This window comes from Mustela nivalis, assembly GCF_964662115.1.
Source record: "Mustela nivalis genome assembly, chromosome: 18".
Taxonomy (NCBI): Eukaryota; Metazoa; Chordata; class Mammalia; order Carnivora; family Mustelidae; genus Mustela; species Mustela nivalis.
Window position 1 is genome coordinate 1,178,555 of NC_139037.1, and position 137,248 is coordinate 1,315,802.

Here is a 137,248-nt window from a genome sequence, read left to right on the forward strand (position 1 = left end):
CGAGCTCCGCGTTCTGGGGCTGAGCACAGGCCGCTGGAGGTGCGCTCCTTGTGGGGGCCGTGGCTTGCGGCAGGGCTGAGGCGATCTCTGCAGGAGCACGGCCTCTCCGTGGAGGACCATCTGTGCAGTCCCCGGGCGGAGGCCAGGCCTGGTCGGGGGTGGGTTTTGTTTCCGAGTGTCCGCAGACAGGCTGGGAACCCACTGCCTTTCTTGCCGGGCGACTGCCCGGAGAGCCCTTGACGGAATTCCAAGTCCCGGACCGACAGCTGCTGAGACGCCTCCGGATGGGGGTTCCCGTGCACTGGGGATGAGTCGGAGCCATCTGGGTTGCGGTGGCGAAGAAGTGACAGACCTATGGGACCACAGCAGCGCCGGGCTTCATCCTGGGCGTCCCGCTGAGCCTGGGCGGTGGTCCCTCCGAGACGGGCCGGCTCGGCCGTTGGAGTCCCCAGAAGCAGGGACTGTCAGCCTGCAGGTGCCGGGGGCATGTCCCTCCCTTGATCTGTGCAGCGTCTCTTTGACTCTGACTCAGATCTGGGTCCTGCTCTCCCTGCCGGGAGGTCAGGGTCACTGTGTCCCTAAGAAACATGGTCCTCAGATTTGGGGGTTGTCCAAGGTAATGCACTTGGAGTCCTCGGGAATGAGGTGCGTGCCTGCACCTCTGGGGGCGGGGGGAAGAGCACAGACCCAGCCAGACCCTCTCCTCCCTCCTGCCGTACTGAGCTTTTAATGGGTTTCGGGTCTCCGTAGGCATGCCGTTTCGAGCTTCTTCCTAGTTCCCTAATGACCCCCACTGATCTGACCTCCGACCTTGTGAAGGTGTGTGGTGGTCATCCCCGATGGCCGGACTCTATGCAGCCTCTGCAGACCCTTGTGGTCAGGCATGCTAGGGCGGGGTTGGCCTCCAAATTGGGGACTGGGGCGGGCTCCTGTAGACCCGTGAGCGTGGAGCCCATGCTGTGGCCACTTCCGGGGGCATTTTGTCCTTACTGAGCAGGTGGCACAGACACCCGTGCTCTGGCCATGAGGTCTGTGCCACCACGTACAGGGGTGGGACCCACGATGCCCCTTTTGGTCAGGAGATGAGTGTGACAGCCTCACAGTGGGCCGCGACAGACTGTGGGCCACAGCCACACATGGGTTTGTGGGGGCCCCTCCATCCCAAGAGAGCCCGGTCAGCCCGGAGAGCCCGCTGCAGACACAGCGGTCAGGGAAGGGAGGTTCCGTGTCCTCCCTGTGAGGGTACCTTTACCCGGAAGCCCACTCGTGGGTGGGAGGGCCACGGGCGGAGCTCGCGAAGGGCTGAGCGTCCCCCGACAGTGGTGGCTGGCACGGAGTCCGACGCCCGCAGAGGTACCTACGTCCCATGAAGCATTGAGGTGGGGGGCACATTCTCATGCCTCATAGCTCCCATGAGCCGTGCCTGGGGGTTTGGGAGGACTCTGGTTTTTCTGGGGGATTGTATTTTGGGATGGGCGGGTGTCCTTCCGACTTCGTGGGTGGCTGCCCCAGCCCTTCTGTTCACGTGTGGTCTGGACGTCTGAAGGCTCCTTCCCGTGACAGATGAACGGCGGAGCGGAAGCGGGGCAGGGTGCTGGGCCAGGGTGGGCATGAGGCACGGGCTCCCCGACCGGGGGGTAGGCTGGTCACCCCGTTCCAGATCCCAAAGCGGGGACACCTGGGTGCCCTCCCTTCTCTCTCCCTATACGTGATACAGGCTCCCGTTAGGCTGATAACAAAGGGGCTACCAAGCTCTGAGCACCTGCTGTGGGGTCTTTCTGCCTTGCCAGGGACGAACGTGCAGACCCTCGGGCCCGTCCTGGATCGAGTATTTCCAGGCTCAGGGACAGTCCCTATGTTGTCCCCAGGAGTGGAGGGGTGGCTGTCCCATGCAAGAGGGCTGGCTGTTCTGGCTGAACAGGAAGGGAAGTAGAGGGAAGCCTAGGGCTGCTCCCACTGAGAGCTCCCGGTGAGGCTGAAGGGCAGGCGTGTGTGCGAGGCCGGGCCAGGGGTTCAGAGGAGACCCTGGTGGCAGACAGGAGGCTGGCTGGCCGAGGGTGTCCCCGTACCGGGACCGGGGCCGGGGCTGCCTGTGTTCCTCTGGTGTTCGCTCCTGTGACAGCCGGTCCTGCCCCGGCCCCCTCGTCCTGCTGCTCCCTCCCTCAGGGGCCGTAACCCTGGGGTCGCATCCGAAGCATTTGCTACTGCCTGGCCTGCCTTCTCCGGTGCTCCCGTCACCCATGGCCCTGTCCCAGCCTGAGCCCCTCCTTTGCCGGCTGCCCCTGTTCTGTTCCCCCGTGTTCCATCCCAGCGGGGACCACAAAGCCTCCCATCCCCAATCGGCTGGCCTGGAGCCTCTCCCTCCCCCGCCTGGGGGAGAGCCAGGGTCAGCCCTGGCGCACATGATAGGGCCACAGGCTCCCTGGCACCCGGCCTGGAGAACTGAGTCGCTGCTGCCCTGGCATCAGGAGTGCCCACCTGCAGGACTTGCCAGAGCCTGTTCTCCCGCCACCACACTGGGGGAGCGGGCAGCATGGGGATGCCGGTGGGACGTCCCGGGCGGTGAACAGCGATGACCAGGGCATGGGGGAATGGCCGGTTAGGAGGAGATGGGGTCAGGTGGTGACCTTGAATGTGGACCGTGTGCTGTGTGTGCCAGGAGCTGTGGCTGGACATCACCCGGTCACAGCTGGCTCCAGGGAGATGCAGCTGGCACAGGGCAAAGGGCAACAGAAGGCAGGCGACGAATGGGACTGGGGTCCGGAAGGGTCCTGGGTGGGGCTGGCGCCCAGATGGCCTTCCATTCCCTCTCGACATCGGTGACCCGAGTGCCCCTCCCAGTGCCAGGTGCCAGGGGCGCAGGAGGCACTGGTCAAGGCAGGTGGGGCCTGGGGGAAGGGGTGACAGACAGGGGTCCCCAGAGTGACTCCTGCTGTGGTGTCAGGATGGAGGGTCAGAGAAGGTCCCTAAGCTGAGAGCTGCGTGCTGTGAAGGGCAGCCCTTCCTGGGAGCGGCCCCGGCGGCTGGGGTCGTGTGGAGCCGCGCGGTGTGGTGGGTGAGCAGGGCTCAGAGGCCACCTCTGTGTGGCGGGAAATCCCGAGAGCCTGAAGCAGGGCGCAAGGCCACCCTCAGCACAGCAGGAGGGACGGGCTGCGGTGGCTGTGGTGGTGGCCAGGCCACGGGGCAGGGAGAAGCGGCAGCTGTCCCCAGAGGCAGAACCTCACACTCACTGATAGTGTTTGGAAGTGAGGGCTGAGGGAGGACGGGGGCCACGTCACAGACCTGGAAGCCAGAGGCAGGTGGCAGAGGGAAAGGCGCGCTTGGGGCGATCCAGAGCTGCTTCGGAGGGGGAGGGCGGCATGTGCGACTGGCTGAGGAGCAAAGGTTGCTGGCAATGGCCAGATCTGAGCAGAAGCAGGGAAGTCAGGGCGGGGCTCCGGAGGGACAGGTGGGTGCGGTGCTCAGAAGGGGCTGGGCTAGAGAGAGATGCAGGGGCAACAAAACCCATGTGCCCCCAAGGGAGAGTATGTCTCAGGAGAGCTTCTAGGGAGGGCCCTGAGAACCTCGAACCTTAGAAAGGCAGCGGGTTTGGGAGGTGTGGCCTGGGAGCAGGGAGCACCGCGTTTCCTGGAGAGGGGCTCAAGGCCTGAGCTGCCCCGGGACGGTGTGGGGGTAGGGGGGATGGAGGGGACTCGAGGGGGTGGCATGGGCACGGGTGGGGTCTGCAGAGGGAGGGCATGTGACCTAGGACCCCTGCGCAGGAACCTTAATGAGGTGCGTTGCGCGGCCTCCCAGCGGCCTCCTGAGGCCTGGGTGGGGCCACGGGCTGCAGGGCCCAGGACCTCCCTGTGACAGAGGTCAGCCCAGACCCAGGCCTAGGCTGGAATAGGAGTCACGGGGTGTTCCTGCCCCTTGAAGGGGCTTTGGGATGACTGCACACCCGCTCGCCTCCCCCGTAGGCAGGGGGACCCAGGCCCTTCCGCGTGCGGCCCTGCCCTTCAGTCTCTGTGCCCCTCCCACAGCCCGCAGTTCCCTCGCGGCCCCTGTCGGTTCATCAGGAGTCCCATCCCTGAGGCTCCCAGCATCCCTTCAGATATTTTATTGTAGTTTGGGTTCAGTAAAGCTCACTTGCATTAGGTTTCTACTGACAGTATGCGTGGACATCGGTGACGTCTGCTCTCATCCGGGGGTCTGAGGCCTCCTGAAATCTCCATGCAGGCTCGTGCAGGACAAGGCAAAGGAGTAAGGCTGAGCGTCAGCGTCAGAGGGCTTCCTCCGCCCCGGCCTCAGGTGGCAGAGGCCAGGGCACCTCGGCTCCCCTGGGACCCTCCCACGACGGACTTCCCCAGAACGGGCTCTGGTGTCTGGCCAGGCTGGGGTCCTGTGGACCCACAGGAGGGGCGTGTCAGATAGGCAGGGGCCTGTGGCTGATCTCGTCCAAACAGGGGCCCATGACCACACAAGGGCTGGGTGGGAGAAAGACGTGCCTTGAGCAGGGACAGTGAGCCTGAGCGGCTGGCGGGAAGTTGACCCTGGGCTGTAGGGGTGTGTGTGTGTGGGGGGCACATTCTGCTTCTTCAGGCGGAGCTGGGAAGAGGGATGGGTGCTTTCTAGCACAGGCAGCTGGCCGCAGGGTGAGAACGTGGCTGGACTCTGCTGGGGTGTGGCCACCCAGGTCCTGTGGTGGACAGCGGGACAGACTAGGGTGGGAGATCGCCCCGGAGCCCCTCCAGGTGCCATGCTATGCCCAGCTCAGGATTTGGCTCCTGCTGGCCCCAGGGCACGCTGTGGGACCCGGTGCCCCCTTCCCTGCCCACTGAGTCCCCTGGTGCCTGCGGGATGCCTGTGTCCCTTCCCTCCCCACAAGCCTTGGCAAGCACAGGGCTTCCTCCTCCCCTGCTGGCTAGCCAGTCCCAAGTCCTTCCCTTCGCTATCTGGTGGCCCACCGCGAGCTTCCGGTAGCGCCCTGGAGGGCAGCCGAGGGCGGGGAAGGTCAGGGCGTGGTCCCCAGTGCCCCAGGCCAGTCCAGAGCGGCCTGCAGGGCCGCGACCACCGGGATGTGCTGTGCCGTCCGGGGACTGGGGTTGGGCTCCGCTCTGGGGCCACTGAGCACGCGACGCCGGCGGTGGCCCGTGCGTCCCCCGCCCCCGGGCCCGCGCGCAGAGAACCAGGCCGCGCACCGCCGCGCTCTCAGGCTGAACCTCTTTATTAAGCGCCGCGGCCGGGGCGCGCCGAGCCCCGCGGTGCCGGCTGTAGTGTGGCGGCGGCTCAGGGCCCGTGCTCGGCCGCGTGCGAGGCGCAGTAGTACTTCTTGTGCGCGATGAAGGTGGACAGGCTGCTGAAGCGGATGTTGCACAGGCGGCAGTACCGCTGGCCGCCCGGCGCCGCCTTGCCCGGGGTCTGCACGCCCTTGTCCGCGCGGGGCGGCGGCGGCGGCGTCGGCGGGCGCGGCGGCCCCGCGTCGGGGCCCGGGGAGGGCGGCGGCGGCGGCGGGCCGGGCCGGGGGCTGCCGTCGGGCGCGCCGGGGCCCGGCTCCCGGGGTTCCCGGCCGTTGAGGCCGTCGCGGGGGGCGGCGGGCGAGGGCGTCCGGGCGCCGGCGGGGGGCTGGGCCAGCAGCAGGCCGTGCGCCAGGCGGAGGTGCTCCACGAGGTCGCCGCGCACCGGCCCGTCGGGCGGGCAGTACGGGCACACGACGGCCGCGTCCTCGGGGGCGGCGCGCAGGCGGCGCGGGGCCGCGGGGCACGAGAACTTCTTGTGCGCCAGGTAGGCCTCGAGGCTGTGGAAGCTGACGCGGCAGGCCGTGCACTCGTGGTAGTCGGCCAGCGCGGGCAGCGCCGCGGGCAGCGCCGCCTGCCGCCGCGGCTTCTTGCTCAGGTCGATCGGGCCGTCGGCGGCGTCGGGCCCGCGGCTGCCGCTGCCGCTTCCGGGCCGGGCCGGCGGCGGCGACGATGACGACGACGATGACGACGTGGCGGGCGGCTCGGGGGCGGGGCCGGGCGGCAAGGGGGCGGGGCCGGCGGCGGGGGGCGGGGCCGCGCCGGCCGCGTGCAGCTCGTACAGCTTGCGGCGCCTGCGCGTGCGCACGGGGGGCGCGGCGGGCGCGGGCGTCCCCGGGGTCCCGGCGGGCGCGGGCCGGCGCGGCGGCGGGTCGTGGCGCGAAGCGCAGTAGTAGCGCTTGTGCACCGTGTAGGTCTCGTGCCGGCTGAAGTGGATGTTGCAGGCCTCGCACAGCGTCCGGCGGGGGTCGTCGTCCTCGTCCGCCCCGCTGCCCGGGCTCGGGCTGCCCCGGCTGCCCGCCTCCGCCTCGGGCTCCGCCTCGGGGGTGGCCGCGCCGCCCGCCTCGTCCTCGCGCGTCCCGGTGCGAGGCGACGCACGTCCCGCGTCGGCGTCTGCGGGCGGGGGGCCGGGGGGCGCGCGGGCGGGGGCCGGGGGCGCCTTGGGCCTGCGCGCGGGGGCCCCGTCGTCGGGCGCGCGGCGGCCGGAGCAGTAGAGGCGCTTGTGCACGTAGAAGTTGTTGACGTTGTTGAAGGTGATGTCGCACTCGAAGCACGTGGCGCCCTTGGGGGCCCCCGCGAAGAGCCCGGCCTGCGCCCCCGCGCCCGCCTGCAGCCGGCTGTGCACCAGCTCGGACATCTTGGCCAGGATCTCGGAGGCCGGCGGCGCCGCGGCGAACTGCGGCAGGAAGAGCGCGCCGGCCGCCAGCCCCAGCTCGCCCGGGCCGGGGCTGCAGTCCGGCGTGGGGCTGGACAGCTCGGCCTTCACCCTGGCCGTGGCCGGGCTGGGCGGGGACGGTGTCCGCGATGCGGCCGGAGGCCCTGGCTCCGCCTCGGGCTCTTCCGTGGCAGCCTCGGTCTTGATGGCCCGGGGCGCTGCCGGGGGCTCGCTGCTGCCCCCGTTCTGGGGGGTGGCTCTGGCCTCTCCATTGGTGGTCTCCACTGGGGCCTTCCTGTCCAGTCCTGGCGATGGGGTGGGCGCCAGACCGACGTCGGTAGAAGCCAGGGGGCCGTGCAGGGCCGTGGGCTGCTGGAAGCTGGCCAGACTGTCTGCAGGGAGACCCCAGGGGCCACACTTCAGGGCTGGAGCAGGACCTCCCTGGGCCAGACCTGAGGAGGGGGAGGGCGGGAAAGGGACAGCTGGACTGGGCAGAGGTGGTGGAGGGCCAAGATTGACATTCACCACTGGTGGCCATGGACCAGCCCCATCCCTGCCCAGTCCTCATGGGGAGCCCGGGGCCTCACCTGGGGGGAGCTTGGCAGCGGGGTGCCCGGCCCCTGGAGAGTAGATCTCAGCCTTGGACCCCGGCTGGCAGACCATGTGGTTGGTCACCAGGTGGCTGTAGAGGATGTCCCTTGTGGTGGAGATGAAGCCACAGCTGTGGCAGACACCTGCAGGCAGGCTGTGCTGTCAGGGCCCTGGGGCAGGTGCCCCCCACCCCCGGCACCTTCCCGGCTCCCACCTACCGCTCAGCGTGTCTGTGTGCACCTTCAGGTGCCTCTCACAGTTGGCCTTGGTGGTAAAGGCCGACAGGCAGATCAGACAGATGAAGGGCCGTTCTCCTGGAACACAGGGCTGAGTGAGGGGTGGGCTCCTGGAGCCCAGCTGGCCAAGGACCTGTGACATGGGGCGGGGGGGGGGTGTGTGTCTGTGTGAACTCTGCCTTCTCTGCCCCTTGTGTCCTGGGACTGTGGCAAGGGCCCGGCCCCGAGCTGACCCTTCTGATGAGCACAAGTGGGCCATGTGCTGCAGGAGCACTGGGGTGCAGTGGGAGGGCCTGTCTGTGGCAGGGCGGGCAGCTGGGGGCCGGAGGGGACAGAAATGCATTGCTTGGGGGGGGGCACGCACGCCCTGCTGCAGACAGCGGGGGTCCTGGGGAGGGGCTCACCGCTGTGGCTGCGCATGTGGATCTCCAGGGAGCTGGCGCTGGGACAGCTCTTGCGGCACTGGGGAAAGGGGCAGACGCGCTCGTTGGGGTAGGTCTCCTTGGGCTTGTCGTCGGCGGCTGCGGCCACAGCACCGGTGCTCTGCCGGCTGGCACAGTAGTACAGCAGGTGGGCTTGGAGGTTCCTCTCGCTGCGGTACCAGATGCCACAGTCTTTGCAGGGGAAGACGTCTTCTGTCGGGGGAGAGGTGGGCGCAGGCTGAGGGGGCCCCCGCACCGTAGCGGGGGGGGGGGGCTGCCCACAGCTCAAGGCCAGGCAGTGAGCCTCCAGAAGCAGATGGCTTTGCATGCGTGGCCTCTGACATCCCGAGAAGTGAGATGCAGGAATGGCGGGGCAGGGGGCCCTCCCTCCTGGTCACTGCTGCTCACGCTCTGTCCCTTGAGAACTCGGGTTCTCTTTCTCTCGCTCTCCAGGATGCCGTCGGACCGCATGGATGGGGGTCTTTGAGTAACGCCCCCGCAGGCCGGCCCCCATGCTGCCTCCCAGCAGTGAGCCCCCCCACAGAAAGAAGCCAGAGCCTCTGTGGGGGCCCAGAGGGAGGGGTGTGGCCGTGCCCACAGACCCCCGATGGAGGGAGGCTGGATGGCTGCCGTGCTGTGCGTGTGACCCGGCGCGTGTGACCCGGCAGGGGTGGCCACGTGGCGGTGAGGGCAGGCAGGTCCCTGCCGGGGCTGGAGGGCTGTGAGCGGGTGGGAGGGCGGGCAGCGACCTGGGCGCCTGTGGAGGAGACCGTGAGTGTGCACTGGGGAGCCCGTCCGAGGGGCCAGGTGCGGACGCCCGTGACGCCCGTGGGCAGGAGGACGAGAGCAGAGCACGGCTCCGGGCGGCCTCGAGGGGGCGGCCGGGGGCTGCGGAGGGAGAGGAGCCCTCCCCCTCTTAACTCCCCCCGCCCCGCCGTGGTTTCACATCCGCTACCGATGGGTCAGGACTGCTTAATTCTGCACGTTTATCTCAGACGGGAGGCCTGTGACTTCGGTTTGTAGGAGCTCAGGTGGCAGGGGTGCAGGGTTTTCCCAGCTGGGCAGGTTTTTCTCGTGGGTGGTTCTTGGGGTCCTCCTAGCCGGATGGTGAGGAAAGCTGTCTGTCTCTGCTTCACGGCCCGCTGCCCCTTGGCTGAAGACAGGGCAGCGGAGGCCTCATTCTGGGCCCTAGGACGTGTCCAGGCTCTAGTGCAGCTTGGGACCCGGTTCTCACGCCGGCGTCAGATGTATCCTGGGTCCCCAGTTACGGCAGAGGGGACCCTCCTCCTCCCTCTCGTGTTCCTCTGATTTGGGGGCCTCAGGGCAGCTCTGTTCGTTGGCTGAGGCACTGAGCTCGAACTGTAGCCTGAAAGCACCTGGTGGATTTGTTTCTGTCCCTGTGGGGCCGGGGCCGGGGCTGGGAAGGGTGCTGCTGGCTGTGGGTGGGGAGAGGGGCAGGGCCTCAGATGCCCGCTCTAGCCCTGGACGTAGGCCTGAGGTTTAGCGAGGACATTCATGGTCCCCCTGCTCCAGGGCTGACCAGGGCCGAGTCCCGCTGGTGCATGCGGGCGACCTGCGCAGACACCCGTGTTACTACGATCTCACTGCACCGGTGAGAAGACAGAGGCCCAGGGAGGTTGGGTCTGACTTAAACCAGGTATGGTGGACTCTGTACGGAAGCTATTCTAGCGCTCGAGGCAGAGGCGGGTGCTGGGGGGAAGGGAGTACGGCGCGTAAGGCGTGTAGCCCACGGTGGCAACGGTCCTGCTGTTTCTGGGTGACGTGTGGACACCAAAGTGTCAGACCCAAGCGGGGGAAGCTGTCCCAGCACCTTGGCCTCCCTTGGCCCCCTCCGAGCAGCCAGGACAGAGGATGGGGCCGGCGGGGGTGAGGCTGGCTCAGTGCTGGGGACTGGACGGACCTTGCTGGGTCACTCTGGGCATTGCTCCTGGCGGCTGCGGTGAGCGGGATGTCCCGGGCCCGGAGAGCCCCTTCCTGTCTCCCTCCCTGCAACCGCGGTTTCTGGATGGGTTCTGCCTGCTCAGCAGCCCCTCGGTCCCCTGCGCCCAGTCCCCGCAGAGGACCCGTGCTCTCCCTGGAGGGCTCTGGGGGTGAATATCCACCTGCGGCTCGTGCCTCCCCCACGTCATTTCCACCAGTCACAGATGCACATGGGCATCACCCGAGACTGAGCGACGCAAGCCACGTCCCCTCCACACCCTCCCTCCTGCCCACTCAGCTCCGTGGTCCTTTCTCTGCCCTGGGTGTCTCCACAGCCAGGACGCCGCGCACCCCCACTGCCCTCAGGTGCCGCCTCCGGGGCTCCCCTTTGGTGGGGGCCATGGTGCTCCGCGCGAGCCACGGCAGGTCCCCGTCCAGCCTGTGCTGCAAGCCCGCCTCGTGTGGGGCTTCAACATCTCTTCTTTCCCGTCCTGCGGCCCTGCCTTTGCCACCCCTCATAGCCCGGGGATCTCGGCCGCGGGAGCGGACCCGGCCCGAGTGCCCGTGGCTCCCAGAGGAAGTGTGGGCCCTCGCCTGGCGCCATGCTGGTAGAACCACGTTGCTCGCTCGGGCCCAAGCGCTCCGAACAAAGTTGGCCACTGCCATCCTCTGATCGTGCCCCCATGTCGTGAGCTGTGCCATGCGGGGGGCCGGCCGGGCAACCCTGGAGCCTGGACCCCTTGGTTGGTGTGTGCGGCGTGCAGAGGAAGCCCTACTCTGTGCGCAGCCGCGGTCCGACCCCGAGCACCCCACAGGGAGCAAGCGAGTCTCCCACCCAGGTGTTCCCCCGGCGTGGCTCTGCCTAGGGGAGGCTGTGCCCTGTAGTGGACATGGGCGAGTGGACACGGTCCTGGCCTCTGCTGGCTGGGAGCCAGGCTGCTGCACAGCACCCCACCATGGACACGTAACCTGCTCCTTGCCCAGCTGCAGGGGGAGAGCAGGTGGGGCCGGGGGACCCTGTGGGGACGGCCCCTGGGGCCTGCCCCTGTCCCCCACACTTATCAGCTGCAGCATGGCCTCCGCCGCTCAGGTCCCAGTGCTCAGCCCCAGAGCCCAGGGCGCACGCGTCGTGTACTCACTGTTGATGACTGCTGTGGCCAGGATGGACGCCATGCCGGCCTGCTGTGGCAGGAGCTGGATGTCGGTGGGGGCCGGGCCCCCGGGCTCTGCTGGCGTCTTCACAGCGTGGCTGGGGGGGGCCCCGGGCTCAGCCGCCATGAGCAGCACGCTCAGCTGTCCGCCGGCAGGCACCGGCTTGGTGAGTCTGCACCAGAGGGCCTCATCTGTGGGGGTGAAAGCCTTGGTGACTGGAGGGCTGCAGGCGGCTCACCCTCCCGTTCTGAGCCCCTCTGCGTGGCCCTCTCCTGGAGACCAGGGTTCTGAATGCGGGCGGGGATGGAGCCAGGCCCACGGCTGGGTCAGGTCCGTCTCTGTAATGACCATCCTGCCTATAGGAGCTTCCGCCTCATGGGGGGCCCCGAGGGGCGCCCACACAGCTGCCCTGGTGTCCAGGAGAGCGGTGGCCTGGGGGTCAGGCAACAGAGCCGGGTGCCCGGCGGGCCCTCCCCTCCCCACTGCTCCCCTGAGAGCGGTCGTTCCCGTGGTGGCCGGCAGGGGGCAGCTCCAGCCAACCTCCCAGGCACTCGCCTGCCCTCCGCTGGCTTGGGCTTGAGGCCACCAGGAACCCCACACCCGGAGCTGCAGCCCTGCCCCCCACCTCCCAGCCCAAACTCACGCGTGTCCTCTGTGAGGACCTTGTCCTGTCTGGCGGACAGGGGCTGGAGCCCTGCTGACCGGGGCGGGAAGGGGCAGGCCACGCAGCACTAACTGGCCTGCGTCCTGGCCGGGTTAACACACCCAGGGCTGACGGCACGTCCCAGCACCCCTCCATGGGTGGGGGCTGGGGTCCTTGCAGGGGACAGAGAAGGGGAGTGTGGCCCAGGTTCCCACACTCTACCTCCAGCAAGCCAAGGAGGCTCCTGGGGGGAACTGAGCCGGAGAGGGGGCTGCCCGTTAAGGCCCACCGGGCTGGGCATGTGCCCCTGGCCTGCCCCGGACAGCCTCTGGCTCCCTCCGGAAATGAGAGCTGCCCATGGGACAGAGCTTGTCTCCTCTGGGAGCACGCCGCGAATGTACCGCGTGCAGGGACACAACGTGGCTGTGCTCCCCCCACCCCAGAAACATTCCAGCAAAGCAGAGCCCCCCACAGGGGAACGAGGTCACCTCCTGTGGTCGCAGGGCACACACCCTCCCGACGGCTGTGCTGGCCGAACCTGGCGTGGCTGCAGAAACTGTCCTGTTCTGTCCTGACATCATCCCCTTGGGGAGGGAGGAGGCCCCCGCCTCACATCTGAGGCGCCTGAGCTCCCGGAACTGAACAGTGTGTGTCGGGGGGGGGTCCTTCCCTCCCTCCCGAGTCACTCCTTCTAGGAGGTACGGGGGGCAAGGGCAGAAACAGGCCCGCGAAGGCCAGGGGATGTGGCCCGGCCTCACGTAGCTGGGTCTGAATGTGGCCCTCCTGCCCTTCCTGGAGCGCAGTGGACTGCACAGGACCGTGGTCTAGCATGCACTCGGCCCCTGGGGCCTGGGATTCTCTGCTGACCCTGGCGGTCTGCTAGAGACCTGGGGGGAACCGCAGCATGCCAGCCCCCTGCGATCCTGGGGCTGACCTCCATCAGGAGGCCCCAAGGCCTGGCCCTAGCTCACCTACTCTGCTGGGGCCAGCAGGCTGCTGTCCCTTTAAGGGCCAGCCAGGGCCAGCTGAGTGACCCCCACCTGCCGGAAGGCCGCGAGGGAAGCGCCATGATACCAACCCTTCCTGTAGATCTCCGCGTTGGCTTCGGCCTGGGTCAGGGCCTGGGGCAGCGACCGCAGCCAGCAGTGCTCGTCCTCCAGCAGCAGCGTCCGGGCAGGGCCCTGGGGAGAGGAAGAGGACTCGTCAAGGACAGACATGGGAAGAGCCCGCCCGGGGGTCCTGCACGGCGCCGAGGGAAGAGGCTGAGCCCCGTGGCAGGGAGGCCTCCCGCCAACGCAGCCAGCAGCCGGCCCCTTCCATGCCCGGGGCATTGGGCTTGCTTAGAAACCGCGGCCCAGGGAGCGGCGGAGACAGGATTCGCACCCAGATCTGGGCTCTCGCCCCGCCTCCCTGCTCGGGCCGGCTGCGGAGTGCACCGGGGCAGCCTGTGGGGGCATGGGCCGGAGCGAGCACGGGCTGCCCCCATGCAGGCCCCCACAGTGAGCTAGGTCCGTGAGCTGAGGCCGAGGGGCGTTAATGTCTCCTTAGAGGGGGCTCCTCTGTCCTCCCCGAGGCGCGGCGCGTTCCCCACCTGCTGCACGGCACAGCAGGCCTCTCTGTCCTGAGGCCAGCACACGGCAGACACTAGAACATCTCCTGGGCCCAGAGCCGAGGTCCCCATGCTGAGGCTGGCTCAGCCTCCCTGAGGCTCCCAGAGACGGACATTCATGTGTGGGCTTAGCCCTTCTCCCACCTCGAGGACAGGGTGGGGAGGTGGGAGAAATGGGAGCGAGGCTCACCCCAGAACCACCTCGCCCAGCCTTGGCCTCTCCCTGGCTCGGTCTACAAGCCTGAAAGACAAGAGTGCTCTGGGCTCAGCCCATGAGGCTGCTGCCGGGGCCTGCAGAGTGGGGGGGTGGGGGGGTCCCTGATTGTTGACACCCAGGGCCACCCCAGCAGGAGAGGAGGTATACGGACCCTGGTGCTGGGGAGGGAGGGCTGCCTGCGGCCCCGCTGCACAGCCCAGTCCCGCAGCGGGGTGAGGAGACCAGCACCGGTCTGGGGAAGGCTCCAGGAGGGACGGAACCCTGGCCTTGCTTGGCCCTAGGAGGTCGGGGTGACTGCTGCCACACCCGGGCCCTCTGCCCCAGTGCCGGACCAGGGACTGGGCCGGCTTCTCTGAACGGGGGAGCCCAAGCTCCGCCCCCAGGCACTGTGGGCAAAGGCACAGCACGCACCCACTTTGGGGTACATTTGTTTTATGCACACAAGTGTATTTTATTCAGAAGTGGTGAACAGGGACCGCGTACTGGAAAACCAGTCTCGCCTGGAAACGCTGCCTCCCAGGCTGGGTGGTTCTGTGCACCCCAGGGGCCCATGCAGCTGCTGGCTGGGACACCCCCACGGTGGGACAGTATCCTCAGATTTGGGGCACCTCCCTGCGAGGCACAAGCGCAGGTACTTCCCTGGGCTCTGGGGTCCAGTCCAGGCGTGGCACCCCGTCCACTCTGCCCGCACCTCCCCCACCCCGGCGGCAGACGCAGGCCCCCAAGCCGAGCACTCCTGCGGAAACTCCCAACGAGGCTGGGGCAGCGTGGCCAGTGGGGTGTGGCCTGGCCATGGAGGCAGAAGCAGTCTGCACCCACGCCTGCCCTCTACACAGAGGCGGTGTCCGTCCTCGGAGCTGTGACCCAAGGCTGGTGCTTGTCACAGACCTGCCACGGCTCCCGACAGTGGGGCTGGGTGGTCAAGGCTGCTTCTCAGCCCTGCCAGGGCATCAGGAAGCACCGAGCTGCGTGACACCCTCCTTTCCAGCCATGCCCACCTGTGTGCAACCAGCACAGAAGACAGGAGCCCCCCACCACCGCCCTGCGGCCGGCAGGACACAGCAGGCAAGGGCTGCGCATTTGGGCCCAGAAGGCTGAGGTCCACTGGGGCCCCAGGTCCGCGGTGGCCACAGGCCAACCCCGGGGAGAGCATCTCCATCACAGAGCGGCTCTGGGCACCAACCTGCTTTTCGCAGACAGCTGGGGACCCCACAGCTGCGGAGCAGGACGCCAGCTGGGGGTCCCGCCGGCTCAGAGGGGCCACAGCCAGGGGGTGGGGAGCGGCCGGGTGAGGCTGCCGCTGTGGTGGGTGACCGGCGGCTCCCACGTCCCGGCTGCGCTGACAGGGCCAGCAGCTCGCAGCAGGGCGGGGCTGGGCATCCTGAGTCTCTAATGAATATTAATGAGCAGAGGAGGGTGAAAAAAATTAATCTGCCTGATTCTCCGATTGGCGCTGTGGTAACGATATGAAATCTAATTATTCGTTCCAATATTTCTAACCCTCAAACCGAGACTGACAGCCTCCCGGTAGGGTTAATGCTTATCACCCGCAGGGGCTGTGTGCAGGGGCTGTGTGCTCCAGCGTGATGGAAACGGGGGCTGCTGACGCTGCATAGCCCAGCTCCCGCGGCCCGCCCGAGCGAAGGTGGCGGCGCCGGGGTCCCTGCCTGTCGGCGGCAGCGGCAGGTGGGCTGGGAGGACCGGGGCTGGGGGCGGAACGGCCGGGGCATCTGGGGCTGCCTGACGCGGCCCGTGACCTCTCAACGCCGGGGCCCCCCGCCTGAACGGGGGCGGCCTGGGGACACCACCTTCCCTGGCCTCTCTGCCAGGCCTGCGCACGCGTCCTGGGGCTGCGCGGCCGCCACCCTGGGGAGGGTCTAACGCGGCAGCCCGGCTGTCCGGGTTGGGTCTTCTCCGTCCCCCCCACCCCGCGTTCCGAGCAGCCTGGTAACAGACGCCCCTTTCTCTGGCGGCCGAGGGCGTTGGGCAGAGGCAGGCTCTCTTCCCGGCGGACGCTGCGCTGCCCGTGAGCAGGGATGTGGGGTGCATGGCTGGCAGGGGCTGTCACTACCCTGCCTGGCCCGTGCTGCCGGCCACCTTCCCTCCAAGGCGCCCCCCGGGTCCCATCCGGGTCCCGCTCACCGTGGACAGGCCATGTCCGGGTTCAGGAAGACGCCCCCTCGCCCGCCCAGCCTGTAGCCCCGTGGCGTCGCGCATGTTCCTCCTGGCCCCAGGACGGCCCCAGGACCGCCCCACCCAGCCCCCCGAGCTAATGCGCGGCCACTCGAAGTTCCCCGGTGCGGCTGAGATCACTCCTTGTTTCCCCCAACAAGGAGGTCAGTGTCTGGACTCCGTGTCTGCCGATAACCATCGGAAACTCTATCTCTGCCCCATCCGCTGTGACTTTATCGGGGCCGTTCCCAAACCTCGCTGGCCACCTCGTAAAGCAGCATCACGGGGTTAAGGGAGGCAGGAGCTCCGTTCGGGCGGGGGAAGGGGGTAGCTCATCTCGGCCTCCCCCGGGCCACTGTGGGGCACGCTCATGGGAGGTCAGGGTTCTGATGGGGCCCTGCTCGCCCTCCCAGAGGCCCCTGCTTTTCTGTCCTTGGCTCCTCCTCTCCCCCAGACTCTGCGGAGAACCCACTCTTTCACCGGCGAGGACTGAGGCGCAGAGTCGTGTGATGCCCGGGCTGCAGGCAGGGGCCGTGTGCGTGGGACTAGAAGTGGGGTCTGCGTGGTCTTGGCTTCCTTCCATCCATCTACCTCCATTCCCCCTCCACCCACCCGTCCGTCCACCTACCCACATATCCGTCCCTCCACTCAGCCCTCTACCTTCCTGCCCCGCCCACCCACCTGCCCTCCGGTCCAACAGTCCCCCAGAGCCTGGTGAGAGCCTGGTGTGGGGCGCCAGGAGCAGAACGTGCCGGCCCCATCTCCCAGGCTGACGAGAGACCACCAGCGAAGGCTGGAGGCAGAACGTGCTGGAGGCACAGGCTGAGCCGAGCACGTGGCGGGGTGGGGTGGGACGGGGCCGTGGGGACAGCTCCTGGTGGCCGCCAGCCCTCTTCCTCCGGTGGCCTTCGGGCTCAGGGATGGAGCCAGCTGGGCGGGCGGGCGGGCCTGGTGCCCATGGCGGTCCTGGCCGCACAAGGAGAGCTCTCTCCCACCCACCGCTCCGCTCAGGTCTTCCCCGTGCGGCGGGGGGTGTCCCGTGGTCCCCGAGACCAGGCAGTTCTTCCTCCTGGGCCTCCAGGGGGCTGGTCTGAGTGGACCCTTTGCGCCCACAGCCGCTCCCAGACCCTCTCCTCCAGCTGCAGGCAGAGAGGCTGAGGCGTGGGGGAGGGATCAGGGACCCAGAAAGGCAGCGGCAGGCCGTCCGCCTCAGAGCACCCCGCACCGCCCTCCTCGCCGCCCCGGCGCTCGGGCCAAGCCTGACCATCTGCCTCCTCAGGCGCCGGCTGCCCAGTGGACGACAGGGGCCTACCCGGGCTGGACCCGGCTCTGCACGTGCCCGCTCCGTGCAGCAGCTGGATGTGCCCCCAAGGACAGGCCTACCCAGAGCTGTGGATGTGGCCTTATTTGGAAAAAGGTCTTAGCCGATGGGATCAAACTGGGGACAGTCCAGGTGACGTCCTCCGGCTTACCCAGCGTCCCGAGTCTAGCCATGCGTGTCCTGACTGGGGCAGAGGGGCAGAGGCGGGTGGTCCTGTGAGGAGACTGGACTCTGCTGGGCAGTGCCCCCCAGTGCCCAGCCTCAGGGCTTCCCGCACGGGGGCCGCTCCGAGCCGGTGGGGCCCCCCGTGCCTGGCAGCACTGCCATCTCCAGCTGCCGGATGGGCGAGGCCCGCGCGAGGGCGCTCTGGGCTGATCCCCGCGTGAGGACGCGTGGCCCCGCACGGCCCAGCCGGCTCGTTCCAACCACTCTGGAAGGGCCTTCTCCCCAGCAGACCTGCCGCCCTCCTGCACCCACGACCCCTGCTGCCAGCTCTGTGATGTCACGGTGGCCTCATGGCCGCAGTGGGTAAGCCCTGGGGGGACTACTGGACAGACAGATGGGTCGAGCCACTGGGGGCCAGGCTCAGCGTGAGAGTTTGCTTATTCATTCATTTGCTCCTTTGTTTATTAATTTTTCCGTCCATCCATCCACCCGTCCATTTGTCCGTCCATCCATCCATCCACCTGTCCGTCCGTCCATCCACCCACCCGCCCGTCCATCTGTCCATCCATCCGTCCCTTCCTCCACCTGTCTGTCTGTCTATCCGTCCATCTACTCACCCATCCACCCAACTATTCTGAATATTTCTGGGGTACATGACTGCAAATCTCAGAGGCGCTGGGTTTCTGAACCCTGGGAAGTGGAAGCTACCGCTCGACCAGGGAGGGACCTGCCCAAGGTCACAGAGCAAGCTGGTGGACGACTCACTCTAGACCTGACCCCTGCCAGGCTCTGTGCACTCGCTCTGTGTACTTCTGGGGTTCCCACCCCCACAGTCTCGTGTGTGTGGGGTTAGGGGGACAGGAGAGCCACCCCCGTCCCACTCCCATCGGCAAGTAGCTCCGGGGCTAAGGAAGTCAGCAAGGAAGGGCCGCCCCCCTGTCGGAGCCCCTCTGCCAACAGCTCCGGCACACCGCCTGGCGGCTGATCGGACGATCTGGGCTGGGAGGTGCCGGGGGAGACAACCGGGACCCATCCGCTGAGCTCGATAAGGGGCTCGCTGAAACGTTAGCAAAATATTTAGACAATAAATGAAGTATCGGAAAGGCGCGCGTATCTTTAAGAAATCAATCATCGTGTACGGTGTGTCTGGACACTCGGCGCCGACGCGCAGATAGCGCCTGCTGGGGAGATAAGGGTTAATCAAGGGTTTAGTTCTGTGGAGATAAAGCTGCGGGACGAGCAGGCGAGGCTCCTTCCTCCCTCCGCTCCTCGGCCAGAGCCTCAAAGGCCACAGGCTTCCCTGGCACTGGCCCCTCCCTCCCCGTGCACATCATCTCCCCGCCGGGGGGGCGCCTCCAACCTTGTGCCAAGTGCCCCGGGCTGACCTGCACCCCAGGCCCAAGGAGGACAAAGCCCTCAGAGAGGAGGGCGGGGTGGGGACGTGGCCAAGACCCTGGGGCCGGGTCAGCCCTGTCCTTGCGGAGCCCGCAGCGGTCTCAGCGGGGAGTCCCCGTCTGCTACTTGATTCTGACACCGTTACTGAGTCACTCAGCCTGCTGGACGCTCAGCTTCCTCCTCTGTGTGGTGGGGAGTAGTGGACACGGCGCCGGCCGAGAAGACCGGGGCCGTGCACGAGGAGGGCGCCCTCGGTGTGTGCAGGGAGCGACACCTGCCTGTCCAGGAGGGACGGACTGTCTCCAGAGCCGGGAGCAGGGGAGAGGGGCAGGCCACACACAGGCGCACCCCTTTATCTCGTCAGTGCTTCCGAGAACTCAGACGGGGAGCTCTCAGCCCACACATTCCTCCTCCTAGCCGTGGACGGCCCCTCAACAGCCCACCCTCTGAAAAGTCAACTCCTGCTTACATGCCTCCAGTGATGGGGAGCTCACTGCTTCAAGAGGCTGCTCGGAACACCAGAGTCTCCGTTCTCTCTGCGGAGCCAAAGTCTGCCTTGTGGTCGCCACGGATTTTTCCCTGCTTGGGCCATGGGACAGGAGGGCCAGCTGTCCTGTGCGCTGGTGGTAAGCAGGGTGCAGGCACTGTCTCATCTACCCGCCCTGGGAGGCGGGCGTGCCACCAGCTCCCCTCTGGGCACACGAGAGCTGCAGCTCTGCCACCCTGTCCTCCGCAGGGACGTTGGAGGGTCTGCAGGCTCAGGCCCCACGGACCCTTCAGGGCTCCCTTGTGTCCCCACTGCAGCCCCACAGGCTCAGGAGCAGAAGCTCAAGGAGCTCAGGACCCTGCCCGGGAGTGGAACAGCCACAGTGAGGAGGCCGCGGGGCCGGACCCTGTGCCGTGGGGCCGGCCGGCTCCGGGGGTGGGAGCCCTCGGTCCTGCCAGCCTCCAACCGCACGGCCAAGGCCAGCACAGCGCACGGTCCCCCGCCCAGGTGCTCCGCCATGATGGGCGGCGTGGGTGGCCCCGGGGGGGCCTCGGCCGGGCTGCATGTCTAGATCCTAGGAGACTGCCTGGATCTCTGGAGCCAGGCCCCAGCCCAGACACTCTGATGCACATGGGCACTATGGACGGTGGTCCAAGGGCCTGCAGCTGGGCACTCCCCTGGCAGCTCCCCACCAGCCCCGTGGATACTGCTACAGGCCGAGTCCCCGCATCCTGGTTTCTGCAGCTGAGAAACAGGGCTTCTGTTGGACTGCGGCTAGATGGAGCAGCTCGGGCAGCACCCAGTCTCTCTGCATGGGGGAACCCTGCCCTGCAGCCCTGCCACTGCCCGAAACCACACGGAGGCTGACCAGAGGCCCACACCTGGGGCCTGAGGACCAGGAGGCCCGGCACTGAGGGGCACCCAGCAGCCAGGTTGCACCTGGGTCAAGTCGCACTGGAATGCGACATCGGGAATCAGAAATGGCCCAGGCTGTGGCTGCCCGTCTGGGGCGCCTGAGCCCGGGCTTGAGGGGACCCACCCAGGGGGCCTCCTGGCCTTTCAAGCGAGGGGCCGCAGGGCGAGGAGAGGTTTCTGGAATACGCGTCACGTCCAGCCCCTCCTGGTTCTGGTCCTACTGCACACTGTGCTTTTGGCCACCATTTCCCAGACACCAGAGCCCTGTCTTCACCAGAGTGTATTTTAGAAGGAGCTTTTGTACCTGTGCGAGAGGACGCAGACCGACTTCCGTAACAAAGCACTAACCCCGAAGCGAGGGACCCTCTTGCAGAGGCAATCGTGGGAGGGCGCCGCCCGGGTGGGCTTCTTAGTGACACAGGCAGGTCGTAAGTGCTGAGGATGTGGAGACCCTGGGGCACCAGAAGGAACCCCAGGGACGAACTGAACCTCAGTGTCTCTGCTGCCGCGGTCCCCAAGCTCCCAGAAAACCACCTCGCTTGTCCCTGCCCACGAAGGCCAGGCCCAGCCTGGGATCCATCCCACACTGGGATCCTTGTCGCCTCCCTACTGCAGACACACGTCTCTTTCTGTCTTGCCAACTTCTACTCATTCATTAAGGGCCTCCTCCAAGAAGCCCTACTCATTCTTGTGTCACCTCCTCCAGGAAGCCTTCCTTGTGCTCCCAGGCAGTCACCTCCTTCCTACCCTCCCAGTCCCAACACCTCAGGCCCATAGAGGGGCAGGCACTCCGGGGCCAGAGTGTAACCAGGGCTGGGCTCTCACAGCTGAGGGGGGTCTGTGCCCCGGGCAGGCCTCTGCCCAGGCTGCTGCCCTGCAGCCGGACGGTAGGTGGCTGGGGTTGGGGCTCCTTACCGGTTCCAGCTGCCCGGGCGATGAGACCTTGCTGTGCACGTTCCCACGGAAGGGGCCCCAGGACAGGCCCTCGGCGAGGTTGTGCCGAGCCCTCACGCGGCTCTGCCCGTCCTTCCGCAGTAGCTCCAGCTCGTCTGTGGGGAGAAGCACCGGGGAGTTAGGCGTGCCTGCCGCGGTGACCACCCAGCCCCGCCGACGGCCCGGCGCACTCCAGCTCTGCGGCCCCAAGCCCACCGGGAGCAGCTGCCGGGACTGGGGCGCCCCAGCGGGCCTGTGGCCCTGGGCCGGGCCGACCCTGCAGCAAGCCCTTGTCTGGGGGCCGCAGGGGACGGGACGGGGCGCCCGCAGCCGGATCTGAGCCGGGGGGACCACGGCTGCTGCGTTAGGACGTGTGTCTCCAGCACATGGGGGTGCACAGTGGAGGGTGCCAACATCGGTGAGGCTGGCCTCTTGGTCCCCCCTCGGCACAGTCCTCCCAGCCCCTCCCCACTGGCCTGAGCCCCCCCAGACTCACAGAGCAAGCCTGTGACGGCAGCCGGGAAAACGCCCCCCGAGACTTCCTGCCCAATCGGGCCGCACGAGGCCTGATGTGTTCACCCGCCCAACACGCTTAGCACAGCTCGTAGAGCAGAAACCAAGTCAAAGAGCCACGCACCACCCCAGGGCCCTGGGCAAAGCAGAGTCTGCCCCTGGGGGGTCCTGATGTAGGCTCCGTTCACGCCCTGCAGATGGGCAGGGACGGGGACCCAGAATACTGCTGCTGGCACCACCACTCACTTTCTAGAAAGGCCTGGGCCCTGAGTCTTGCTGCCTCACTGCAAGGCCTCTCCTCGATGAGGGTCTGAGACACTTGGGGGCCGTGGCAGCCTGTGCCGTGCAGGGAGGGGGGCTGCAAATCCTCCAGGCGCCAAGTGCTCTTGTGGCCCGGCAGGGGCCCCAGGGCACGGGTAGGAGAGCCAACACAGGGCATGGCTGCATTTCCACAGACAGATGGGCCTCCGCTGGGAGTCCCTGAGACCATCATTCTCCCCAGGGCAAGACTTGGAGTGGGACAGGGTCTGGAGTCAGGCTCCCGGGTACAGCCCGCCTCCCCGCACGGTCCACAGGACCATCTACGGGGGCTGCACGCTGGTGCCTGGAAGATCCGTGTGCCTAGAACGAGTGGGCGCGCCCTGATTTGGAAAAAGGGTCTTTGTAGACGTAATTGAGTTAGGAGGCTGAGAGAAGACCCTCCTGGATTAACGGACGGGACCCTAAACTCAGTGACAGACGTCCCTGCAAGAGACCCAGAGAAGAGATGGAGAAGGCAGAGACCAGAGTGACGGGGTCAGGGCGAAGCCGGACCCTAGGCCCTGGAGCTGGGGGAGGCAGGAAGGACCCTCCTCCCCCACTGCCCCGGGAGCCTCCAGAGGGACACAGCCCTAGCCCAGCCCTGGGAGGGAATAGATTTTTGAGGTGTTAGGGCCCCAAGGTTGTGTGCGTTTGTTGGGGCAGGCCTGGGGATTCTTTGAACTGCTTAAGCCTCTGTGTCCTCCTGGGAACGAGGGGACAGGCAGTCATGCCCTCAGAGGGCAGTCCCTTCCCTGATCCCACACCCTCTGCCCAGGAAGGCCGGGCTACCTTGTACCTCGGGTGCCACCCGGGCTGCCTGGGCCCACGGAGGCCTCACGTGGCCTGGCCTGGTCCCCAAGCAAGCGCTGTGGCGGCGGCCCCACTTCCTGGAGCCCCGATCGGGCAGGCTGTGGCCTTAATGGGCCCGATTATCAGATAACTGCCGGCCTAATGGCAGAGATAAGGTGTAAATACGCTAGGAGGCCCAGCTAAAACGTTCTAACTGGGTCCTTGTCTTCCCTGGGGCAGATAAGATGGCAGGGACCAGAACGAGGCTGGGGAGGCCCGCGCCCCATCATCAGCCCCCTGGAGAAGGGGCAGAGACTGGCTCTGTCACTTTGCAGCTCGCCCACCAGGGTCCACGTCCCTCGCCAGTCCACCCAGGACACCTGGGCCCCAGCCCAGGGCGTTGCCCATGGGCCACCCCTCTCTGGCCCTGCAGGGCCTTATCCTCAGGGACAGGAGTGTGACCCAGCCGGCACAGTCACCCACCCCTACTCCAGCCAATTAAGTCCGCCTTCTCCCTACGCCCCTTACAGGTGAGGACTGAGGCCCCAAGAGGTCACGCAGCTGGTAGGGGCTGTCAGAATCTAAACCCGGGCCTCCTGGCTCTAGCTGAACCAGGGCCCTGGGTGTATGTGGGTCTCTGGTTCCCTACCTGGCTGGCCCTCGGGGGACCAGCACATGTGAAGGAGGGGATGAGGAGGAGAAGGCTGCCTAGAGGCGAGCTTGCGGGGAACTCGTCTGTCAAGCTGTCCGAGACTGGTGGGGAGCCCACGATGGGCTGAGCCTGTGCGCCGCACCCCCGCTCCCCAGCTGCTGACGGGGGGTCACGGGGGAACCGTCCAGCGCCCTCATGCTGCGGCCAGCTCCTCTGCAGGCACCCAGAAACCTCGAAGCAACCAGGGGTTGGCTTGCCCTTGGACCTTTGAGCAGGGCTGGCCGTACGCCTTTCTGGACCGCATTTCACCTGCTGGGACCACAAGAGACAGGGACGGTGACCGGGAGCCCCTCCGTTCCCATCTCATTCTCCACCAGTGCCCAGATATCCTGGAAGGAGCCCGTTCCCGGCCTCGCTGGGCATGGAGCCCCCATCGGGAGATGACACCTTCTACCTGAGGCAGGGGCCCACCTTCCCGTGGGAGGAGCCGCTGAGAATCCAGCGTGTGGGGGGCTGGCCCGGGGGTCCCCGAGGGCGGAGGAGGAGTGGGGGGGCAGCCCCGGGCTTCCCAGGTTTTCCGTCTTGGGGCCCTGGCCTCATGCTGATGGAGGGAAGGGGCCAAGCCGCCGAGCCTCCCCCCGCCCCTGTGGGCGCCCACAGCCAACAGCCCTGCTCCCTAATCGGAACCCCGGGGCCGGCCAGCCGAGCCTCCCAGATAACAGCGTGGCTGGCGCTTCCCCTGGCGGCCACTCCATCTTCTGGGTATCGTGCCCCGCCAGAGGGAGGGCTGGTTCCCGATAAAGGCTGCCATTCCGCAGGCCTCGGGCAGAGCCCGGCACTCAGGCCTGGCGGGGGGCTGCGCGAGGCCAGGGAGAGGGGAGGAGGCCAGGAAGCCAAGGAACTTGGGCTGGGGATAGGGCCATGCTCACCACAAAAACCCACCTTCCTGCTTCAGGGAGGCGGGTTCTGCGGGGCTGTGCATTAGGGAGGGTGGCCCCTTGGGTGCATGAAGGGCGATGGTAGGTACCTCGCTGGGTGAGGGGAACACGGCTGGATCTCAGGCCCAGCTCACCCAGAGCCCTTGTCACAGTGTACAACCCAGGCAACTGTACATGGTGGCCCTGGCAACGTTCAACATCCACCTACTCAGATAACCTATTTCTAGCAAACAGTTCCTGTCTAACCTCTTGCGTAGTGGAAAGACGGTCAGGCAGTATTTGAGCCCAGTTAGCACCTACCAGAGACCCTCTCATACCCAGAAGCAAAACTACATCAGGAAAGTGGGGGTGGGTGGGACCACCAGGGCCACCCACTCCTGGCGGGCTGGGAACCTCAGCTGAAGGCCAAGAATGAATGAGTGTAGATGAGTGAGGGCAAGGGGCGAAGGGGTGGGGGTACTGACAGGCAGGAAGACAGGTTTAAGCCACCTCTGATAGCCAGCGGACCTGTGGTGGCCGGAGGGCCAGCTTCCCACCACACAGAGGCCTGGGGCCACGAGCACCCTAGCCACACTGCAGGCTCTCTGGACTTGGGACTCAGTGCTCACTCAGTCCCAAAGCCCCGCATGGGCACAGGCACGAGGGAGACACGGCCTCTGTCCTCTGCCTCTCCTAGGAGACCTGGGCAGTGGCCGCCAGGAGGGCGGGACAGCTGGGGGGCTTCCAGGTGGAGGTGTCCTTCTCCCTGACACCCTCCTGTGGCTCCTGTCTGCTCTCTCTTCCCAGCTCCGGGCTGGTCCTGGCCTCCATCCCCACAGGGGGTCATAGGGGTGATGACATGCACCCCGAGAACACGTGATCCCGACACAATTCCCAGCCCCCGCATATCAAGCCTTAGCCTCGTGTCTCGCACAGCCACACTGAAGCTCTTCCCCCAGTGTACAGACGGGGAAACCCAGGCTCGGAGGGGTTGAGCTACCGGCCTAAGACCCGCGATGGAGAGGGGAGCCGTGAGCCCCAGCCCCAGCCCCGCTCACAGCCAGGCCCCGACGCCCTTCTCGGGGCTGATGCAGAAGACCGCAGAAAGCCAGGGTCGGCCCTGGAGGGGACGTGGGCGCCTGCGGCAGGCTGGCGACTCCGCTCTGTCCAGCCCCCGTGGAGGTCAGGCTATCACTACCGATGCCACATCAGGACCAAGACCAAGACCAATTTATCCCGGCAAACAACCTCACACATGTGATTTCCAGAACAAACACATCGCGCAGGATTCAGTTTTGCCCCTAAGCATCTGTGATGAGCCGAGGCCAGGGTTCAGGCATATTTATAGGATTGAAAAGTCAGCTTAGGTGGGGCGCCTGGGTGGCTCAGTGGGTTAAAGCCACTACCTTCAGCTCAGGTCATGATCTCGGGGTCCTCGGATCGAGTCCCGCATCGGGCTTCCTCCTCTTTCACTCTCTGCCTGCCTCTCTGCCTGCCTCTCTGTGACCTTTCTCTGTCAAATAAATAAATACAAAATCTTAAAAAAGTAGTCACCTTAGGTTCCAGAGCCCTCTGGCAGCACCCCAGAGGAGGCCGGAACGAGTGCTCCCACTTCTGGGGCCCCGATGGCAGGGGGTAGCCGGCTAAGAGACCTGGGGTCTGGAATCAGCAGGCCGGGGCTGGGTCCCGCCTCTGCCCAGCCCCTCTGGCCTCAGTTTACCTGCTGGGCCGGTAGCGGGGAGGGTGAAGGCGAGCGTGTTTGTCGGGGAGGCCAGCACAGCTCTCCCTCCCTGGGCCGTCCCGGGTCGTGGGGCCCAGCCCAGGGTGGCCCTTGAGCCACGGCCCCTGGCCAGCTCTACCTCATACCCGGCAGAGCTCTCGGGGCCACAGTGTGCACAGGGAGCCCGCCGGTCTGCAGAGGCAGCCTGGAGAGCTTGGGGTCCCACGGCAGGGATGCAATCACTGCCACAATGGTCAGGTCTGGGGCTCCGACCCTGAGCCCTCGGTCCCCTGCCTTCACCCCCACGGCTGTCTTGTGGCTCTGACTAGGGGAAGCCCTGGGTTCTGCAGGAGCGTCTGAGCTGGGGCTGCCTCTGCACCCGGCAGATGGGCTGCTCCTTCCAGGGCTCATGGCGGGTGGTCTCCGGAGCAGACAGCAGGTCCACAGGCCCCGCAGCCCGCGGCCTGTGCGGGCGCTCTGGGGTCCCAGGGTCGCCGCCAGCCCTTACTCATCTAACCGGCCCATCGCCTGGCCCCACCCTGTGGCTCCCATGGGCCAGCTGGCCCCCGCCTTGTCGGGAGCGGCCCTATCTCAAGGATCATGCTGTTTGCCTTTGATAAAAGTCAGAAAAAAAGGGGGGGGGAGGAAAAGAGGGAGGGGGGAGGAAAGCCCTAGGCCGAGCCGGCCCCACCCTGCAGGCTTCTAGAAGCCTCCGTGGCACTCACCCAGAGTGGGTAAGGCGAGGAGGCTGTGTGTGTTTCCAAATGTCCTGTATGAGCACGGAAGTGAGGCCCAGAGAGGGTGAGCCACTCGCTCGCGGCGAGAGGGCACAGCATGGCCAGCAGGGGTGAGGGGGCGGTGTGGGGGGCACCGGCTGTCCCACAGTGAGGGGCCAGGCAGACCCTTCCCTCGCGCGCTCGGCCACTCCCCCTGCAGGTGCAGACCGCACTGGTCCCGGCCAGCAGTAAAAGCCCGGTGTTCCTAAGGGTAGCATGACTTGCCCAAGGTCACTGGCCGTCGAGTCCAGCACTTTCCCTGCCCCCAACATAGTCCTCCTGACTGGGGAACCATGAGCTTGGTGGCAGGCGAGGTCCTAGGACAGAGAGAGACCACTGCTGTCTAAGGGCTGCCGGTCCTTCTGGAACTGCGCTACCTAGAGGAGGGGGTGGATGACGGATCCCTGTGAGCCCAGCCGTCGGGGAGGACGCAGGGTCTGTGCCACCCCGGAAGCTCTTGAACCTGGGCCTGTCTCCCAGGACACACATGGCCCAGCTGCAAGGGCCACCTCCCTCCCTGCCCTTGCTTTCTGCTGATGGGACATGGGGAGAACAGCCCCGCCTCTCCGGTCAGCGCAAGGTGAGGGGACGCACCGGAGGGGGCAGGAAGGACAGGGACACGTGGCGGGTGCACGGTGAGCGTCCTGCCAGGCCACGACGGTCCCCACGGGACCGCTCTGGGCACGGGGCGTCCCGCTCCTAGAACAGACCACACCAGAGCCCACTCTTGGAGGTAGGGGGCTTCCTGCGGGCTCAGGTACATACAGCACCACAGGACCCCATTCCTCCCCCGAGGCCTCGGCGCTCGGCCACAGCGGCCACTTCCTCCAGCTGTGCCCCTGGGTCCCAACGGCCTTGGCCAGAAGGGAGATTTGGGACCCAACCATGGCGGGCAGAGCCCGGTCACATGGATACGGCCAACGGGGCCACCTCCTGGACAGTCACCCTGAGGTGCGCGGAGAACCCAGCCAGGTGGGTGGGCGCCCCCTGAAGTTTGGGAAGGGCAGGCCTGTGGCCAGGGAGCCCGCCGGTGGGGATGGGAGTGCGGATTCTGTGCGGACGCCGCCTTCCCAGGGTCCGGCTGGAGGGGCGGCAAGTTCCCATCAGCTTTTGGGAATATCTTCACCTGCTGGGCCCACCCTGGCGGCACCCGTTTTTGCTTCCTGTGCAGACGGGGCAGCAAGGCCAGAGCAGGGGGACTGAGGACAGGCTGAGCGGGAGTCCCTTGCACTGGGCATGAGGAAGGCATGGGGCCGTGTGCTGGTGGGTCAGCAAGGTCCAAGTGCAGGGGGCAGGGAGGGGCTGTCAGTGCCTGCAAAGGAGGCCTGACCTGCTGCTGCCTCTCCCATGGGCCTCCCCAGGCCTGGGGCAGTGGCAGGACTCCCACCGGGGAGCCGACAGGCCCGGGGAGGTCCTGCTACCTCCTACCTCGCAGGGCAGCGGGAGTACAAGTATGCCCACACAGCCTGGGCCCCCAGCTAGCCAGCACGTCCCCTGGACCAAGCCATACCTGAAGGCCACATCAGGAGAAAATGGGCAGAGCCTGATCCCAGCCCTCCCTATCACCAGGGGCCCCAGCCCCTTTGGGCAGAGCCCGGCCCATCTCAGGCCCAGGCCCCCCTCTGTGAATAGTGGGGATGAAGGGTTGCAGGGACGTGGCTGAAAGAGCTTTTTGGCAAAAACGGGATTGTCTGTGGTCCCAGAGCCCAGGCGGTTCTGACGCCTACTCGAGCAGCACAACCTCACCCCCACCAATCTGGCCCATCGCTGGCAGGGGCAGGACAGGATCCCAATGCCCAGGTTGTGCGCGCAGGCAGCGAGCCCACGGCACCTGCTGTGGCCACGAGAGAGGGAGTCATGGGGCAGGTGCCGCCCCAGGAAGCAAGATGGCGGGGGCAGGGGCACACGGACACACATGCGGTCACCGGCTCAAGGGCCAAGTCCCTTGAGGTCTCAGGGCTTGAGCACCTGCCTCTCAGGAACCTGGGGTGAGGGTTTCCACCCTGCCTCTGGCCCGGGCAACCCCCCAGAGCTCCGCTGGGAGGCCCAGACCCTGTGACCTGAGGACACATAAAAACGAGGCCCACCGGCTGTCAACTTTGAGAAACCGTACTCACCCACAATCTGGGACTTCCAGCCCCGTGCCCTGGCCGAGGCAGGCTCACTGTCCTGCGGCGTGAGGCCCCCAGAGAGGGAAGGGCTCTCTGGGACAAGAGGTGTTCAAAGGGCTTCAAGCCCAGAACCTTTCTTCCTAAGTAGCTGGGCTTAGGCTAGAGCAGGTGGGTCTCAGAGCTCAGACCCTGCGACCCAGGGAGCCACTCCATGGGGACGCGGCCCACCCGCCAGGAGCCCCCAGCAGCCTGCCCGAGGTGCGCTGTCCACTGGACACGGGCCTCGGCCTAATGTGCCCACTCGCTGGGCGTGGGGCCACGTGCTCTCAGCTCCCTCCTGCCGCCGGGTGCTGCTGCCCGTGCTCCATCCCACCGGGCTGGCCTGAGCCTGGGTGGAGCCCCCAGGCCACACTCCTGGACACCAGCTGCAGGGGGGTGGCTGGCAGGACGGCAGGGAGGCTGGCTCTGCTGTAGGCCGGCGGGCGCCAGGCACAGCGCCCACCCCAGGGCATGGCTCTGGGCACCCCGGTTGGGACCTCCGTGTGCCCGTCCCCTCGCGCAGGCGGGGGGGGGGTGAGGCCGCTGGCCGCTGGCCTCTCCCTGCCTCCTGGTACCCTGAGAGCCCTGTCCCCAGTGCTGGGGGCTGGACGCTCGCGGTCCATGAACTCAGCCTCTCCGATGGACTGCCTGTTCCTCAGGCCGGGGTCACTGACGGCCATGTCCTGCAGGCCCTGGTGGTGCCTAGGACCCGGGGGCACCTGTGTCTGGAGGAGGGCTCCGGGGAGCAGAGCCAGGGCTGGACACCCAGAGCAGCCGACCGGCCATGAGCCTGCGCACACGCGGGACGCCGGGACTCCCTCCCCACACCCCTGCCTGTGCTGGGGGGGGCGCCCTTCTACAAGGAGTAGCACGGGGTGTGGGGGGGCAGGCCAGGAGGGGCAGGGCTGGGCCTGGGTCATGGGGAGCTGCCCTTGGACCACTGTGTGACCGCACCACAGGCCGGCAGGGGTTAGAACGGGAGCCGCGGCCCTGGCTCTGTGCTCCCCGCTCCCCCCCCCCCGCCCCGCCCCACCCACCAGCTGGTGCCTGGGAACTTCTCTTCCTATCGCTGGAACATCACTGGAAATTATTGATTTTTTTGACACAGAACAACAGCCCATCTTTATCGGGCTGAACCCTGGCCCCAGCTAATGGCGGAGCTGGGGCCTCCTGGGAATCTCCAGCAGTGGGGGTGGGGCTCGTGGAGGCCCTTCACCGCTTGGGGGGCAGCAGCCCTGAGGGCAGGGGGGGTTTGTGGGGCTGGGGGCAGAGCCATGGGGACCAGGACATAGGTCGCTGGAAGGGACCCTGTGGGCAGCTAAAAGTCAGGTCTGGGGAGCAGGTTGTGGCGGGGGCGGCCTTCAACTCTGATCAGCCCCTCTGAATCCCCAACCCAGAGCTTCCTGGGGGTGGGGTTGTGCTCTCAGACACTAGATCCCCCGGAAAAAGCCAAGAACAGCTCACCTGGCAGGAGGAGACAGGGGGTGAGAGGTGGGGCCCGCGACCCCTTGGGGATCTACGTGCCAGGCCCATGATGCTGCCAGGCTCCCCCCACAGCCCCACGGAGCCCAAGAACACTGCCTTCCTGGCACCTCTGAGTGTGAGAGCCCATGGTCCCTCTAGCCTTCTTGAAAAGCCAACTGCCGTGGGTCTAGGGGCCTCAGTCTTCCCAGCTGTGAAGTGGGGAGAGGGAGTCCCATCCGCTCCTGGGAGACCCTGAGGCTTGGGAGCTGGGGTGGGGGTCGGTGGCCCTCCCCGGCCCTGTTGTCCCGGCGGCAGGCTGGAAGCAGGATGTGTGATAAGGGAAAGAAAATGTCTCCTGTGCAAACAGCCTCGCTGGCCCCTATCGGCCTTCTGGCCCTGCCCCGTTTCCCAGGGGCCGACGCACTGAGGGCCCTTCCTTCCCATCCGGCCTCCAACTCCCCACCTCCTGGCCTCTGGCCTGGCCAGCCCACCCTGCTGCTCCCTGTCTGCGCTGGGGTGTGGCCAGGGGTCCAGGCGCAGTCTTCGCTCTGTAAATGGAAGGGTCTGGGCAGACGCCGAGTGGTCGCGAGGGTGGAGGGGTGACCCTAGGTAGTGACCCCAGCTTGGCAGGTACCCGCCTTCACCTAGGGTGGGTCTAGGGTGGGGGGCAGCCACGGGCACCGAGGTCACCTGATGTCATGGAGAACAGGACACTGCCAGCGCCTAGGGCCCAGTGAGCCCCTTAGGGCTTGCAAAGATCCTTCCAGAAATGCCAGTGGTCCCCAGGCACCTGCTGATCCCTTCTGAGCCTGGCGCCTCTCCTCTGCCCACCCACAGAGGCGGCGCTCCCGCACGGGGGCGGCGGGGGGAGGCTAGGGCCCCCGGAGAGACCTGGGCCTACACGGGGTGCTGAACCTGCAGACACCTGCTTTCCTGGTGCTGAGCCGCCTGGGCCTCAATCCCGCCCCTCCCCCTTCCCTGCCATTGCCATCGGGGTGGTTCTCCCCCTTCCCAGACCAAACCAAGGTCAGGGAGGACCTGGCCACACAGTGGGGGTGGGGGGTGAGAGAGTTCAAGCCCAGGGGTCCAACCGCATCCAGGGCTCTGCCTTCATGCCCCTCGGGCGGGTGGGGAGCAGTCAAGAACAGGGCTGGGCCCGGGCAGGGGAAGAGCGTGGTGGGCGTAGACAGAAGCTCTTGCCCTCTGCCTGCACGAGACCCAGCTCCTTCCCCCCTCTCCTCTGCTCAGGAACCCTCAGGCTTTCCCCGGGCTCCAAATCAGGTGCCCTGTGCCGTCTGGGTGGAGCCCACCGCGGGGCATCTCAGCCATCGGAGCAGGCTCGCTCCCCCTCCAACCCTCACCCCTCGCTCATCTGTCAGGGCAGTGGCGCCGGGCCTCGGGCCTCGGAGACCCAGCAAGGTCCCGGGAATCGGGGGAGGGGCTGCTCCTGCTCTGGGCCGGGGGGGACTGGGAATTCTGCAGCCCCCGCGGAGGCCCAGGGAGTGGGGCAGGCGGTAGGCAGGTGCGGGGCCTCCAGGGTTTAGCCCCAGATCTGCTATTGCTGTGGCAAGACCCAGGCGAGTGTGTGCAGGGAGAGACACAGGCCGGCCAAGCGATTAGGAGTCCCTACAGACCTCGCTTCTCTTAGGATCATTCTCCCTCTTCTAGAGATTTTAGAGGTCAGCAAAATAAATAACGGAGTGAGGAAGTAAGTGGCCCTGTCAGGAGCACAGGACAGACCGAAGCCCATCCACGCGGAGGGACTCTGCAGGGGTGAATTCCCAGGAGCCGCAGGGCTGAGTCCAGGCGGTGCACAGGGGCGGCTGTGAGGGCAGGAGGAGGGCAGACCCAGGTTCGGGAAGCCGAGGCCCTGCGCACCCCGCGCAGACCACGGCCCCCCGAGCACCTGCCAAGGCCACGGCCGGGACCCGGGGGAGCGGGGCCGAGCAGGCTGGCGGGGGGGCGGCGGTCTTCTGTTGTGGGGGCAAAGGCGGGTCCTGGGCCCGCGGGGGGCGTCCCCGCAACGACACACAAAAGCCCCTGCGATAGCATCACGCTAGCATCACACCGCATCTCAGGCCCAGCTCGGCCCTTTCGGGCAGGATATGACCAGCCCTCGAGCCAGTGGCGGCCCCTTTGTCCCATCTCCAGGGACCGATCTTATCGGCCGCGTCCACCGCCGCCCGTAATGGAAAAACACGGTGAGGAAATCAAAAGTTACGCACAGAGATAGAGAAATAATAAATAAATAAATAAAGAGCGACCTATGCTGACAGCAGGGGAGGGGGTCTCGGCAGAACAAGTGTCGGCCGGAGGGGTGGGCAGGAGGGCTGTGGGTGCTCCCGGTTCCCATCCTGGGTCTGAGACGCCGCTGCACCGCGCCAAGCCTCAGTTTCTCCGTCCGTCAGGTGGGTGTGACCGAGAAGCCCACTCCCTGGGGCTGGGGCAGATCCTACGAGACCCTGGCACATCCCAGCCACACAGCCACAGCCACGACCACGGGGAGGGCCCACACCGGGCCCTGGGGGGCCGCTGTGCCCTGCAGCCCTCTGGCTGCCCGCCCTGCCCAGGCCCATCCCTGACCCTCCTGCCTCCAGACAGCTCCGAGGCCCTGCCCCACCCCAGAGGAGCAGTTGAGCCCACAGAAGGGCACAGTGGGCCTGAGGCGCCCAGTGAGAGGGGACAGCTGGAGGCCACCTGTGGGGCCCCACCAGCCAGGGAGGACAGGAGAGGGACGGGGAGGCAGACAACACTGGCAAGGGGACCCCTTCTGGCCACCAAGACACGGGACCAGTGCTGGTCCTGGGAAGGGAGCCCTGCTGGTTTGTGCGAGAGCGATAGCCAGGGTGGCTGCTGGGCGGGAACAGCCCCGTCATCCCGGGTGTCTCCTAGGTGCGTGTCTGTGGCCAACTCCCCGTGGAGGCCACAGGCTTGAGCGTGCTGAGCTGACATGCCCCAGGCCACATGGCCAGGCCGGGGAGAGTCTGGGTTTGGGCCTAGGAGGACAGAGAACGAGAGTTCTGGAAGGGGTCCCCCAGGCGTGGACAGGGAGACCCCGACCTGTCACTGACATTTGGGAGGGGCTGGCCTGGGTTAGGCAGCCGCTCAGACACAGCCTGGGGCCAGGGGGCGGTCTGGCCTCGGCAGGAAGCCGGGCGGGCGGGCGGAGGAGGAAGCCGGGCTCGATTAGCCTCGGCGGCCGAGATAGGCCACCCTGGCCACAGATAGCCGCTCCCGGAAGGCTGGTGAGGTCAGCGGGCAGCACAGGGCAGGCGGCCAGGCCTGGGCCCCCACCCGCCGTCGGGTGGCCGAAGACTCGGGCCACTGTTCTGTCTACCTGCCCTCCGCCAAGCAGTGTCTGCACCTGGGGAGGGGCTGGGGTAGCCCCTGGGGACTGTGTGCAACACCGGAGAGGAGCCCCCTGCAGCTGGGGAGGGGGCCACTCCCCAGGAGGCAGGGCCGTGGGTGGGCTCAGTCCCCACTCAAGTGCCCAATGAGGCCCTGGGGGGGCCTCAGTTTTCACATCTGTAAAACAGGGAGCATAGCATCTGCCGCCAAACTTCCACCGGCTTCCTCACAGGTCTCCCGTGCACCCCAAGGGGGGAGCCCTGCCCCCAGCCCTTCCTCCCCTGCAGTGCCCCCACAGGGCTTTTGCTGGGCTGAGCTCTATGGGGTGGGTTACCCAGTGCGTCTGTAGCCTGCTCCCCGAGCCGTGCGCAGTCTGTGCGCATCCCTGCCCCCCCCCCACCCGCCCGCTCCTCTGCGTCCCTGGCTCAGCGTCCGAGCCCCTCACTGCTGCCTCTGCCTCAGGCTGTAGCCCCAGGAGGGCAGTGGCTGGGCTGTCTGTCCAGGCCATGTCCCTGGAGTGTCTACTACACGGCAGGTGCACCACGGACAGAGGCACCAACCAGTGAGCCAACGGGACGAGCTGCGCTGGCAGGACGGTGGTCTCCGGGTCTTGCGAACACCTGCTCCCCTCATAGGTGCTGGGCCCTGGGGGACCTGCGGCCCACATGTCTGCTGGGGATGCAAATGGAAGACAGAACCAGTCAATGGCCCATCTGGGTGCGGTAAAGAGCCACTAATCGCCATGAGGGGCTTCCCGGGGTCAAGGGGTCAGCAGCCCAGCCATGGGGGAAGCCACAGCCAGCTCTGTGCCTCAAGAGTCCCCACCAGAGAGGGACAGACCGGTCTTACCGCAGATGCGCCTCTGCACATGGCCTTTCTGGGGTGCAGTGCGTGGCCTGGCCCCCCGTGCCTGCTGGGTAGTGCAAGAGTGGGCTTCCATGGGGTCCAGGCCAGTCATGGAGGACAGGCCACGGGCTCACGCATAGCCCCCACCCTCAGCCCTGGCCCAGGGGCCCCCCTGTAGGCCCTGCTCACAGAGGTGGGCAGCCCTGAGCTGTGGTGGTGGACGCAGGCCGAGGGTCCCGTGGTCAGTGTGCCCCCAGGGGCCTGGGCTGGCAGAAGCGGCTGACGGCTGAACTCTGTTTCCAAGACAACCATGTATGCGAGGCAGCCCCCTTGCTCTGAGCCTGCCTCCTCCCACCTCACCCCTGCACATACCCTGGCTGCAGGGGGCTCTCCCCTCCCCTGTGCCCTCTGCCCGGGGCAGCGGTGCCCCTCCCTCTCGTGGGCTGGGCACTGTGTGGGCTCGGTGAGGCGTCAACCCCCTTTGTTCCTCGGACACATGACTGCGTTGCTCCCGTGTTACGTGGTCTCTGTCTCCCGGACTCGGACATCGGCTCCCCGGGCGCTGGGAGGCTGCCGGCCCCAGGCAGCATCGAACCTCCACGTGTTTGCGGAGCGAGTCAGCGAGCTCCTTCTCTTCCGACTCCTGGGCCGCGGGAACCTGCGGCCCCACAACACACCCCGAGGGACGGAGGGACCACCCCTGGGGCCCCCAGCAGGTGCTCAGTAAGCACCTGTGCAGAAGAAACGTGGGCCGACCCCAGGGGACACACAGCACCCTGGCCCCGGGCCGCCCCCATCTCCTGGAGCCTCCGTCTGCTCGGCTCGGGAGGGGTCGAGGGCCGGCGGCGTGGGTCTGGGGGCGTGCGTCCCCCGGGGCCCACGCAGCGTGGACTCCCTTCCTGGGGACGCCCAGAAGACGTGGCTCCTGACCCAGCCACTGGGGCTGGTCTCTGGAGCTGCTGACCCCAGGCTGACCCTTGCCACCCGCCGTCCTCCTCACTTGCCCCTCCCCCATCTGTTAATCTAAGACAAACAGGCCTATCGGGCCGCGGTGCCAGGCCCCACGATAACGCAAAATAGCTGAAATGATTTTTCCCACCCACACACACGGGGCCGGTGGGAGGGAAGGCGCGGCCAGGCCTATCGGTCCATCTCCCGGGCTGTCCGTCAGGACAGGCTGTCCTGCCTCGCAGACCGACTGCCCGCTGCCCGATAACAAACCTTGAGGTTTGCCTCGAAACTCCGGCAAGGAGATTAGTCAGCCGAGCACGGCCCAGATAGGCAGCCTGACGCCCTTGCTCTCACCCTGGGGGCCAAGATTCCAGCAGGCTCCCCAGGACCCCCAGGGTGGGGGTGAGGCTCCACCGCTGGAACAGGAGGCAGCCGTCTCCTCCGGCCCCTCACAGCACCATGCTCTGGGGGAGTCTTCTGACTCATCCGCCGCGTGGCAGGGAGCCAAACACCTCACTTAAAACCCTCCAGTCCCTCATTTTAGAACCAAGACAGAAGAGCCATGTGTGGTCCCTACACTGAGCCCAGACCTTGACCCATCAGTGTTCATCCTAATGCTCCAGCCACACCCGGGTACTCAAAACTCAGGGCCTTTGCACATGCCTGCTCCGTGTCTGGACTCCCTCACCCCACTCTGGTCGGTCCTTTAGGCCTTGGCTGGGGAGGTTTCTGCTGACCTACAGTGCCATGCGGACATGGCCAGCCTTCCCGTCTCTGCCTCCAGGGCCTGAGATGCGGACAAAAAAGGTAACCCCTGATGCCAGCCGGATTTTGTTTTATAAGCAGTGGTCACCAGGAAAGAGTTCCTGGTTCCAAGGCAGTTGTGGGTAAAAGGGACCCCAGTCCTGGGGCTCTGATCACAAAGCCAGGCCTGGCCACCAAGTGTGAGTCTGACCACCCCTTCCTTCTTCACAGCCAACTGATGTCCCCAGAACTGGTGGGGAGCCACTGGGAGCCTCCCAGGTTCACCTCCCTGCTCCCCACTGGCAGGTGGCACCTGTGGACAGCCTAGCACTCAGCAGCCGGGCGCCCACTGCCCCAGCCGGGGTGTCCGGACCTTGGCTCCCAGACCGGCAGATCGAGAGCAGGTTCTTGCCTGCCCCGTGCCAGGCAAGCCGGCGGGGAGGGGACCCCACTCCACGAGGCTGGTTGCAGAGGACGCTCCTGGACCACCCCTCCAGGGTCCCCACAGTTGTTCCCTTCCTCTGGTTCCCTCACGACCCAGCCAGGCAGGCTGGGGCACGCCAACTGCCACGGGACAGGGGCTCCGATGGGAGCCAGGAGGTGGATGACGGGACCAGGACCCACACTCAAGATGGGACCCTAGAGGCCCTCGGTCCTCACCGGGCTGGCCTGTGGGCCCAACCTGCTTTTCCTTGATGTTAAATGCGGAGACGGGGGTAGGGGCGGGATGATAGCAGGAGGGCTGGGGAGGGAGTGGGGGGCCGACCCCTCACAGCTGGGCAGGGAGTGGGGGGCCGACCCCTCACAGCTGGGCAGGGAGTGGGGGGCCGACCCCTCACAGCTGGGCAGGGAGTGGGGGGCCGACCCCTCACAGCAGAGAGCTCCTGGCCGGCTGCCCTCCAGACATGCTTTGGGGACTGCAGATTTCAGCTCTCAGACATTTGCCTATCAGAATCTTAAGCAGCCAGCCCCTCCAGCGGACAAGGTCATTTCGGAGATAGAAACACTGACCCCCCCGCTGGCTCCCATCTTTCCCTCCAAGCCGCCAGCCCAGCATCCCCCTGTCCCCGAGCCCCAGGGGGGCCTTCCCCATCGCGGGGTGTGACCCTCCTCTGCAGCCCAGGGACCAGGCTCCACCTCTCCCCTGCACCCTGCTCAGGCCCGGGCCTCGGCTGCACCCCGGAGCCTTCAGCCTCTCCACTCGTCACCTTCTCACCCCGGGAGGCCCATGTGGGGGTCTCCCCGCTCGCCAGGATCTCCTTTCCCCACGCACCCCGTGGCCGACTCGCTGGCGTGGTTCGAGCTCACTGCACGGAGGACACGTCCCTGCACACCAACCCACAAGGGCCAAGAGGGTATTCATGGAACCCCTGGGGTGGGCTCTGTCCTGGCTGTCACCTGCCCCTTGTGGGCTGCTGTCCCGCACCTCCGAGGACAGAGGTGACAGTGCTGGCTCAGAGCTGGGTCTCCACTCCCGCCTGGCCCCACTGACTCGAGGGGCAGTGGAGGCTTCTCGTGCCCAGGGCAGGGGAGAGCATCAGGGGATGAGCCCACACCGCGGAGGGCAGCCTCTCTCTGCCTGGGGCCACAGTGCCTTCCTGGCCCTGCCACACCGCGGAGGGCAGCCTCTCTCTGCCTGCGGGCCACAGTGCCTTCCTGGCCCGGCCACACCGCGGAGGGCAGCCTCTCTCTGCCTGGGGCCACAGTGCCTTCCTGGCCCGGCCACACCGCGGAGGGCAGCCTCTCTCTGCCGGGGGCCACAGTGCCTTCCTGGCCCGGCAGTGGCTTCTCCCCACAGACCCCACCGACACTTTGCAGAGGACTGCAGGCTGCCCAGGCGGGCGGAGAACGCTGTGGCCGGCCCTCTGCCCGCCGTGGGGATGACCTCTCTACAGGCCCCCGGGGAGGCCACCACTCTTGGATCTCCCCAGCCCCAGTGCAGAGATGAGGAAACGGAAGTCCCGAGAGGTCAGGCAAGCAGCCCACAGTCGCTCAGCAAAGCTGGACCCAGTCCTGGCGAGGTGTGCCCGGGGGGCCCGCTCCTGCCTCTCAGGGTGGCTACACGGAGCGGCTCCCGTGGGACCAGGGACGCTCAGAAGCTAAGCCGCCAGCCGCCCACGGAGCTCACAGCTCCTTCACACGAAGACACCCCCCCGAGCAGCCCCCCTTGCCCCCAGGCTGCTTTTGGGAGCTCTGGGGTCAGCAGGCATCGGGAGGGGGCAGGAATGGGCCTAGGAGACTGTGGGCCCCTCACGTATCCCGGCCCCGCACTCCAGTGTTGAAGACGCTCCGGCTCCCCTGGGGCCGCCCCTGCGCTGGGGGGTGTCAAGGCCCTTCGGGGAGGCCGCTCTCCTGCCTGGTGCCTGGGGAGCCCTGGGGGTGCTCGTGGTCATCTGCTCTAGGCCTCGACCCCCGGAACGGCAGCTACCTTGCACGTGCGTGCTAGGCTGGGGACGCAGAGGCCCTGATGCCCACTCTCTGCTGGGCTCAGTCACCCTCCCCTGGGCCTCCCTGGGTGGTAGGTCCCCCGGGGCAAAGGGGATCCCCTAGAGCCCCATGAGCCCTGGTCCGTGGGCGGCATCCAGACAGCAGAGGTGGGGGCGAGCACGGGGTGCCGTGCCGGGTGCGTGGTGAGCCCGGGGCTCTGTGCCGTGACCAGGGCCCGCCTCCTGCACGCTGGGTGGGCAGCGGAGCCTGGGGCCCCGTCACTCCCCCAAAGCCAGGCAGCACATGGTGCACCGGGGGTCCAAGCTAGATCCTTCATCCCAGAGGAGAACGGGAGCTGGTGTCCCCCAGGCGGGCCTCCAGAGCCCGGTCCCCGAGCCCGGGGGTGGGTCCAGCACTTTTTCCCACATCTGGGGACACCGAAGCGGCTGCCAGCCAGAAGCCAGACAGACTCCGTGACACAGGGAGGGAGGGAGGCTCGCCCAGGACTGGCAGAGGGGCTCAGAGGTCAGAAAGGGGAACGGGGGGGCAGGGCTTGTGGGCAAAGGCCATGGCGGCACGCTCCTCGGCCGCGGCGGGTCACTGGGCTGGGCAGTGCCCTCAGGGACGCCGGCCTGGACAGGCCCTGCTGCCCCGTCGCTGGCACGGGCAGCCCCGCAGAGATAAGGGCTCAGCGGGCCTCTCTGGCTTCCCTGGCGGGCGATAAGTGGGCCTGCCTGGGCTCTGATAGGGGGCAGGCCCCACGGCGGTTGGCCACTGGCGGCTTATCGGCCCATCGCTGCCCACTGTGCAGATACTCCTATCTGCGGAGGCTGACAGGGAGCCCCCTGGCCCCACAGGGTGCACCCCAGCCCTAAACCACAGCCACCCCAGGGCCAACCCCAGCCCTGGGTTCAGTCCTCGGCCTCTCAGGGCCTCCGTGGCACATCTATAAAGTGGGGGTGAGGATTCTAACACCGAAGGGTGGGTGAGGCCCACTGGGGCGGCGACGGAAGCCAGCGCTGACGTGGCACAGCCCCCTCCGGAGTCAGGCCTGCACCCTGGAGCCGGGTCAGCACCCCACTTGGCCACCTCCCTGCTGGGTGACCTTGGATAAGTCCCTCTGTCATGCTGGGCCCACCTCAGAGGCTGGTGTGGGGGCTGCCTGGCGCTGTGCCCCCCACGGACGCTCTCCCCGGCGGCTGTGGCCTCAGCCTATGGCTTGCCCAGCGGCCTGTCAGGGCCCCTCAGGCACAGGGGTGGTCCCTGCTCCCTGCACTGAAACACGAAGTTCCCTGATAAAGAGTAGAATGTGAAGGGTCACGGCCGGGGCAGCAGTGACCTGCCTTCTGTGGGGGCCGCCGTGTTACCTCATCCACAGCTGGGGACACTGAGTCAAGGACCGCAGTCAGACCACAGGGTCCTCACCCAGGGCTCGTGGTACCATCCTGTGTGCGGAAAGGCCCCAGGGCAGACCCAAGCACCCAGCAGGTAGGCACGTGGCTTAGCAGTGCCTGACCAGGCCCCGAGGGCCTCAAGGACACAGGGCCCTGCGTCCCCCACCCTCGGACCAGCGGCGCCTTGGTGGAGACAGGACACGTGGCCGCCACCTATCTGCCAGGACACCTGGGTGCCCCCTGCCACCAACGGGACCCCAAGATGGCAGGGTCAGAGCTGGGGGACATGACGCCCAGTCTGCGAAGGGCAGCACGCCTGCCACGCTGGGGGGGGGCAGCGGGGTCCCCAGCGCTGTCTTACCCAGGACGCGCGGCTCCGAGGCAACACCACAGCCCAGCCAGGGGGGAAGGGCTGAGAGTGGACTCACTTTCCCCGTGACGTGGGGTCCCTGTCCTGGTTGTGGCCATCTGTGGCCCTCAGGAGAGTAATGAGCGGCCTCTGGGCCCTGGCCGTGCCCCCTGACCCCGCAGCAAGGCCCTGCCTGTGTGCCCCCTGCCACCACCCCGAGCCTCACCTGCACCACAGCCACATGCACAGTCCCGGGCCCGCCTGCTCCCGGCCATCTGGTACACAGCAGGCGCTCAATGAATGCTTCCCGCACCTGCACTTGCCCTTGGTCCCCAGCCCTTGAGGACAAGCCATGCCTGTGCCTGGAGACGCAGCCCTAGAAATACCCCCGACGCCACCCCACGTTCCTCAGGATTACAAAGAACAGGCACACCTGCCGTGCCCAGGTTCTCTGTTATCCGTGAAGGCACAGGCGCGGAGGACACCTCTGGTCAGAATTTTGGCTGCAAACTGGTGATCGGGCTGAAGGGGGGCAGGAAACTCCCCTCAAAGCCACGTCCCGGGCTCCAGCACCGGGCAGGTGGGGCCAACGCTGGTCTGCTACGTGGCTGCAGCCACCTGCACAGACCTGGACCCCCAGCCCAGCGGGGATGGCCCTCCAGACGCACCCCTGCAACGTCTCTCCCTGCCCTTCCCCGCTGCTCTTCTTTCCCAGCCCAGGGGGGATGCCTCCTGGGAGCCCCCAGGACTTGTAGGCACGGCGTGGCGCCCAGCCCCATGGGCGGGCTGGACTTTGGAATGGGCCCCGACCCTGGCTCAGAGGCTTGCCCACTGGCCTCCTCAGACAGGAGGTGGGGCGTGTCCCCCACAAGCCGCCAGGACAGCAGTCTCCCCAGATTTTCAGAAGGCTGGGCCACCAGACCCCGACCGACCGCGGGTGTGCTTTACCTGGCCCACTCCAAGAGACACCGGACTCCTCCTCCAGCCTCGTGTCTGGCTCCTGCCCCTCCATCTCCTGGGGGCCTCCTGGGGGCGTGGGGGGCGGTGGTGATGGTTGGGATGGGGGGTTAGCGTCTGCAGACAGAAAGCACCATCAGGCCCCGCGGTCCCTGAGTGATGATTCACCCACCTCCCCACCCTGCCCTGTGGCTGGGAGGGAAACTGAGGCCCAAGTGGGTGACACGTGCCCAAGGTCACCCCCACACCCAGGCTGGCTTTAATGGGGGCAGACACCTCAGTTTTCTCCTGGGCCTTTAAAACCTCTCATCCCTTCATTAATTATGGCAATAATTGCTTTTCTAACTGCAGCCAATAATTAGAGTGCAGCGTGCCCTACTAGGCACACCCAGGCCAGCGGGCACACGTGTGGGCCCCAGCTCCTCGGTCTACTGTGCCAGCAGCTGGGGGCCCCTCGAGCTGGGCCCTGAACCCAATTCCAGCCCAAAGGGCATATTTGCCTTCCCTGCTGAGCCTGATAACTCCCGCAGCCCCCAATCGATGAGCTCCCATAAAAGCCCCCCCTTGGTGACGTCATGCGCCCGGCAGATTATTAATACCCAAGATAAGGGCCGTGATTAACATCAAATAAATCAATCACACAGTATAAAAGTCCTATTATTTTTGGCTATAAATCAACGTGGCTGGCGTTTGAGCTCCAGCCACGGCGCGGGAGCCGAGCGAGCCCACCCCTCCCACCACCTTATCTCGTCCATCGCAGCGTTATCACCACGGACTGTGCCAGGTGCAACCCCGGCTGCTTTTTCCAGCTCCTTCCCGGGCCCCGCCCCCCCTGCGCGCAGCCCCAGCGAGGAGCAGATCAGATAAGGGCCGGCTCCCCGGGAAAACCACCCGGTCGAAGTCCACCAGCAACAGGCACTTGCCCTTTGGCACCTCCGGACGCCCCCGGCGGCACACAGTGCCCAACAGCAGTGATGATGGCGGGGCGATAAGGGGGCCCCTCGCGTGCTCCTGCAGCCCTGGCCGCCCAGACACAGATGTGGAAACTGAGGCTCAGGCAGGGCAGGGGCACGGGCCCCGGGGAAGGGCCGGGGGGGCACGCCGGCTGCACCTTGAGCAGCCAGGAAGAGAAGGCGGGCGGCAGAGGTAACAGCAATGAACATGACGCGGCTCCCCAGCCACTGTCCCTGGGTGGGGAGCCGCGGCCCCTGCTCCCAGTGAGCCTGCTGCTGCGGAAAGGGACACTGGGGCCAGCAGGTCTCTGAGGACGAGGCTCGCTGGGCTCCGGGCCTGTGGTCATCCCAGGGGGCGGGGCACGGAGGCACTGAGACTGGGAAACGCCGGGGGGCCGGTTGGGGGGGTCCACAGAGAGCTCGGTGGACCTGGGACCTCTGCTGGCCCCTTGCCAGTCCCCTCCTGGCTCTGCCCTCGCAGGCACGCCCCTCTCTGTGCACCCTTTCAGGCTCTGCCCAATCTCTCCTTCGCCCCACCATGCTGCCGGCCTCACTCATGGCCTTCCAAAGGGTCCAGCCTGGGACAGTACCCTTCCCATCAGACTACGGCCTGGGGGTCACTCGGGCCCGTGTGCCCAGAGCCGCACGGCCCTGACTGGCGGTAAGAGCTCGGCCTCAGGCAGCAGTGGGGAGGCAGGGAGAGGCGAGTCACGCTCAGGACGGGCAGCCCCCAAGCCAAGTTTCCTCCTCAGGAAAACAAGGGTGAGGTGCTGGCCTCCCCCCACGCCTCCACCGCAGGGGGGCCTCTCCTCCTGGGGTGTCTGGGGGTACGGCTAGCTCGAGAGCCTGTCCTCACTAGGAGGCCCGCTGGGGACCTGTCCAGAGAGCAGGCTTCCCCGTGTCAGGCTGATTCACCCCTGGGTCTCTCTCCAACACCACCCCCACCCCCACCCCGGAAACTGCCACCAAGAGGGTCCAAGGAAAGGTTCCAGACATGGGATGGGCCTGGGGGAAGCAGGCTTTGTAAGAGGGGCGATCACCCTGAAGCCAGGTCTGGGATGATCAGATCATTACTCGGTGTTTACAGGCTGTGTGACCCTGGACAAGTCCCTTAACCTCTCTGGGCCTCACTCCCTCGTCTGTAAAACGGGGGAAAGGGCCATAGCAGGAGAACCTGCTATGTGCTGAGGCCTCCCTGCCCCCATCCCACAGAGGGTCAGCGGAGATTTTCTCGAGGTCACTCGAGCCCAGGACTCCCGGTCCAAGCCTGGGCTAGACCTTCCCCAACGACGCCTTTGTCTCCTCATCTGTAACCAGGGCGGGGCCAGACTCCCAAGGCCCTCCCGATGCTGAGGGTGCACATGTGTCCTGCGCCCGCCCCTCCAGGCCCTGGGGGTCAGGGCCCTGCCGGCCAGCAGCCCCAGCCACGGGCCCACAGACACCAGCCGGCTCAAGGTGCGCTTCACAGGGGCAGGCGTGGGAAGGGGAGGGACTGCGCGGGCTGTGGGACCCCGGCCTCCAGCGCACCCACGGCCCGACTCACCTGGACTGGAAGGGGTCGGGGGCTCGGGCTCGGGCTCGGGCTCTGGCACTCCGGCCTCTGGCTCTGGGAGGCGGGCGCCGTCCATGGCCTGAGCCTCCTCTGCAGCCTCCACGTCTCCAAGGGAACCTGCGGACACAGCACAAAGGGAATCGTGAGGTGCTGTGGGGCGACGGGCCCTGGCCTCCAGACCCCCTCCCGGGCAGAGGGCACAGGCTCCGCCACCCCACAAGGCCAGGGGCCATGAGTGGCACCCCAAGACCCATGTGCACCTCACCCTGGGATGAACCCCAGTGCTGGCAACAGTTCCAATGCCCGGGGTCACCGCCGCCTTCCCACCACCCCCCCGCCCTGCAACCTCTCAGCCCCTTGGGCCTGAGACCCCCCCCCAGACCCCCTTGGGCTGGGACCTCCCTGGGTCTCCCCTCCACTCTGCTCCAAGCTGTGGGAGCAGACGCGCCGCCCCTTCTGGTTCAGGGGGCTTCTGGGGGTCGCACGGACCACAGCCCTCACCTCACCCTCGCCAGGCCTCTCTGGGGGTTCACGCAGCCGCAGTGCGTGTGTGCAGCCCCACAGACAGGGGTGACTCTCTCCCGGGCCCAGAGCGGGTGCCTGGAGGAGCCCCTCACACTCAGGCGCCGCGGTCTGGCAGCTTGGTGAGGGTGGGCCCCATGCGTGGCGTCCAGGAAGCGCAGGGAAAACCGGGCTTTGGGAGCCCGTGCTTGATGGGGCACGGGGCGGGGGAGGGCACAGGTGCCGGCAGTTAGGCCTCTGGGACTTACGGGCCTCAGGTCCGCAGCACCTGATTCCAATCCCTTCTTCTTGCAGGGGTCCTCCACAGAGATCCCTGCGGCTGAGAAGGCGGACCGAGGGCCCAGAGACTTCGTGGGGGAGGGGAAGCCACACACACACCAGGGGTGTCCCTCGTGCCAGTCTGGGCAGAACCCTCCGTCCCTGAGGTCAGACCAGGGCGTCCAGGGTGGCGGACAGAGGGAACACTGGTGAGCAGGTGTCCCTCCTTAGCCTGCCCTCCGTCTCCCCAGGCCCCTTCTGGCTGTCTCTGTCTGGGCCCTGAGCCCCCGAGACCGGTGCTGGCACTGGGTCTGCTTCCCGGCCCAGTCACCTTCCCAAATTGCTCCTCCAGCCGCCTGTCCTGCCCCCCGACCCCAGTCATCAGGGCATGGCCACAGGGCAGGGTCCTGACTCACAGACACTCCCTCCCTACTCAGCCCACTCAGGAGTAGGTGGGGAGCTCTTCTGGGCCCAGGGTGCCAACCCCACAGCAGCCAGGCCCTCCTGTTGCTCAGAAACTGAGCAAGAAGAAACAGCTGGAAGTCATGACGTCTACAAATCCAGGCGTCGGGAGCTCCTGATGGGGCAGGATGGGGCTTCGGGGACAGAGGCATGCGGGACGGAAGGGCCCGCTTTCAGGGGCTGAGCTCCCCATCCCTGGAGGCGAGCAAGCAGCAGCTGACGGAGATCCGAACAGGATTCATACCTCTGTGACCTTTTGTACATCATGAACCCTGCCGGGATCTGATGAAAGCCAGGGCCTTCTCCCCAGAAAACAGAGAGAGACCAAAATCTGCCCCGTTTCAGCGGCTTGTCCCCAAACTCCTAGTCGTCTTCGTGGTGCCCTTCCTCACTCCCCTCCTTTGCTGTGCTCCCCTAGGGGTGAAACCTGGTGGCCCAAGCCGGGGTCCACTGCGAGCCACAGAAGTGGGCTCATGGCTGCAGTCCAGGGAGGCTATGACAGAAGGAGCAATGGAGACACGAGGCTCCAGCCTGACTTCCCCAGTCTAGCAATCTCCATGGGGCAGCGCGGTGGGCAGCGCAGGGGGCAAGCTGGTCTTCTGTTTGCCTTTCAGCTCAAACCCCTGGTCACGGGCAGACGGCGGCCAGCTCTAGTAAGGAAAACCGAGTGTTCCCGCCAGGGCGGACACCCTTCCTGCCTCCCGCAGACATCTGGGGTGGACACCGCTCCAGGAGGCAGAGGTGCCCGGGACATCTGGACTCTGTGGGGGACTTCCAGGCCTGCTGGGGAGACGGTCAAAGAACCACGGACGGGCCCCAAACAGGAAACAACAGATTCTAAGAGCCGTGAGGGAGGGGAGATGCCACCAGCAGAGGTCGGAGGTGACAGACCGCTGGGAATACAGCTCCGGATGGAGGGCCGGGGGACCGGACAGAGCTCCGCTTCGAGGCTGGAGAGAGGCCAGGCGAGGAGTGGACCCTCATCCCAGAGGCACCGGGGAGGCACAGAGAGCCCCAGGCAGAGGTATTTACGGGCCGTCTGGACTCCAGCTCCAGACCTGAGCCCCGGCCTCCCCCGGATGCCCTGGAGCCGTAATTACAGGAGACGGACAGGTGCTCATGCCCCTGTGGCCAGGCTGAGACCGCACAGAACCAGTCCCAGGCCAAGTCTCGTGCTCGCTTGTTGCTGTGCCTGCGTGGACAGGCGAGCCTGACGTGGACCGGGCACAGCCCAGACTGGTCCAGCTTGTGCCCCTGGGACGGCTGCTGTGACCTCCCCGGGCATGCATCTGGGCAGGGAACCAGAGGCTGTGGGGGAGGCTGGCCTCGAGCTGCCCAGCCTGTGGGGCTGGTCCCGAGCAGGTGCTGCCGGTCCCTGTGGCCACAGCGTGGCTCCCGTCGCCGGGCAGCACGAAGGCCTCTGGGGTCAGCCTGAGACATGCGTGGGCCTCCCACAGCTCATTAGAGCTCTAAGGGGATGCCGTGTAGCTGAACGGCCACAGGACCTTGGGGCCTCAGTCGCCTGCTCTGGTGACCGGGTACGAAGCCACCTGCTCTCGGGGCGGAGCTGACGCGGCCCTCCCCACCCATGCCTGACCCAGGAACGCAGCTCTGACTGTCAGGGCCCTGCTCAGGTGGCCTCAGCCACCCAGGGAGGCCCCAAGCTTGCGGCAGGCCCGTTTATGGGAGAACAAAGGCCCCCGCGCCGCACAAAGGCGTGACAAGGAGCGTGAAGAAAGAGGCGGCCAGGCTGCCGCAGTTGATTCTAATGCCGCTAATTCAGTTCCAGCACAATTAAAGCCGGGCTGATAGTGCCACAGACAGCCGCCGACCAGCAAAGTGCTCCCAGCCCTTGAGCCGCTGTGTCACAGCCAAGGCTGCATTGTGCCTGCCTCGGCACCCCGAGCATGGGCCATCCCGCCCCCTGGGGCACCTGCAGTCCTGGCGGGGCACCTGGGTCCCACTCTGCTGGGGGCTTGGGGAGGAGGGCTCCTCCGCCGGCCACACATCAGCGTGACCTGTGCCGGGAATGAGCTCCCCGGGCCCCTGGGGGACGCTCTGTGGCCAAAGACCCCAAGAGCTCAGTCAGGCCAATCCGTACACAGCAGATGTCCGTGCTGCATGACCTCAGGCCGGTTACACGACCTTTCTGTGCTTGGAAACCACAAGTGCTCCTCCGTCACAGGGTGAAGGGAGTAGGGAGTACGCCCCTCCGTCATGACCTGTCCCCACCCGACGCACAGCAGGGCCTGGGGAAGGGGGTGGGGGTGGCGCGGCCCCTGTCGTTGCCAGACACCAGCCCTGTGCTCAGCATCTTACAATGCTCTCCCTTAACCGCCCCTGCTCGGTGGCCCAGAGTGCAGAGTGGTGGGGGAAGGCCGTGTGGACCGCAGAGGGGTGGGGTGGGGGCTGGGCAGCTGGAGCCGGTCAGGATGGGCCGGTTTCCTACTGGTCTCTCAGCACCACCCAGAACTCACACCCACTTTGCAGATGAGTAAACTGAGGCCTGGCAAGGTGAAATGACCTGCCCATAGCCCCCGAGAGGAAGCAGTGGTGGGGGGTGTTCAGGGCAGGACCCTCCCCAGACGTGCCAGCCTTGCAGACGCTGGCTCAGGGGAAGCCTCCTTCTGCACCTGGGTGCCCCTGTGCCTGCCTTCACCGCCCCCCCCCCCGGGTCGAGGGGGGACGCCGGTGGCACAGGCCAGTGCCCACGGCTGGAGCCTGTCTGGGGGCGTCTGCGGTGATGATGGCGGTCGCAGCGCTGCCCTCGCTGCCCGGAGCCCCTCAGTTATCACAGTGAGCAGACGCCCCGCACCGATCCGTCTCCTACTCATTAAGCCGGACGTGGAAATGGAAATGAAAACATAATAGCTATTTGATTGGGGGCGAGATAGTTTGCATATTGGCTGGGCGCTGATAGCAGAATTTCATCAACTCCCGTTCTTCATGCTTTAAGACTGAATTACGGAGACAGGCTGTGTGGCGGGATCATCCCGCTCCCTTCCGAGTTCCCGAGCCACAGGACGAAGGGCCCCTCCTGGCTCCGATGGCCAGGCAGCGGGTGGGGACGGGGGCGCTGTGAATGACCGCCTCTAAGAAGGCCAGAGCTGGTCTCTGCAGAGGGGACAAAATCTCCCCAGACTCTGCCCCCGAGGCAGACTGGTCGGGCAGAGAGTTGGTGAGGGTGTCTCTGAGCACTGGATGGGGAGTCCCGAGGCCCCGGGCCTCCTGCTGGTCCCAAAGCCTGTGCCCGTATTGAGGGAAGGGGACTGTGCCCACACCCGAAACCACTGACCACGTCATGTGAAAGAGCCGGGGCTGGGTCCCCTCGAGCTCCCCACCCAGCTCAGGGCCTGACCCAGTGTGAGTCTCTCCCTGTGCCCGCCCGTGATGTGGGTCCTTTACGCCTCTCTGGTAAGGCCCTTCTTCTGCCCCCTTTACAGAGAAGACAGAGGCCCCTCCTGCGTCTGGGTTGGATTTTGAAGGCAGGCCCCCTGCCCTGGGGGTGGGGTGGCCAATGACGGGCCACGGGCCCTGCCCTTCTGCTGGGGTGTCCTCATCCTGGGGCTCATCCTCCCCCCCACCCCGCTCTCTCCGGCCCCCCTCCTAGGCCCCGCGTTCATGAACTTGTCCAGCCTTTCCTGGGTGCACAGAGGGCCAGACTCTGCCCCAGGCTCCGGAACCCCAGAGCAACCAGGACACACCCCACAAGAAAGCAGAGTGAAAAACCCAGAAACACACTGCTAGAAGGAGAGGGGCACGTGTCAGTCAGGGAAGGGCTCCTAGAGGCGACACTGCTGGTGATCTGGACGGGGACAGGGGGTGGCCTGCAGCTGGGGCCAGGCAGAAGCCTTCCAGGCAGGAGGCAGGCTGTGCCGTGCAGGCTGTGCCGGCCACACCTCCCGGAGCCTGGTTTCCTTGTGGAAAGCAGGGCTGGGGTCAGGGTTCAGCAAGGTACTGAGCACAGACAGGTTATTATTACAACTGTTGTGATTGTCTCAGCTCTCCAGGGGGCGGCACACCTGGCTTCTGGGGGGGGCAGGGTGGCGGACCAGGTGGAGGCCTGGCCGGGGACAGTGCAGGCAGAAGGCCTTGGCTTCCTGTCTCACTGGCCCTGGGCGGCTGGCGGGCAGGCTGGCGGCACTGGGCCCGGGGCGGGTGGGGGTGCGGCGCTGCCAGGAGAGAGACCCTGGCCTCTGGGCGGCACACAGTGGCCAGATAAGGCCCTGATAACAGAGGGAAAATTGCAACAGATTCCGACTTTCCCACCAGGGGAACCGCGGGGCAGCTCAGGCCACGGTGGGGACAGCCCTGCTCCCCACGAGGGGGCCTCGCTAGGGGAACTCTGGGTGACTGGGGACCATGGCCAGCATCCCAGGGGCCCAGGTCCCCCAGGCAGACAGGGGTGTTGGCAGCAGGCAGTGTGACCTCTGGGGAGTGCTTCCCTGAGCCCTGGCGAGTGGGACTCCTGGGGGCGAGAATCTCTAACCCAGCAGGTGTTTGCCAGACAAGGACACTGAGGCACAGGACGCCAGGGCAGCTGGCTGCTCTGGCCCCGCCCTGGCCCACTGGCTGCACCCCCAAGACCCTTGGGGCCCAGGACTCAGGTCCTGACGAGCAGCTGAGCTGATTCCCAGGCTGAGGTGGATGGAGAGAAGCAAGATGGAAGAAGGGGGTGCTGAGCAGGGCTGGGGGTCGGGCAGGCCCAGGAGGAGCGGAGGGGGTGGCACTGTTGAAGGGCCAGGGTGTCCCCACACCCCAGAGCCCCAGGGCCCAATGCACAGCAGCCCCAGACATGTGGCCGGGCTCATGCCGCCGATGGGTGGGCGTGGAGGGTGACAGGTGGGCACGGGGCAGTGGGGGGCGGGGGGCAGGTTTTAGACCTCAGTAGAAGCTACAAAGGCGTGGGGGGAGGAGTCCATTTAATGGAAAACTTAACACAGCTTCTCAAACATTTAGAACAGAGGCAGGGTCCTGGCCCACTGCCTCCCAGGAGCTTACAGCCTCAGAGGGGTGGGGGCTCCCCAGGAGGGATGCAGGCACCCACAGGAGGGAGATGGAGCTCTGGGGAGGCCCGGTGCACACACGGCGCGGAGCCTGGCCCTCCTGGGGGGGTCCACCGCACCCCTGGTCCGTAGCCCACCATGGCCTGAAGAGGCCCACGACTGCCCACCCCCACCAGCCGCGGCGCCTTCCCCAGGCTGCCCCTCCTGCCTGCTGAAGGCCTCCTCAGCCCTCGGACCTCAGCAGGCTCTTCCCACACAGACCGGCCTTCGAGGGGCTTCTGCGCATCTGCAGGTGCTCTGCTCCCTGGCTCGGGCGGGGAGGGAAGCTGCCCAGCTGCCCCAGGGGCCTCGAGGGGCTCGGGCTGGGAGGGGCCCATAGGCCTCTGCTGTGGCCCCACCAGTGGCATCTTCAGACCTGGTCAGTCCCCGCTGACAGCCCGGGGCGAACCACAAGAGGATGTTGGTGAGATAATCTTGGCTTACTTGTGCGGGCACCCTGGCCCAGTGAGGACAGCGGTATCTGAACCTTTGCCCCCCGTGCCCTCCCAGACTGGCTCTGCCCCCTGACTGGCTGAGTGGGCCGCCGGCGGCAGGCGGCAGGGGAGCTGGGCGGCCGGGGACTCGCATGCCCCCGCGGCGGGAACCTCACTATGCCTCTCGCAGACATCTGGGTCCTAGAGCCTCTGCCTCTCAGGGTTGCCCCCGCACCGCCGCCTCAGGGAGTCCCCATTAGGGCTGTGTATAACAGACTGTCGGTTCACCTGCTCTGCTGTCCGTCTGCGAGCCAGACCCCAACACCCGTGACCTCGGGAGGCCAGCAAGCAGTCAGACCATGCTTGCGGAGGTGGTGGGGGTGGCGCGGGTAGAAGGGTGCTGTCCAAGGTAAGCAGGGGCTGCAGGAGGGTGACCGGCCGCTGTCCAGACACACTCTGGGCTGGCCGAGGGCAAGGAGGTGCCCCCCGCGTCAAAAAAGAACATGGCGGTGCTGACGACGGTGCCAAGCAGGGCCCCACACTCTCGGGGGCACAGACCATGTCTAATGAATGAGTGTCGTATGACCTACTTCAGCTCTGAACACGCTGGAAGTATTTCACTGAGACACGATTCCTACACAGGAAGAGTCATCCTTTAACGGTGGTCCAGCTTTCCAAGCAGCATTACTGCAAGACCGGTGGGGCCTGGGGCTGCGTGGGCCGTCCCAGGGCAGACCTTCACCTGCCCCCCACCCTCGAGCTTCCCGGGAGCCGCTCAGGGTCCGGGGCTCTGTACAGGAGTGGCCCCCCGGCCCCCGTGGCCCCTGATGGTGCCTCCTCCCCACACCCCCTCGGGCAGGCTGGCAATGATGACCAGAACTCACCGTCCCATGCCCCCGGACAACAAAAACCCTTCCCCGCGGTGGCAGATGGCAGGCAGGTGAAGTGGGAAGGGCCAACACCCGCGTCCCTGTGTCCCCATGTCGCGTTGGGGCCGCGGCAGTAACCAAGAGCGGGCGAAGACTGCCTTGTGGGGCCTCAGGCTCCTCTCACCCTGCGGCCACCCCCTCCTCCAAGCCTCACCCTTCCCACACCCGGCCAGTCAGCTTCCCCAGCTCCTTCCTTTGGGGCTTCAGCATGGACTCTGACGACACACCCGTCTCCTGACTCACACTCCACCCCCCCACGGCCTCACCTGCCCTCTACTCCTCTGCCTCCCGGCTCCCCATCTCTCCCAGCGTGGAAGCCAAACCTTACTGGGGCCACTGAGCAGCCATCTCGCTCCAGGAGGGGCCGTCCTGGCCTGAGCTCCCACCCCTGCCTGGCTCTGCTGACCCCACGGCTGCCCACATGCCCACAGGGTGTTCGCTGGATTAGCGGGCTCCCTGGCTGTGCCTGGGACGGCGTCTGACACCCAGCAGGTGCTCATGGGATCGGTGACCATGCGCCAGGGGTGCCAGAGGGCCCGGGGAACAGCAGGGAGCCTCCCCCCACACCATGACGCGCAAGGACTGGGGTGCGGAACGGTGGGGAGGACGGGCCTGGGGGGCTTCTTGCCACAGGAGATGCTGCTTACACGGTGACCGCAAGACGGCCCAGGCAGAGGGAACGGCCAGGGCGGAGGCCCCGCAGTGGCCGCGTTCGGGGCAGCGAGGGGTGGGTGTGGACAGGCATGGGGCTCTCGTTGCGCAGGGTTTCATTCTCCGACGGCGGGAAGCAAGATGGGCTCTGGGCTGTGGGACACGCAGCCTGGCCCCCCAGCTGGGTGCCACCTCCTTGGCCTCCCTCAGGACCGTCCCCTGTCTCCGGCCTGGCGCTTCTCCCTGCAGGGCCAGGTCCAGGGCCAGTGGGCCAGACCCCCGCCCGGTCCCCAGGGGCAGGGGCCGGGCCAGGCGAGGCAGGGAAGGGGAGCGGGCCTGGGAAAGCCCGGCCGGCCCGAGAGGGAGAGATTGGTTTCAGCCGGAGCCGCGGGCTGCCAAGTCCACATCCTATCCGCGGCCTGCACCGCCTCAGCATTCATCACCGCCGAACTCGGAGGCTTTATCTCCGCGAGGGCTTGGCGCCATCCCCGGGCCCGGCCGCTCCCGGCCCTCCGATGGGCCCGATAGCCGCTGATAGATTACCCGAGATTGCCGCGGCCAGCGCCGAGCGCGGACTCCCCTGGGCGGGGCGCGCACCACGTGGCCGGGCAGAGACCGCGGCCCGCCCGGGCAGGAGGCGGGCGCGGCGCGGGGCGGGGACAGGGAAGTCGCGCCCGCCGAAGGGCGCCGCGGGCCGCGCACTGATTCTGCCGATGCGCCGATAAGGGCTGACGGATGGCCGCGGGGGCCGGGCCGCGCGTCCGCGGGATGCAGCGCACTGCTTCCCGGAAGGGGCCGGGGCCGGGGTGTCGGGACCCTCCCTGCCGTCGGGGGTTGGGGTGGGCGCGGCGCGCTGGGCCGCAGACCCCCGCCTCACCGCCGGGCCCGCTGCCCGCCCGCTGCCCCGAGGCGCGAGCTCTGGGCCCTCCTGGCCCGCGGTTGGGGACCGCATTCCTGCCGGGGCCCCGCGGCCCCTCCTCCGGTCCAGGCTGCCCTGCTGCTCTCTGGGTCAGAAGCAGGGGGCACGCCCAGGCCGGGCAGACCAGTACTCGGGCTGTGTCCCCAGCCCCTGGCGATGCCATGCGGGGAGGAAGGAGCTGGGGCCTCTGGGCTAGTCTTTTTCCCTGCTGGGCGGACCCAGGTTCCCCGCAGCAACTCTAACGGGCTCCCTCTGCACAGAGAGGGGTGGAGGGTGCCGCGGGAGCCAGAGACTGCAGGGCTGAGCCACACCTCCTGGCCCCGTGAACCCACTGTCCCCACCAGGGCCAGAGAGAGCCATACGGTCACGGAAACTGGAGGGGGACCCTCCTGGGCCCAAACCCTGCCAGGCGGCCCCCGTGCCTGTTTCCTGGACTCGAAAGTCAGCCTCAAGTTTCTAGAGAGAGCAGAGGCAGCCAGGGGCCAAGGAAAGAAGGCAAGACAGGGGAATGGCATGGGGAATGAGTGCTCAGGGGGGACAGTTTCTTTTGGGATCTTTCATCATAGTGGGGGGAAGGTCTGCAGCCCGGTGTCCTGGAACACACAGCAGGCACTCCGTAAGTGCCCGCTCCTGTCCTAGGGGATTCAGAGATGCATGTGCACAGCCCTCCACAGTGACCTGCCTTCCCCACCACTTTGGTGGGCTGGGGGCTGCTAGGGGCTGCGTCGAGGCTGGGAGGGAGGCCACGGGCACTGACCCATCCCATGACTGGTCGGTCCTAGGCAAACCTCTGGCTGCCAGTTAGCGCTTGGCCCCCTGGATCTTTCAGGTGGGGGCTGAGGCTTGGGGATCTTGGTGACTGGCCCAAGGGGTCTGCAGCCATGCTGTGCAGCTCCAGAGCCTGTGGTCTTGACCCCTTTAGGGTGAATGAGAGCCACGGCGATGATGGTCATCTCGGGGCCTGGACATCACAGCTTTGGAACCAAACCTTCTGGCTGCTGGCGGGTCAAGGGCCCTGCTAGCATCTGGAGTTCTCAAAGCCCCCTGGCAGGATAAAGTACGTGGAGAGGAAAAGTCTGGTCCATGAGGAGGAGGAGGGAGGGGAGGAGCCTGGCAGTTCCTGTGTCCTACCCCACATCCTGGGCCTGCCCGTGACATGGCTGCTGAGGGCACAGAGGAAGGCAGTGCCTGTCCTGGGGGCAGCACTGGCATTTGAGCTGAGACCTGACCCAGCTGGTCGGCACCTGGTGGGGGCTGTCATGCCCCCTCCCAACCCTGTGGTGGCTCATTGCCTGCTCAGAGCTTTTGCCTCTGCGGCTCCCTCTGCCAACACTGCTCGCCCCCACCCCTGACACCACCATCCGTCTCTGCTGAACGCCGGCCGCCTCACCTTCCACAACCCTAGTGTCCCAGCTCCAGGGGGCCCCTCTGTCCTTAGGGCTCATTTCTGTTGTTCCCTCTCTGTTCCCCAGCAGCCTGGGGCATTATGGGGGCAGGGACGGAGTCCCCGTGAGGGTCCCAGGCATCCTGAACGAGGACCAGGCACACCAGGGACTCAGCCAAGTTTGGAGGCCTGAACACATAAGGACGCCCAGAAGTCAGACTGCTGTCCCTGTTCCGGGCACCCAGCCTCCAAGGAAGTGAGCCTCACCCCTGCTGCAGGGAACGGGTCCTCCTGCCTGCTGGGAATGACCCCAGCTCCCTGGCTCTCCCTCTGGCTATGACAGTGCTCCCTGGAGGCACTGACTTTCCTTCCAGTTGCCTTTTTCCCTTGGGTTTGTGGTGCTTTCCTGGGACAGAGGCCAGGGTGGGGAGATTTTGAAATCAGTTGAGGAAGTATTTACTAAGCACATACTGTATGCCCTGAGCTGTCCTGGGGAGACAGAGCTGCTCTAGAATGAAGGCCCCTTGGGGACATACTCTGAGGCCAGCACTGCCAGACCCCTCCCCGGGGACAGGGCCTAGGAGTTGTCCTTTCCCTCTTGAGCACCGAATGCCTCTCACTCCATGGCCTGGGAGGCACTGTCACCCTGTCACCCTGTTTTAAGAGGGTGTGAAGATGCTCCGTCTGGTTCTGGTCCGACAGCGCCCTCCTATTTCCTCCCCTTAGATCTCAGCTCGAACCTGGCCCCTCCTTGCCCCTCTGCTATTTTCCACTTACGCATTTTTACAAAACGCCCACGCCTGTGACTGGTTTTCGGGTCATGGAGTCCTGCAGGTGCTGTGGAACTGGGGGAGCCCCTGGCCAGGCTCTGGGCCAGCTGGGCCTAGCCGGGCCCCCATCTCTCTGCCAAGACAATCCATGGGGTGCAGAGCGACTTTGAACACAATGAGAATCCCCCAGAGCTTCTTGAATACTTCATGCAGACACGGTCTCCTGTTATATAAGTTTTTGAAAACGGAACATCTGAAAGACCCCAAGTTTCTAGAACATAGCCTAGCCACAGATAGACTAAGAACCCCCCTGAGAAACTCCTGTTTGAGCCCTCATTGTGTGGATGGGGAAACTGAGGCCCAGGAGCAGATGGTGCCCATCAGAGTACACAGAAAGTGCCCTGAGAGGCAGACAGACCAGACTGCCCCATTTTATTAACAGGAAAGCAGGCTTGGACAACGGGTCGGGACTCTCACTCATTAAAATGATACCATGGCCCCATCCCAGCCTGGGGGTACAGTGAGCCTAGCAGTGTGAGATCCTGGATAAAACTCATGGGGGGGGGCAGAAACGGGGGAAAGCGTGCAGAGTCTGGAGGTGCCCCAGACACAGGGAGGGGGAGCTGCCCCACCCCATTTTTGAACTCAGTGTTCCCATCTGGGAGTCAGAACTGGCGGGGTTGACCTCGGGAACACCCAAGTCCTGGCCCCCTAATTCAGGCTGTGGGGGTCTGGGCTCTGAGGATCATTAAGAGGTCATACAGAGGCCAAACTGTCCATCTCCATGCACCTGGGCAAACGGATGGCCCCAGAAGCAAGGTCCCAGAAAGGCTGGCCCATCCAGAGCTGGGGGGAATTTCCATTACGGGGTCAAGGTCCACGCAAAGCAGTGTCCCCCATTCCATAAACTAAGGGCTGCTCCAGAGCCCCGCCCCCCATTAGAGGCCCCGCCTCACACATGGAGCTCAGCCAATCCCCAGGCCTCACTCCTGCTCATTTGCATGTCCGTTTCCATTGGCGGCAGGCGTGAAGATTAGGACCTCCGTTCCCGGGACGCGGGGCGGGGCCTGGGGAGAAGTTGTGGGGGGCTGGGCTGGGCTCTGGGGGGCCCGGGCTGGGCTCTTGGGGGCCAGGCTGGGGCGCGGGCCCGGCGCTGCGGGGTGGGGCGTGGGGGTGCGCTGGGCTCTGGGGGGGCCGGGCTAGGGGCGCTGGGGGGCCGGGCTCTGGTCTCTGAGCGAGCAGATTCTGGGGCTGCCAACCTCTGGATAACCTGCCCCAGGCTCAAGTGGGGACACAAAATGGCCACCTGCCACCTGGGGAGGGCTTTGGTTATAGTGCATGCTCTTCCTTTTCCTCTAAAGCTCCGTTAAATCCTCGGACTCCCCCGCACCCCCCCCACCCCCGCCCGTTAGGAGTGACTCAGAGGGGGAAAGGCACTGACCCAAGGTCACATAACCAGGACGGCAGCGCACAGCTGGGACCTCGCCCCTCATCCCAAGGCCAGGTTCCTTCCCTGCAGGGAGGGCCTCTTGGGGGTCAGCTTATTTAGAGCCGCGTCTCCCCAGGGAGGGTTATTTTTTGGTTTCCTTCGCAAAACAATGATGCAGACGATGATGATTTTAAGCGGACACCCCCCCCCCCCCCCCCAGTGGCAACCCGTTCCCCATGAACTGCGGGGCGGTGGGCTCTCGGGGGTGAGTGTGAGTGTGCACAGGCTTTTGTTCCTGGCATTTTGGAGGGGTGAGATAAGGGAAGCAGCACACTGGCCGGAGCGAGCAGGCAGATAGATAGGGCGATAGAGGCTCCGCCACCCCGCGGGACTAGCGCCTTTTATCAGAGTTCCCTTTTCTTTTCGGTGGGGGGGGGGAGCGGGGAGCACAGCCCACCCCCGGCCCCCAAGCCAGGGAACCGAGGGGTGGGGGCCACCCTGTCTCAGATCCCTCCTGCTGTGTCCCACGCCCTGAGCCCAGGCCCCCAAGCTCCCGACCAGAAGCGTGGGGTTCCCAAGGGCGGTGCACACAACAGGGGGAACGCAGCTGCACCTCTACCCTGTGGCTCCACAGAAGGGCCCCAAGGGGCAATGAGGAGGGCAGGGAGGCCCAGAGGCTAGTGGCCTGGAGCCTGCGCATGGAGTCCCGCTCTCCAGAAGGCCTGTGAGGCCCTGTGGGCATAGCTGGGCAGGACAGGGAGACATTGCTGCCCTAGGTCTCTGGGGCTGGCCTCAGCATCTTCAGCCCATTTTATAGATGCAGAAACTGAATCTTGCAACAAGGCTGTGCCTGTGAGCCACAGCAGGAGGGGGCAGGCGAGACCCCGTAGACCCTCTGGAAGCCACACTGCCGAGGCTGCAGGATAAATATTCTAGAACCCTCCACAGCACTGTGTAATGGGGGCGGGGGCTCACACCTTTGCACCTTGGAGCTATTTGCCAAAGTCAGTGCAGGAAGAACGCTGGTGGGATTCACAGCGGTGTGCGGCAGACAGGGAGGGCGTGGGGAGGCAGCCCCAGTCCTGCAGACCCCAACCCCTGCACACGTCCCTGGAGGACAGGGCCCCACTACACAGAGCTAGCCAGAATTATGATTATGCCAGATGAGGAAACTGGCATCCAGGGACACTAAGTCACTTGCCCAGGCTACCCACCCAAGGGGCAGAATTTGAATCTTGGTCACCCCAGATTACGCTTGTCTTCCTCCCCGACGTATGCACACATTTTACTGGAAATAGCTGACTTCCTTTAGAATAATGAAACAAAACAAAACCCAAAAGACAGAAAGAAACCAATTTTATCACCAAAGGAACCTATTTTCTGGGGGCAGATGAAATGACCCCCAAGATAAGCAGGAGTGGGGTACCCCATCATCTCCTGACTTCAGACAGGTCTGCATGGTCCCAAGCGCTCCCTCACGCTCTGTGCCTGGGCCTTTCTCCCTAAGTGGAGGGAGCAGACGCCTTAGGGGAGGGGGCTGCGGCTACGACCACCGCCAGAACCTCCGGCTATGATGGAGACCCGGACCTTGCTTCCTTCTGTGCTGTGTGACCTTGGGTGAGTTGCTCAACCTCTCTGCCCCTCGAGTCCTCTTCTGAGAAGAAATGAGATCAGAGGTGGCGCCTTTCCAGGGCTGCTGGGACTCGACAGGGTATCACAAGTCAAGCCCAGGCCTGGCATACAGAAGGCGTTCAGTGAACCGAGCTACCAGCTGACGACGGCCACCATGAGGACTGCTGGGACCGTGGCATCCTAGATCACGTCGGAAACATTGCTGACTGTCCACTCAGGCCTCTTGCCTCTGGGATCACAGAGAAATGTCGTGTCTTGAGAGTCACTTATAAAAGAACTACAGGGAAGGGGAACATGACGTGCAAGGCCACACCTGGGGGGAGCCCCAGGCACACACGGGGGGGACGCGCCCCCCCCAGGCCTCGGCGTCCCCTCTGGCACCGCTGCGGGCGCCTGGCCCCCACGTGGCTGCCGCGCCTGTCCCTCAGCAGGGGGATTAGCCACACGCCGGGCCCTAATCGCTGCTAATCGCACCCGCCATCACTGCAGGATCTCGGATCAGCTGGAGGAGGCGGCTTTATCCAGACAGACGCAGAGATGGCACCGTCCGTCACAAGTGGCAGGGGGGCCGGCGGGCCAGGGAAGGTGGGGGGACGGAAGCCCCTCCCCATCGGAGCTCTGTGCAGTCCCTGCATCCGCTGGGCACGCACTGTGTGACCAGGTACGGGTCCGGGTTCCCCAGGGACAGCACAGACCCTGCCCTGGGTCCCAGTGGACGGAACTGAGGTGCACACACACCTGGAGTTAGAGCCCAGGCGGCCGGGGCAGACTCCCAGCTGTAGTGGGGCACCTTGAATCCTTGTCCCCCACGCCGTGTCCCCATGAGGTTCACCTCACAGGCCAGGGGACCCCTCCCTTCCAACGTGGCTCCTCCTCCCGCTGCTGCTGTTCTGAGTGGACGCCCAAGCCCTCCCCTCCCCGGCCGGGCCCCGGGATACTGCATCGGTACAGAGGCCTGTGAGGGGCAGGACAGACCACCGAGGTTCACGGCCAGCCCCGGGGGCCAGGAGAGGCTGGCGGGGACGGCCAAGGGCTCCCCCCAGGGCCCTCCCCACCCCCACCCTCCTCCCTACCTTCTTTTTCAAAAACATAATTTATCTGTGTATTATCAAGAAATCCAGACACTTTAATCAGTGAGCTATGAAGTCAGAATTTCCATTCTTATCTGCGAGAGGAGTGGAAACGGAGGAGATAGGCGGCGGGAACGGATCGCTGGTAGGGAATGTTAATGGGCGGAGAGGCTGGGCTATTGGCCACGGAGACGCCGTATCTCCCCCATTATCAAGGCCGTATCTCGCCAACCATCTCAGCGCGGTAATGGGGCCAGTTCAACTTTCCGAGTTATCACAGGAGCTGAAACCTGCGCCTGCCAGAGGCCCGGCCGGCAGACAGTTCCGGGAGGGCTGGAGTCCGGCGGGCAAAGCCAGGAGGGAGGGGGGACAGTTGGCCTGGCTGGGGCCCCTGAGGGCCCGGGTGCCCCCCTGACCATAAGACTTTCGGGAGTCTCTCTGTACTCTGGGAAAATGTTTGCTTTGGGCAGGGCCGGGCATGGGCATGAGGCACAGGAGGGGAAACTGAGGCAGGAAACTAGCTCAGGGTCCCAGGGGTCTTGGGCCTTCCTGAGCTGTGCCAGGCCCATGAAGGGACAGAGCGTGGTGGCGGGGAGAGGATAGGAACAGCATGCCCTCCTGCCAGGTGGCCCCTTCTTGGGCCTTTTCCAGGCTCTAAGCCCCAGGAGCCAGAAACCTCAGTGACAAAGCCAGCAGGGTGAAGACACCCTGTAGGTCCTGACCTGAGGCTTGGCTTCGTGGCCCCTTGGCCACCTGGGGTACACTCACTGCACCCCTCAAATGTGAAAGGGCCTCCCACTGCCCTCAGCCCTCCTGCATGGGACACCCCAACAGGCCATAAGTGGAACGCTTCTGTTCATTCAAAAGAAGAGACCCCAAGTCCACGCATTCCCACCCTGCGAGGACTGAGTGCTCAGAGGGGCATCTGAGCTGTGGGGCAAGAGTCTCCCCTGTGGCCCGGCCCCTGCACGGAGCTCCCCATCTGACTCCAAGGGCCCTAGGAACTGGCCCGGGTATAGACTTTGGGGTTGACCGGGGCTCTGGTTCCTCTCCTGCAGCTCGAGGGCAGGGCAGCAGCCACCTGGGCACAGAGCAGGGAAGGGACTCGCCCAAGGTCATACGGTCAGTGAGAAACAGCCTGCAGACCACAGCTGGACACTGCCCGGAACCGCAGGAGGGCCTCAGTTTCCTGGACTCGAGCACGAGTGCTGCGGGGCCAGCGGAAAGCCAGGAGCGCCCTTCTCCGGGGAACCACCGCCGCAGCCATCCTCTCGCCTCCCGGGGGCGGCGAGCTCGGGTGGCAGCTCCGGGGGCGGCCTCCACCTGAAAACCGGCGGAGACTCCGACTCCGTTCCCTCTGTGCACGGGGTTGGCCACTCAGCGCCCCTCAGCGGCAAGCCAGGAGAAGGGGGCTCAGTAAGTGCTCAGGGGACCTAGGCCCGGCAAACCCAGCTTCGCGGCAGGACGAGGGGGGCGGGGCACGGGGGCCCAGACAAGCTGGGTCTGCACGGTGGGGGAGGCCACGTGAAGTCCTGCGGCCGCCTGAGGCTCTGAGCCGAGGCCTTCTCTTGGGTCTCGGTCGTCCCAGCGCCTGATGCCTGGGCAGCCGCCAAGCCCTCCCCAGACGCTGAGAGAGCCCAGGACAGCCCCACCACTGCCCGCGAGGCCCTGTCCCCAGTAGAGGGTCCACTGCAGGATGGAGCCATGACCACCAGGCCCTAAACCCTCTTCCGCTCCTGCTCTCTGGGTCTGACTTGCAGAGGGTGGAGGCTTGATGGAGAAAAGGGACACTGAGGCAGGAGGCCTGTGACAGGTGCAGGCACCCAGGGTAGACCGGGAAAGCTGGCGGGCTTGAGACGGACACCAAGAAGAACTGGTGGGAAGCAGGCCCGGGGGACTGGGACTGAGAGGACAGACAACCCTCTGTGCTCTCCACTCGAATTGTCGCACAACCCCGCTGGCTCCGCACGCAGCTCTGAACCCAGCCACCTCCTACACCAGGTCCTAGCCTCCCCGCCCCGAGCTGTCGGAATCAATGCTCCACTTCATGGGGGAAACTGAGGCTTGGGGACTTGCCGGAGGTCTAGGAGCCCTCAGGGCCCAGCCTGGCGTCCTTATATAACATCCCGTCTTGCGAAGGTAAAGACTGAGCCTCGGGAAGGCAGGGCAACTCCTTTGTCTCTGCAGTCTTATCCTTGACCCCAGGATTCTGGCCTGTCCTTGGCTGCAGCCGCCCACAGGGAAGCTCCTGGAGGCACCCATGCTCAGAGCCCACACGGCGGCCATCTCCTCCTTCCCGGGAAGCAGCCTGCCTACGATTTCTGGGAGGCCTAGGACACAGACCCCCAGCCTTCTGTAGAGCCCCTCCTCAAACCTGTTTCTATACTGCTCATGTGCTGGCTGACCCTGGTGTAACCACCTACCCTCTGGTCCTCCACTTCTCTGTGTGGACAATGGGTTGAAAACCCCAACCTTAGCAGGCGTCCAGGAGAATCACAGGAGGCATGCCTGCAAAGCACTTAGCAGATGGGAGCTAGCAGCGGCTGGCTGTCTGGGTCTCTGTCTCCACTGCAGCGCCTGGACAGAAGGCTCCAGGAGCAAGCACCAGGGCTGGTCTGAGCTCTGCCCATGCTCGGGCTCCTGGAAGTGGAACCCCAGCACCCTCTCTCCTCTTCTACAGCCGGGGAAAGCCGGGCTCTGGGAGTGCACAGTCTCTGGTCTAGGGGAGGCAGACAGGAGGAACGGGAGGTGGAGGGGAGGGGCTGGCTTATCGCCCTCACCCGGCTCAGGCCCAAGGTCAGCTGCCACATTCCTGACCCAGCGGGGACACTGCCTTCCCCCAAACACGGGTCCTTGGGAGAGGGAGAAGGACGAGGGGCAGAGTGGGCTAGAGAGGTCCTGGGACAGGTGGCCTGAGCGGCAAGCCAGTGCACCCCAGAGAAGCTCTGCCCACCATCGGGGTCCACAGATCCAGCTTCCATCCTGCAGCCTTCAGCGCATCCCAGTCCCCCAGGGCCTCAGTGTTCTCACCTGTAAGATGGGTGAACCCATGATGCTGCCAGTCATAATGGCAGAGAGGGTGTGAGAGGGTGTGGGGTCGGCCCAGCCCGGGTGTGGCACATCAGGACACCCCGCCCACACCTCAGAAAGTGACACCTGAGGGCAGGAGCAGGGAGGCCAGAGACAGGACTCTGCTGCGTGAAGTGTCCAGTCCTCTAGGCTCCCGGCAAAATCTCAGTAGAGCAACAAGCAACGACCAAGGCAGCAGCATCCACCAAGGACGTGACCTTGGGACCATACTTCACGGCTGGCACTGGCGATCTCACACGAATCGCATAACGACCCCAGGAAGGAGGTGGTGCTATTAGGCTCTTGCTTCAAAAGTGGGAACTGAGATCCAAGAAGTCATTTGTCCTCAGGGTCACGGTGAGGTCAGGACCCAAGGCCAAGCAATGGCTCCTGTGCGGTGGCCTCCCACTCTGGAGATGAGGGCAGCCCAGGCCCGGAGCACAGAGCCTCTGCGCCCTGTGTAGGGACAGGGTGGGGATACAAGCCCCCGGGTCCCAGGAGATAGGGTCTCTGTCCTCCGTCCAGGGGTGCGTGGGAGCAAAATGTCATTGAGCAACAAACAGCCCAGGCTCCCGTCCTGAGCTGGGGTGCTGGCTGTGCTCCAAATTCTCATTAGGCACCTCGGCACAGCCACAGGAGAAGGCACCGTGTTATACCCATTCTGCAGGGGAGAAAACTGGCACTGGGAGCAAAAGACACTCGCTGAGGTCACTCAGCCAGGAAGGAGGGGAGGCAGGAGTGGCATTGTCTCAGACGATGTGAATTTCCCTGGGATTCTCAGCGCTGTGCTCAGGGACCAGCAATGTCATCATCCCTATTTTGCAGATGGGTAAACCGAGGCTCACTCGGGAGGGCCTTGCCCATAGTCCTACAACCATGTCACACTGTGTATTCATTAGGTCATTTATGTGACAGAGTTCTGGAAAGCCCACTATGTGGGGACAGGACAGATCCACTCCCAGGTAGCAGAGATCTGGGCTGCCTGTGCAAAGGCCCTGGGGCTAGGACTGAAACATGCCAGAGAGAAATCCTCCCCTCTCAGCTGGAGCACAGCGGGCCAGGAGGTCCATGTGGAGGTGAGCTCCGTGTGCAGGGGTTACTGGGCCCACTTCTGGAAGCCCGTGCTCCCCAGGCTACTCCGGCCAAATGGGGAGCAGCAGACAAGGTCCAGAGAGTAAACACATGGCTGTGGCCTCAGTTTCTCCTCCTGTGAAATGGGAACAGGGACCCTGGGGCAGCTCCAGGGGTATACTGGCTGGGTGGGCAGAAGCCGGAGTGCAGGCGCAGGCCCAGGCCCCTGCGCTTGGCGATACCAATCAGCGGGCCACAGCTGCCTCCAGGAGGAGGCCCGTCGATGGCAGATAGACCGGCTGGGACTATTATTCACGAGTCCGTCAAGCCCCAGGAACGTCTGGTTGGCATAGAAACAGAAGATAAGGGGTACAATTAATGGCATCACATTCCCTCCTCCTTTCTTCCCCAACTGACCCATTTAAATCCCTGGCGGGGCTGGTGCCATGCTGGGCTCCCAGTGACCTGCAGGGAGGGGCGGGCTGGGCAGGCCGGGCTCGGACAGGGCTCAGGCCCTCTGGCAAGGCCGGCTAGTCTCCCCAGGGAGCACCCCTGCGCAGCAGCGTCTCGGTAAGGAGGCCCTGGGAGATTCAGCCAGGGCTGGGCTAGAGAAGGACCCAGAGCAGCTCCGCTCCCAGAGGCCCATTTCACAGATGCAGAGAGTGAAGCCGGATCTGCCTGGGGGCGGACAGACAAGAGGAATGCTTGTCTGACAAGGTGATGCTCACAGGCACGCTGGTCCAGAGCTCCGGGAGGGCTGCCTGCATTCCAGCTCTGGCTCTGCCGCTTCTTTGGGGGAGAAACTTAAGCTCTGTTTCCCCAGATGGAAAAGTGGTAAGAATAAGACCTATGTGAAGTTAACATGTAACCTCAAGTGTTAGCTACAGTTAACGTCATTACTGTCTTGAGTAGGAAAGAGCGGTTCATCTTGCCTGAGGCCTGGGTGTGCAGGAAAACCAAGAGCCGTCTAGAGCCAGGGCAGAACCCAACCTCGGGGTGACGGGGGGCTCCAGGGTCCACCTGGAGCGTTCAAGTCTAGGTTCAGGTCTGGGGACGCATGGGCAAGGCCCTTCTGGCCTCCGGTCCTTTGTCCTCTGGGCTCACCATAAATCAGTCCCCGTGTTCCCAGGGCCAGCGAAGGACAGGACTTACGTCCCTGCTGACCCCGGGACGGCAGGCACCATCACACCTGTCTTTCACAGAGGGGAAACTGAGGCCGTGGAAGGCAAGTGAAATGCCCCTTGTTCTGCATCAGGACAAGCCAGGTGGCCAGGTCCCCCTCTCTCTTCACCCCTCTGCCATCCCAGTGAGGGGGCCCTGTGGGGCCAGGCCGACCCCCACATGCCTCCCGTACTTGGGAAGAGACTGTGCACAGCCTTGTGCAGACAATCCCTCTTACATTCCCGAATACTCGAGGAGAGACCACCTCTTCCTCCCCCCACCCCCACCCCGGGCCTCACCCAGCTCTCCAGCACCTGCCCTCACCAGAAGGCCCTGCCAGCCCTGCAGGCAAGTGCGGGGCTGCTGGAGAGAGTGCGGGTGACGGAGTGAATTAGTCATCCTGCGGCCACCAATACTTTGCTTAATCAAACTCGGAACGTGGGAGCACCACCCTCCCAGGAGAGGCAGTGGCTGATGGAGGGGGATGGGAGGGGCAGGTCCCCAGCTTCTGCTGGAAGCCCCCCACCCGGCTGGCCTGGGTTTCTACTGGGTATCTAACTCATGGTCCCCAAGGGGCCTCCCCCTGCCAAGAGGTCCCCTTGACAACACCAGTCGGACCTGCCAGCATTTTTCAGAAGGGGGAAACTGAGGCCTGGCCCCACCCGCCTCACCTCGTCACCGTGGCGCCCCTTCCCTGGCGTCCCTTGTCTCTGAGCCCTTCACACCCCTGCCGACAGCCAGGAATCACCATCCCACTTCTCAGAGTTGGAAACTGAGCCTGCCCATTGTCCAAGGTCCCGCCTCGGGGGCCTACTGCTGACCTGGCTGGAGGTACCCCCTTCTGGGACGTATCTCGGACTGGACTTCCACCTATGATCCCCACTTAAGACATGGCTGGGACCCAGGACATGCATACAGCAAGTGCTCAATAAAGATTCTGCAGGTCTTCCATCCTGATCTGGGAGACCAGCTGCGAAGACCCTCAGCACACTAGCCCCCGCCCCAAACTTAGCCTGGGAAACAGAATCCACCTTGATTTTTTTTTTCAAAAAAACTCCAAGGAGACTACACTGAGAACCTGCCAGGAACGCACAGCACCTTTCAAGGGGGAAAACACGCTCTGGTGCTGGAGGTGACAAACCCCACCTTGGGCTATCTCACACCATCTCGTAGGACTCGCGGGTGACCCCTCCCCTCCCCCCCGCAGCTCGGGGCCAGCGCGGAGTCACTTTCCTTTCATTCTGATGGACTGTACCACCCGCAGGGAGGATCAACTTCTTGGCAATTAAGCATGTTTGGGAAGAAAACTCGACAACACGACCCGTCCCAGACGCCTGCTCCCCCTGCCCCCGCCCTGGCCCGGGTCCGAGGCCCCCACTCCTCCAGCCACGACTCCCCCACGCTGTTGTTGCCTCGAACCCGGCCGGGCCTGGTGGCCATAGATAAGGCCTCTTATCGCTCTTGGCGATCGCCATCCGGCCGACCAGCCCTGCGCTTATCGGAGCTCACATCGACCCGGGCGGGAGGAAGGCTCCGCGGGCCGGGGGTCCCGAGCTGGGCTCTCCCCCGCGCTCCCAGCCAGCTCGGCCCAGCCTATCGTTTCGGCCATCTGGCCGGCCAAGGCCGCGCTCCTGCCTCGCCCTCCCCCGCTCCCACGTTTGAAGTTAATAAATGGAAGCGCCTATCGCCTCCGCCATCGGTGGCGCGCCTTATCAGCCCGGCACATCTATCTCCGCGCGGAACAAAAGGCGCACAGAGGCGCGGGCAGCTGCGCCCCGGCTCTGGTGAGGGCGCAGGGGGCGGTGGCCCCAAGCGCCCGGCCCCCTTCCCTCCACACCCGCGGCCTGGTCGCAGGTGAGGCTAGCGCGGCGGGCGCACAGCTGCGAGGGCCGCACGCACCGCCGCGGGCAGAGGGAGGGCGGGCGGGCGCCGCCGCTTGGTGACAATCAGCGCTCGCATCTTAACGCGCCAAGATCTGCCAGAGGGAGGAGGCGCCCGGGGGTGCCGCAGGGAGGGTGCCCGGTGCCGCCTGCCGCGCCCCCACCCCTGCCCGGATCCTGGCCGCGCAGAGGGCCAGCAGCGGGGGTCTTCTGCGTGCCTGATGCGGTTCCTGTCCCCAAGGCGCACCGCTCGGCCGACCCTGTGGGCCCGGGCGCTCGCCCTGCTCGAGGCCTTATCGGCGCTGTTGATCGGTTCCCAGCCTGAGATCTCCCTGCCCGCGCTATCTGTGTTTCTCATCACGCTGAAACACATACACACACGCACACACGAGAACAGACCGAACAGAGGCGCACAGGGGAGGAGGGGAAAAAGAAACCAGAGAATGAGCGCAGATCGGGACCTGTGGGTGGTTTTAATACTTAAGTTGACTTGATAGAAGGAGACTTTCGGAAAACAGGTCCCGCTTGCGCACTGAGGGAGTGGGTTACGGGAACCCAGATTCATGCTTGCTTTCCCCCTGTCTAGGACCTGGGGGGTAGACACTTCCCCCTGGCGCGCGCACATGGGATCCTGGGGAAGTGGTCGTGTGGGCAGCCCGGGTGCCTGGGGCTGGGCAGAGGGCTGCAGGCTTCCCCTCGTCGCTTCCCATCCTGCCTGGGAGGTGCGACCCCCGGAGGAACCCCCGTACTCCGGCCCCGGGCGAGAGGCGCGAAGTTACTGGCGTGGGGTGGGGAGCGGCGCTTCCTGTGCGCGCGCGCTCTCGCTCCCCGCGCAGTCCAGCGGCCCGGAGTGCGCGGCGCTTTATCACTGGGCATTGGCAGTATGAACTCAGCGGCCGCGAGGGCCCCTGGGGAGGGGCTCGCGGGCCGGAATAGGCGACAAACTTGGGACACGCGCAGAGGCGACCGTGACCTGGGGCCGAGTCCCCGGAAGCCCCCCTTCCCTGACTTGGAGTAGCTCCTCGCTTGAGGGGGTGGGTGTTGCCCGGCTGAGGCTACACGTGCGGCCTTGGCCGGGACAGAGAGTAAGGTCGGACCTCCAGGAGGCTGTCCTCAGGCCGGGAAGGCTGGAGTTTGGGACCCCGGCGACAGGACGCGGGAGTCCGAGCGGCTGGAGCCGAGCGCACGGACTGCCGTGGCCGCCCCCGCCCCCACCTCCCAGCCACGCGGCTCTTGGGCGGGCAGGAGAGCCGGTGGGCGCGGGCCGGTCCCCGCCGCTTGGTCGAGCGTTTGCACGCGGCCCGGGTGCCCCCTCTCCCTCCCAGGTCTCTCTGTTTCTCCCTCTAGATACAAAGCCTGGGAGAGTCAACCGCGCGGCGAGATAAGATCACAATTTCAGCCCGTCCCGACAGAGCGATCTTATCAGGATGGGACTTGCAGAATGGAATATTTTAAACTTTATCGGAGCCCAGATCGGGGCCGCCTTATCGCCGCACCATCTCGGGGATGCGGGGGAGGGGCAGGACGCGAGGGGGCCGCGCCCCCAGCCGCCCCGCTCCCGGGCCCCCCGCGCGGACACCCCTCCCGGCCGGACCCCGGGTGCCCGAGCCGAGACGCGGGGGCCCGGCCGGCCGGCGGAGATTAGATTACCGCGCGCTTGGCGCACAGCGCGGGGGGCGCGGCGCGGGGTGAAGGTCGCGGGCGCCGCGAGCGCAGCCGGCCGGCCGTGCGGGGGCGCGCCGGTGCGGGCCGCCGGGGGTCGGGGCGGGCGGGCAAAGTTTGACTCACGCTTTATCTGCCGGGGGTTGCTCTGTTTCCTCCTGGACATGTCTCCGACGCCGCGCGCCCTCCCGGCGGCCGCCTCTAGCCCCTGGCGGGCGGCGGCGGGCGGCGGGGGCGCGGCGGGGCCGCGGGGCGGCTCATGCCCCCGGCCCCCGGGCTCCGCGGCCGCCCCGGCCCGCGCCCCCGCCCGCCGCGCCTGGCCGGGAGCCGCAGCGGAGGCCGGAGGCAAGGCCCTGCGCTGCGGGCGCGCCGACCGCCGGGGGCGGCGGGCGGCGGGCTGCTGCCGGCTCCTCCGCTCCCGCGCAGCCGCCGCCGCCGCCGCCGCCGCCGCCGCCGCCGCCGCTCGGCTTTTCTCAATGGAACCCGCGGGCAGCGCGCGGCTAACCGGGCGGCCTCGGCCGGGGCTCTCCCGGCTGGCTGGCGGGCGGGCCGGCACGGCGGGGGCGGGGCCTGCACGGCGGGGGCGGGGCCTGCGTGTCTCCGGCGCCGCGCCTCCGGCCCGCCCCCGCCGCGCTGACCCCTCCCCCGAGGCCCCGCCCCCCGCCCCGCGAGCCCGCCCCCGGGCGGACTCTCGTTCGCTGCAGTCTCGGCCCCGCCCCTGTCGCCCTGGCCCCGCCCCCGGTCTGCACGGCTCTGGCCCCGCCCCCGGCCCCGGGCAGACCTCTGGCTTCGGCTCCTCCTTCGGCCCCGAAGCTTTGTTCCCAGGCCTTACCCTGACTCAGCGACGTATTCTTTCCCGCCGCCCAGCGGCACCGGGTCCGGCCGAGCCTCGGGTCGCTCTGGACCCTCCCCCTCGGCGCTAGCTCCGCCCCCAAGCCTGACCCCGCGAGGCTCTGCTCACCCCCCCTCGCCCCGCCCCAGGCTCCTCTTGGCCCCGCCCCCAGGCCCTCGGCCCCGCCCAGGACCCCTGCGCTCCCCTCCAGCTCCCTCCGCCGGCGGGACGCGTACAGTAAGGGTCCGCTCAGGAAGCCCGAGGCCTTGACGCCCCCCAGTGTCTTGGGCCAGATTTGGGGTGTGGAAGCGGCTGCGGCCGGGTGGGGACTTCCGTCCGAGACCGAGGTGGAAGCAGCATTTCTGGGGTCCACGGCCTCCGGCGGCTGCGACCCCCAAGGTCCCCAGGGACCTCAGGTCCTCCTCCTTTGGGCTCCCGTCTGGCTGGAAGTCGGGGAGGGTGCGGAAGCCAGCAGGCTGTCCCTGCCGCCTGCGCAGCAGCTTCCCCCCTACCCCGGGCACTGCCCCTGGGCCGGGCGGGACTCCCCAGGGCGCCCCTGCTGGAGGCCCCGGGGAGAGGCCCCTCTGCGGGCTGAGCGGACACTCGCATCGCCTCCCAGCCTGGAACAGGGCCAGTGCTGTCTGTTCTAGCCCTGGAAATGGACCTTGTCTCTCCTGTCTTTTGGGTCATGTTCATAGGATCCCAGAGGCCCCCCATTTTCCAGGGCAGCTCAAATCACACGGCATGAGGAGCTGTGCCCCCAAGTTGAACTGTATTCTTTTAATAGTCTTAGCCTGCACGTAGTTGGTAACTGCTGCCTCTGCCCCATACTCAGAAGAAATAAGGGGTGAGTGAGGCCCAGGGGCCAAGCAGAAGACCTTTGCAGAGACACCTGGGTGGCCGCTGGGACGGCAGGGAGTCCTCACAGAGGCGGGCTGCAGGCTGTGCACTGTGTCTGTGAGGCATGCTCCTTCGTTTGACCCCTGTTACCTATGCCCCTGCCCCGTGGAAGAGGAGAGGGATTACCCCTGCAGCCTGGGCACTCTCCCCCACACCGCCCCTGCTCAAGGGGCCTCTGGGCAGGAGAGTGGCAGGCAGGGCAGGAGGCTGAGATCCCCCGAGGTCTGCCCATCCACCACAGGACGGATGGGGACCCTGAGGCCAGGCAGCCAAGACACTGGCCCAGGGTGATGTGGCTCACAGTGCTTCCTGCTCCCCGCCCTGCGCCAGGGCAGGGGCAACCTTCCTACAGCTGCCTGGTGCTGTAGCCGCCTCTGGGGAGATGGGGGCCCACAGGTGGCTGGTCCCCTCAGCCCAGAGCTCCTACAGTATTTGTCACCTGAATGGGGCGCCTCACCTGTCCGCGCTTTCCGTTGGGCCTTGCCTTTTCTCCCAAAGCTGGGCCCCATTACAGGATGGGGACCTGGGGGGTGGGAGGAGTTCCAGAGGAGGGGGCCGGGAGGCTCCATACACAGCAGGCGGCATCGGGCAGGTGCCGCGGGAGTGGCTGGGGCCCTGCACTGAGGAGGCCTTGGAGGGTCTGGGGAGAGAGCCCCGCCCCATCACCTCTGCCTGTCTAGGCTGCGGAAGGTAGCAGTCAGTGCGGCTCCCCGCTTCCCATCACAGATTATAGACCCGAGGCTCCAAGCGGAAGGACACACCCAGCTCTCCCAGTGCCTTAGAGGCAGGGGTGGGTCAGGAACCGAGCCTGGGGACCAGCACCGATGACTACTGGGGGGGGGGTGGCTAGTACAAAACGAAAACATAGGGCTTCCTGTTTGAAAATTAGGACCTTCAGGGCAGCCAAAGAGCGCGTTTAAACCAAGTGTGGGGCCTTCCCAAGGGCGGGACCCCACACGCCTGCAGGGGTCACACAACCAACCCTGAAGCACTGGAGAGTCTGACCCAGACAGAGCTGTCACCGGAGCACTCTCCTCCTGAGCTTTGCCCCTATCTGCTGGGGGATACCCTATGGCCCCAGAAGTTGAAACCACAGCCTTGCTTAGGACGGGTGGCACTACCATAGGACCTCGCTGGCACAGGCTTCCACCCCTCGGGGGAGGTCTGCTCCTCAGGAATGAGGAGCAAGGAACACTGTCCGGAGGAAGGTCTGTGTGAGCCCAGAGGAGGCATAGCCGCTCCTGCCTGGGGAGTTTGGGGTAGGCAGCCTGGACAAGGTGACATCCAAGGGCAGCTTGGCAGGGGCCCCCATCAGGTGGGAGAAGCAGGGTGTGGGGTGGCCGAGAGTGTCCACCTCCATTCCCCACGCACCGCCTGCTGCGAGTCTGTTTCCACCCGCCCCTGCGTGTGTGCGAGGAGCGCCAGGAATGCCATCCCGAAGCCCCTGGTGGGGTGAACGGAGTTCTGTTCGGCCCGCATGTAGGGCTGTCAGTTCCCGTCGTGGAGCTGGGCTGTCCCGCTGCAGCCTGGCTGTTCCCCGCTCCCGGGATCAGAGCTTTGGGCAGCTGCCCGCCAGGGTCGCAAGGCTCCGCGGAGGTCTCCCGGGCATGGCTTTGACTGGGTGCCGGCTCCAGGGACGACGTCACCATCACCTTTGTGAGCCCTTCCTTTGGGCCGGTTCCCTCCCCACGTCCTCGTGCTCCGCTCTGAGGTTAGGACGTCAGAGTCAGTGCCTCAGAAAGCAGCTGAGCTGGACCCGGGACATGGAAGCCTTGCTTTTAAGCACCGGGAGGGTCTGGTGGTGCTGAGGAAGATGCGGAGGCTCAGAGTGGTCCCACAGCTCAGACGAGGTCGGGCCGGGGTGCAGCCCCAGGCAGCTGAGCTCCAGCACCCACGTGGTGAGGCCAGGCCTGGGAGCAAGGGGAACTGGCCCCAAATCCTGGCTCTGCCATTTTTAAGGGTGTGACCCCAACCACGTCCTTAACCAATCCTGTCCTTGGTTTCCTCATATGTAAGTGGGGCTGGGGGTGTGACCCCTCAGGGCTCCTCTGGCCTTGCCATCCTGGTCTACCTCTGCCCTCTGACCTGTGTGCTGGCTGGCTGTGGGCATGCGCTGTGCTGCCCCACTGCCCACGAGGGCTGCCCCAGGTGGGGCAGATGCTGGGGGTGGGGAAGGGGCGCCCACGTGCCAGGTTTTAGGCTGGTTTCCGGGCTATGACCAAGGGAGCCATAGCATGTTCTAGAGACTTTAGGTGGCCCTTGAAGGATGAAGAGGACGCTTCTGGAGGAGGGGCGGGTGCGGAGGCGGGGGAAGCCTGGGGCCGAGCTGACGGGGGTGCATGTCCGGAGGCCAGGCCAGAGGGCCTTCTTTCTGAGACACTGCCCTCCCCGTGCCCAGAATGTCACCTCCTCACAGCCGTGAGATGTGCCCTGGTACTGTGCCACCATCCCCCCGCCCCCAGTTCCAGGCCCCTCCCTGCCCACCCTGCAGGTCCCCCACAGCCACTACTGCCCTTCCTGTGGACTGAAGCCAGTGGGACCTTCCCAGCAGCCACGTGTCATAGTCTCGGGCTCAGCTCTGCCCCATTCTACCTTCTCCTCGGAAACTCCTCGCCTGTCCTGTGGCCACAGGGCCCTTGCACAAGCTGTTTCTGCTGCCGGCTGCACCCTCCTCAGGGAAGTCCCTCACTGCTCCCAGACAAGATCGGGCTCTTGTCTCTGCTGCAGCTCGCAGGCCTGGTGTCTCTTCTGTCCACTCAGAGCGCCGTCAGCTTACACCCGCTGCTCAGCGCGGGCTTCCCTGGTGCGGGGGCAGGACTGCCTGCTCATGATGGCATTCTGAAGAAGGGACTGTTAGAATTCCCATTTGTTGGAAGAGTAAACTAAGGCTCAGAAGAGTGAAGTAAGCCAGTTGCCCAAGGCTGCACAACAGGTGTGTGGCTGAGCCACATCCTCTCTTGGGAATCCACACGCTCTGTTCCAGAGCGGACGCTGGTGGCCGTGCTGGAGGAAGAGGGATCCGGGCTCCATCTGTGGCCCCAGGCCCAGCCTCGCTCCACCCCCACCGGTCTGCCGGAGGCCCTGGAGCTGCTGGCAGCCGCGGAGGCCCGTCCTGACATTCATCAACACTGGCTCTGTGAAGGGTTTAATTAACTTCCTGTTGCAATGGGGGGATAATGAGTTTTAAGCACCACGTGACTCCGTAAGGAGGTCAAACGGCAGCGAGGATGTCAAAATAAATTAAGTTAGGAATCAGGAGGCCGCCTGCGGGAGGGGCAGGGGAGGAGCCCAGACAGCTCTGGTGACAACGAGGTGCTGCCCGGGCCACCCTTGGCGGCTGGCTGGGTGGGCGTGGTGGTGGGGGGCCCAGGCTGCTGCCTCCGTGGCCCCCCTTGCGGGGCTGGGGGTGGTTCTGGCCGTGCGCCGGCAGCTGGGGACCCCATCTGACCTCTGGGATCCCTGAGGGACAGAGAGAGCTCGGCTGGGACCACACGGACCGGCCCTTTCTCCCTCCACCCCCAGGGAGTCCTCTGTGCGGCCAGCATCTCAGGCATCCCGGGACAGGACAAGACGTCTGCAGACGGTCCTTGGGGCTTAGTGAGAGCCACCCTTCCATGCAACTGCTCACGTGTGGCCACTTACCCTGCAAGCCAAGGCAGTGTCGGGCGCAGACAGGAAATATTATCTAGATATTTCCCAGTCTCTGGGAGTTGGGGTCACGTGACGTCACCAGATAGGAAACCTTGGCGTCCCCGCTGGCCTCCTGCCTTTCTTTCTCCTTCTCTTCCTGCTGCTTCCTGCCTCCCCTCCTGCCCTCCGCCCTTCCTCCCACCCCGAACACATAGGGACCCCCTCACTGAGGCAGCGCAGGGACAACTGCGGACCACACACACACACACAGGGTGCCACTTGGGGTCTGGCGGGAGCAGGACTGTGGCCATGGCGGAGGAGTGGGCCATGGGACACGTGGCAGGGTGACCTGTGCTATAAATAAAGCAGGGAGGGGGGTGGGGCACCGTGCTGGGTCTGGGAGCCACCAAGAGGAGGTGCTGGCGGGACAAAGGCCAAGGCCAGGGGAGACGGTGGCGAGAGGGTCCAGGCAGCGCCAGGGGACCCGGCTGGGTCCAGGGGGCCATGATTCTTAGCCTCGGACGCAGCCACTGATGGTCAGGGCTGCAGAATGTTTTGGTGATTCCTGTGCCCGCTGATGGCTCGGGGAGCTGAGCTCCAGAGAGAAGGGGCTCCAGCCCCACCGGGGGCCCTACTGTCCCTTCATACTCCCGGTGCGGCACAGCACACGGCCCCAGAGATCGGCCTAGGGGTCTCTCGGCAGCAAACTGAGCTGCGGTTTGTCCAAGCCCACCAAACCCCGGGCCTCTGGAACCCCATGGCCTGCCCCACTCTACGCCTGGGGCTCCAGGTGAGGGGGCGCTGCCCTGTGGGAAAGGGGCCATGGCTTTGGGTGCCCAGGCCCGGAGCGGCTGGGAAGGAGAGACGGCTACAAGGGGGCTCATTGTGTCACTCCTGGGGCTACAATCCGGCAGGGGGACGTGGGGCCCTGAAGGCAGGTTCCCAGGAAGTGCGCTGCCTACTGCCTGCCCACTGGATGGACAGAGACACGGGGCCAGGGGGACACGGCTTCAGGGCTGGAGCTCCAGAGCCCATATGTGGCCCATTCATAGGGAACACGGGCAGGACCCAAGGGCCCCCAAGTCCCAGCCTCCGTGGGGGGTGCTTCGAGGAGCCCCGACGCTGGGGAGCACCGCAGAGGGCAAGCATCCGATCCTTCTCCAGAGGCTCTTTGCTCCTGTCTCTGGGGGTCCGTTTTGGTCCCGAGTCTTGCCACTGTGTGAGTGTGGCCGTCTATACACTTTCCCCAGGAGGCGGGATTCTACCCCAGAAGCTTGGGAAAACCACCATATTTTCTGGGAGGGGGGCATTGAGCTGATATGCCGTGGGACGCCTGGGGCTGGGCCTGGAGGAGGCGGCCGGGGCACATCTGCTCCTACCACCAGCTTCCCTCCCTCCAGGGGCCAGGCCATGGGCGGCCGCCCTGACCCTCTGTGTCCCCGGGCTCTCCGTGCATCTGCACTCCCTTACCTGGTCCCAGGAACCATCTCTCCTACCCTGTCTCTGACTGGTGGGGCCGAGGGATCATTGGGGTCAGGTTTTGGGCCTCGTATAGGATACGACTGAACAATACACGCATTTATTGGCCTTGTTGCTAAGACACGGTATCCCCGGGGCCACCGGCCTGCCTCAGGGCAGCTCCAGAGGGACCCGCAGTTACAGGGCTTCCTAGAGGGCTGACAAGCCAGGCCTGAGGGGGCCCAGGGATCTGTGGTCCTGGTATGGAGCCCATGCCCGGGTGCCCCCGACCCACTCCCCATCTTTGGATGGCACAGGGTGCTCTGGGACACGTGCACGGGGCCGTCAAGAGGGCTAGGTCCCCAGACCGGAGCAATGTGTCACTCACCTTGCACAAAGTCTGGGCGAGGTGGTGTGTTTGCCGTGTTTGGGTCTGTGGGCCCCAGGGTCGGCCCGGGTGACGCTGTACAGTACGTGTGTGTCTCTGAGCCTGTCGATGAGGTCGGGGTGCCTGCGTGCTGGTCCCGTTGGCTTGTGGGAGCTGGCGGGCACTGTGCCCTCGGGCCTCAGCAGCTGAGCCTTGGGCATCGCGGAGCCGGGCCAATGCTGCCACCTGCCGGCCAGGCGGGCATGGCCGCTCGGATCTGTGGTCTGGGGCGGGGCCTGCGACTTCCCTCCTTTTCCCAGGGGCTGAGATGCTGCTGGTTCCCCCTCTGCCCCAGGTGTGGTCGAACAGAGGTGCCCAGCACTGCGGACCCCACTGCGCCCCAGGGGTCTGCACCCCAAATCACCAGACGGCCATTGTCAAACACAGCTCAGACTCATGTCATCCCAGCCAGAATCCAACCCTATGTCCCTCTGTGTCTCCCTTTCTGAGGCCCTGCTACAGAGACCTCCAAGGAGACCAAAGCCCCCAGCTCCCCACAGAATCGGTCGGGAAGCCCCCAAGGGCAACACACAGTAGGCATGTCCACATGAGAGGGGTGGCCCGGGCCCTGGGAGGGCTTGGCCTGAGCAGGAGCGCCTGGGAAGGCTGTTCCTGGCCGAGCAAGGTGAGCAGAGGTGGTGGGACCCCACGATGGCTTCACCTGTGCGTCCCCCTCCCCGGGGGTCCCCTCCCCTCCCCTGCACATACCTTGGGGGACGGCTCTGAGTGCCCCTCGCGCCCTAGGGTCAGAGGCAGGACAGCATGGCTGCCTGACTTTGGACAGCCCTGCTTCCTCTCTAGGCACACTTGTCCTGGACGCCGGGGTCTCCGAGGCGTGTCTTCAGCACATGGTGGGCCCCAGGGTCTGAGCCTGCGGCGGGTGCTCTCTCCCGCTTTGACCCTTCCAACCGCCTCTGCCGCCATCCCGAGACCCTGGACTGAGCCGCGCTGGCAAGTTCCCGACACTCTGCCTCCCCGGCTCCCATGCCCCAGGTCAGGTTCCCCGCCGCGTCCACGGACCCGGAGGAGCTGGAGGGACTGCTTGGCTGCTCGGGTGCAGCTCTGCAGGGACAGAGGCGTCCACGGAAGCCAAGGCTCTCTGGGCCAGGCCCCGGGGCTCGCGTGGGGGGCGGGGGGGCAGGGGGCGGCGAGAGGACAGGCGGAGGCTCTCTGGGAAAATACTGAGGATATATTTGACAGGACGTGTTCACCATGATTCTCACAGAACAACCTCAGAGTCCCGTGTCTCATTCATCAGCAATAAAGGCGTTCTGAGCACACGCAGCACCTTTGAGAAAGTCAATTTGGGCCTATTTGGTCTCTTTCAAAATATCAAAATAAAAACTTTTGACACACACATTGCACCCAAGGTAAAAAAGTGAAAAAAAAAACCACAACAACAACACAACAAACCAACAGAACGACGCAAACCACAAACCTCAGAAATACCTAAGGACAGAAGGAAACCTCGCCCACCCTCCTGCCCCGTGGAAGACAGGACATGTGCGGCCACCCCTGGGTCATGTCAGTGCACGAGAGGCCTCCAGGGTCAGGCCACAGGGCCATGCCCCGGCCTGCAGTGCCCCACTTGGCTGCTCCGACCGTGGACCGCCACCCTGGGGCTGGGGCCAGCCAGTGGCCGGGGGAGCTAGTGAAGGACTTGTCGGGGCCGCCGGTGTCCGTGGGCAGTGTCCCCAGCTGGTCTCCCCGCCCAATGCTCCAGGTGAAACGCGCCAAGGAAGCCTGAATTCACATTACGACACAAAATAGCACCAGAAATTCAGAGTAAAATAGCTGATACTTGCAGCGGAGAGCTCCTTGTGGGAGGAAGTCTCTAGAAAGGCATCCGCAGAGGCCGGGGGCTGGGGAGGGAGAGCGGGCGGCGGGAGCTGGTTGGTGAGCAGCTTTTCTCTGTGTTCCTGATGGGAACTCGATCCCCAGGGATCAAGGTGCGCTAGAGATCGGCGTTTCCGTGAGCAGCACGGACGGCACGGACGGCCGCCGTCGCCACTCGGCGGCCAGAGCATCCTGGCGAGCCCTGGGAAACTGGGCCCCACGAACAGCTCTTCCAGAGGACAGCCCTGCCCCCGCATGTGGCTTCTAAGCCCTCCAGCAACAGCAGCAAGACTAAGGGGACCTGCCGTGACCTGACTGCAGGCGGCCTCGGCTCACTTCCCTGCCAGATGACATGGTGGGGGGGCGTGCAAACCGTCGGGTGAGTCTGCGGAGTTCTGCGCCTGGGCAACGGGGCGCACAGGGTGGGGGGCGGGGTTGGCTCTCTCTTCGAGTTCTTGGTCCCGAGAAAAGAGCTACATGGTCTCCAAGGGGCTCACCCTCACCTTCCATCCAGAAAGGCACTGCTGTCCACCCAGGCCCCGCTCAGAGTATCACAGTCTCGGCCCTAAGGCCGGATGCCGAGTGCTTGTGCAAAGTCAGGTGGACCGCCACGCGGCCCCCGTCGGACGCCCTCAGAGGACTGAGGCCCATCAGCACAGATAGGAGCCCCCAGTGCTGGACTGTTCCGAGCACTGCTCCCAGGTACTCACTCACGGCCGTGAACTACTCTGGAGGGTCCTTCTTTAACGGGATCTTGAAGCTGGTCAGTCTCTGCCCGAAGAGCTGGCTGAGGAGGTCGTTCTGGGAGGCGGCGGTCCGGCAGGCACGGCGGTCGGCTGGTTCAGCACCGTGGACAGCTCTGTCCCTCTTCGGGGGTCTCTGCAGGGGTCTCCCCTGGGGGCAGGCTTTGCCCTGTCCCTCCTTGCTGCGTCTGCAGTCCCCATGGGTGTGTCCGGGGCCCGCCTGCCGTTGCTCTGACGGCTGGGGTGGCATCGGGCTGCTCTGGTTACTGGGCCTGGCCTTGGTGGGAAGCACACGGCTGGGCGTCGCCTGTTTACGGGGGGCCCGGGGGCGCTTGTCAGGGACCAAGTGGGCTCTCCCCAAGCTCCCCACACTCTCACTCCTGCTTGGCCCTGGGGCCCGGCCCTTCCTCTTCTTCTCGCTGACCTCCCCATCCTCCCTGGTGCCCAGGCTCCCTCGGGAACCCTGGTCACCGGCTTCCCTTGGCCCCTTGGGAGAACTTCTGGCTCGAGGAGGGTGCTTGTCTGGGGCGGGGCCCTGGCCTGGGCAGCTGGGCTTGGCTGGGGTCGTGGCCGTCTCACTCTGGAGCTGCCCGCTGGCTGGCTGGGGCTGGCTGCCACCTGCCGTCTTGCTGCCGTGCCGTGGGCCTCCACTGCCCTGGGTGCTGGGGCTCGGCTTGGCTTTGAGGGTGGTAGGCTCAGTGCCATGGGTCAGCTCTGTGGGTGTGGGACTGGCCACGACCTTCTTTGGTGGAACCGGGAACCTGGGGGCTTTGCTGGGGGTGGGCATAGCCGACCTGTCCTTTGAGGAACTCCGGCCACCCCAAGGCTTGACCGCACTGCCCTTGTGGGAGGGACCCCCTGTACCTCCCTCGGGCACCGTGAGTCCTGTGGACACCTGCTTCTCCTTCTGGGGGAGGGACGGGGCTTCCAGGCAAAGGTCAGGGGTACTTGGGGTCCTGCGTTTCCCTGAGAATGGGCCAGTAGCCCTCTTTCCCTCTCCATCTTGGCCTCTGGCCCCTGGCCGCGGCACGGACCCCCCCAGCGGGAGAGCCTGCTGCAGAGGAGGCCCAGGGCTGCCCGGAGAAGCCTCACCTGCGGACCTCGCCGGGGCTCCGCCTGGCTTGCGGCCACCTAGGCCATCAGCGGAGGCCGCCGGGAAAGGAGACAGAGCCGGGGGCAGCGGCTCCTGGAGGTCAGAGGGCACGTCGCCCCCCGTCCCCGGGGGGCCCACGGGGTCTACAGGCCTCTCCGGGGTCCCGGGCTGCCCCTTGGTGGTGCCAGGGGCTGCTTCTGGGCAGGGCCGGAGCAGGGCTGGGAGCGACCCCTCGCTCCGGGGCGGGCTGCAGCCCCAGGACAGAGGCCCCCGGGCGCCGGGCCCCGCGGGGCTGCCGGGCGCCGCCACCCGGCGCCGCTTGCTGGGCAGCTCGCCCTCGCGGGCCGGCGCCTTGGGGCCGGGGGCGCCGGGCCTGCGCACGCGGCGGAAGGCGAAGGGCGGCTGCGCCCCGCCCCGGTGCTTGCGCATGTGCCGCTCGAACTGCTCCTTCCTGGCGAAGGTGTAGTTGCAGGCGCTGCACACGAGCGCCCGCCGGCTGACGCGCGTGACGTGCGCACACAGCTCGCAGGCGTAGAGCGCCGTGTGCGGCAGCTCCAGCGGCCCCCGCGCGCCGTGCGCCCCGCCCAGGTGCGCGCGCAGCTGCTCGTGCTCGGGGTACACGCGCGGGCAGCGCGGGCACAGGTAGACGCGCTGCGGGCTGTGCACCGCCAGGTGGCGCTGCAGCTTGAAGGGCTTCGGGAAGCGCTTGCCGCAGTGGTGGCAGTCGCGCGAGGGGTCCTCGCAGGCCGGGGGCGCGCGGCCGGCCCGGGGCGGCGGGGAGCGGCCGGCGCGCGCCTGGGCAGAGCCGCGGGGAGCAGGGGGCTTCCCGCAGGCCGCGGGGCCGCTGCTGCCCGCCGAGGCCCCGTCCGGCGCCGGGGTGCGCTCGGGGCCGGGGCGGGCGGCCGCAGCCCGGGGGCTCGCGCTGTCCCTCGGCGACCCTCTCCCGGCCCCCGGCTGCGGCCCCGACGCCTCCCCGGGGCGCCCGTCGGCCGGGGAGCGCCCGCCCCCGCGGGGTCCGGACGCCTGCCCCGCGCCGCCGCCCGGGACGCGTGCGCCCCGCCGGCCGGCGCCCCGGTCCCCGAGGGCCCCCCGCGCCGGCCCCTTGCGGGCGAACCGCAGCGCGTGCTCCCGCAGGTGCTCGTTGTACATCCAGACGTCGGCGGCCGCGCGCCCGCACATGCCGCAGGCCCAGCGGCCCGGCCCGCTCTGCGCGTGCTTCTCCTGCAGGTGCGCCCGCAGCCGCTCGCGGGAGCCGAACCTGCGCGCCACGCACAGGTAGCAGGTGGGCGGCGGCGCGGGGCTGTGGGCCAGCTTGTGCAGGTCCAGCTCGCCCAGGCCGCGGAAGCGCTGGAAGCACACCTTGCACTTGTAGGACGCCCTGCTGGCCTTGGCCGGCCGGTCCCGGCCCGGCGCTCCCCCCGCCCCGGCGGCGCCCGGGCTCGGCGGCTCCGCGAAGTCTAAGGAGCCGGTGCTGAGGACACCCCCGGGGGCGTCCCGGGGCGTCAGGAAGCCCAGGTCCTGCTCGTCCAGCTTGGTGCGGAGCATCTCCAGGTCCACGGCGGCCCCGGGGGGCCCGCTGTCGTAGCGTTCCTGCTCCAGGTCGGGGGGCTCTGGGCTCAGCTCTCCTAGAGAAGAGGCCACCCCTTCAGCTGGGACCTGCAGGTCCAGGTCTCGCCAAGACGGCGGAACCATGTGCAGCTCGGGAATGTTCTCTGACCCGCGGTCCTCCGTGTGGCGGGGGGGCACGTCCTCCGCAGAGTCCACCCCCGGGTCGGCCTCCAGGGCCCACAGGCTGGGGCTGGGGGCCCAGGGGTCAATGCCGGGCACCTTGCTGCTCAGGAAGCCCTCCAGCAGGAAGGACTCCGGCAGACCCGCGGCCTCGTCACCCCACGGGTCCTCGTGGGAGAGGCAGAGAGAGCCCGAGTCGCTGAGGTCCGTGGACAGGCGGGCCGAGCCCAGCGCGAGGCAGCCCCCCACCTCGCGCAGGGGCTCCGGCGGGGGCGGGGCCTTCGGCTTCTGACAGCGCTTCCCGTAGACTCGGGGGTTCTTCTTCTGTGTCAAGCGGTCGCCCAGAGGGAAGAGCTGCGAAAAGGAGGCTTCGTCATCAAACAGGCTCAGAGGGTCCCGGAGACCTGGGCTGGGGGCTCCTGGAGCTGCGCCCTCACATGCCTGGACGCTGACCTGCGCTTCTGGGTTGTGCAGGGGCCCCGGGGAGCAGCTGCTGCTGGCCCCTCCGGCAGATACATGTGTCTCCTGAGGGCCTGGGGGGCTGGAGGAGGACCCAGGCCCCTCCCCTACTCCTTGTCCCGATCCACTCTCCGCTGCTCTGCAGTACCCTGCAGGTTCGGCCCCAGCTGCCCACGCTGGCTCTTTGTGGACGTCTGATGTTCTGGCCTCCCTGGGCCCCCAGCAGCCCCTGGCCAGGGCTGCCTTCTGTCCCCTGGGCCTGTCCCCAGGCAGCGCCCACCCCACCCCCTCCACACGGGTCATCCAATCCTGGAGTGACCTCTGTGCGGGCGTCTCCTCCGGATCTGTGTCCACCGTGTTCTCCATCACCCCGGGCCAGCAGGCGTTGGCATCCGGCTCGGCCTGCACCGAGAGGAGGCTGCCCGGAGGCCCCAGGGGACTGGCAGTTGCAGTGGACGGACCCCGGCGGCTTCTGCCAGAAATCGCACCGGGACTGACCGGAGGACCGTTCGCCTCCCGGAACCTCCTGGCTCTTGGCTTTCTCCCCTTTCCCTGCGACTTCCCCTCCACCTTGCTGGGGACATCCACGGGCGCCCTGCCCCGCCGCTGGCCGCTTCCTTTGTCTGCCTGTTTGGGACAGTGTTTGTCTCTCACCAGTGGGGCCTGCTTCCTGGGCTCTGCCGGCCTCATGTCCTCTCCCGGCTCGCCCGGACCTGGGGGATGAGGCTCCCGGCTGGGGGAACAGCCCAGGGTGCTCCCCGCACTGAGTCCCCTGGCTGGCTGAGGACCTGACGCATCCTCAGGAGCCTCTGTACCCTGGTCAGGAGGCAGCCCAGTGGCACGGCCAGGGCCGTTCAGCACCTGGCTGGACTTCTCCTTCCCAGGTGCCCGGCGGCTCCTCTTTCCGGGGGGCTGGCATGCTGGGGGCTGGGGGCCGGGTGGGGCGGGGGGGCTCCTGTGCAGCCCATGCTTCCGGGCTCTGTGGCGGCTCAGGCCCGGCCTGGAGCGGAAGGAGGCTGCACACACTTCACAGGTCACCGGCCACCCGCTGGAGGTTCCGTCCTCCTGGGGGGCATTTTCTGTGGACACAGCCTTCTGTCTGCTGCCCTGTGGACTCTGGGGAGTGCAGTGAACGGTTCTGAGGCTCTGGGGAGAGCTAGGTCTGGAGTCCTGGGCTGTGCTGCTGGGAGACGCGGTTCTGCCCCGGGGGATCTCCGGGCACGGGCAGGGGACGGCGAGGTCGCTGGTGTCCGCTCCGGGGGCCGTCATGGCGCTAGAGCGGCCAGCCCCCGCCTCGCCTTCCTGGCAGGCACAGGACTCTGGCCCCGTGACCCCCCATGTGGAAGTGTTGGTGGGCACAGCAGTGACACCCTGGCCTTGCCTGTTGCCTGGGGGCTCTGGGGAGGCAGGGCCAGGGGGCCTCCTGCTGGGGCCGCGGTGGGGTGAGGCTCCCCAGCCGTGCGGGTCTGGACGGGCAACCCCAGGGCCTCTTTCTGCCCCTGTGCCATCTGCGGTGGCAACGTCAGGCCCGGCAGGGGTGCTCGTGGTGACTCTTGGGGAGTCAGGCCTCATGGGGGGGGAGCTGGTGACACAGGCAGGAGAGCGCCTTGGCTTCTCCTTTCTGGAATCTTCCAGAGGTCCTGCCACGCTGCCTTCAGGGTGGTCCTGCCCCCAGGCCGGAGTGAAGACACGGATGCAGCCAGGCCGGCCCAAGGGAGGGTTCTGCAGGGGGCTGTGGTCCCCCAGGAGGGGGCGGTGGGCCAGGCTTTCCTTGAAGTCACAGGGGCTTGTCCTCGAAGATGGAGGAGTTGCCGCAGGTGGCCCAGCTCCGGCATCTGTGGCGGCCGGGCTGCAGTCAGCCCTTCGTGGAGGGGGCCCGGCAGGAGAAGGGGGTGGGAGGGGCTGCGGGCTGTCAGCATCCCCGCAGGCTGGAGGTGCTGGGAGCAGCCCCCCCAGCTCGCCTGAAGGTCCGCTGGGAGGGTCTTCCGGGGGCAGATGCTCCAGGCCGCAGGGAATGGGGGTGGCTGCAGAAGCGGGCCGGGGGACACAGGTGGTCAGCTCCCTGACGGCAGAAGCGGGGTTGTCCCCAGTGAGCAGCAGCTGCTTCTCCAGGCCCGGGCTGGCCGCCTTCTCGGAGGTCTGGGCTTCAGGCCCATTTCGGACGTGGGCCACTGCCAAGGCCGGAACCAAAGTTTCTGCATCACACGAGGTAGGGCTTTGGGGGGCCCAGGCCTCTTTCCGAAGGCCTACGAGCTGGCTGTTTCCCTGGAGCTGCCCCCCGAGCTGGTCTGCCTCCCCGGCCAGGGCAGTCTCAGGACCGGCACTGACCGTGAAGAGGCTGTCCAGCCCCAGCAGACCCCCCCAGTTACCCAGCCGCTGTCGGCCTGCTTTGCCTCGGCCCGCGGGCTCCCCAGCCTGGCCGAGGAGGTCCAGGCGTCCGTCAGCCTCAGGTTGCAGCTGACGTCTGGCCGCTGCGGAGACGTCCTGGGGGGGGCTGCGGGCCGTGTCCCCACCTTCTGCACTGTCCCCTTCCAGAGACCCAGGGCTTGGGGTACCAGCAGATGGGCGCCCCTGTGAGCCCAGGCCATCCTCCTCACCCCCAGCCGCTCTGGCCACCAGGAGCCGCAGCTGACGGAGGGGGCTTGCGGCTGGGTCCTGGGGCCTCCTGCCAGGACCGGTGGTGGGCGCGCAGGTGGGACTCGGGGAGGCACCCACGGGCACAGACTCCTCATCACCCTGAAGGCCAGGGCCCCCCGCAGCAGAGTGGGGCGGGCCTGCTTGGCTCGCAGAGCATTCTTCGGGCGCATCGCCATGACCGGCATCACAGGACGGGGCGGCCCCCTGAGAGGCCGAGCTGGGCGCCAGGTGGGCTAGTGGGCGGCCAGATGCTTCCAGCTTGGGGGGGTCTCGGTGGGGCCCTCCTGCCTGTGTGCAGGGAAGGGGCGACAGGGCGTGGCTTGGGTGCATCTTGGCAGCCTCATTATTTTTGGGAAGTAAAGGCTCATGGCTTGGGCTACACCTTGCTAAGCAGCTCACATCCTGTGGAGACTTGAACAGCTCTCCAGGGCTGGGGCAAGAGACGTCTGCATGGGCCCCGCAGTCCCCTTTGGCCTTTGGGAGGCCTGTCTCCAAGACCCCGGCTCTCTGTACTGCTTGGAAGCTGCGGTCGGCCCCACTGAGGCTTCTGGGGGCCCCAGAGGCCCCGTCTAGATGCACACAGGGGGAGAGGGCTGCTTCTCCTGGGTGGGGTGAGGGCCACTCCTCCTGGGGGCTCCCCAGGCCCCCTTCCGTGGTGGCCACTGCTGTTTCTGCCCCTTTTGGGTGTGGAGTCAACACCCCAAGGCCGGTGAGGTCGGCCTCGGAGAAGGTGTCCTTGGGGGGCGAGGCGGCCTGGTGGGTGGGCAGAGGGGCCCCTGTGCCGGCCTGCATTCTGCCCACCTGCCCAGCTGCGCACGGCAGTTCTGGGGCCCTGGACACCCCTTTACTCTGCAGCTGAGTCTCCAATTCGGCGACCAGTCTTTTGATTTCTAGTTCATCTTCGGACAGGCTGCCCATAAAAGCGATGCCACATTCGCTGACCTTGCCAGGCAGAGGGGAAGGACTGGCAGCCTCTGCTGCTTCCCCGGGGCGTCTCCTACTGAAGGCCTTCTCCCCCAAGAGGTCGGGAAGGTGACCCACATGGCTGGCCAGCACTGGGGCCTCCTCCAGCAGGGACCAGCCCTTGTCGGGCAGAAGCAGGGAGTATGGTGGCTCTAACTGCAGTTTCCTTGGGGGAGGATCAGCGCACAGGGGCGGGGGGTCGGTGTCTCCGCTTCCCTGCCGGCCACTGTAGGTGGGTGGGTCAAGCCCATCTGTAGGCAGCCCCGGGAAGAGCGGCGTGGACTCCAGGGTCAGCGGGGGTCCGGCTTTGCCGGGGCTCCCATGGATCGCGTAGGGTGGACTCCTTGGTGGTTTTGGCTCAAGGACACTGGTGTGCAAACCGTCTTGGGGCCGGCGTGCGCCGCTGGTAGCTGGAGAGTCCGGTGCTAAGGGCGTGGAGTAGAGGCCTTCTTGGAGACAGCCAGGCAGGTCTTTGGGTCCGAGGAACAATTTTCTGGGGGGACTGCTGTAGGGCTGGGCCCCCTTTCTGGCAAGTGGAACCCCCACTGGGTCTCTGTTAAGAAGAGCAGGGCCACAGCCAAGATCAGGAGTCTTCAAAAACAGGGCGCCAGATTCAAGGGCGGAGGTGTCGGCGGCGTGAGCGACAGGCACCAGCAGCTCTCCTGATGGGTAGGGGTCCTCTCTGTCCTGGGAGGTGGGCGGCTCTGTGCCCTGGGCCGTGCCTGGCACACTCCCACGGGACAGCCGGGGGTCCCCTCTGCCTGGCTCCGGGGCTGGGGACCGGGGGCTTCCCTCCCCGCAGGAGGCTGGAGAAGAGCTTGGAGCCTCTCTGTGGAGTTCGGTGGCACCTGGCAGTCGCTCCTCAGCAGGTCTGGGGTTCTTGGTCTCCGGGGGGGAGTCCAGGGCCGGACGGTTCTCCTCTGGGGCCCTGGCACTGGCCGGAACCTGCAGGAGGCGCTTGGGGCCTCTCTCCTCGGGGCCTGGGCAAGGACTGCCTGGCTCCTTGGGGCTGGGGGGGGCCCTGACCTTTGCGGCTTCCTGCTTCCTGACCGTCCTGGCTTTCTGCGGCCCTCGGTCCTCCTCAGGGCCCAGGGCCACATCGGCTTCCTTCTGCTTTGTGCCTCGGTGCCGCCGGCCACAGCCCTGGCGGGGCCGCCCTCGGAGGCAGGAGCCGTGTGGCTGTGACCCGTCCTCTTCCTCGGACTCGGAGGCACAGGTGAGCTCTCCGAAGCCCAGCTCAGCGCTGCTGGGCACCTGCCTCACCGGGGCCTGAGGTAGGCGCCCGCCTGGGCCATGCCGCCGCGGCCGCCCCTGGGCCTTGTTCTTCTGCTGCACGATTTTGTGGATGAGCTCCTTGCTCCAGGTGCCGGCCCGGGGCTTCCTCCTCCTGGAGCCCTTCCCGGGGGACAGGCGGAGGCGTGGTGAGCTCCTAGTCTCCATGGGGAGGGCCCGGTGGCTGGGATCGGCGGGGCTCCTGGGGGCCTGGGTCCTGAGGTCCCGGGGGCGGGGTGGGGGTGCCTCCGCCACGTGGCCTTTCCTCCTCGGCCTCAGGCAAGTGGCTCTGGGGCCCTTCCGGCTATCGGTGGAGCTGGAGGGGTCCAGCCCTTTCTGGAACAACTTGAACTGCTTCCCTCTCCTCTGCTGGCTGCCTAGGCCAGCCCCACCTGCCTCGGTGGGCGCGGGGCCCAGGGAGCGGGTTTTGGGCCGGCTGCGGGCCGGGCAGCCCCCATTCCCAGGGCGGGGGACCTGGGGCTCCAGAGGGGCGGCCTCGCCCGGGAGCGGGTGCTGGGCTTTTTTCTCTGGCACGGCCCCCACCTTGGTCTTGGGGGGCTGCCCAGCACCAGGCCCTCTGGGGCCGGAAAGCTCCTCATCAGCGAAGACATCGATGAAGCTGCTGTCGATCTCGGGGTTGTCCGACTGGTACCCCAGGCCGTTGAGCGCCTCGGTGATGAGGCTGTCCAGCTTGGCGTCGTCCTCAGGGTCCAGGTCTGTGGCAGGGAGGGCGAAGGGGGCGGTGGCCAGGCTGGGCAGGAAGCTGGTCCTCAGGGGGTCCTCTTTGCCGTCAGCCCGGAGGTCCCCGCTGAGCAGTAAGGGGACCGTCTTGGTGTGGCTGAGCAGGCTCAGGTTCCCGCTGGCTGGCGCTTTGGGGGCGGCGGGGGGGCCAGGAGGGCCCGGGGGCTGCGGGGGGCCGTCCTTGGCCCTGGCCAGCAGTGCGCGGCAGAACTGCCGGTGTCCCAGGAAGGCGGCCAGGCTGCTGTAGTTCTGGTCGCACTGCCTGCAGGTGAGCAACACGTCCAGCTGGTCCAGACTCGCGCTGCTCAGGGGGAAGTGGTGGGCCGGGTAGGGGGGTGGCTCCTGGGGGAAGCCTTCCAGCCTGGCCTCCGGGCCTGAGCCTGAGAAGGGGGCCTCCTCCTCTAAGCATTTGAAAGAGCCCTCAGGCCCCAGCCCCTCCGCGGGGAAAGGGAATTCTCCGACGGGCTCCGGCTGATAGTGCCTGGGCACGGCGTGTGGGGGCTCAGGGGACGGGTAGGGGCTGCTGGTCTCCGGAGGGCGAGCAGGGGCGTGGAAGAAGGTGGGGGGCCCGAGTGGGCCGGACACCTGGCTCTCCTCCGAGCTGGGGTTGGCCGGGCTGCTGGACAGCGGGGACAGCGAGGAGCAGGAGCTGCTGCTGGCCGTGTTGGTGGCCGGTGAGGGCAGCGGGGACCCACAGGGAGAGGCGCCCACGACTCGGGGAGGGGGCAGGCTGGGGGTTGCCCGGGGTGAGACCTGGGACTGGGCCACCCCAAAGAACAGGGATTGGGCTCCGGAGTCCTTCAGCCCGTTGTAGGCGAACAGGCCAGGGGAGCTGCCCCCGTGCTGACCTGGACTGTTTCTCAGGACTGCCAGCTTCTCCCCAGGCCCAGCGGTCTTGCCGGCAGCCCCCAGGGCTCCCTGGCTGCTGCCCTGCCACTCGGGGACCCCTGCGGGGAAAGGCAGCTGGCTCAGCACCTCCATGCGCTGGGGGCCAGGCCCGGTGGCTGGGAGCACTTGGGGCCAGGGCAGTGGGGGGCTCTGGGGGAGGCCAAGGCGCTGGCCTAGGTTGGCCTGGCCTTTGAAGAAGGCATTCCCGGCAGGGGCTGGGGGGCCCAGGGGAGGTGTGGGGTAAGGGGCTGCGGCAGGGTCCCATAGCGGGGGCAGTCTGGTGGGCAGGGGCCCTGGGGTGGCCAGCTCTGTGTCTAGAGGCCCTGGGCTGGTCCCCACTCCGCTGGCCCCGGGCCTTCCATAGGGCTGCCCAGGAAAGTGCCTCTGGGACAGAGAGTTTGGGGGCCCCCTGGGGCTCCCCAGCCTGTTGTCCTGGGCCAAAGGCAGTCTCTCAGGCAGAGCTTTGGTCAGGCTCTTGTGCAAATTGTCTGGAAAGGTGGCCGGGCTCTCTGAGAAAGGGCTGGGGGCCAGGGGAGCAGCACCAGGTTGTGGGGGAGCACAGCCGAGGTCACTGGGGGTGTCAAGGCTGGGCCGGCCTGGGTAGCAGGGTGGGGGCTGGGGCGTGGGCAGGGTGGGCAAGGGGCAGGCGGCGCCTGTGCCCACCGCGTCTTCTGGCCACGCTCCCCTGGGCTGGCAGAAGGCAAACACTAGCGCTCTTTCCCCGCACGTGGGCGGGGACCTGTCCGCGGGGAAGGGTTTTGGGCCAGGCCCATGCAGTGCCCGGAGGGGGTACGGGAAGGAGGCCACCACGGGGCCGTCCCCTTCGGGAAAAGGCTCTGGCTTGGCAGCAGGGACCCCAAATCTAGCACCTGGGAAGCCGTTCCCAACAGCGGGAGGCCAGCTGTCGGCGCCCCCGGCCTGGAGTTCCGAGTAGGAGGCCGGCCGGCAGGGACTGGCACTGCTGCCCGAGGGGGGCCGGAGGGGCGGGGGCCCGGAGGTGGCCTTCTGTGAGGTATGGTTGCTGGAGGTAAAGCTGGAGGGGGTCTCCTGGAAGCACCTTTGGAAACTGAGCTCTTCTGGGGTCGGTGGGGCCTTTGCCTCTGGGGGCCCGGGGTCCTCGCCCTGTGGGCCCTCAGGAGTCTTGTCCAGAGTGTGTCTGACCCTTGGGCCAGAGATGCTCCGACTGTACAGCTGCTGGGGACTGCCGTCGGCCCTGCTGGCCTGCTGCGTGAGAGCCTGCACCGGGCTCCTCCCGGGGGTGCCCTGCGGGCTGCCCCCCCTCCCTGCGAGGCTGCTCAGGGACTCGGCTCTCAGGAGGGGCGCCTTGGGTTCCCCCTCCCTGGCCTGCCACAGCTGGGACTCTGGAGGCTCCCCTACCCAGGCCCTGCTGCCTGTGGCCTTGGTGGTCCTGCTGGCTGGGCCGCCGTCCTCGCTGGGGGGCTGGGAGGGCCCCCCCAGGCCACCAGCTGTTTGGCAGGGCTGCGGGTCTCGGGTCATGGCTGGGGGCAGTGCTTGGCGGGGCTGCTCCCCGGGCATGGCCCCTCCGTCTGGGCGCTAGGAGGACGTGGTGGTCCAAGGGGGCCCCTGGGGAAGCCTGTTCTCATGGTCCTGAACGGAGCCTGCAAGGAAAGCACAGGGTGAGTCAGGGGGTTGCCGGGGGCCACAGGGGAGCCCCTGCACTCAGGGGAGGCTTCCTTTTGGGAGAGAGAGGATCCAAGAAGGGCGCTGGCCGCCCTCAAACCAGCCTTGCCAGGTGCTAGCTGGGCCACGAGTGGGAGGGCTGCATGTGCCACGCAAACTCCCAGACTGGACCCCCATGGCGGGACGGTGGGCAACTGGTCGTCATTGGCATGGCCTGAGATAAACCCAGGGGTGAGCGGGGGACCGCCCAGGGAGGAGGACGGGGCCACCTTCGCATGCCTGGAGCTGTGGGAAGGGAGGGGGTGAGTCTGTCCCTGGCGCGGCTGGCCCTGCCCAGGGGGCCCACGGGTCAGCCCCCACAGGGCGGGCCTGCGTGTGGATTTCTAGGCAGTGCCAGGCTCTGGGGGCACTCCCTCCCTGCGCGCAGACGCCTGCCCAGAGGCCGCCCCACGGAGGAGGGGTGTCGTGCCTAACTGGGGTACAAGAGCCCTTGCTCCCCTGGGAGGATGCCGCACCCACTCCCAGCGGCCCCCCACATCCCATCACCCTCCTAAGTGGCAGCCTTACCCCCCCAACCTGGCCTGCTGCCTGGGGCCCGTCCTCCACTCTCCTTTCTCTCTTGGGACCAGGAGACCTTAGAGCAAAGTCTCATGGGGGATGTTTGTCAAATGAATACGTGATGGTAACAGCAGCAGTGAGCTCCTTCCGAGCTCCGCTGGGGGCCGGGGCACTGGGCGCTTCCCGTCAGTTCCTCCTGTTCTCGCACTGGCTCCGGAGGCTGGAACTGTTAGGCCCAGCCCTGGCTGACGGGCAAGGAGCGGAGAAAGGGGCCTCACGGTGGGTGGCAGGCACTGGGTCCCTGGGATCCCCATGTGGCCCAGCGGTGACGCACAGTGTCCACAGGAGCTCAGGGCCAGGACCCCTGCAGAGCCCCCTGGGCTCCAGGGCAACATGGTCTGGGGAGGGGGCATTTCCACCCCAGCCCAGGCCCCGGGGACAGGGAGCCGGCGACTGGGCCTTGCCTGGGTCTGGGGTCTGACACACGGAGGCTCTCACGGCTGGGGAAAGGTCAGCTCTCACAACCTTGACCTTGTAGGGATGGTTGACGGCGACTCCCCCTCGGGGTGGCCCTAAGGTTCAATGGTCACATAAGCTGGCTTGGTGCCTGGTACACCGGTGGGGGCGGCACTCCCCAGGGAGGGCTGGCTCTTCCCCGAGCCTCATGCCCCTCTGTGCCTTCCCAGGATACGGGACCTTTCTACAATATCCACAAGCCGCTCTGTACCTGCCTGTGTCCCGAGGGTCTTTTCTGTCCCAGACCCAAAGCCTGGCCTTCCCCAAGAGCAGCCCACTGCCACCTCCTCCGGGGAGCTTGCCCTGATGCCCAGCAGCCTGGCCGTCACGTGTGACCTCAGCCCCTGCAAAGGCAGCGGGAGGGAGTCTGTGCTTGGCCCGAGTCCTGCTGCTCACGTCTAGTGGCCACATCGAGCTATGTGGCCAAGCCTGCTGGCAGAGGGACAGGCTGGGGCAGGCTGGGGGTTGGCAGCATCTCGGATGGGGAATCCCCCTGCCTCCCCAGAGCCCCGGAGGGAGGGGCCCTGACAGCACAGCGAAGTCTGGGGGAAGGTCCCTAGGGGAGGCAGCTGGAAGCCCCCATGGCTAGAGGTGGACGGGGCCGGCCAGGTGCTGTGGGGAAGTATTCGGGCTGGGGACAAGGACATCTCCGGCCCGAGAGGCGGCCTGGCCCTGTTCCGGTGTCCTTGGCTACGTACCTGGGGAGTCAGTCCGTCAGCCGAGTCGCTGTGCAGGTCCGTTTCCTGAGGAATGGGGGTTTCTCGGCTGCCGAGAGAATGGAAAACATGTCAGATGGCGTGCCCCCTCCCCACCGGAGGAGCCAGCCCCCCTCCCGGCACCCTGCAGAGCCAGTGGGGCTGCCACGGGGCCGCGGGGAGATGGGTGAACTCCGGAGGCTTGTCCCTGGGGCCCCTGCCGGGCTGGGGGTCGGCCTCCCGCTTCCCCCCAGGTTTGATGATTATTTTACACTTCCCTCTGCTAGGAAGTGTGTGCACAGGGGACACACTCATGCGGTTCCCAAACTGGGGACAGCGCTCCGAGGTCTGCAGAGAGAAGCCTGGCGCCAAGCCCGGCCCCATGGGCCCCATGCCCCAGCCCTGCAGGGCGGGCAGCGGAGGCGGACTCCTGCGTTTCCGTCCAGAGTCTACCGATGCAAATACCAGCCAATACGGAGAGAGGCTGTCAAAGCGCGGGCATGACGGCTCTGAAAGTCGCCAGGAGTCCCTTCATTGCTCCTCGCTCCCAGCACTGGAGCCCGATCCCTCCCCTTCGAGGTGGGCTGCGCACGGAGACGGCCGCGTGCCAGGGCTGAGGAGGGAGGGGAGGGTCCGGCTGTGGCAATCGGCTCACACGAGGCGTTAGCATCCCGCCCGCTGGCCGTCACAACCCCCGCCCCCACGTGGGCAGGCCACGTGCGAGGCCCCGGGGCCCCACCCACAGCCACGTGAGCACCCACTGGGAAGCGGCGCCTCCAGGCCCGGTTGGGCCTCCAGACCAGCCTGCGGCCCGTGCCGACCTTCCAGCACAACCTCGGGGAGCCCAGGAGCCCGCCCTGCGGAGCCGCTCCTGGACTCCTGACCTGGGACCTGCGAGACACCGGTGGCGGCTGCTTTAGCAGCGGCTTGCCCCCCGCAGCAGACACTGCCTCTTCTAGCCGATGGGTCTGGGATGCCTCCTGAGGTCCCCGGCTTCGGTCTGAGGCCCGCGCCAGAGCAGGAAGGACGCCCCTCCCCCGCAGCTGGCAGGTGGGGCCCGCTGACCCCGTGTGGAGCCGTCCCTACCCTTGCCCGTCTGATGGGGCAGATGTCTCTACGTTTGTGTGAGGCGTGTGCAAGGCCATTCTCGGCTCTGCCTCACGGGGTCTGCTCGGAGGTCAGCACGACAGAGGGAGGTGTGACCTGTCCGTCGCACAGCACGCGGCGAGGCAAAGGGACGAGAAGGCGGCCTGCGACTGTGCTCCCGCGCCGGACACAGCGGCTCCGCACCGTGGGCCCCGCCCCAGGGACCCCTTCCCCTCCCGGGGGTGCCAAGCCTGTGGGCAGAGCTCAGCCACGCAGTCACCCTCTCGGCCCATGGCTCCTATAGGGGCTGGACGGACCGTGTCCGGGGCCTGGACGCTAGAGCAGGCTCGGGCAACAGGTGTGCCCAGGGTCTCGGGTTCCCACCTCCGCCCAGGCTCCTGGCAAGGCCCCTCGCTGTGCCTGGGTGTGGGTTTCAGCAGGCCTGGGGCTCCTTTGAAGTCAATGCAATCCCTCCGATCCCAGGCCGCCCCAGGGAACCCCCGGGAGCAGCCACCTCCTCTTCCCGCAGAAACACTACCCGGCCCCCTCGTCCCGGGTAACCCGAGACTGAACGTGCCGCTGGCTCTGGCTGGGGTGTGGGGCGGTGGCTCCTGGCGGTCCTGCTGTAGGCTTGGACCTGGCCCTCCTGGGGCCTCCCTGCGACCCCTCGACCCCCTCATGGCGTCTGGCCTCTGTTCCGGCTCCTCCCCTGCCCCCAATCTGCCCTATGTCGCCGTGGCCTCTCTGTCTGCTCTCCTGACCTTTCGCTCCCCGGCTGCTCCGGAGACGCCCGCCCCACCTAGGACGCCTCACCGGCTTCATTCCTGCCTTCCTGATTCCCACACACCTGCACGGGGAGGGTGTGCGACGGGCCCACCGGGCCTCTCTGGGACCGTCTGTGTCCTGACCTCAGGGGGTTCCTGACGCCCCATGATTCGTGCAAAAACCAGCATGCGGTGGGCCTCTGTGGATGGGGGCACTTCCTAGGTCCTCTCTGTCTGCCTCTTCCGAGAAGCCCTCCCGCTTGCATGGGTATCCACCAGGGCGATACTGGTCAGGCGATCACTGAGGGTGTCCCCCTGCGGTCACGGCAGACCGTGTTCCCACGTCCTGGGCTGGCCTGTGCAGTCAGAGCCTGGTGCCCCGGCCTGTCTCCCAGCTGTGGGGCTGTGCCCGAGCATGAGACCCTCCCCGCTCAGGAACTCCTCAGCCCCCCAGCCCAGCCCCCTACCCGAGGCACCTGCTGGGGTCCGGACCAGCCGGGGGTCAGGGGGTCAGGCGGGCCGGGATGAGCCCCACGAGGCCGCCCACCCAGGTTCAAGTGCTGTATGCCTTGCTCCTTGCCCCAGCCCTCCCCACCGCGCCCCTGCGGCCCCAGAGAACCCGCCCCGGGACGTGGCCCCGCGGTGGGCTGCTCTCCTCACGCTGCCCTGCGAGGCCCCTCCTGAACTACAGACGGGACGCTGAGGCACGTGAGGGGTCTTCTCCCAGCTGGGGCAGCCGATGGAGGCAGAAGCCTGCGCGGACGTAGGAGCAGGGCCGGGACGGAACACGCGGGGTGTCAGGGTAGGAGGCAGGGCCGGGGAGGGCGTGCAGGGCCCGACAGGTGGGGAAGGGCCTCAGCACTGTGGCCGGGTCAGGACCTCCTGGCTGGGAGGTGCCCTGACACCTGGTTCCCTGTCCTGCGTCTGGCAGCCTGCCCCCACCACCGGCCCTGCTGCTGGCCTCCCCGGCGTGCACCCCTCCTGGCCGCCCCCCGGGGGCAGGGGAGCGTGCAGGGGGGCCTGGTGCCAGCTCTGCGGGGCGGGGCCAGCAGCTCCAGGGTCTCTGCTAGTGCATGGCCGGGCAGAGCCATGTCCCCACGCACCCCCACGCCAAGGCTGCGGCGCGCAGTGCCCCCTCGCTCGCTCTCCGTTCCTGCCGCAGCCACCCCGGCCCTGACCGGCCTGTCCCCGCATGGGCCCTGGATCCTCGGGGAGCTGAGTGCTGTGGCCCGAGCCACGCGGGGCTCCCAGTCACCAGCTGGGTGCTCTGGGCGCTGTGGCGTGGCTCCTGGCGACATTCCTTCTCCCGACACTCTCCTGCCCCTGCCCTTCCAACGCTGCCGCTTTGCTTAAAAACTATCTGTTACCCGAGCGCGCAGATAATCCCGTGCTGGTGCCACGGTATCTCGGCCGTGGGCCGCGGCAGCGCTTACGAGCGCCCTGCCAATTATCGGCTGCGTTCATCTTAATTACTCGGGGGAAAGTGGAGGCAGGCGTTGCACGGGGCCGGGAAGCGTGTTTGTCTGCCTTATCGGGGCGCACATTTGAGATCCTTGAACAGGAGGGAGAGAAGAGGAGCGTGTCTTTGAGCATGACAGGGAGGGGCCGGCGTGGCGGCGGGGGTCCTGCCTCGGGACGGGGCCGTTGCCCACCCCGCGGCCCAGACAGGCCCCTCGCCCTGCCCTTCTGTTCCGCGAGGACCGATGGTGGAAGTGCAAACACACTCCCGCAGCAGCTCCTCGCTTCCCAGACTTCGGGGGTCCGCCGGCCAGCCAGGGCCCCCAGGCCAGACGGAGCCTGGTGACCGCACCTGGTGACCGCGCGGGATCCCTGCACCGCCTGCAGCTGCGGCGGCCCATCCCAGACCCCACACGCCCTCCCCCGGGCGAGGCTGCAGATCTGATCCCCAGGGAGCTAGGAGCCCTGGGACCCCCGGCAGGGATGGGCAGGGTCCGGCCAGCGTGTGACAGGGTTGCGCTGACTGTGGCTGGCTGTGGGAGCAGGGGGACCACAGGAGGACATGGACACGCATTGGAGAGTCTGAGTCCAGCCCGGCCCGGGGGACTGTCCCCGAGCCTGAGTGGCCGGCTGGCACGTCCGACGGCCCGTGTGGTCTGGAACGCACTCGCTGGCCCAGCCAACTGCCTGGCATGCGGAGAGCCGCCAGGAATCAAAGGTGGGAGTCCTGGCCTGGTCACCACTCTGGCCAGGGGCTGTCCCCGATGCCTGTGCTGACAGTGCCCTCTGGAACCCCGGGCACCAGCAGTCCTGGGTGGCTGGTGCCCGGCCAGCTCTGTAGGGACCTCACCTGCAAGACGGCAGTGTCCACACCGTCCCATGCAGGCTGGCCACGGAAGGGCCACAGAGGGAGACTGGGGACCGAAAGTAGGAGAGGTGTCAAGTCCTTTGAGGGCCACATGTGGGGTACCCAGGGGAGAGTCGCTGCGGGGATCCCTGTGCCTTCACGCCCGAGCTCCGGGTTCGGGCGCCACATGCCCGAGAGGTCTGCGCACGGCACTGCCTAGAGCCTTCTGCCCTCACCCCTCCACCGTCCCTGACACCTGCTTGCCCTCTGCCGTGCCCCGCGTCCCCGCACACCGGGCAGGCTCCTGCCCTCGGCACCTACCCTGACCATTCCTTTCCCGGGATATGCCTCCTTTCCCTCCTCCCCTGGTCTAGCTGCAATGCCACCTCCTCCAGGAAGTCCTCCCTGACCATGGAGCTAGCATAGCTGCTACCTGCAGTCATTCTCTGGCCCTCCCCGGCTTGCTGATGCCCTGCCCCGAACTCTACCGCAGGCAGCATGAGGGCTGGGGTCCAGCCTGTCCTGTGGCCGTGTGGGCTCAGCCCTACCCTCAGGGTCCAGCACAGGCTTCAGAGGACTTGGCTCTGCCCAGCCTTCTGCTGGCCTCTCTGGGTGCCTTGGGGAAGCTCGGCAGCCCTGTTTGTCCATCCGTGAGATGGGCCAGACGCTCCCCTCAGCACACGCACGCCCATGTGTGCCCACCCAGAAGCACGCACGCATGGGTACCCGTGCACACACGCCCAAACGTGTGAACAGTCCCCAGCACGTGGACATACACGTGTGCAAACACACACATGCACGTCCTGTGGGGCTCTCCCAGGCCGTGGAGGGGGCGTACGGTCTTCGGACTCTGGACCCCGTTTCCCTGGAGGAGGCAGCAGGCAGGGGTGCTGCCCGGGGCCCCTCCATCTCTGCCCTGGCCCCCGAGGGCAGGGACGTCTGGGGGCAAGGCTGATGCTCAGTTTGGGAGGTGCGTCCCGTACCACGAATGCCGACACCGGACGCAGCTAGTCCTGGCACAGGCTGGCGGCCCCCTGGCCTATTCCTTGGGACGTGCTCCTTCCTGGCTCAGAGGGACAAGGGACCGCAAGGGTGGTGACACCCAGGGTCTGCCATGCCGGGGTCGCCCTAGGATTCAAAGGCCCTAGCAAGCTGTCGGCCAAGCCGGGGGTGTGTGCAGCAAGTGTCTGCTGTCCTAAAGCCGAGAGGAGCTCCCCCAGGGCAGCGGCTCGTGAGGACTAAGGGCAGCAGCAGAACTCGGGGATCCAAGGAAACCAGTTTACGGTTAGCGGGCACGAGTGGACTCGTGATCCTAGAACGAGGATCTCTGGGGGCACCTAGCTTTCTGTGCTCACTTCAGCTGCACGCGGCTCTGAGCTCTGCTGCTCAGAGAGGGTGCGGGCTTGCTGGAGGCCACAGTGGCAGAGCCTGGGCTCCCGGGACCAGGGGCATCGAGGTCGTGGCCAGGGCAGCGCTCCAGCGATGCTTAAAGCAGCTGTTAGTGTCCCTGCTCCTGGCCCCCCTGCCCCAGAGAAGGGAAGACACTGGTCTGGGTGCTGAGCAGCTGGTCTGAGGAAGGGCTGGCACTACCCGGTTTGGGTACCAGCTCTATCAACCCCATCCCCACCGGCCGGGAGGGAACGCGGCTAGAGGGACCGGGGTGGGGGGAAGCTGGGCGGTGGGGGTGGCTGGCCTTATCCTGGTGCCCTCTGTCCCCAGGGTGGACCCTGAACCCCATATGGTTGCAGACCCGAGGTCCCCGTGGGCTCTGTCGGGTGGACACCCGCTCTCGGAGACCTGGGCCTTGGTCTCATCACTGCCCCAGTGCGGGGCAGGAACCTCAGTGCCTCCAGCCTCAGCCGGCCTTGGCCCCTTGGGCTCAGGGTCCCACTGGGAACGCTCGAAGCTGGGTGTGCAAAGCTTCCCGTGGCTCTGATTGTCGGGAAAGCCTGTGTCATCCTCCCCCGACAGCCCATCCGCTGGCCAAAGTCCGTCCTTTGCCACCCCTTTCTCGGCCCCGCATGAAGCCCAGGGTGCACCGACCATGCCTTCGGGGAGTGAGAGGCTTCCCGACCTTTGATGCTGAGGGTGGGCAGAGGACCAGCACCCGAGGGAGGGAGGGTGGGGCCCAGAGCATGCCCCGGGAAGCTCGCAAGCGGTCACCCCCCACCCTGTGACCCCGACTGTGGCACAGAGATCAAGTTCTGCGAGAGGGCAGCAGAGCATCGCGGACCTGGAGGGAACGGGCCCCTGGGGGCCAGCCTGGCTGGGGCTGGGCTCGGCTCCTGCTCCCCTGGGGCTCGGGGTGAGGTGTCTCAGGCCGGTCTTCCCTGCTTCCAGCCAGCCTGGGGGAGCAGCCTTAGACCCATTTGACAGGTGAGGAAGCTGAGGCTGCAGGAGGAAAGAGAGCTGGCGGACAGCGGTGCCCCGACACCCCCCCAGAGGCCGGGGAACCTTGTGACACTGGGAAACTGAGTGAGACCCTCCCAGAAGCCTTCCTTCCCTTGCTTGCTGGGGCCGTGGGGATGGCGGGGTTTAACGAGCCGTCTCCCGCGCGACAAGACGCACGAGCTTCCGTGGAGGCCCGGTGGTGGCGCTCGATACTCGCCCGTCAGGTTCCGGATCCCATCAGCCTCCTTGTTCAATTAAAAGGGATTATAGTTTCACTTCCCAAGGAGGAAAGGATTAGCACCGTGCTGGCGGGCAGCTGCTCGGAGGGGGGGCCCTCAGCATGGGCCCTGTCGCGTGGGGTGACCCGCCGCGGCGTCCTGGCAGTGGGAGGACGCGGCACCGAGTGCTGAGCCGACCGAGCGCCGGGCGAGGCGTTCCCAGGCCATCTGTCCTGGAGGCGCCGGCCGCCCCGTGGAATTGGGGAAGCAGCACGCAGCTCGTTCACACAAGTGGGAAACTGAGGCTCAGGTTTGGCGGACGGGCTCAAGGTCACAGGGCTCCTGTGAGGGAGGCCAGGGCTTGTGCCCAGCTCCAAGCTCCGTCTCCGTCTTGTTGCGTCCTGCTGCCCCAGAACGCGCTGCGGCCGCGTTCGTAGCGGGAGACCGAACGGTTTGAATTCCCACCGCAGGCGGGTCCCGGGGAGGCCGGGAGGCCCCGGGGGCTGCTTCTGGCTCCGTCTCTGCTGGACCCCCAGCACTGTTTGGAAAACCCTCTCCTGGTGGCAGGCCCCCAAGAGGTGGGGGGTTCACGTGCCTTCCCACATGGGGGTCCTAGCCCTAACGCAGGCTCCGTGCGTCCCGCGATGGCGCACGGCCCGGGCGAGGACGCCTGAGAGCCAGGGCGACCGCGTTAAGCCTCTCAGGCCTGCGCGGTGGTTCTGTCGCGCTCCCTGTGGCCCAGAGCAGAGACGCAGGCTCTGGGAGGGAAAGCGACTCAAGGCCACGGCTGGCAGGCGGGTTGGGGCCTCTAGCTCAGCAGCTCGGGGCAGCGACCTTCCTCTCCCTGCTCTCCGTGGGGCTGTCTGGGGCCCGGGGCCAGCCAGCCCGCTGTCCTGCCGGGAAGTCTCCGCTGGTGTCTGGACAGCCCCAGGTGGGGGGCCTGGCCGGGCTCTCCCTGGGCCCACCCCATCTGGCTGACCCCGGCCCTCCAAGCAGCCCTTTCCAGTGGGCAGGGAACCCCCACTCGGCGGGGGCGCTGAGCTGTGTGTCGGGGGAGCCTCTCCCTCTGATAAGCCTCAGGTCTGCCCTAGAAGCTGCCACCCGGACCCCTTTCCAGTCCCGGCTTTCGCGGCCCCACAGCCCCGCTGGGCTTCCGAGGCCGCGGAAATGAGCCCGTGTTCCCTCCTGCCGTCCCCTGCCAGCCGCTGGCCGGCCCAGGCTCTGTCCCCCTCTGCCCGCATTCTCGCCTGCGTGTGGCGGCAACACCCACTGTCGACTGGAGTGAGCTGTGTGGGTCATGGGAGCTTTGGGGCGGCACACCCCGAGGTCCTGTGGACTGGGGTGGCCGGAAGAGGCCGGGCAGGGGCTTCCAGCCCCCAGCGCAGACCCATCCATCCTCCTGGGGACATGCAGGGCTCCACCTGAGGGGTGCCCAGGGGTGACAAACCTCGGGAACCAGCCTGGGGGGCCTACCGCTCCCCCATCCCTTAGGGAGTCCCCGATTCCTGACACTGGGGGGACCCAGAGTATCTCCAGCCACAGCCTCCTGGTGGGTCTCAGGGGCCCCCGGGGGGGGCAGCTCACCACCCCTGGCTGCCCCTAGCCGCCCCCCGGCCTCTCAGTGCCTCCCCCGACGGCAGCCATCACCTGCCCTCCTGGCACACGTGGCAGACTGGGGGCCAGGCCTGGCTCCCTCCCCACCGTCCACAGAGCCTGCCCGGGGGCCAGAGAGCCCTGCCGTGTGGACCCAAGGAGCGGGGTCTGCTGTGTCCCCAGCTGCTTCCATGGTCACCCCTTTCCCAGAGGGCAGAACGGAGGCCAAGGCCACAGAGCCAAACGTACCCCAGACAGTGTCCACCCCTGCTGGTGCAGGACACTCCGACGGGACGCCTGTCCCCGGCCATCACCGCCCCCCACCAGCGCTGTGCACTAGGGGACACCGAGGCCCAGCAGTGTGGACACTCGGTCAGCGTGTCGTGCCGTGAGCGGCAGGCACTCGGGGGCATTCACGGGCCCCTCTCCCCCCGGGGCCGGCACAGGGAGCCCCTCACGGCCCGGAGAGCCCTTCTTCCACGGAGAGTCGGCAAACGCGTCCTGCTACGGGTCAGACCCCGGTGTCACGGCCACAGCCCTCCTGAGAGTTGCGCGGTCTGGGCTCTAATTTAATGGACTCGCTCAGCTCTGCCTGCTGCGATCTGGGTGGGGATGGGGCGGGGACCCAGGAGGGCGGGGGTGGGGGGCTAGGCCTGTGCTGCCCGCGGGCCTCTGTCTTCGGGAATGTCACCTGCCCGGAAGCCTACCTGGTCTCATCCACGGCCTCTAGTCACGTGCTTGCTTGACCCCCGCGCCCCACTGCTGGACCACGTGTCCCTGAGGGCAGAGCGTGTCAGGCCTGGCACCTGGGGCCAGGGACCCTGGTTGGACAGGGCTGAGACCACGTGTTTCTTCAAAGAGGGCCTGGGAGCCACCTTGCTAGCGCCCGTCGCGTGTGCAGAGTCATGGCCACGCCCGGGCCGGCCCTGCAGCTCCCCAAGTCCCCGTGAGTCTGTCCAGCCACGGGCTCTCTGATGCCTCAGGAGAGGGGTCCTGGCCCCTCCACGAGCTGGAGGCCATGGGCCAGTCAGGCCCCATTGGGAAAGGGGGACTGAGGGCGCAGATGCTGTGGTCCGAGGGAGGCACCACCGCTTCCTTGCTGGGGGACCTCGGGCCATCACTTAGCCTCTCCGCCCCATTCACCCGCCTGTCAGTGAGTCGGATGCTGGTCCCTGCTCGTGGGGTCTGCAGGGTCACATCAGACGGCACAGGTCAAGCATCAGCTCACGGCCTGCCCCAGTGAGTGTTCGCGGTCACCGTGTCGCTGGTGTTAGTATAATGAACCACCGGTCCTTGGCCCCCGGGGGCGCGGACAGACCTCCTACAAGGCAGGAATTCAGATCCTCACAAAGCGATGCTAGAATGTGTCTCTCTGGGACCCCATTTCCCCATGAGATCTCGCCAGCCCCGGGGATGCTGGCCGGGAGGGCGGTGTGTGCACCCAGCTGGTTCCCAGCGGGGTCTCAGAGAGGCTGTGGGGGCCTCTGGGTGTGCGGCCGTCCTGTCCCCTCGACGTCCAGCAGGGGGTGCCTGTTCCCAGGTTCCTGACCCAGAGGGCTCGGAGGAGGCGGGGGTCAGGGTGCAGTGAGCACCGTGCCTGTGTGTGTCTGCGTGTGTCCCCGTATGCCCATGCGTGTGTCTGTGTGTGCCCGTGTGTGTGTGTCCGCGTGTGCCCACGTGCGCCTGTGCGCCTCTGTGCGTGTGCATACCGGGGTGTGTGTGCCTGTTGTCTGTCCTGCTGCTGACGTCTCTACATGTAGGACACTGGGCTCGGCCGTTCAGAGGCCCCTGGGGGCCCTGACAGCTCGGGACACCGCTACCTCTGGTTTCTTCCTGTCTGGGGTCACCAGTAGGGCCGGCGCAGCCGGAAACACCCTGAAAACCTACACAGAATGTGAGGTGCCGGTGTGGAATCCAGCTGCGTGGGCCATGACACCTGTGTCCCCTGCGGACAGTGGGGATCCCAACAGCACCTGCCACACAGGCTGTGGGAGGTTTCAGTGAGCCAGTGGGCGTCAGGGACCTCCCTGCAGGCCTGGTGCAGCCTCCGTGAGACCGTGATCGAATCGGACGCGGAATATATAGAACCAGCAACGTGTGTCCCGCGGAGCAGAGGGGCCCCCACCATGGCCGCGTCACCCCGCTCCCGGCACGGACAAGCATCCTGAACTCTCCCGGTGCGGCTGTGCACGGACTGGTGTGGACGGAGGCCCACGCAGCTCTGTGCCAGCCAGGCCCCCGCGGTCTCCACGCCACTCCTGCGGGCCCGTCACAGCCGGCTGCTGTCCCCTGGGTGCCCTGGCTTGTCTGCAGGCCTGCTGGGGTCACGGGGCGGGAGAGCCCTGGCCGCCGGGCGCACAGGCTCCGGGCGTCTAGAGGGGCTGGCTCGCTCACGCCACCCCCTTCCACGCTGTCGGGACCGTGTTGGTCCTCTTCCCCAGATAAAAGGTGTACACCAGTTTTTAGGTCAGAGGAAGACTGTAGGGCTTCAAAGCTCTCCCCAGGAAGGGCATCCCCGGGACCCCCGAGGCCGCGCTGAGGGTGGGCATGCACTCGGCCTTCTGGCTTTCCGACGCAAGGCAGGGGCGCTTACAACGACAAGGATCCGAGAGCGGGTCTCCTGCAGACCTCCAGGCGGAGGAGCAACACGGTGCTCTCTGCAGAGCCCCTCCTCAGCCTGGGTTTGAGGGATGGTGGCTCTAGGGGTTGCGGCGAGGGACTGCCCCCCACTGCCACAGCAGCCACCCTGAGCACCGAGCATGCGCACACTCCTGCCCCTGTCCCCCAGACCCCTGGATCCCCCGGACCCAGCTTCCCGGCCAGGGGCCGTTGCAGGCCCGGCCAGACGCAGCGGCTCATGGTGGCGGCTCGGCGGCTCGCTCTGGGCCCTGTGGAAAGTTGCCCCTGGCCCCTGCCACTGTCCAGCTGTTCACATCTGAGCTGCTTTTAATTAGTTTCCTTCAAAGTCCCCCAAGCAGCGGAGCCACGTTAGCGCTCCCCAGCTGCCGAGAGCTCCAGTACGAGTGCTCGGGGGCAGGCCGCGGAGGCCGGCTCGCCTTGCGGGCGGCAGGGCCGGGGGGCTCTTCTGGCCTGGGCCCTCGGCGGGGGCCGAGGGAAGGACGCTGCAGCCCCGTGGGGGTGGCTGGGAGGGGCCGGCCTTGACGGCTCGAGGCTCCCGACCTCGCCTGTTTCCTGGGGTCCCGCAGGACCCCACAGCCCTGGGTCTGTCCCTCCCCACGGTTAGCCGCGTCTTCGTCCCGCCAGCTGTGCCAGGACCGTGCTCTCTCTCAGCCGCAGCCCCCGCAGGCCTCGAGGGGCCGGGTGAGAGCACGTGAGGCAGGAGCCGGCACGGCCACGGGGGCCGCCGCGACCTGTTCGTGCCTCACCCCTGCCGTGTCCCGTGGCCGTGGGGCCGCGGCAGGGACGCCTCCCGCAGGGTTCCAACGGACGCGCGGGTATCACTGTGGACTCCTGTGATTTTGAAAACAGCCCAAGGCCACGCCCGACACGCGTGCAGAACGGATCTGACCCGGGAGCTGCGAGCTCGCACCCCCGTCCTGCTTGGGGGCTGTACCCCAAGGTTCAGGGCTTGGGTCTTCCCGCTCGGCTCCATCTCCCGCCCGGGGCCACCCCTGCCGGTGGTCTCCGTGGGGCGTCCGCCCCGTGCCGGCCCAGCACCCCTCCGTGTTTCTGGCAACGGTCACTCGGGTGTGCCTTGGGGAGAACCCCTCCTCTCCCCCCGTCCACGTGCTTCCAGGGGGCTGACTGTCCCCTTGCCACGAGGCTGGACTCCGAGGCCACCATGGGTGTGCCTGGACCCAGCTACACAGGATGCAGACCCTGTGTCACCCCATTTTGTGAGCCAAATGGTTTCCTTTTGCTTAACCTGTTTTGAGCTGAGTTCTGTCCCCCTGTGACCAATGCAGCCTCATACGGGAGCTCCCAGGGGACTCCGCTGGGCGCCGGTCCTGTCCTTGGCCAGCAGCTGGCTGTCCTGAGAGGCCCAACCCTGTGCTTCACTTTATCATCCTCCTCCTCACGCGGCCACTAGCACTCAGCTCTGTACAGTGGTCAGTGCCTCCGTCCTGCTGCACCTCGGTGCCCCCCCCGGCCGCTCAGAAGGGAAGGGCTGCCCCGTGAGCACAGTCACGCGCGCTCTCAAAGCAACCGTCCTGCGCCGGAGGTCTCCAGTGTTCTCTAAGGCTCCTAGGTCTCCCCGTGTGACCCGGCACAGATGACGTCCGTGCTCCGGGGACCGTCGCTTCCAGCAGCTCAGCCGCCACGAGCTCCGTCACCTTCCCGTCCTCGCCTGCCAGGAAAGCCTCACAGAATGAGGCTGAAAAGGGACGCGGCCGCGGGGAAGGCCTCAGACTCCCTCTCGCTTCCGTTAGAAAGGCCGGTGACTCATCTGCACTGGTAGCTCGTTACTACCCTCTCTGAAACCCCTAACTGCCGACCACTGGCTTGTCCCTCCCTGAAGGGCCGGCAGTGTTGCTGGAAGTCTTCACAGGCACAGTGATCTGGCATCCGGGCTTCGCTCTGAAAAATGCTGCAAGTGCAAAGGTGCGGCTACCGCACGCACTCTGAGCGGTCTGCACGGTGTGTCAAGCCCGGGGTGACTGCTAGGCCCCATGGGGTGTCAGACCATGGCCCGGGGTCGCCCCGCTGGACGGGCGCTCCCACGCGCTGTCACCGCCCTGGCCTCGGGACTCCGGGTCCTGGGCTCTGTGCTTCTGACCCAGACTCTTGGCCCCACCCTTCCTCCCCCCTCTCCGAGGGTCTGGACCTTGGAGAAGTTGAAAGTGTCCTGATCCACACGTCTCCCACAGATGTCACCTCTGGTACGTGAGGCAGGGTGTCAGCGTTTTCTCTTCCCAGGCTGAGCTGGCCTTTTTTGTGGGGTCTTTCCGCTCTGTGCAGGCCGGTCAGATGAGACAGTCGGCAGACCCCCGCAAAGCCTGACTGGCCGCGCGACCCGGGCTTAGCCCCCAAAAGTCCTCCCCAGCTGGAGTCCCCACCAGGGGAGGAACTGAATGGGGGAGACAGACAGGGGTGAACTCGGACAGAGAGGCCCCTGCAACCAGAGGAGAGGTGCCCATAGGCAGGCAGGCAGCTGGCCGCTCCCTGTGCCCCTGGCCCCTGGCAGAGTTAGTCCCCGTGCGGGCTCAGACAGTGGGTAATCGTGCAGTGCTGGAGAACAGGCAAGGGCCAGGGGCCACGGAGGCTCCGCTGGGACGCACATGTCTGTCCCCACACGCCCTCATGCTCGTGCTCAGGTGGCAGCTTCTCGCCACGTCACTGTCCCTTCACTGTCTCCTTATCATCTGCCCTCGTGACATTTCAGAGACTTCATCATCCGGCAACACTTGCAGTGCCTGCTCAGGGCTTCATGCAGTGCCTGGATTCATGGCCTCCTGGTCGACAGGAAGCCCCTGGGGGACAGAGCCTCGCGTGACAGGTGCACAGTCGGGCCTCTGCCTGGCACACTGCCTGGAAAAGGTAGTCACCCGTCCATCCGTCCACCCGTCCGTCCATCCGCCGTCAGGACTGCAGTTCGGGTCTTGGGGTCTTGCCTGCTGTACTGGAGCCCCTGGCTCACGGCAGGGCCAAGGGAGCAGTCTCAGAGTGAGCAACTGCCCCACCGCCTGCTCTCACACCCCAGAAGAGGACAGGACATGGTTGGAGCTGGGTGCCCTGGGAGCCCACAGACTGTCACCAACAGCCTCTGTCTCGTGGCTGGGAGAAGGGACAAGCCGTGCCCTCCCCCGGGTACACACCTGGTCAGTGGGAGTCCTGCGGGAGGCGGGACCTTACGCAGCCATCTGAGTCTGGATCCCCTTCCCCTGGAGCCTCTGGAGGGCCCCGGGGCACGCAGGCCAGAGCGGAGGCTGGGGGTTGGGGAGCCAGACGTGTCCTTCCCTGGAGTGGATGCTCTGCCCCCCCCCGGCAGGAAACAGGGTCGTGCTCTCTCTGATCCCCTTCCTGTCCTCTGTCCTGACCCTGGCTGTCTTCCCTGGACCTGCTCCACCATGCGGGGCTGCTGCAAGACACGCCCGTGCTGCGCTGAGCACAGAGTTGACTGCCGACAGACTAGGGCACCGAGAGGCCCAGCTCCCCAGTCCCCTCCAGCTCTGCCCAGAGATCCCACCCGGTAGCCCGCGGCCGACCCCTGGCTGGGCTGCTACCATCCTCACAGCTGGGCTGTGGAGGGCTGGTCCTTCCGCGAGGGCTCTGGAAAGCAGCAGACCGCTCGGAAGGAGCCCGGCGGCTTGTAAGCACCTCTATGCCTCTTCCTGGCCCGGCCCACGGCGCACAGACTGGCCCAGCTGCAAATGCTCTGCGAGTGGCCACAGCCATCCTGGGTTTGGGGCTGTTGCTTACACAGCTAGTGACAGGTACGGCTCTCACTCCAGAGATCCCCTCTGTTCAGAGGGGTGGCCGGGCACTAAACCAGATGGGGCAGGGGGTGGGGGTCAGGCTGTCAGCACAGGGAGTGATGTTCTTATCACCTGCTTTGTCCCCAGCCCGTGAGAATGACCGCTTTGCGGTGGAGGTGTCGCAGGTCCATGCTGTCCATCCACTCCCGGGGCGCACCATGGACACTCCGGCCAAGCAAGGGGTCCACATCCGAGCTCCCCCGAGCTCCTGAGTCTGCCTCCTGGGGCATGTGTGTGGACTGCGGCCCGTGCTGGGCTGTGGGACAACCCAACCCAGGGTAGGAAAAACTTTAGATTTGCAAACTGGGGTTCAAGCCCTCCTTGGGGAGCTGGGTGTGCCCCTCGGAGCCTCCACGCACAGTATCCTCAAGTCATCTACACAGAGGGGTCCTGTGGGAGTCACACCCGTGATCGGGGCACGGCTCCAGCACGGCGCCTGGCACATGGTGTCCGGGGCTGTCGTGCAACAGACCAGACACGCCAGTTACATGCTATGCACACACGCGCACGGCCACGTAGTTGGCACCGGTTACATACACGGCGAGCTCCATAACACACAGCATGCTACATGCGTGTGTGCAACGTTTACACGCAGGCTTGTGTTTGAGACGTGTGACCCACTGACCTCCTGCCCTTCCCGACCTGCCGTCCCCGATCACGCCGAAACTCCCCGCCCAGGACTAGCATCTCGGGTCCTCTGGACGGCGCCGGTGTGGAGGGTGAGCCCCTTTCTGCCGAGGCCCCAGGGCCGCCCGCACGTGGGGGCCTGCCACTCTTCCTGAGGGCACGTGCCTGGGACGACCGGCGGCCAGAAGGCTGGGGGCGCGGCGTCCACTCCGCCTTCTGGTGAAACGCCTATTGCCGGATGCCGTTCCCAGTCCCCGGCAACGGGTTTTTCAGGCTCATCGCCAGCCACACAAGCTCTCCTTCCTGTCCTGGGAGGCAGGACAGTGGGGAGACTGAGGCTGGAGGGGGTGAGGAAATGCCTGACTAAGCCCCACGCTCGCCCTGAGCTCCTCCTCGGCCCGACGTGCCGGGGTCTCTGGGTCCCTGGGGGCTCAGCATGGAGCTGCTTGGGGACATTCAGTGCTGCTGCTCTACTCAGCAAGCTCTGGGGGACACGGCCTAGGAGGCCTCAGGGCTCAGGCCCCTCCGGCAGCTTCTGAGCCTCTAATTACTCCCCAGGCACCGGCCCGGCATAAGTACAGCTTCGAGGTCCAAGAAAAGCTGCCGGCACAGGGAGCCTTCCCAGGGCTAAATGCAGCCTCGGCCTGGGCAGGTCGGCGAGCGCGCTCAGATAACAATCGGGTGCCGCAGGCCCTGAGCTGACCCTGCATCGGGCACGCTCCCACTCACCGGGAGTGACCGCGGGGCCGGGCGCAGAGGGCCGCCGGCTGTCCTCCTTCCGCTGGGAGGGCGCTGCAGGGCGGGGAGCAGGAATGCACGTGGGCTGGCCCGGCAGCAGCGTGTATTTATAAACGGGGCACGGCTGCCCGCCGAGTGGTACCCTCGAGGTCAGCTTCCTGCCAGGGCCTGCGGCCAGACGTTCTCCCCGGATGGCAGAGACCGCTCCGCCCACGCGTGCCCGGAGTCTGCCGGCACCGACGCGAGGCTGCTCCACGCCCGGGCCTGGCGGCGCTCCAGGAGCTGGAAGAGGACAGGCACTCCGGGACGTGAGTCGTGGGACCCACACGCACGGGGTGGGGGGGTTCTGAAGGGCCTGAGGAGGGGAGGGACCGGGCTGCCTCGGGAGGGGCGCCGTCTCCGAGGAAAGGTGGGGCAGCCCCGGAGGCGGGCTCTGAGGGACGGTCTGTTTTTCAGACACCACAAGGAGCACGTGCTTTGCTTTGGAGGTGAGCAAGGGGACAGTGCTCTTGGGGACAGCTGCCATCCCATGAGCCCAGCACACGGTGTCCGGGGAAGGACGCACGGACGCTGCAGAGGACGCATGGACACACCACTTCCATGTGGACGAGGCTGCAGGGTCCCAGGCCGCCCCCGTCGGTTCCGACCCAGCAGAGCAGGGGGGATGCAGGGGTCCGACCCAGGGCTGCTGACCCCCGTCTGAGAAACCGAGGGTCCGAGAAGGAAGAGAAGTCTGGAGGGCTTCCTGGAGGACGTGGGGGCAAGGGGCGGGAGGTGATCTCTGCAAGGGGTGGGCACCAGGGGCTCCACAGTCGGCGGGGGGGTGGGGTGGGGAACCCAGACGCCAGTGGCGCACAGCGGCCACAGACACACGGAGACACGGAGTGCTCGCACACGCTGGTCGGAACCGACTCCAGTTACGTACAAAACGACCATCCAGGTCTCAGGAAGCTGGACCCCCCTTGGCTGTAGGCTGAAGGCGCGCTGGGACGGCGGCATTTCAGTCGCGACGTGTGACATGCAAGGAATTTCATCCGAACTTTCAGGGTCTCCCGTGCACCTCGCAACTGTGGCTTGTGCTGTGTATTCATGTTCTAGTACGGTGTGACACACGTGCACACGCCCACAGGCCCGCACACTCAGATGTGTACACATGCGTCCACAGGTGTCTGCGTGAAGGCACACTCACACACTCACACGCTTCCCTGCTCTCACGGCCACACACCGTGAAGCACTTGGACAAGGAAGGCTATGGGCAGGGCTGGGGGCCAGTATCCCCCCCCACCCCCAGGCTGTGCCCAGGCCCTTAGGCTCCAGGGACAGGCTGGTCCCCCAACCCCGTATCTGTTTCCTCACCTACAAGACAGCTCCTGCAGTCCTGCCTTTCCAGGAGAGGGACACAGCATTCACAGCTGCTCGGCCACTATAGTGCAGATCAGCCCTGGACGGCCTAATGGAGAGGGCTGACCGTCCTGTTCCAGCGGCCCCCAAGCCCAGGGCACAGCCTGGCCCCAGTGGCCTTCAGCAGATGACCCCCAGACCCGTGCAGGAAGCACAGAGTGTGCCCAGCTCTGTGGCTGTCCTGGGGAGGACACTGTCCCCTCTGCCTCTGCACACAGGGTATGTATGGCTAAGAAGTGGTCAGCCTGCTCTGGGGGGACACTGAGCCCCTGACTCTCTCCGATGTGGCTGTGTCCGTGGGAGACACCTCCCAGCAGGAGCCAGCCTAGGATGGCCCAGGGCCGAGGCTCCCAGTCTTCACACCCCACGGGAGCTGTGGAAGGTGTGTGCTCTTGTCCTGTGTGCGGTGAGGCTGCCTGGCCGAGCCCCCGAGCCCCCTGACAGCTCCCCGCCGGGCGCACTGGGGACCACGTTATCACTCCTGGCGGGGAGAGCCAGGATCCTGGCAGTGGATCCCGCCGGTTGTTCGCTACGTCCGTCCGTTCTGATCATGAATTCTGGAACCATAGCCACAGGACGGGCTCAGGGCCCTGCTCCTCTGGGGCAGGCCAGCGCTAAAGGCCCACCGGTCAGCGGATCTCCGCGTGTGATGCTTGGGCCTCCTGGATCCGTGTCTGAATGGTGGGGAGATTCCTTCTCTGCGGTGAGCTGTTGGCCTGGGAAAAGGCCACAGGTCCCTTTGCCTGTGAGGATGATGAGCAGCAGAAGTTTCCGGCGGTGTCGCAGGGCCCTCCCCTGAGGCCACTGTGAGGGCGACAGCAGGGCACGTGTGTGCAGAGGGGCCACCGCCCGGCACGCACTAAGGGCCCAGGAGAAGCCTCAGGGAGGGCAGGGGTGAGGGGGCAGAACCTCCCACAGGGCAGTGCCCCGCACTGCGACTGTTATGGTCTCTGCCTCCACTTCCCCGTCTGTGTGCTTGTGGCTCTGGAGCCCGGGCAGAGGTCACATCTGGGGCCTCCCTTCCCAGCCGTGGGACCCTGGGCCTTCTCCTCCTGTCCTGGCTTCCTCGCGCACAGAAAGGGATATGGAGGCCCCCACAGCCTTACACGCTGGCGTGGACGGGACACAGTGCCGCTGGGGACGGTGACGGTGAGCACGGAGGCCGGCGTCCCTCTCCCAGACTCTGTCCTTGAGAACCTCAAACGCACGCCCCACTGAGACGTGTTCCCAGTGCTCCCAACGGCTCCGCACAACCGGTGGTCCAGCCACACCACGGAATAGTACTCAGCCGTAAAAAGGAACGAGGCCGCGGGCACGCTACGCTGGGGACGCCCCACGGCGACGCTCCGAAGAGCGAAGTCAGGCAGCCACAAACGCCGTGTGACTTCATGCATGGCAAATGTCCTGTGTAGGCAACTCTGCAGAGGCGGACAGCAGATTCGTGGTTTCCAGGGCTGGGGCCGGCATGGGGGGGGCGGGGCAGGGACCGCCAAGGGGTGCAGCGTTTGTTTCTGGGGGATGGAAGCGCTCCAGGAGCAGACGGCGGGCTTGCCGGCACACCCGTGTGAACACACCTCAGACCCGGAGCCCTGCACTTGGGCTCTGCGCACTCTGCTCCAGCCCGGGAGGTCCCTGCTGAGTCAGGCTGGTCTGGGACGTGGGATGACCACTGGCCTCGGCCGAGGGGGCCTTTCCTCCAGTACCAGGACCCAGTCCTGGCTCCCTCGCTCGGTCCAGCCAGGGTCTTGGTGTCTCTGCACTCACCACCCCCCGCCCCTTGCCAGGAGCCCAGAGAAGCCCCCCTCTGCCGTGTCCCCAGAGAGCAGGGCCCCGCCAACCCCATGCAGGCCGGGAGGGGCAGCCCTGTTTACCCACAGTCACCTTGGCGCGGCGGCTCCGGAGGAATGTGGGGAAGACAACGGTCACATCTGCAGGCGGCATCTGTGCCCGGGCCGCCAGCAAGCCTTGATGGCCGCTCATGAATGTGGATTTTGTTTGGCCTGTTTGGCTGGGACGCAGGCCCTGCGAGCAGTCCTGAGTCAGGACAGAGGCTGTGAGCAAGCGGCCAGGATGGAATGTCCCCGCCCCGCCCCGGCTCCAGCCAGGGGCCAGGAGGGAAGAGGAGGCTGCGGTCCTGAGCGCCCACCTGTCCGTGCACACGCTAACGGGCACGCGGCCTCCAGCCCTGGCTGGCCACGGTCTCTGCGGCCCAGGCGTGCCTCGAAGGGCGGCGCAGCCAGAGTGGGACCTGACCGAGGGCTCTGAGGGGCCCCAAGTCCACGCTGCTTTCCCTCAAGGGCCTTGAGCACCGTCCCCGGGAATGCAGAGCCCCCCGGGGATGGGAAGACGGCTCTGCCGCCCGCGCTGGGAGGCCTTCATCGAGCACGGTGGGGACAGGGAGAAGAGGTGGGCAGGGGGCCTGGGACCACCATTTCAAGATTGGGGGGCCAACCCCGGAGTCCCCTAGACAAGCCCAGCCTCCCGCCTCCGCCTTTAGGCTCCGCCCACAGTCCCCCCCCCCCCCCCCCCGCACTCAGATCTGGAGCTCTCCTCCCCAAAGCCGGTTCTATTTACACAAGGATGTAATTCTCCGAGACCACCTCGACCCCGACAGGGGCTGAGATGAGTAGTGAGCAGGAAACCTGTAGTTTGACGCGGGGTCACAACCCCCAAAGCCCTGCCAGTGCAGTCGCTGACCTCACTCTCTGGCGGTTGGGAAGCAGCACCAGAAACCGCAGGGCAGCGCGAGGGGGCGGGGCCCGCGGGCTTCGATGAACATCTGGAGGCAGGAGCTCCCAGTGGTGCTGACCAGGCCTGGCCCTGCCACCCCCCACCCCGCCCCTCCGCCGCCCTCGGTGGGCCCCTGACCGGCCTGCCACCCTGCTTCCCACCCCTTCTCCAAGCTGGCCTGATGCACCGGAGCCAAAGGAGGGCCTGCAAGAGTGACGTTGACCCCGAATGACCCGGAGGGGGGTCTTGGAGGCTTGACAGCCCGTGATGAGGGAGAGGGAATCTCAGGTCAGAAGCGACAGGTGTCGCACTCTCTGGCCTTGGGGGCTGGGGGGCAGCTTCCTGTGGGCACACAGGACGTCCTCGGGACCAGGACAGTGGCCCGCGTATGGCACGTATGTCTCAAGTGGGGCCTTCCGGGCGGCGCCCTGGGTGGACAGAGCCCCTCAGCAGGCTGGCGGCCCCCATGCGGTGACCAGCCTGCTCCACGTGCAGCCCCAGCTGTGGCTGGGGAGGACCCGCCAGCAGGGGAGAGGCGAAGACACGGCGTTGGTACCTGCAGGGACCTCTGGCTCGGCCTCCCCTGCTCCCCACTATGCCCTCCGCCAAGCTCAAGCTCGTCTCCAACACGACCCGAGCTCATTCTCTGAGAGTCCTGCGAGCCCCCAGCCCGTGTGCCGAGTGCCGCTAGAGCCGGCCCAGCGGGGACGGGGCGCTGAGCGGGTGTCCTCTAGTGGAGGGATGAGCCGCGCCCACACACATCCGCAGGTGGGGCGCCGGAGGGGCTGAGGCCGGAGCCGACAGGGCAGGGGGCTCGAGCCATGGCAAGGAGGGGGCTGGCCGCCGGAGACGGGAGACAGGAGGCTAGGTGTCCCGGGCGGGAGGTCACGGGCAGGAGGCGGAAGGGCATCCCAAGAGTGGACCCCGAGGACGGTCATGGGGGAGGGGGATGGCGTGGGGCGGCGGCCGGCCTGGAATGAAAGGCCCCAGGTTTAGTGCCGCCTGCAGTCGTGGGAAGGTGGGCTGCTCTTGCCCTGCTCAAGTCTCCCTCCTTCCGCGCACATCTAGAATGAACCGAAGTGGACTGGGCCAGCCGGCTAGGGGAGGTTCCTCGCCGGGGAGAAGCCGGGAAGGCAGCGTCCAGCAGAACCCAGGCTGCGTGACCATGCCCTACAGTGCCCTCCTGCCTGGACTTGTCGCCGGTGCCAGGCACCCCTCCCGGCCCTTGGCCCCTGCCGAACCCTTCCCTCAGGTCCCGCGGGGTCTCCCCAGCTGCCGGGGTAGGAGCCACAGAGGCTCACCCTGCATCAGGCCTCTGCTGCGGGGACCCTATGCCTCAGTCCCCCTGGTCCTTGTGAGGTCTCCTGTTCTCCCGATGGAGAAATCAGGTCAGAGACATGGGGGACTTGCCCACACAGCCCCGGGCCGCTGCCTCCGAAGACGGCCCTCTTGCCACTCATCACCTTCCCTAAACTCCGAGCCCCTCATTTTGGACGAGGAAGCGGACGGGTAACTGAATCCCGGGAACGGTGAGAGCCTGGAGGAAGGTGGGGGTGGGGCTTGGCTTGCAAGGCTCCGGACTCCGGAGGAATCCACAGTGTGAACTGATGTCAAGAAGCACGTGCGTCTTTGGCACCATCAACAGTGGCGAGGTTCCAGAAGAAAGGAGGTGGGAACAGGTCTCTGCTTCCAGGCCACCCTGGAGTTCTGCAAATGGGAAGCCAGGGAAGAGACCCACTGACTTTCTCCCAGGGAGGGAGGCAGGACGGTGCCTGACCTGGAATGTCAAGTCAGAAAGGGCCCAGGACCTGACAAGATTAGGCTTCAGGGGGACATAATCTCTCTATTAACATTCTCCAAAGGCATTGGTGTGTAAGCATTAGCCCGATGGCTGTGGGCTGCTCAGGGAGACAGGACCAGAGTCGACAGAAACCACAGGTAGGAGGCTTTCCCCTCAACCTGCAACAGAGCCTTCTCTTAACCTTCAGCTTATTCCAAGGGCGGCACCTTGGGATGGGCCGGTGTGATAGGGGGTGAGGTCCCCATCGCCGGGGGTATGCAAGCACTGGCAGTCATCTGGAGGCAGGGTCTGGTGGAGAATGGAGCACTGATGAGGGAGTTGAAGAACCTCTGAGTTCTTGACCCTGCATTCCCAGCACTGCTGGCTTCCGCACTGCCCCTGGTTCCAGCCATACCCTCGCCCACGCTCCCCAGGCCACTACGCTGTAGGGGCAGTGGGCTCTCCTCAAGGCCCAGCCTCTCTTTTGGCCTCAGACGCACTCCTCCCTCTTTGCACTACCAGGTGAGGCTCTGGGCACACTCTGCCCTGTGGTTCTGGAACCTGCCAGGCTGGGCACATGGCACCCGGAGGACGCCCTCCTCCCTGGGCCCCTAGGGGTGGCCCTTCCTCATCCTGTGACCCTGCCCCAGCTTCCCCACCCTCCGCACCCCTGGCTGACACTCCTGGCATTTTACCTGCTTATCGTGTTTGTTCTCAGGGAGGCGGGGGGGTTTGGTGGGTTGTGGGCTCCTAGGACTGTGTGGGGCAGGAGAGGGCTCAGTCACATGTGTTCAACCAACAGGCAGCCTTGGACTGGAGGCCATGTGATGGATGGGATAGAGGCCAGCAGCCTCTGCTCCTCGCTGGCTGTGCAGCGTTGGCCCCATCACCCAACCTCTCTGATCCTCGGTTTCTTGACCCACAACACGGGGTTCTGCTATCTGGTGATATGAGGCTTCTGCACAGTTACACGTGGCACGGTCCCCACCCGGCACCAGGCGCTACTTGAGAGCTGGTGTGGAAGGAGTTAAGGGTCTCAGTCACCGCCAGGGCGCGGGAGGCCAGTCCAAGAGAAGCGCAGTGTGTCCCTACGAACCCCTAGCCTCCTTGGCCCCGGGTGCAGGGGCAGTGTCTGGGTGACTGCGGGAAGTCCCCCCGAGCCCCGCCGGCCTTCCCTTCCGGCCGCCGCCGCGCGGCGCCGCGTCCCCACGGGTTCCTCCGGCCCGACTCCCTAGGCGCGCCCAGCCGGTCAGGGGCGCGGGCCGGGTGTGGGTGCCGCGTGGCCTCCCCGCAGGCGCGCAGCGGCGTGGAGCCCCCAGCCGCCCCAGACTCCCACCCTGGCCTGCGCGCTGCCTCCGCTGCCGCCTTGCCAGCTCTCGTCCCGGCTAGCGCCTGGGGCGGCACGCCCGGGGGCAGCGCGGAGGAGGCGGCCGGCGGGCCTGTTGCGGGGGGCGGGGGGGGGGTTGCAGCTGCTCCAGCCCGCAATGAATGAGCCGGCCCGCGGCCGCGCGCGCCCCCGCCCCGGCCCTGCTGCCGGGAGGCCCGACTTTCCGGAGGCCCCGCTCGGCGGCCCCGGCGGGCACGCAGCCCCCGGTACTCTGGCTGCACTTTGCAAAGTGCCCCGCGGAGCTGGCCCCGGCTCAGCGAGACGCGCAGGGCAGGGCGGAGGCCGGCCTCGCAGCGCCGCGGCCCCCGCCGAGCCCCCGGCGCGCCCTGGCGTTGGCGGCGCGACGCGTCCCGGGCGGGCGAGCGGGGTCGGGGGCGCGGGGAGGGTCGTCCGGCCCTGCCGGGGCGCGCCGCCGACGGCGCCCGGGACGTGGCGGGTCGCGGGCAGCCAGGTGACCCGCCGCGCAAGCCCCGGTCCCCGCGCAGTACCCAGGCGCGGCGCGGCCACACTCACCTCCCGCTCCGAGGGCCCCGCTCCGTTCGCCGCGCTGGCGGGCACGATCGAGCTCCCGGCACGGCCGCGGCGGCCCCGGCGCTCTGGGCGCGGAGGGCCGTCCTCATCCCGACCGCAGGCCGCCCGGGCCGCGCAGACGGGCCGCCCGCCCGCCGGGCACCGAGCCGCCCCGCCGCCGCTGCGCCGCGCTCTGCCCCTGCGGGCGGGGTCGGGAAGGAGGGGAGCAGCCTCCACCCGCTTCCCAGGTCCGGCCGCGCGCGGGACCAATCCTCGCGAACACGCTCGCAGCGGCGGCGGCGGCTGGGTGCTTCGGCCCAGCCCTGGGCAGCGCGCGCGGGTCGGCCCCCAGGCACAGCCGGCTTGGGTTACAAACGTCCACCCCCTGCCCCCCAGCTATTTTTAGCACCGCTCTTCCTAGGTGTCTGTTTCACGGGACGCGCTCCAGTGATGGGGACCCTGATGGGTAAGGTAGGCAGCCATCAAACCAGGGCTAATGCACCCCCTGCCCCCAGCCCACCCTAAGCTGGCAGCCTTCTGGTGCTCCATGGCTGGGCTGGGTGGAGCACTACTATCAGATCCGCGCGGGGCCTCGGTGCATCCATGTGGTTCCCAATAGTTCCTCCATCCCCACCCCTCACGGCACCTTCTCCAGCCCTTCCGAGGGACCAGCACATGAGGCATTTTCCCCCTGTGCTTCCCCAGGGAGGGTTGGTGTTGGGGGGCTCATGCCACACCCATCACTGGGCACCTGCTTGGCCTCGGGCCTGTCACAGACTGGCCTGGTGAATTCCGGAACACAGATGGGGAGGGGAGCTGGGACTATGCACACCCCAGAGTGGGGGGCCCGTGCGTGTCTTCTGTCCCATGGTTTCCTTCACAGAGGAGGGCATCAAGGTCCAGAGAAGGCAAGACACCTTGCTGAGGCCACACAGCTCAGGGCATGGGACACTGGCTGGTCACCGGTGTGCCCCTGTGGGTCCCTTCAAGGCCAGGGAGACACCCACTGCGAGCAGCAGTCCTCTCTCCTCCACTGCAGAGGACCCCAGGGCACGGACAGCCCTAGCCTCTGAGCCGGGACATTGTGTGCTGGGGGGCGGGGGCGGGTCTTCACTTGGTAGAAAGGCATCGTTCAGAACGGGTCCTGTGAGCAGTGTTGGAGAGCCTGCAAGCAAGCTTTAACTCGCCCAAGTTCAAATTTCACACCCCCTTAGGAGCACCTTTATCATGTAAAGCAAGGTATAGGTGACACACAGGGCCTTTGGCCCTGAGTCCTGCAGGCCAGCTTGGAAGGCAGCGGCTGGCCCCCCTCTTCCCCCTGGCACCGGGCACCGTGGTCTGCACCAGCCGGAGGGGCTCTGAGCTGTAGGAGAAGCTAGAATACAGTGCGCATCAAAGTCAGTTTCCCCGTGGCTGTTCATTACAGCCTTGGAAGGAGGTTCCAGAAATCCCTGCCCTGGACTTGAGAAGTGGAACTGAACAACGGGTTAGGGACCCAGAGGCCCCCGCCGCCCGGTCCTGCTTGGCACTCAGAAAGCCCAAGCCTCAGCTCACATTTCCGGGGCATCATTCTGGGCCTCCGGGTCCTGGGATCTCCTTTTCCATGGAAATCGGCACAGGAAGGCGCTGAGAGCCCCCCTCAAGTTAATCGGTATTTCAATCAAGTTGGTTTCCTAAAGTTTCCAGCGTGGGGTCCCCTGGCTCAGACCAAGTTCCCAGATGGTATTTGCTTTGGGAGCCTTCTCACTGGCCTCTCCTTGTTTCTAAGAGTCCACGGTTTCTGAACTGTGTGTGTGTGTGTGTGTGTGTGTACGCGCCCAGCCCCTGGTGTACCTGGATGCCCCTTGGTGTGAGGGTCGGCAGAGGACTCAGGGCCACGCCCAGGCCCACCCTGGGCTGGCACTGCCCACCTGGACCAGGTGCTGAGGGCACGAACTTGGCATCCTAGGAGGTGGGCTGCTGCACTTGCCATCTCCCGGGATGGTTCCAAACATGCCTGTCCTGCCCCAGGGCCACTGGCCGACAGAGCCGGGGGCTGAGCCATCCGGCGGGAGACCCGGTCGCCCAGAGCTCCTGCTCCAAGGCTCTAGGCCCACTTGCTTCGGAGAACCCAGCAATTCTCGTTGGGGGTGACTATACCCCCTCCGGGGGACAATTTGGCAGTGACCAGAGACATTTTTGGTGGTCACAACTATGGGCCGTGATGGCAGAGACCAGAGAGGCTGCTTGACCTCCTGCAAGGCACAGGATGGCCTCATACCAGAGAATTATCTGGCCCCAAATGTCAGCGATGTGGCGGGGGCATGGTCCCCTGGGGTGGAGCCCAGCAGTCCCCGGGCTTCCCACGGGCAGCACCCTCCCCTCCTCCCAGTTCCCAGAGCCCGGCAATGACCTTCATACACCCCTGGCAGGAGGAGCTGCCCAGTGGGAGACATGGGCATGGGGTGCCCTGGAGATGGCGTGGGCGGGCGGGGTCTTGGCCGGGAGTCCCTGGTCTTTTGCAATAACGGCTGGAAACTGGGTATCTGTGCCGGATCCTGCTCTCCACGGCACCCCAGCAGGGGTGCTGACTCAACTTGCCCAAAGTGACAGACGTCAAGCTCCACTCCCCTCCGTGGCCAAGCCCCCTTGCCGCCCAGGGCCTGCAGCCCGCCAGTGGCTGCTCTCAAGGGGGCAGAGGCTCCCTGGGCCCCTGCGCGTGCCGGGAAAGCCGGTCAGCACTCCTGAGTCATCTCCTTGACTTCTGCCTGATGTCAAAATGAAACCACGTCCTCAAAGCCAGAGCAGGGGTGGGGGGGGGGTGAGAAGCGTCCGGCAAATTCCAGGGACATAGCGTCACGTGGCCGCAGCAGCCTGACTCCAGCAGTGCCTGGGCACTGGACACCCATCCGTCCAGATGAGCTCACACCTTGAAAGCCACGTCCTGCCCCTGCCCTGTGTGCGGGGCCACACTGGACCTAGTGGGACCCCTGAGGCCCAGACGCTCATCTCTGGGAGTCTGGACCTCTGACCTGGGACATGGCACATGGATGTTTGCTCCCTCCTGGGAGTTTTCGTGGCAAGATGGACGTGTGATCTTGTGGGCTCCCACGGGCCCCTTAGGCCCATTTGCCAGATGGGGAAACTGAGGCTGGAGGAGGCAGGGAACCCATCCTAAGGAGCCATGAGTTAGTGGGACAGCCCCTTCCGGGCCCCCGATGGCCGGCTCTTGTGCCTGCTGGCTCCCCGCGGAGCCCAGGTTGATGGCACGGCCGTGAGGGCCGGGGGTCAGGGGTCAGCCTCCCAGAGGCTGCTGCCTGGGTGTCTTGGCTGGCAGATGGGGGGTGTGGGCCTTGCCACACGGAGCTGCCCTTCAGCACAGCTGCCGGCCGACAGGGAAGCACCCAGGACCTGAGGCCTTTCTAGGAGCGAGAGGCCCGGCCCCTCCAGAGCCAGTTATCTGCGCAGCGATCCCGGATGCGTGGACACTGGGCTCCCCGGACCCACGTCCGGAACACAAGCAACGTAGGCAGAACTTGCCAAGGAGCCCGACAACTCGGAGGGCCTGGCTTCCGTCCCCCGCTCCCTGCTAGCTGCCCGTCCCTAGGTAAGTCAGCAACCTCTCTGGGCTCCTGCCCAGGGAGAACGCAGTGGCCAGGAGGGCAGTGCCGGCCCCCCGAGGCATGATGAGACAGCCCCCGCTCCTCCTGACCGTGGCTGGGGGTCTCTGGGGGGTCTTGGGGAAGCTGGGCGCAAGGGCAGGGTCTGAGGGAGGAGGGGCAAGTGACCTCACGATGCCAGGGCATGTCCCACGGCAGACGCAATCCGGCCCTGACACCCTGCTGTGCCCTCAGCAACCCCGACCCTGGGTCTGGGGCCTCTGGAAAAAACCCTACAGGCTCCAGAGCGCAGAAAGGAACAGACACGTGGAAAGGAATCAATCTTTACCTACGAAGGCGAAGCATCAGCTCCTATGTGGCCACACGGAAGACCCTCTGTGTTTCGGGGGGTCTGCAGCCTTGGGGGTGGCAGATGGGAGTGGGGTGAGGGAGGAGGCGGGCGGGCGGGCGGGAGGCTGGGTGGGTGGTGGCGGGCGGGGCCCGAGCCCCGCCAGCCCTTCCAAGGAGACATTCCAGACTGACGGTGGCGCATGACTCAGATGCTTTCTGTCCCCGTCTTCCTGTCTTCCAAATGGTCCAAAAAGAGAGACAGAGGCACCCTTCCTGAGGAGGGTCTAACACACGGACACAGGCATGCTCCCCCCACATGCCACCAACACCTACACGCTTTCCCAGGTGTGGGCCAGCCCAGGCCACGGGACCAAGGGCTGGCAGGGGTCTGAGTGTGCAGAACTTGCCAGAGCCCATAGCCTACCTGATCCCCCTTTCTGGGATCAGCTCCTCCACCTCCAGGAAGCCCTCCCTGACCTACACACCGGCTCAGGATTCCCGCATTTCCTGAGCTCCTCCCGGCAGGGCGACGGGGCAGCTTGGCTCAGGTCCAGTCCCCAACCCTGCCGTCCGGCAGCCACGGGACCTGACCCTCTGTCTTCCCCTCCGGGCTGGTACCTCAGACCCGTTCGTGAAAGCGCTAGGACCCACGGGCAGCCGTGCCTCTCGGCACTCAGCACAGCACCTTGGACTCAGCCTCCTGCGGGCCTTCAATATGGGAATCCTTCTAATGAAAGGAAAACAGAGGCCGTGGGGGCCGGCTCGGCTGCAGGGACCCGAGCCAGCGGCCTGGTGCATGAATGGGCTCTTTCATGGGGCGGCTGCCGCGCGAGGGCCCGCGGTGGAGAGATCCGTGCACGGCCCAAGGAATGGCAGTGCCCCGGGCAGGCCCGGGCAGGAAGGACGGCGGCCTTCAGCCCGGGCCTCGGGGCCTCGGGGCCCGCCACCTCCCACCCTGCGCCCCGGACGCCCCGACTCCGAGCCCGGCAGCAGGAAAGGAGCCAGCTGTCCTGGTCCAAGTGCCACTGTCCTTGTTCTTCTCCTGTAATTATGTCTCCGAGGGGTAACTACAAATTTACATTCTGCTCAGCATGGTCGTTGATTCGGAGCCCGTGAGGAAGGCCCTGCTGTCAAAGGCGCATTGATGTGTGTTTTCGTGCTGCCCGGGGTGACGGGCCGCGGCGGGCGGACACAACCGGCCCTTGTCGCAGGCCCGGCTCTGCGAGCGGCGTGCCCTCGCCAGCTGTGCCTGTGTAAACGCCTCCGCCCCGCCCGCCGTGAATGACTTCAGTGTCCAGAGGTTTCTTTTTCCATACCTGGCCACCAAAACTTCCAACATTCTTCTAGAAAAAATGTGGCAAGCTTCCCTGGGATCATTTTCTCTCCAAACGGCTTATCCATCCCGCTCGGGCCCCAGACTCAAGCCAGTTCTTCTTCCAGCGGGCGACATCAGAGAGCCACGGGGCCTCCGTCTCCACCACCTGCTGCAGTGGCCCCGTGGACAGCGTCGTGGGGTCACGGGCGAGTGATCAGATATTCGCGAGTCTCTGACTGGACGTCGACAGGCTGATGGCCCCGGGGTGTCCCACCTGCAGAGGCACATGGGGGCCCCTGTCTGGGTACAGAGTGGGCCGGTCTGGGTCTGGGACCAGCCCACTGAGCCCAGGCCCTCTCCGGACAGCGGCAGACGTCGGGCAGCCCTGGGTCCGAGCACAGGCTGTCCCTGATGCCCCCACTCAGCCCTGCCTGGCGCCCCAGGGTGCTGCTGCCTCCCCCTGGGCGGTGCTGGAATGAGCACCTCCTCCAGGAGGATACGGGGGCCAGGACAGGAGGGGGCACCCGCAGGTAGGTGGGCTGACCTCAAGTTCACGCGTGTGTGTGCCAGTGTGTTTACCAGTGTGAGCGTGTGTGTACAGCTATGTTCACATGCGTGTGGGAGCACATGTGAGGCTGTATGTCCGTCCGTATGTGTGCACACATGGGAGCGTGTGCACTGACATGTGTACCTACGTGTGTGTGAGTGTGATCACACCCACCGCTCCTGGGGCTCAGGGTGTCTGAGCCAGCGGCAGGAGCTCCGTCCCACTCACCCCACAGCCTCGGCGCCCGCGTCAGGACTGGCACAGAAAACTCCGGTTCGTGGAGGAAATGAACGGACCAGAGCTCAGGGACGGCCGGGGAGAATCCCGTGGGAGGCCGGGGCGTCTCCGCTGTCTCTCCAGGGTGTGGGCTCCACGGCGGCAGCCCCACGGCCTCGAGGCTTCAGCAGGTGAATGTTTGCAGCCCTCGGAGCTGCTTCCGTTGGGTGGGGCTGGGGGCTTGTCTGAGACACACCACGGCGGAGCTCTGGGTGCACAGCCCCGCAGGACGTGGCGAGGGGCTTCCCCACCCCGTGCCTCAGTTTCCCAATCCCTGTCGCTGGAGGCCTGTTGGGTTACTGACAACCAGCGCCATGCGCTCAGAATCTCACAGATGCTAGCTCTTAAAACCACGATCCACACGCTTCCCGGGTGACGACTTGTCTCCTTCACGTGTCCCCAGACCTCCACAGCGGTCGTGACTTAGTCGTCCTCAGAATAGTCCCGAGACAGGGCGCCTCTAGCATGTGGCCCTTCCTTCCCAGGACCTGCACCAACCGCGTCTCCTGGAGGCGTCCCCACCTCTGTCCCCCGGCAGGCGCGCAGCACAGGGTCGAGTGAGAACGCAGGGTCCCTGCCCCACAGACCCCCTGTCACAACATCCGGAGAAGAACACGTTGTCCTCCGTGTCGTCCCTGGCCCTTGCTGCATGTCCAGCCCTCGGTCCGCCACGGTGCTGGGGGGACACAGCCCCCACGCAGGGCTAGACGGTCACCTGGATGCTTGTTTCATTTTGTGAGGTTAGTGAGATCACAGACGCGCGCCTACAGAATTGCCATACTTTACGAAAGGAAACCGCACTTGTCCCGTCACACCCCACCCCCTCCGGGGCAGCGGCAGGGGAATGTGGAAGGACAGGGCTGTCCCTCAGAACCTGTTCCATCCGAGCCCTCGGGGCGGACAGTACCCATCAGGCAGGGTGCTCAGCCCTCTCGCCTCCCAGGCGGCCCTTCGCTGATAGGAGTGGGCACCCGACGCCTGGTCAACCGGGGGTGTGGCCGCCACCTGGCCCGGGCGCTGGGGGTGACGGTGAGCACCTGCGGCTTGCTCAGAGCTGCCTCGCTGCTCCGTCCGGCCACGCCCACGGAGCTGGCACTACTGCGGCCACGGGGTCTGGGTGAGGGGGACGGCTCTCAGGGCCCTCGGCTGTCTCGCCGCCAGCTGCTTCCCGAGAGCAGATACAATATCTCTGCCTTGCGGACGTAGGCTCTGGAACACCGAGTCGCCGTGTCACTGCCAGGCCCGGGTGCGAGAGCTCACCTCCAGGCCACAGAAGAAGCTGCTGAGAACCAGCGTGGCCGGGCCCAGCAGCGTGACACGTGGCCATTTTTTCCCGAAGTCCCAATCACGTGGCAACCCCAAACGCGGGTCAGTGTCGGTGACAGCACTGCGTCCTTCCCGCTGTGGAAATGTCCACGAGCACCGCGGGCGGTCTTTCTAGATCATGGTCATGCTCTGCTCCCAGCCCCCGTGGCTTCCGAGTGCCCACGGGGCGACCTGCACACTCAGCGGTGGACTTGAGGCTCTGCCCACCAAGCTCCGAGCTGCCTTTCCAGGCCGGGGCCCATCCCTCCTCCGGCCTGCCTTCCCCACCTCGACTCCGGCCTCGCGGGGCTGCTGCGCATCACCCTGGGCCCCCCAGCCCCCATACCTCGCTGACCCTGCACGCGTCTCCCCACCGCGCGCCTTGTGGCCTCACACACCCCGTTCATCCTCAGACGCACTCAGAAGGTGCCTCCTCTCGAGGCCGCCCAGCAGATGCCAAGGGGACGGCGCCGCACATCTCGCCGTGTCCCGCCCCCGCGTCCCGTCCGCGTGGCCACCCTCTGACGGACCCGGGACGCCGGGTCTTCCTCATTCTCATTCGCTACACACCTTCGATGGTCCCGGCCCCATGCGGGGCTCCCGGCACCACGGACGGCTGAAATCTGTCCCTCCGCCCCTCACCGTGTGTGCATCTCCTCTTGGACCCTTGAGGCCTCTCTCTCTCATTCAAGCTCCAGATGCCCCCGCCGCCAGGGAGCATTCCAGGCTTGATACTGGCGTGACGGAAGGACACAGGCACGTCTCGGCACCTGGACATGTTGGGGCCAGAAAGAATCTTGGGGGAGTCTGTCTCGTCCAGACCTTTCACGGTACAGATGAAGAAACTGAGGTCCCGGGAGGGAGAGAGAGCTTGGCACGCGGCTAGAGTTGGACCAGCTCCCGGGGGGGTTTCCATTTTGCGTGGAGGCTGAGGAGCCGAGAAGGCCTTCTGTGTGGCCCCACCAGCCCCGGCAGGGGCTCCACCGGCTCGTCGTGCTGGCAAGTTTGACCGCTGCCCCCACGCCGTCTGGCTCTGCTCCCTTTCGAGGTGTTTTTGCTTCATGCTACTCCCCCCTGTGACACATTCCCACTGTCACAGGGACACCCCACACGCCGGAGCCCCCGCGTCTCGGGTGATGCGTGACTGTGGGCCGTGGGAGAGGCCGCCCCCTGCTCAGCAGCTGCACCACCTTGGGCACATTTCTTGTCTGGGTTCCTGTGTTCTTGTCTCGTGCCCGTGAAAACTGGAGGTACCATGTGGAGACTAACACACGCAGTTGTCACGGTGATTCAACAAAAGGGTGTGTGTCAATTGCTGAAGGGACCAGAGCCAGCAGACTGCCCCTGTGTTACGCGACGAGAGCTACGGTGGTGGTGACGGTGAGCGTGATGTGACGGTGGTGACGGTGGTGGTTAGGCTGGTGGTGGTCGTGGTCCCAGTGTTCATGTTACTCCCAAATTCTCTCCTGCCAAGCCTGCTCCTACTTCCCGCCGTCCTCGCTCAGCACAGGACCTCGCAGAGGCGCCGAGCTCTGGCTGGTGGCAGGTGCGTGCGTGCGGGCAGAGAGCTCCACAGCAGGAACAGCCCGGGCACCCGTGTTCTGAGTGACCCTGGTTCCATTGCCTCGTCCCCTCCTGGGGTCTGGCTTCCCCATCTGTGAAACCACGGGATGGAACTAGGCAATCCCTACCGGGTTCTCTCACGATCGGCTCGTTGGTAACGACGCGCGGTTCCGCCAGACTCCTCGTCCCTCCTGCAGACACTCGCGCTCTCTGCTTTTGTTTCAGCAAAGCCTGTCCCGGTCCCGGTCACGTCTTCACGCAGACACTAGCAACAGATCAGCATTTGACATGCGTGGGGACACAGAGACACAAGGCCACCTCTCCGTGCGTGCGCACGTGTGCTCCTGGCCGACGGCCGACACCCGCTGTGCGTATACCGACGCCTCCACGAACCCCAAATCAAGCATCGCAAATGGACCCGGAATAAGCAGTCCCACTCCAGTGTGGGTGCTGGGCCGCCGGCAGGGTCTCTCACGGTTCAACAACCCAGGAGAGTAGGAACCAGGAGCGCCAGCCCCCCACAACCAGCGTGCTCCGAGGGAGACGGTGAACCCATGCCGGCCGTGGCCCAGCTTCCCGCCACGAGTGAGACTTGCGTCCTGCCTCCAGCAGCACGACCGGAGCCTGGGCCAGCCGCCCCGCCCCGTGGAGCTTTGGCTGCCCCTGTCCGGCATGTGGGGATGGTCAGTCCTGCCGGGCCCCTCTCACAAGGTTATTAAGAGGGGCGCACTCCTGGACGTGTGCCAAGCTCTTTGAACGGTCAAGGCCTGTGTGTGAGAGACGCGCTGCCCATGCGTGTGGGTTTCAGGACACATTAGCGTGTCTGATCCTGCAGCTTCTGCCTCGGGCACGTTAGGGCTGAATGAGATGCGGTGTCGCCCGGTGCGCGCGCACAACAAGACCCCCGTGGGTCCTCTCCCCCCCCACGCCTCCTTCCCGTGGTCCTGATCGTTATTCTACAGAGAGCAAAGGACCTAGTTTTCTTAAAAAGTAGAAGGGGGCCAGGGATGTCTTCAAACAGACATGAGCAGCTTCTAGCTCACTCTGGAGCAGAGGATCTAGAACATTCTATAGGCGGTGGGGGACAGAAGCTAGTGTTGTTCCCCATGGGTGTAGGGGTGAGGGCTGAGAGCCTGGTGTGGCTGCCCCGAAGGAAGTTTGTCTTCTTGTGGCTGATGTCCCCAGGAAGCTGGCCCCCTTAAAGGGCTGTGTGGCCGAGGGTCTGGGTGTCTGAGACATGCAGAGTCACAGGGGTCACAGGGACTCTCAGGGCAGGACACAGGGGCATCGTGTCGACCGGGCTCCAGCCCCAAGTGATGGCATTTTTTTTTTTTTTTGAAGCAGGCACTAGATATTTGGAAGGCACAGACACACGTGACTGGAGCGGCCCGGAGCTGGGGACCAGCTTCTTGACTGGGCCGCCCTGTATCCTGTACTCTGTACACAGACAGGCCTTGGGTGCTGAGTGCCCCTCGGACCAGCTTGCAGAGCGGACCTGTCTCCGGCTGTGGCTCCAGGTGATCGGATTTGGAGGGATGTGAGCTCCCAGGACACTGAGGTCAGGGGAGGGGCCGGACCGGCTGTGCCTCAAGTCTGGGCTCTGAGGCTGCTTTGCTGGGTGACCCCGGGGCAATCATTCCATCTCCAGAGAGGGAGGAACAGCAGGGTACAGGAGGTCATGGGGTTCCACGTGGAAACACCAATCTACCTTGGGGACCCGGGGCACATTTGGAACTCTCTCGACCTAGCTTCCTCCTCAGGGGGGCTCAGGGTGACTGTTCCCACCTCTCAAGGAGGGCTGGGGACACGTGGCACTAAGGCAGGGCAGGGCTAGGCACACAGCCTGTGGCTCTGCAGACACGTGGGGACCCTGTTCCCGGTGCTGGGACCAGTTAAGAGGGGGAGGGGTCCTCTCTGTCCTCACGTGCTGCTCTCCCCGGGGTCTACTCCCTTCTCTCCTGGAGGGGGTGGAGACCTGGGAGAGGGGGTCCCTACGGACCTCAGCCTGGGGACCCCCAAGAGCTGGGGTCTTGTGTCTCCTCTCTGAGCCCCTCCTAGACCCAACAAAGCCTGGCTCAGAGCAGCTCCCATGAGATCTGTCATCTCCTTCTATTCGCCAAGAGACAAGCACTGTGTCAGGGTCGAGCTGTGTCCCCTATAAGACCTAGTTGAGCCGAACCCCCGGAACTCTGGACATGGCCTTATCTGGAAATAGGGTCTTTGCAGATGTGACCAGGGGAAATGAGCTCACCCTGGACTAGGATGGGTCCTGAGCCATGACCGGGGTCCTTCCAGACGACGGCTGAGGACCAAGACTCAGAGCAAAAGGCCACGTGGCATTTAGGCAGAGACGGGGCCCAGACTGGGACCCGCAGAGGCTGGGGGAGGCGGAAGGACGGCCTCCAGTCCGGGAGAGGATCCATTTCTGTTCTTCTCGACCCCCCTGGTCTGTGGCCCTTTGTTCGGGCCGTCCCGGGAGACTGGGGCGCCGGGGTGAGAATGGACGAGGGCGGCCACACGGGCCGGCAGCGCCCATCGAGACGGGACGGCGTAGGACCCGAGACGGTACGCTTTCCTCAGCAAGCTGTCAAGTTGGATGCCCAGGGCCGGCCGGATGTGGGACATGGAGAGCTCACACCCTGCTACTTTCTGGAACATTCTTCCCTTTGGTGACTTTGTCCTGGGACAGGACGGGGCAGGTGGCAGTGTGGTCTCCGGGGACACCGGGGGAAGCAGGTTGTTGGGACTGGGCCTGAGTCCCTGGAAGCTGGGGCCGGGGCTGAGCTTCCCCGGGCCTCCCACGGCTCCAGCCTGCCCAGCCCCGGGGGTGCCTCCTCCGTCATCTGAGACAGGGCGGGGGGACAGTGTCGCCCTGAGCAATCGGCATGAGAACCTCCACGTGCCTGGGGACACTGCATGAACCTGGGCTGCGGCATTAGCTCTCCACCGGCAGATGAAGGCCAGGGTCAGAGCGGCCAAGGGAGTTGTCCAAAGTCACACAGTGATGGGCAGGGGCTGTCCGTAAGCCCCGCTGTGTCCGATTTCCATCCCTCCGTGCTTTCCGCACGGCTTGCGTCTTCTCCCCACTGCCTGGAGCCCCCGGGCAAGCAGCTGATGGGAGGACCACCCTTACAGACGGAGTTCAGCCTACCAGTGAGGGCTGCGGAGGAGCCTGGGGAAGAAGCAAGGGCCCTTGGTCCCGCAGTGCGGCTCTGCATGTCATGTGCTCGTCCCCCGCACGCTGCGCACGGGTGTGATTCCTTGACGCGCAGGGAACGGGCCGGGCTGGGCAGGTGGGCTCCGGTGTGATCAGCCAGAGAGGGACCCCTGAGGTCAGGGATATGCGGGGGACACAGGTCACAGGCTGTGTGTGCTCCTGGGTCCTCGCACCAGCCTCAAGCCAGCCAGGATGGCGTCCCCGTGGTGGAAGTGGCACCAGGTCTCGGCAGGCTGGGTGGCTTGTCTGTGGGGGTGTCCGGCCCACCTGGGGGAGGGGCTCACTCCTGGGTGAGGGCTGGAGGTCAGCCCAAAGCTGGGCCACCCCCCACTGTCCCCCGAGGGGGAGAACGGACAGACTAGCCTTCCGATTCTCGGAGTACAAGGGCCGTGCTCTCCTCTGGTCACACTGTCCCTGCCATGCGCGCCCCTGGCTCCCCCCTGCTGATGACTGAGCTCCGTCCTCAGAGAAGGGGAGCCCAGAGGGCGTCAGAAAGCAGAGAAACAAGAGCTGCCTTGCCTTCCGTCTGAGGCAGGGGCAGGGGCCGGGTCTGGGGGCCTGAGGAGCCCTTTGCAGCCTCCCGTGCAAGATCTCTGGTCTCCCTACACCCCCCTCCTCGGGTCCATCCAGGCCGTGACTGGCTCTGTCCAGAAAGGCCCAGGACCTCGATGCCAAATCCCTTTCCTGGGGCAGAGGCCGGGCGAGTGGAGCAGGCTTGTTTGTGTTTGATATAAGTGCTGGATTGTTCTTGCTGCCTTCCTCGGCTATTATGCGGAGGCAAGTCCTAAAATAATATTGCGTTTCCGCTCTCATGATTTGGAGGGAGGATGCTCGTCCGGAATTGAGCGGGATGGGGCGCTTTCATGTGCGGCACCAGGGACCTGCGCTCACCACGTTCCCCGAGCCGGCCGGCGTACGGGCTGCTCTGGGAGAGCGCTGCTTTTGTTCCTAAGAAGCACGTCTTTGGGAAAGCTGGTTTCTTCACCGGATCGTTCGGCATTCTGGATGGAGCCCTGAGCCCCGGACCCCAGAGACCAGAGCCAGTGACTGGCTGGTGACCAACTGTGAGTCTGGCTCGCGAAGGCGCCTCTGGGAGATGGCGGTGCCTGGCGCATGCTGGGCGGTCAGCACGGACTCAGGACCGGTTCCAGCACAAAGCACTCACACAGCGCTCTCTGCTCCCGCCGCAGGTCCCCTGCTTTGATTTCTGAATGCCTGCTTTGCTTTATCGGAGCGGCTGGGGTGCACGCCTCCTCTGAAGTCCTGAAAGCCCTTCTGTCTTCGCTGTCCTGACGGGTGTTCTGGGGCCCTAAGCCTGAGGGGGAGGTGCAGAGGCCGGTCTTCTCCGGCTCCCTGGTGGAGATGAAGCACAGGTTCCACACCACTCGGAGCCTCTTCAAACCCCAGCTCCTCCTCTACTTCTGGGCCTGGTTTCTCCGGTGCCTTCCCTCACCTATAACATGGCCTCGGTGCTGACCGTCATGAGGAGGGAGCTGGGATGGCACAGGTGCCGGCATCTAACTCACGACACGACGCTGCCAGTGTTCAAATGAAGAACACAGAAGGGAGCTGGAGCTTCATATGCTGATTTCTTTCATTCACCCCACGGACATTGCTGGGCACTTGCGGTATGTCAGGCCAGGTGGCAGGCACCACAGGCACACAAAGAAGAAATGGTTCTTGTCCTCAGGTGAAACAATATGGTGGTGGTGGTGGTGGTGATGGTGATGGTGAGTCGTACCTCTGCATACCAAGACACATCTACCAGGAACTTGTAAATAGGACCTTATTTGAACAGGGTCTCGGCAGATATAATCGCGTTAGGATCTCCAGCTGAGAAACCTCTGGTTATTTGTTACAGTAGCCACAGGACATTCCTGTCTTGCCTGAGGTGGCGGTGATGACAATGAGTGGGATTGTCTTGAGGGCAAACCATGTGCCAGGCTGTTGGTCTGTATATGTTGTCGAATTCTACTCCCTACAAGGATTCCGAGGGAGGCCGAGTTATCCCTAACCCACAGATACGGCAGGCCAGGAAAGTGAGGAGAAACCAGCTGCCCACAGTGACTATATGGATACGGAGGAACTGGGATCTGAACCCAGCAGCCCAACAGCACGCTCCTTGTGATGGTTTGTGCAGTGGCACCCCCTCTGCTGTGCAAGTTCAATGGGACCCTCGCTTCTCCTCACTTGCCCTGATCATGGCTCTAATTTGTCAAGAAGTGGAAGGGTGGTGGAGGACATCAGCAACCAAGTTCAGCCCTGACGTCAAACCAGATCCTTGGAGTTGACTGCTCATGGCCAGGGCCTTCCGGGGGCCACACAAAACCTAGCCCAGATGGACCAAAGCTAGAAAGGGAATGTCTGGCTCATGTCATTGGAAGGCCCCTGGCAGTCCTGGCCTCCTGCTGGCTGATCCTCCCCTGGTGGTAGCGGTTCTATAGCCCAGAGGCAGAGGGTGTCTGATTCCCCTCCGATAGCCCGAGAGTGCATAGTCACTGCCCGCAAGTGGGTCACATGCCCATCGTGGTGGCCAGGGGGACCGATCCTCTGATTAGATGGGCTGAACTGTATGCCCACCCCTGGAGGTCAGAACCACCCTGATCTCTGGAAGATAAGTAGAGAAACATAAGCCAAAAAAGAAGGGAGGCTGGATGCTGAGGGTTAAAAACTCAATAAATATCCAATACATGGGCACGGCTTCCACTCTGCAGATAAGAAAAAAGAAGTTTGGAGATCTTCCCAAGATTACTCAGCTAATACTCAGCAGGGTGGGGGCCTGAGTCAGAGATCCCCAATAGTGCCATTTCAATGTCTCCAAAACCAAATAGAGCATGAAGTTTAAGAATCAGTGTCATTTGTGGGTTGCCTGGGTGGCTCAGTTGGTTCAGCATCTGCCTCTGGCTCAGGTCATGATCCTAGGGTCCTGGGATTGAGGCCCAGGGCAGGCTCTCTGCTTGGCAGGGAGCCTACTTCTCCCTCTCTCTCTCTGCCTTCCTCTCTGCCTGATTGTGATCTCTCTCTGTCAAACAAATAAATAAAATCTTAAAAAAAAAGAATCAATATGATTTGAAACATCAGAAAACATCAAGTATTTAGGAATAATCTCATGAAAGACGTGCAAGACTTTTACACAGAAAACTGTGTAATGGCATGGAAAGTACTTAAATAAGAACCAAATAAATGCTGGGATATACCACGTCCATGGATTGGGAGACTCACTTGCAGAAAGATGTCAGTTCCTCCCAACCTGATCTATGGGCTAAAGCAATTTCAATCAAGATGCTAGCAGATTTTTTCTTGAAATCAACAAGATGATTCTAAGATTTATGTGGAAACATAACGGAAGAAATGTAATGGAATGTAGAGTTTCTAAAACAGGTCACTCACAAGCTCCAGGGTACAATCCAAAACGACCCGACACATGAAAAACGTGACACTTTCCCAAGAGACAAGATAACCAACAGAGGCCAACCATGATGTGGCTCAGGTGTTGGAATCAGAAGACAAGGACTTCCATGGAACTATTTCACTATGCTCAAGAACATTAAAGGCATTATGTCTGTAGTACGTGAAGGGACAGAGGATCTCAACAGAGACGTAAAAACTATAAAAAGGAAGAAAATGAAAATTCTAGAACTAAAAAAAAAATGTGTGAAATAAAACAACTCGTTAGATTTTCACAGTGAATTCGCTATAGAGTGGAGATGACAGAGAAAAAAAGAAATCAGTGAACTTAAACACAAACCAATAGAAACAATTTAATCTGGAAGCAGAGAGGCAAAGATTGAAAAGAAAATGAACGGAGTCTCAGGGACCTACAAGACAATGTCAAAAGGTCTGCCATGTGTGTAACTGGGGTCACAGAGAATGAGGCACGGCAAGTATTTGGACCAACAACAGCTGAAACCTTCGCCACTTTGGTCAAGGACACCGCTTTACAGATTTAAGAAACTTACTGGAACCCCAGCAAGAGGAATACAATGAAATGTGCACTCAGGTACCTCATAGTCAAACTCGTGAAAACCAGCATACAGGCAAAATATTGAAAGCAACCCAATCTAGGAAATAATGATTCCAGACGACCACTGAATTCTCATTAAATGCAATAGAATCTAGAAGACAGTAGAACCTCTTGAAAGTGCTACAACACAAATGACCCCAACTTTTATATCCAGCAAAAATATCCTTCAAGAATGAAGACCGAGGACAGACATTCCGCGATAGAATTCATCACCTGCGCTTGCGGAGATACTGATCAAGGTCTTGAGACCGGACGGAAACAGGCGGAGGTTCAGATTTCTGGAAGGAAGGGAGGGCCTCGGGAGTGGTGGACGTGTGGGTGGGCCGCCGTGAGGGCGGGAGCACAGCTCTCCCCAGAGTTCTGCAGCCCTTTGCGGACCATAAATTCACACAATCCCACTGTCGTGTCTTCAGGAGCGTTGCTGTTGCTAGAGATGGAGAAACCGATTCCAAACTGATGTGAGGACACAAAGAACTGGAATATCCAAGGCACCATGGAAAGACGGGAGCAAAGTGGAGGAACCAGCCCTAGGGGCGCGCGAGGCCTCGCATCCTAAAGCCGCCGGCGCTCAGGTGGGCAGAGCAGAACCCACGCGGCGCAGACAGACCCGCGCTGCTGCGGTGATGTCATGCCGGGTGAAGATGACTCACATAAAGCTCAGAGGAGGGTCTTCACCACTCGGGGGACCGAGGAAGGCTTCCCAGGACATAAAAAAACGATACAATAAATGAAAAGTATTTATAAATTAGGTTTCAATGAAATTAAAAACAAAAGCCGTCATTAGGGAAATGAAGCGGCAAGACACAGACTGAGAGAAAATATTTGCAAAACGTGTATCTGACAAAGGACTGGTGTCCGGGACCCAGAGCTCGAACACGGTTTTGAAAACCGGGCCAACAGTTGGGACAGATCCCCGCAGAGGAAGGTATGCTCACGGCCAGGTCGCGCAGGGAAAGGGGCCCACGTCAGGGTCCGACAGGTACATGAAAATCACTCCGATTCCCTTCTCCGATCTTCCCCGGCAGAGAGGGGTTTGCTCGTTAGGTCTTTGTGTAAGTGGAGCCCTGCAGGACGTTGTGTCCGCGGATGCCCCACGCGCATGAGGGCACCAACGGGGCTCCGCGTCTGGACGGGTTTTGGCTCCCGTTCGTTGGAACGTGCTGGATGGCAGCCCCAAGACCCGCGCACCGTGCTGGGGGTCACGTTTGCCAGAGGAGGGAACGAGGAGCCGCGAACAAATGTTGGTGTCCAGGGCATGTGGACAAGTGCAGTGTCCGGGGCAGGGCACGCCCAGCTCGGCACCGTATTTCAAAACGCATCGAGAAAGAAGATGGGCTTCTGGAGACAGAGAGGTGGGGAGACGCAAGGGTGCTCGGTGCCGGCTGCGGGAGCGGAGGAGTGCGGGGTGCCCGGGCGGAGCCCCTCGCGGGCTCCTTGAGGTCTGAACATTTTCATATCAAGTGTTGGGGGAAAGGGAAGAAGAAAGCACGTGCGCCCCGGAGAGAGATGACACGCGAGCAAAGCGTTTCCAACAAAGCCAGTGGCCACAGCGCGCTCTGGGATGGCTCTGGAACGGGTGAGGACAACAGCACGCGAGAGCACGAGGCGACGGGGACCAGACGCTTTGTGAGAGGGAGTCCCCATGGCCAACGCGGTCCCAAGGACCGTCAGCGTCCTCAGTCAACAGGGGGCGTCGATGACAGCACACCGTGTCCCTTCGCACGCAGATCAGAATGACGGAGAAAGCGACCAAGCAAAGCAGAAGGAAGGCAGGTGGCAGGTGCCACTGGGGACGGAGCCACGGGACCGAGGGCTTGGGGGGCGCGAGCGCCGGGAGTGAGCGTGTGCTCGGCAGTGTCCGTGAGCCGGCCCGACGCCCCACGGCGCTACCTCTCGGCCGGGTGCCCGCGAGCACCACAGACGCGTTCCAGAACGTTCCCGGCAGGGTAAGTCGCGAGAGCCTGAAACGGCAAGCGACCCAAATCCCCACCAGCGGCAGAGTGGGCGAGGCGACGTGGTGCCCCCACACGATAGGACGCGACACCCCGAGGGGCGGCCGGGTGGCACACGTGTTCTGCCGGCTGACGAGGCCAGACGCGACGCGCTGCGTTCGGAGGGATCCCCCGTGGTACAGTTCAAAGCCGAGCCGGCCCCGTGACGGAGCACACACGGTGGGCCCTGCTGGGTAACCTCGGGGAGTGTCCCGGCTTTGGGGAGGACGCGGGTGCTGGAATGTCTGGATCTCGGCGACTGTCCCACGGATGGTGGGTTCACTTCGTGCGCACTCGGGCTGTGCGGTTTTCTGTATATAAATGACTCCACGGTATTCGTAGCGTGCTCCCTTCACGGTGCACCGCCCGAGATGGGCCCGGCAGGCCAGCGGGAAGGCCAGCCTCGCTCCGGCACGTGGACCTTCCAGCTGGTGGGGTCCTGCGGGTCGGAGGTCCGAGCCCCCAGGCGCTGGGGAGTCCAGGCCGGGTCTGTTTACTTAGCTGGGCCTCCGCACAGGCCGCTTCTGTTCTTCCTGGGCTGACGTCAGGCACGGCGGGGCAGGCACGGCGGGGCGCGCACCGGGGCCGGGCGCAGCGTGGAGCCCAGCCAGCGAGGAGGCGGCCCGAGGTGTCCCAGTGTGTACGTGTGACCTCCGCTTTCCCTCCCTGTCTTCGGCTCCCTCGGGGCCGAATCTGCGGCCTGGGCGGTGATGAAGGCTACGGGGTGGGGAGCAGCTGTCTCCATCCATCTGCTCCCCCCGACTCGGGGTCTTCACCACCAGCTCCCTCCTGCCTTCCTGTCTACACCTCTCGGCCCGAGCCGCTCACTTAATAACTAACACAGTTTGGGAAACATTTAAACACACTGCACATTTTCTTCATTGCACTGGCAACAAAAGGATTAATTGAATCAGGATCTCCCATAAATGTGGATGGGGAATAAGTCCACACAGCCTCAAAATAGACCTGGCACGCTTTTAAGCTGAGTCGTAGCTAACTCAAACCAAACACGCCTGCTTCCTTACCTTCTCGGCTACTGCCTCGGAGCCCAGAGCCACCCGGGGCACACCTCGGAGCCCGGGGCAGGAAGAGGCCTCGGGTCCACCTCCACTTCCCTGCTGCCACGAGGCCCTGGGACAGTGTGGGGCCCCTCAGCTCAGGGCTTGGGGACTGTCCCCTACAGGTGGGGGAGGAGCCGTGTTCCCTCCTGTGCAGGGTATAGCAGCCAGTAAGTCCCACCTCTGGTTACTTTGAAAGCTCCTTATGCCGTCTGAGAGAGGACCCCACAGTCCCATCTCATACCCCAGAAGGAGCACCCCTGCATGGCCCTGGGGACATACCCAGCCTTCCCCACCCCCCGCCTGCCGGGACGAGACAGTATGGGGAGTGCGTGTGCCCCCAGGAGCTGCCCAGCCCGAGGCTTCCAGGGGCTCTGCAGGGCGGCGGGGAGCCCACCACGCGCGGGAGATGCCAAGGGCCAGCACGACTCCACCCCCATTTCACAGCAGCACACACTGGGCTTCCAGAAGGCTGCCTGGTGCCTGCCCAGCGGTCAGCGAGACAGTGGGATTCAGGAAAACCCCCAGTGCTGGCCTGGTGTTTCTCTCCCCATCTCCCCCGAGCTGGACGTGGGTCCTGCCTGTTGGAGTCCCAGGCCGCCAGTGGGGCGGGGTGGGTGGGGTCTGCGGGCTGTCATCACAGGTGCGCTGCTCAAGGCCACAGGCTATGGAGGACAGGGCGGCTCCGTCCCCGAGTGACCTTCTGCATTCAGCTGGCCACTCCTTGACTTGGCCCTTCCTAAAGCTCTGATCCGAGTCCACTGGCAGCCGGCGATGGTGATGCTGATGACGAGGAGGACTCTGTGTACACACACACACGTCCACCCCGGTACACGCGCAAGTGCACACACGCATACACCTGACACAAGCACACAGCACACACATGCACGCGGACCCAGGCCCGCGGATCCAGGCACACACACACACAGACATGCACACCGACCGTGGTACGCACACGCTCACACACTGACAAGGCACACACTTGCTCACTGTGACAGGCACACATAGTACACCCACAAGCACACGGACATGGGGACACACGTGCACACACACGCACACCGTCATAGGTACGCATGCAGGTACGCTGAGGCACACGCGTGACACTGATACAGGTACAGATGTGCACACAAACAGGCACACTCCCATGGTGCAGCCGAGAAGCAGGCTCGGTGGGACTGGGGGCTTGGCAGCTCGCCGGTGGGTACAGGTGGAGCCGGCACCCCGCTCTGTCCAGCGTCCCGTGCCCCCCACCCCGCCGCTCACCCTCGCACACCTGAGATCTGTGGGAAACAGTGCTGTGTGTCCACATTCCGTGCCCATCACAGGGGCAGGTCAGGGCCTGGGGAGACAAACCAGGGAACTTGGATGGGCAAGTCTTTCCAGCCAGCCCCCAGGTGCCCTGGCTCGCGTCCCCAGACCGACTCCTCTCCCGCACCCACCCCCCCCCGGCAGCGCTCCTGTCTGGTCGTAGCTGCCCATCAAATGTAGGGACAGCAGAGCTAAGGGGCCTCTTGGAAGCCGGCAGAGGTGGTTCCAGGACACAGAAGAGGAAGCTTACGGAGCCCCGTCCCTGTGGGGGGCTGGAAACAGAAATCAGATTCACGGGGGTTTAGGTAAATTAGTGCCTGTTAATAGCAGCTGCTGCTCCACCTGTGCCAACGAGCTCAGCCGGGCTCCAAGCCCTTCCCCTGCGTCCCCTTATTAATCCCGGAAGCGTTCCCAAGAGACTCTGCATCCTGCTCCGTGAGGGACGCCGGCTACGGATGGCTTGTGTGGCTCACCCGAGGCTGCACGGCCGGTAAGGAACAAAACAAGGACTCGATCTGCCTCCATCAGACTACAGAGATGGGCTCGTAGCACTGCCGGTGCCCCGGTCTGGGTTCGCACCAGCCTCTGTATTTCAGACTCCCGTCCTGGGCTCCAGAGGACCTCGGACAGCTGCGGCGAAGCCAGGACCTGAAGTGCCACCCCTCCCGTCTCTCTTTCTGTCCTGGTAGGGGAGCTGTGGATGAGAACTCCGACGCTGGCAGGACCTGCTGTCCTCACACGGGGCTCCAAACTTCCACTTGCCCCGCCTCAGGGCTGTGCTTCTGTCCATATAGGAGAGCTGTCTGGGTGGGGGCATCTTGGGGAGCTGCTCTGGTTTCTTGCCCATCCCCTCATTCAGCAACTGAATCCCCAAGCATTTATGGAGTGGCTACTGTGTGCTGAGCACTGTCCTAGAAGGTGCTCAGAAGACCTCAAAAGGAGGGACAGTGACCATCAAAGCAGACACAAATGAACCAAGACAGACAGTGGGGAGCCCAGCTGAGCTTGCAGCTGTGCTGTCGAGAAGGTAAAGTGACCTCCTCTTGCTAGACTAAGAAAGAAAGAGAGACACCCAAATAAGTAAAAGTAGAAATTAGCCAACTCCACAGGCACCCAGGGATTGGACGATTCCACGACGGCAAAGTGATCGATCCAGAAGAGGAGGGTGAGTTCCTCGAAACACACAAACCCCCGAGACTGGCTTGAGAAGAAACAGAGAATCTGAGCAGACCAGTAACGAACGCGGAGATGAGAGAGTGATCAGAAACCTCGCAACGTGGGGCACCCGGTGGCTCCGTGGGCCGAGCCTCTGCCTTCCGCTCGGGTCATGATCCCAGGGTCCTGGGATCGAGCCCCGCATCGGGCTCCCTGCTCAGCGGGGGGCCTGCTTCCCTCCCCCCTGCCTCTGCCTACTTGTGATCTCTGTCTGTCAAATAAATAAAATCTTTAAAATAAAATAAAATCTTAAAAAAAATGAGTAATAAAGTCACAATGACATGCCCAAAATCAATTACTTAGGGATAAAAATATATGCACGACCTCTCTAAATAAACATAAGATTCTACACTGTTAAGATGTTAGTTCTTGGGGAGTCTGGGTGGCTCAGTCGTTAAGTGTCTGCCTTTGTCCCAGGTCATGATCTCAGGGTCCTGGGATCGAGTCCCGCATCGGGCTCTCTGTTCAGCAGGGAGCCTGCTTCCCCCCTTCCTCTCTGCCTACTTGTAATCTCTC

General features: G+C 65.5%; 2 protein-coding genes across 7 annotated transcripts; both read right to left on the reverse strand.

Moving 5' to 3' along the window:
* Window positions 1–5,190: 5,190 nt before the first annotated feature.
* Window positions 5,191–77,812, reverse strand: ZFPM1 (zinc finger protein, FOG family member 1). 6 transcript variants are annotated; one of them, XM_082711442.1, is made up of 10 exons: window positions 77,794–77,812; window positions 43,644–43,769; window positions 41,139–41,264; window positions 20,833–20,966; window positions 12,715–12,817; window positions 10,981–11,184; window positions 7,883–8,113; window positions 7,461–7,556; window positions 7,239–7,385; window positions 5,191–7,103 (listed from the first exon to the last, which is right to left on the reverse strand). In XM_082711442.1, the coding sequence occupies exons 2-10, from the start codon at window positions 43,726–43,728 to the stop codon at window positions 5,269–5,271; spliced, it is 2,961 nt and encodes a 986-aa protein (XP_082567568.1). In that variant the 5' UTR covers window positions 43,729–43,769; window positions 77,794–77,812; the 3' UTR covers window positions 5,191–5,268. The 6 variants fall into 6 exon arrangements, with proteins under 6 accessions (XP_082567568.1, XP_082567570.1, XP_082567569.1 ...); XM_082711444.1 differs by lacking the exon at window positions 77,794–77,812 and adding an exon at window positions 68,833–68,934 and having other exon boundaries at window positions 5,191–7,043; XM_082711443.1 differs by lacking the exon at window positions 77,794–77,812 and adding an exon at window positions 68,833–68,905.
* Window positions 77,813–77,944: 132 nt separating this feature from the next.
* On the reverse strand, window positions 77,945–115,093 carry ZNF469 (zinc finger protein 469). Its single transcript, XM_082711425.1, has 4 exons — window positions 114,988–115,093; window positions 91,021–91,087; window positions 78,919–89,226; window positions 77,945–78,133 (listed from the first exon to the last, which is right to left on the reverse strand). The coding sequence occupies exons 3-4, from the start codon at window positions 89,141–89,143 to the stop codon at window positions 78,090–78,092; spliced, it is 10,269 nt and encodes a 3,422-aa protein (XP_082567551.1). The 5' UTR covers window positions 89,144–89,226; window positions 91,021–91,087; window positions 114,988–115,093; the 3' UTR covers window positions 77,945–78,089.
* Window positions 115,094–137,248: the final 22,155 nt, after the last annotated feature.

What these genes read in the sequence shown, in the direction of transcription:
- ZFPM1 (XM_082711439.1), bottom strand. Translation starts at nt 68,166, where the DNA reads ATGTCCAGGAGGAAACAGAGCAACCCCCGGCAGATAAAGC. An exon ending in TGTCTCTTGGAGTGGGCCAG is followed by an intron (nt 20,967 to 41,138) that starts GTAAAGCACACC and finishes TTCTCCCCACAG; the next exon opens with ACGAGCTGGAGCTACTGCGG. An exon ending in CGCGGAGATCTACAGGAAGG is followed by an intron (nt 11,185 to 12,714) that starts GTTGGTATCATG and finishes TCACCCCCACAG; the next exon opens with ATGAGGCCCTCTGGTGCAGA.
- ZNF469 (XM_082711425.1), bottom strand. Translation starts at nt 89,143, where the DNA reads ATGCCCGGGGAGCAGCCCCGCCAAGCACTGCCCCCAGCCATGACCCGA. An exon ending in AGCCCCGGCGAGGTCCGCAG is followed by an intron (nt 78,134 to 78,918) that starts GTGAGGCTTCTC and finishes CCCCGTAAACAG; the next exon opens with GCGACGCCCAGCCGTGTGCT.